The sequence below is a fragment of the Bos javanicus genome, chromosome 28, assembly GCF_032452875.1.
Source record: "Bos javanicus breed banteng chromosome 28, ARS-OSU_banteng_1.0, whole genome shotgun sequence".
In the NCBI taxonomy this organism is placed as follows: domain Eukaryota; kingdom Metazoa; phylum Chordata; class Mammalia; order Artiodactyla; family Bovidae; genus Bos; species Bos javanicus.
Window position 1 is genome coordinate 18,328,609 of NC_083895.1, and position 144,179 is coordinate 18,472,787.

The following is a 144,179-nucleotide window of genomic DNA, read 5'->3' on the forward strand; positions in this document are numbered from 1 at the left end:
AACGTGTTGTTTGTTCTCATCCCGTCTGGGCTGCAGCAGGAGCCCCAGTAAAGTCTTGCCTGGGGGAAAAAAAAAGGGACTTGATTGGGCACGTTGGTTGAGAAGCTTGCCTTCCTCTAAACACTGCCTTGGGTCCTTCTCCCAGCTGCAGAGCATCAACTCCTTCTTGGTCTTACTGCACTAAACTCTTTGGTGATGGGCCACAGCTCTTGGCACAGAAGAATTCATTTTCACCTCCTGCACCTTCAGATTGTCCAGAGTGGTCAACTCCGCTGTCCCTGGCATGATGGTGATGGTCCTGATGCTGAGGAGTTGCCTGCTGCTGCATTGCCCTCATCTCCCCTTCCACCTTAATTTTTGTGTATTAATTTTTGGCCAGACAGTAGAGGATAGACTACCTGCAACCTGCCAGTTCTTCATACATGGGGATTGAGATAGAGAGGGACTGATGGGAGCTCATCAGTTCTACATTCCTTCATCCAGCTCTTCTGTTTTCAGCCTTGCTCATAGTCAAGACTGTCTTTCTTACTCTGTCCCAGAGCCTCTCTCATTCTGTACTATATTTGCAGTGATTTGCACTGTATCTCCTTATGGTAGTTTCTGGACCATGGACTATTCTACTGTTTTATCCATCCTTATGCTTCTAGAGCTTTCCAGTTGCAGAAGTGTAAGGCATTGCCCTCTTCTCCCTTCTCTCTGTTCATATGGTTGTATTCCTTTGTACTGATAGACTCTTTCTGGGTAGGCTTTTGGGTGGAAAGGGAGGTGAATCTCTGATTGGCCATCTTATACCTGAAACTCTTCTGCTCCTTTTTTTTTTTTTTAACTATATCGTGTGTCATTTAATTGTTCATCTTCCCATTTAATGAAGCATACATTAATAGTTGATTTGAGAAGTAAATTTATCCAAATCTCTTAGGTTTATATTTAGGGATATTGGATGAGCAAAGGCATCATTCTTGGAGAGAGAAAAAAAGAAAACATTGTTTCTGTTGCCAAAGTCTCCTATGAGACCTTAGAAAATAATTTAAAAACCAAATAGGTGAAAGGTTTCACAGTGTATTTTATAACATTTTATTAGAATGATAAATGACTGTAGAATTAAAAGAACGAAGCTTTTTGGCAGACTATAGGACATTTGCCTAAGAATAAATTACTTTGCAGCTGTATTAACTCTCTTAATATGTTACTAGTTTTCACCTAGGACATGATGCCAAGCAGTTCCAAAAGTATGACTTATTAGCCACAGCTCATACCATTTTATCTTTTTTGTTTAATGAAATATGTCTCTCATCTCTATACCAAGAGGAATAAAACTTGATTGCTATATATTTAGTCCATTCTAGCTTATTTTTCTGATACTCTTAAAAAATCAACTCTATGCCATATGCTATGCACCAGAATGGCTGTAAATAATCATAAAATTAAATGCCAGAATTTACCACTACATGTGGTTTCTCATTAAGTTTTGATGTGGCTTCTTTAAACTGAAAATCGGTGAAGGGTTGATTTCTCGTCTTATCAAGCTGTTTTCTGAGCTTTCTCACTGGCCCACCTACCTGGATATATAATTAACTTCAACTCTCAAAGGCTTCTGGTAGACTTGGGCTGTATCTTTGGGAAAATAAGAAGTTATTCTCTGAAACACATATGTGCTGTAGGAACAGCAACTCCAAAGTATCTTCAGTGGCTGTTCCCTAATATGATGTTGACCATATGTTCTGGATACTCCCTAGCAATCCTGTGTCATGTATCCTGATTCAGGGCTTGGAAAATACAGCCAATACCATATGTAACCCTTACTAAGTAGGGAGAATAGATCAGACTGCTACTGCTAATGAGCTAAATGTCATTTTAGGATGAATCCCAAACTAACCCAGACTGTATCAGTTATTATTTTAGATCATGCCTTTAATTTTCCTTTTAAAATATTGTATTCTAGAAACTTAGAAAATTCCATATAGAGCAGACCATGGTCTTATGGTAACAAATCCATTTAGACGGGAGATTATATAGATTAAAATTAATGTGGATTAGACTATATCTATTTTTGGATCCATTGCTTTGATGATCTTCTTTCAATATTGTTGCATTCTGGAGAATTAGGGGTTTCTGTATAGAGAGGATGGTGGCCCTGTGTTCACAAATCCATTTAAAGATTATATGAATTAAAATTAAGCTTTTCTGTGTATATTTTGTTCTGCTATCATGGTAACAAGTGAAGATCTGTTCCACTGAATAGTGTGTTAATATTTCCACTTCCAAAGGATTTAGTTGCAATATGTTACTCATAAAAATAGGGATGGTCATTTCAAAGCAAGAATTTTTGAATCCCATTTGCTGTGCAGTGTACTATCCTGGGCATGAGCGTGCCCAGAAATAACTGTCTTGGCTTTTGCCCCAAGCAGATCAAATTCAAATGGTTTGAGAAGAGTGCAACTTTTGGTTAAGTGCTCGGAGTTAGACAGATGTGGGCTTGTCACTCCTTAGCTATGCGACTTGAGCAAGTTCAGTAACTTCCCTTGAGCCTCAGTTTTCTCATTAGTAAACTGGAGGAAATGACAAGTAAACTGCCTATCAGTTCAGTTCAGTTCAGTTCAGTCGCTCACTCGTGTCCAACTCTTTGCGACTCCATGAATTGCAGCACGCCAGGCCTCCCTGTCCATCACCAACTCCCGGAGTTCACTCAGACTCACATCCATCGAGTCAGTAATGCCATCCAGCCATCTCATCCTCTGTCATCCCCTTTTCCTCCTGCCCCCAATCCCTCCCAGCATCAGAGTCTTTTCCAATGAGTTAACTCTTCACATGAGGTGGCCAAAGTACTGGAGTTTCAGCTTTAGCATCATTCCTTCCAAAGAACACCCAGGGCTGATCTCCTTCAGAATGGACTGGTTGGATCTCCTTGCAGTCCAAGGGACTCTTAAGAGTCTTCTCCAACACCACAGTTCAAAAGCATTAATTCTTCGGTGCTCAGCCTTCTTCACAGTCCAGTTCTCACATCCATACATGACCACTGGAAAAACCATAGCCTTGACTAGACGGACCTTTGTTGGCAAAGTAAGGTCTCTGCTTTTCAATATGCTATCTAGGTTGGTCATAACGTTTCTTCCAAGGAGTAAGCGTCTTTTAATTTCATGGCTGCAATCACCATCTGCAGTGATTTTGGAGCCCCCCAAAATAAAGTCTGACATTGTTTCCACTGTTTCCCCATCTATTTGCCATGAAGTGATGGGACCAGATGCCATGATCTTCGTTTTCTGAATGTTGAGCTTATAGACAGTCGTATATAGGTTAAATGAAGTGATAGTAGTGAAGTGCTGGGCGCAGTCTCTGGCCCAGAGTAATTCAGCAAGTATTGGCCAAAGTAACCAGTATTGTCATAATAATGTAGTTCCTGTTAAAATTGATCAGTGATGTTTGTCAGCATCAGGCAGTGCTTCCATTCATCAAAAGGAATCAGTTGAGTTCAGTCACTCAGTTGTGTCCCCATGGACTACAGCATGCCAGGCCTTCCTGTCCATCACCAATTCCCAAAGTTTACTCAAACTTATGTCTATTGAGTCGGTGATGCCATCCAACCATCTCATTTTCTGTTGTCCCCTTCTCCTCTGGCCTTCAATCTTTCCCAGCATCAGCGTCTTTTCAGATGAGTCAGTTCTTCACATCAGGTGGCCAAAGTATTGGAGTTCCAGCTTCAGCATCAGTCCTTCCAATGAATATTCAGGACTGATTTCCTTTAGGATGGACTGGTTGGATCTCCTTGCAGTCCAAGGGACTCTCAAGATTCTTCTCCAACACCACAGTTCAGAAGCATAAATTCTTTGGTGCTCAGCTTTCTTTATAGTCCAACTCTCACACTCATACATGACTACTGGAAAAACCATAGCTTTGACTGTATGGACCTTTGTTGGCAAAGTAATGTCTCTGCTTTTTAATATTCTGTCTAGGTTGGACAGGACAGGGAGGCCTGGCGTGCTGCGATTCATGGGGTTGCAAAGAGTCGGACATGACTGAGCGACTGAACTGAACTGTCTAGGTTGGTCATAACTTTTCTTCCAAGGAGCAAGCGTCTTTTGATTTCATGGCTACAGTCACCATCTGCAGTGATTTTAGAGCCCTCCCACCCCCCACCAAACTGTTTCCACTGTTTCCCCATCTATTTGCCATGAAGTGATGCGACCAGATGTCATGATCTTCGTTTGATTGATCAGTGACATTTGTCAGCATCAGGCTATGCTTCCATTCAGCAGAAGGAATAGGATGTATTTGCCTTGGTTTTCTCAATATTATAGTAGGATGGGAATAGAGTTGAGGGCTGACAAGAAAAGCACAATATTGTGTATCTTTGCTCCCTAATGGTTGGCATCACTAATTCTTAAAAAAAAAAAGTTTACTTATTTGGCTGTGCTGGGTTTTAGTTGCAGCATGCAGGATCTTCAGTCTTCATTGCAGCATGCAAGGTCTTTAGTTGCAGTAAGTGGGATCTAGTTCTCTGACCAGGAATTGAACCTGGGCTCCCTGCTTTGGGAGCGTGGAATCTCGGCTACTGGGCTACCAGGGAAGTCCTGGCATCACTGATTTTTAGAAACTCTATTCCTAGGCATTTCTTTCAGTCCTATTCACCCCACACTGTGAAGCCCCTACTCTCTTTAATAGTCTTTGCAGATTCCTAGAATACAAATGAATTGCTCTGCTGGTCTTACCCCAGCACCAAACATTAATTCAGGGACCAGCGCCAAGAATAAGACAGAAGAACAGAAAAGAAAATTTTTTTTATTGGTTTTTAAATTTATCTATTTAAGGAGCTTTGCAGTGCTATACATTTTTATCACACTGAATGCATTGGCTTTATTGATACGCTAACTTAAATGAAGTAAGTACCCTACTGGAACATCTGGATTGCTTTGAGTGTGGACTGTCTAAGAACTATCACCACAGTGAACAATGAAGGACAGATCTACAGGAAGTGCCAGGTGGATTAAGGGATATCCAGTATTCCTTCAGAGAAGACGATGGCACCCCACTCCAGTACTCTTGCCTGGCAAATCCCATGGACAGAGGAGCCTGGTAGGCTGCAGTCCATGGGGTCACTCAGAGTGGGACACGACGGAGCGACTTCCCTTTCACTTTTCACTTTCATGCATTGGAGAAGGAAATGGCAACCCACTCCATTGTTTTTGCCTGGAGAATCCCAGGGACGGGGGAGCCTGGTGGGCTGCTGTCTATGGGGTCGCACAGAGTCGGACACAACTGAAGTGACTTAGCAGCAGTCTTCCTTAGAAACATTTTATTGCTTCATCAGCAGAATCTAAGACCCAGAGTGATCATCAGGAGAAAAGATGACTATGTACTCATTCTCTAGGTTTATTACTTCTGAGAGACTCATATGATCTTTGCTGGGGAAGACCTTATAGACTGTGCAGTCCAGTGTTTTTCAACATTTATGTGAAAAACTTTGGCAGCTTTTTGTTGATATGGTATCTTCCATAGGGCCCAAGTGTATGAGATAAAGAATAGCCGATCTGAGTGGCAGTGGCTGTGGACCCCAGGAGCCTGCCTGCTTGGTTTCCCACTTCTCCTGCTGCATTTGCTACCTTTGCTTTTACCACGTGTTTGTTTGGGATTCCCAGCTTCAGCAATACGTGAATTGTGAACTTCCAGATGTTCAAGCTGGTTTTAGAAAAGGCAGAGGAACCAGAGATCAAATTGCCAACATCCGCTGGATCATTGAAAAAGCAAGAGAGTTCCAGAAAAACATCTATTTCTTCTTTATTGACTATGCCAAAGCCTTTGACTGTGTGGATCACAATAAACTGTGGACAATTCCGAAAGAGATGGGAATACCAGACCACCTGACCTGCCTTTTGAGAAACCTATATACAGGTCAGGAAGCAACAGTTAGAACTGGACATGGAACAACAGACTGGTTCCAAATAGGAAAAGGAGTACATCAAGGCTGTATATTGTCACCCTGCTTATTTAGCTTTTATGCAGAGTACATCATGAGAGACGCTGGGCTGGAAGAAGCACAAGCTGGAATCAGGATTGCTGGGAGAAATATCAATAACCTCAGATATGCAGATGACACCACCCTTATGGCAGAAAGTGAAGAGGAACTGAAAAGCCTCTTGAAAGTGAAAGAGGAGAGTGAAAAAGTTGGCTTAAAGCTCAACATTCAGAAAACGAAGATCATGGCATCCGGTCCCATCACTTCATGGGAAATAGATGGGGAAGTGGAAACAGTGGCAGACTTTATTGTTTGGGTGTCCAAAATCACTGGAGATGGTGACTGCAGCCATGAAATTAAAAGACGCTTGCTACTTGGAAGGAAAGTTATGATCAACCTAGGTAGCATATTGAAAAGCAGAGGCATTACTTTGCCAACAAAGGTCCGTCTAGTCAAGGCTATGGTTTTTCCAGTGGTCATGTATGGATGTGAGAGTTGCACTGTGAAGAAAGCTGAGCACTGAAGAATTGATGCGTTTGAACTGTGGTGTTGGAGAAGACTCCAAGGAGACTGCAAGGAGATCCAACCAGTCTATCCTAAAAGAGATCAGTCCTAGGTGTTCATTGGAAGGACTGATGTTGAAGCTGAAATTCCAATACTTGGGCCACCTGATGCAAAGAGTTGACTCATTGGAACAGACCCTGATGCTGGGAAAGATTGAGGGCGGGAGGAGAAGGGGATGACAGAGGATGAGATAGCTGGATGGCATCACCGACTCGATGGACATGAAGTTGAGTAAACTCCGGGAGTTGGTGATGGACAGGGAGGCCTGGCGTGCTGCAATTCATGGGGTTGCAAAGAATTGGACACAACTGAGCAACTGAACTGAACTGAACTGAACTGAAGTTTTTAAGGACTTCCCTGGTAGTTCAGATGATAAAGGATCTGCCTGCAATGAAGGAGACCTGCATTCAATCCCTGGGTTGGGGACATCCCCTGGAGAAAGGGAATGGCTACCTGCTCCAGTATTCCTGCCTGGAGAACTCCATGGTCAGAGGAGCCTGGTGGGCTACAGCCCATGGGGTTGCAAAGAGTCAGACATGACTGAGCAACTGACACTACACTACACTAAGTTCTTAAACACCATAAACAATGATGAGCCCATCGAATCCCTTCTTTTTTAATCTATGAAGAAACTAAAAAAAATTGTACATTTATGGTCAAGCTATTAATGTCAGGATAGGTCACAGAACACAGATCTCCTAGCCTCCAAGCCATTATTCTTCCCTTACAGTCTATATCAATCCCATTCAGCTTTTGTCTTTTTCCTTTAAGTGTCTCAGTAGAGAGAAATCAGCTAAGCACAATCTCTCATAAAGGATGCTATTACTACTACTGCTGCTGCTTTTAGAAAACAGGAAAAGAAAAACAAATGCGTCAGTGACGGGAATGTTAATATGATCCGTATGCATAACTGGATCCTATGTGCTTTGCGCTGGGTCTTCTTTGCGCTGGGTCTTCACTGCAGTGCACAGGACTCTCTAGTTGCAGCAGGTGGGCTTTTCTCTCTAGTTGTGGCGCATGGACTCTAGAGTTTGCAAGCTCAGTAGCTGCAGCACCCTGGCTTCTCTCATTGCCCTGTGGCACGTGGAATCTTAATTTTCTGACCAGGGATCAAAGCCTTGTCCCCTGCATTGGAAGGTGATTCTTAACCACTGGACCACCAAGGAAGTCCCCATAAAAATACTTTAATAATTGATCAAATTCTGTTCGTGTTTGCTGCTACTGCTGCTGCTAAGTCGCTTCAGTCGTGTCCGACTCTGTGTGACCCCAGAGACGGCAGCCCACCAGGCTCCCCCGTCCCTGAGATTCTCCAGGCAAGAACACTGGAGTGGGTTGCCATTTCCTTCTCCAATGCATGAAAGTGAAGAGTGAAAGTGAAGTCGCTCAATCGTGTCCGACTCTTAGCGACCCCATGGACTGCAGCCCACCAGGCTCCTCCGTCCATGGGATTTTCCAGGCAAGAGTACTGGAGTGGGGTGCCATTGCCTTCTCCGTTTGTATTTGAGGAGATGCCAAATACATGTGTGTGTGTGTGTGTGTGTGTGTGTGTGTGTAGGAGAAACTTCTTAAGCTAATCAAAATGATTAGCTGCATATATTCTTTCAGTAGAACAGTGACATTGAATACCTTAGTATAAGGGGATAATTCTGTGATTTCGTCTCTGGAGTTGATAACATGGTCCCCAAAACAGGATGATAGAGGGAAAAATGAAACTATTTCTCTGGGTACTTATGCCTAGTATTACTGTTACCAAACACAAGTTCTTGTGCCCAAAGCACAGTGAGGCCAAACAAACCGAGTCATGAGAGTTTTAAGCAGAGAAATATTTATTGCAAGGCCACACAAGGAGATGATGGCTCAGGTCCCCCACACCCTGAACTCCTTGAAGGGCTTCAACAAAGCACTTTTAAAGGCCATTAACTCCAATACTTTGGCCACCTGATGCAAAGAACTGACTCATTTGAAAAGACCCTGACGCTGGGAAAGCTTGAGGGCAGGAGAAGGGGCTGACAGAGGATGAGATGGTTGGATGGCATCACCAACTCGATGGACATGAGTTTGGGTAAACTGTGGGAGTTGGTGATGGACAGGGAGGCCTGGCGTGATGCGATCCATGGGGTTGCAAAGAGTCCGACATGACTGAGCAACTGAACTGAACTGAAAAGCCAGGGAATGGGGGAGGAATGTGGTTAGTTGTTGCAAATTTGTTGGTGTCAGAATCCTTTGTTATTTGTACCTGTGCGCATAGGTCAGGTCATGATGTTCCTGTAAATCTCCAGTAAAACAAATGTTATTCTCTGTTCTGCAACTTTTTAATCTATGTATGAATAGTCTCTTAAAGGTCAGAGCCCTAAGAATGGGCTCTCACGTATATTTCAGGCCATAGGCAACATGCTTCTACCAAGGTGCAGAGCCAGCATGCCTAAGCACAGGCAACAGAATGCAAAGGTTACAGTAGAAGGAGCAGATCTAATATGGAGTCAGGTGTGTTCTTCCCTAGTACATTATAACTGAAGAAAGGAAAGAAGAAAGTGAATGCAATGTCTAACCTATGTTTTTGCTTCTAGGAGTATAAATTCGTGCCATTTATGGTGCCAGTTAAAAGATTTGGGTGACTAATGATACTTTTACACATGTTCATCAGTGTATTAATTTTCTATTGCTGAAGGCAATGGCACCCCACTCCAGTACTCTTGCCTGGAAAATCCCATGGATGGAGGAGCCTGGTAGGCTGCAGTCCATGGGGTCGCTAAGAGTCAGACACAACTGAGCGACTTCACTTTCACTTTTCACTCTCATGCATTGGAGAAGGAAATGGCAACCCACTCCAGTGTTCTTGCCTGGAGAATCCCAGGGATGGGGGAGCTTGGCGGGCTGCCATCTATGGGGTCGCACAGAGTCAGACACGACTGAAGTGACTTAGCAGCAGCAGCAGCAGCAGCATAGCAAATTACCAAAAATGCAGTGGCTTACAACAACGTGAATTTATCATCTCATGGTTTCCATGCCTTAGGAGTCTGTATACGAGATTTAGATGGGTCCTCTGTTTAGACCGAAATCAACGTGTTGGTTATGACGTGCAGTGTTCCTTGCAAGCTTTATTGTAAGAGTTATCTTGGTGCAGTTGTATGATTGAAGTGTCTGTTTTCTTGCTAGCGTTGGCTGGGGACAGCTCTCAGCCCTAGACTGGCTACCCTCCTCTCATAAAATGGCAATTTTCTTTCTTTTAGGCCAGCAGAAGAATGTCCCTCTGACATTCTTTGAAAAGATTTCCTGATTAGGACAGGCCCACCAGAATAATCACCCTTTTGCTTAGTTCAAAGTCAGTTGATTAGTTGCTTAGTCCTGGGTATAATATCCCATCATTTTCGCAGGTTTTGTCCTGCCCATATTTAAGGGGAAGAAAGGAGTTCTTCAGGGCTTGTACAACAGAGATCTGGAATCTTGGAGGCCAGCTTAGAACTCTGCCTATCACATCCAAACTTTCTAATTATTGCAGGGTAAATGAGCAGTAGGCAAAATTTTAAATTAAAGCACATTTGTCTTCAGCATTGTCTTTTTACCATTAGGAGGATCTTGTTAACCCAAAAGAATAAATTGCCAAAAGGATTTTTTTTTTTAAGTAAGGAAAGGTAGCTGTGAGGAAGGAGAAAGGAGAGGAAGGCCCCTTCTCAAAGAGTGAAAAACCTACTTAGAATATGAAGCTTATCCCTCAGCAGGTCTCTCAGAAACAGGCAACTCAGTACTTCAGCAGCAGCCAGTGTATTAGTATTGAAACTGTGTTCCTATTAATACTAGCTATAATTGTTACTATTAACATTTTTGAAAACAAACAGAAAGAAAATCCTTCAGAGTCAAGTTTCACACTTTAATTTATATCTATGAACACAATTCATATCTAATTGCCAACTGACAGAGATAAAACCTGAAAAACAATAACTTTATGACTAAACATTCTGTGTTAAAACAGGGCAGTATGTGTGGGCTTTTTTGGCAAGATTGAGTCATAAGTTAAAGAATAACTCGTTGTGTTAAAAGATAAACTGAGGCATATTAAAATTTTTGAGTTTTTAAAACAATATTATTTATGTATTTGGCTGCACCAGGCCTTAGTTGCAGCCTGTGGGAACTTCACTTGCAGCATGTGAACTCTTAGTTTAGGCATGGAGGATCTAGTTCCCCAACCAGGGATAGAACTTGGGACCCATGCATTGTGAGTGTGAAGTTTTAGCCACTGGACCACCAGGGAGATCCCTAAAAATGTCAAGTTTATTTGAGCAAAAAATAATTTGAATCAGGCAGCACTCAGTCTAGTAGATAGAAAGCAGCTCTGAGGAGCTGTGCAAGGGAGACTTTTATAGGAGAAAGGAGCAGGAACAAAGAATTCACACAAGGCAAAAGAAATGCTGGTTGATCAACACAAAATTACTTCCCTTTAGGTCATGGCAGGGGTCTGTTAGGCAGATTACTTAACTAACTAATGCTAATCAGTTGATTCCTGATTGACTGGTTAAAGATTCTGTTTGTGGGAGAGCTGAACTCTAATTAAGACTCAGTTTGGTGACATGGGCTTAGCATAAGTGACTCCATTTTGGGCTTGTGGTTTTGTTTTGTTTTTTAAATTAATTTATTTTAGTTGGAGAATAATTACTTTACAATATTTTGGTGGTTTTGGCCATGTATCGATATGAATCAGCCACAGGTGCACATGTGTCCCCCCATCTTGAACCCCCCTCTCACCTCCCTCTACACCCCATCCCTCTGGGTTGTCCCAGAGCACTGGCTTTGAGTGCCCTGCTTCATGCATTGAACTTGGACTGGTTATCGGTTTTACATATGGTAATATACATGTTTCAATGCTCTTCTCTCAAATCATCCCACCTTCGCCTTTTCCCACATAGTCCAAAAGTCTGTTCTTTACATCTGTGTCTCTTTTGCTGCATTGCTTATAGGGTAGTCACTACTGTCTTTCTAAATTCCGTATATACGTGTTAATATACTCTATTGGTGTTTCTCTTTCTGACTTACTGCATCCTGTATAATAGGCTCCAGTTTCATCTACCTCATTAGAACTGACTCAAATGTGTTCTTTTTTATAGGTGAGTGATATTTCACTGTGTGTATGAACCACAACTTCCTTATCCACTCATCTGCCAATGGACTTCTGGGTTGCTTCCATATCCTAGCTATTGTAAACCGTGCTGCAGTGAACACTGGGAGTACATGTGACTCTAAGTTCTGGTTTCCTCAGTGTGTATGCCCAGCAGTGGGATTGCTGGGTTGTATGGTAGTTCTAATTCCAGTTTTTTAAGGACTCTCCTCATTGTTCTCCATAGTGGCTACACCAGTTTGCATTCCCACCAACAGTGTAAGAGTTCTCCCTTTTCTCCACACCTTCTCCAGCATTTATTGTTTGTAGACCTTTTGATGGCAGCCATTCTTAGTGTGAAATGATTCCTCATTGTGGTTTTGATTTGCATTTCTCTAATAATGAGTGATGTTAAGCATCTCTTCATGTGTTTATTAACCATCTGTATGTCTTCTTTGGAGAAATGTCTGTTTAGTTCTTTGGCCTATTATTGATTGGGTTGATGGTTTTTCAGATATTGAGCTGCATGGGCTGCTTATATATTTTGGAGATTAATTCTTTGTCAGTTGTTTCATTTGCTATTATTTTCTCCCATTCTGAAAGCTGCCTTTTCACCTTGTTTATTGTTTCCTTCATTGTGCAAAAGCTTTTAGTTAGAACCCACTTGCTTATTTTTGTTTTTATTTCCATTACTCTGGGAGGTGGGTCATAGAGGATCTTGCTGTGATTTATGTCAGAGCAAGATCTGTTCTGTGTTCTGCCTATGCTTTCCTCAAGGAGTTTTATAGTTTCTGGTCTTACATTTAGATCTTTAATCCATTTTGAGTTTATTTTTGTGTATGGTGTTAGGAAGTGTTCATTTCATTCTTTTACAAGTGGTTGACCAGTTTTCCTAGCACCACTTGTTAAAGAGATGGTCTTTTTTCCACTGTATATTTTTGCCTCCTTTGTCAAAGATAAGGTATCCATAAGTGTGTGGATTTATCTCTGGGCTTTCTATTTTGTTCCATTGATCTATATTTCTGTCTTTGTGCCAGTACCATACTGTCTTCATGACTGTAGCTTTCTAGTATAGGCTGAAGTCAGGAGGTTGATTCTTCCAGTCCCATTCTTCTTTCTCAAGATGGCTTTGGCTATTGGAGGTTCTTTGTGTTTCCATACAAATTTGAAATTATTTGTTCTAGTTCTGTGAAAAATTGGTCGGTTGGTAGGGATTGCATTGAATCTATAGATTGCTTTGGTGGGTATACTCATTTCACTATATTGATTCTTCCGATCCATGAACATGGTATATTTCTCCATCTATTTGTGTCATCTTTGATTTCTTTCATCAGTGTTTTATAGTTTTCTATATATAGGCCTTTTGTTTCTTAGGTAAATTTATTCCTAAGTATTTTGTTCTTTTCATTGCAATGGTGAATGGGATTGTTACCTTAATTTCTCTTTCTGTTTTTTCATTGTTAGTGTATAGGAATACAAGGGATTTCTGTGTATTAACTTTATATCCTGTATTAACTTTTATCCTTTAATTTTCTAGTGGTATCTTTAGGGTTTTCTATGTAGAGGATCATGTCATATGCAAACAGTGAGAATTTTACTTCTTCTTTTCCAATCTTTTTCTTCTCTGATTGTTGTGGCTAGGACTTCCAAAACTATGTTGAATAGTAGTAATGAAAGTGTGCACCCTTGTCTTGTTCCTGAGTTTAGAGGAAATGCTTTCAATTTTTTGCCATTGAGGAAAATGTTTGCTGTGGGTTTGTTGTATATGGCTTTTATTATGTTGAAGTATGTTCCTTCTATGCCTGCTTTCTGGAGAGTTTTTCTCATAAATGGGTGTTGAATTTGTCAAAGGCTTTCTATGCATCTATTGAGATAATCATATGGTTTTCATCTTTCAATTTGTAAATATGGTGTACCACATTGATTGATTTGTGAATATTGAAGAATCCTTGCATCCCTGGAATAAAAGCCCACTTGGTCATGATATATGATCTTTTTAGCTGTTGGCTTCTCTTTACTAGATTTTTTTGTTGATTTTTGCATCTATGTTCATCAGTGATATTGGTCTGTAGTTTTCTTTTGTTTGTGGCATCTTTGTCTGGTTTTAGGATTCAGGTCATGGTGGCCTCATAGAATGAATTTGGGAGTTTATCTTCCCCTACAGTTTTCTGGAAGAGTTTGAGTGGCATAGATGTTAGCTCTTCTCTAAGTTTTTGGTAGAATTCACCTGTGAAGCCATCTGGCCGTGAGCTTTTGTTTTTTGGAAGATTTTCGATTATAGTTTCTATTTCTGTGCTTGTGATGTGTCTGTTAAGATTATCTATTTCTTTCTGGTTCAGTTTTAGAAGGTTATACTTTTCTAAGACTTTGTCCATTTCTTCCAAGTTGTCCATTTTATTGGCATATAATTGCTCGTAGTAGTCTCTTATAATCTTTTATATTTCTATGTTGTTGTGATTTCTCCATTTTCATTTCTAATTTTATTGATTTGACTCTCCTCTCTTTTTTTCTTAATGAGTCTGGCTAACGGTTTGTCTATTTTATTTATCTTCTCAAAGAACCAGCTTTTAGTTTTGTCTTTGCTATAGTCTCCTTCATTTCTTTTTCATTTATTTCTGCTCTGATTTTTATGATTTCTTTCCTTCTACTAACTTTGGGGTTCTTCTGTTCTTTTTCCAGTTGCTTCAGGTGTAAAGTTGGGTTGCTTATTTGATGTTTCTCTTGTTTCTTGAGGTAGGCTTATATTGCTATGAACCTCCCTCTTAGCACTGCTTTTATTGAATCCCATAGGTTTGGGGTTGTTGCGTTTTCATTTTCATTTGTTTCAATGAATATTTTGATATCCTTTTTGATTTCTTCTGTGATCTGTTGGTTTTTCAGAAGCGTATTGTTTAGCCGCCATATGTTTGTGATTTTTATAGTTTTTTTTTTTTTCCTGTAGTTGACATCTAATCTTAGTGTACTGTGATCAGAAAAGATGCTTAAAATGATTTCAATTTTTTTAAATTTACCAAGGCTAGATTTGTAGCCCAGGATGTGATCTATCTTGGAGAATGTTCCGTGTGCACTTGAGAAAAAGGTGAAATCCATTGTTTTTGGGTGAAATTCCCTGTGAATATCAGTTATGTCTAACTGGTCCATTGTATCATTTAAAGCTTGTGTTTCCTTCCTGATTTTCTGTTTGGTTGATCTATCCATAGGAGTGAGTGGGGTATTAAAGTCCCCCACTATTATTGTGTTACTGTTAATTTCCCCTTCCATACTTTTAGTATTTGCCTTACATATTGAGGTGCTCCTATGTTGGGTGCATATACATTTATAATTGTTATATCTTCTTTTTGGATTGATCCTTTCATCATTATATAGTATCCTTTTTGTCTCTTGTCTTTATTTCAAAGTCTATTTTATCTGATATGAGTATTGCTACTTCTGCTTTCTTTTGGTCTGCATGTGCATTAAATATCTTTTTCCAGCCCTTCACTTTCAGTCTGTGTCCCTAGGTTTGAGGTGGGTCTCTTGTAGACAGTATATATAGGGGTCTTGTTTTTGTATCCATTCAGCCAGTCTTTGTCTTTTGGTTGGCACATTTAACCCATTTGCATTTAAGGTAATTATTGATAAGTATGATCCTGTTTGCCATTTACTTTGTTGTTTTGGGTTCAAGTTTATAAACCTTTTCTGTGTTGTTTCCTGTCTAGAGAAGATCCTTTAGCATTTGTTGAAAGCTGATTTGGTGGTGCTGAATTCTCAGCTTTTGCTTATTTGTAAAGCTTTTGATTTCTTCTTTATATCTGAATGGGATACTTGCTGGGTGGAGTAATCTTGGTTGTAGGTTTTTCTCGTTCATCACTTTAAGTATGTCCTGCCTTTCTCTTCTGGCCTTAAGAGTTTCTATTGAAAAATCAGCTGTTATCCTTATGGGGATCTCCTTGTGTGTTATTTGTTGCTTTTCCCTTGCTGCTTTTAATATTTGTTCTTTGTGTTTAACTTTCGTTAGTTTGATTAATATGTGTCTTGGGGTATTTTGCCTTGGGTTTATCCTGTCTGGGACTCTGGTTTTCTTAAATTTGGGTGGCTATTTTCTTCTGCATTTTAGAGATGTTTTCAACTGTTATCTCCTCAAGTATTTTCTCATGCCTTTTCTTTTTGTCTTCTTCTTCTGGGACACCCATAATTTGAATATTGGGACATTTAGCATTGTCCCAGAGCTCTCTGAGGTTGTCCTCATTTCTTTTAATTCTTTTTCTTTCTCTGCTTCATTTATTTCCACTATTCTATCTTCCACCTCACTTATACTCTCTTCTGCCTCAGTTATTCTACTTTTGGTTCCCCCCAGAGTGTTTTTAATCTCAGTTTTTGCATTGTTGAGTATTGCTCGACTCTTCTTTATTTCTTCTAGGTCCTTGTTAAACATTTCTTTCATCTTCTCAGTCCTTGTCTCTAGTCTATTTATCTGTAGCTCCATTTTGTTTTCAAGATTTTGGATCATCTTTACTATCATTATTCTGAATTCTTTTTCAGGTAGACTCCTTATCTCCTCTTTTGTTTGGTTTGGTGGGTTTTTATCATGTGCCTTCACCTGCTGAATATTTATCTGCCTTTTCATTTTGTTTAGATTGCTGTGTTTGGGGTGCCCTTTCTGCAGGCTGGAAGGTTGTGATTCCTCTTAATTGTGGAGTCTGCTTCCTGTGGATGGCGTTAGACCAGTGGCTTGTCAAGGGTTCCTGGTTGGGGGAACTTGTATTTGTGCTCTGGGGGGTGGAGCTGGAGCTCTTCTCTCTGGAGTGCAGTACAGTGTCCAGTAGTGAGTTTTGGGGCATCTGTGGGTTTGGTATGGCTTTGGGCAGCCCATCTTTTAATGTTCAAGGTTGTGTTCCTATTTGCTGGAGAATTAACGTAGTGTGTCTTGCACTGGAACTTATTGGCTCTTGGGTAGAGCTTGTTTCAGTGTAGGTATAGGCTTCCCTGATAGCTCAGTTGGTAAAGAATCTGCCTGCAATGCAGGAGACCCCAGTTCAATTCCTGGGTCAGGAAGATCTGCTGGAGAAGGGACAGTCTACCCACTCCAGTATTCTTGGGCTTCCCTTGTGGCTCAGCTGGTAAAGAATCTGCCTTCAATGTGGGAGACCTGGGTTTAGTCCCTGGGTTGGGAAGATCCCCTGGAGAAGGGAAGGCTACCCACTCCAGTAGTCTGGCCTGGAGTGTCCCTTGGACTGTATAGTCTATGGGGTCACAAAGAGTTGGACATGAATGAGTGACTTTCACTTTCATGAAGACTTTTGGATGGGCTGTTGTCTATTAATGTTCCCTCAAGTCAGGAGTTCTCTGATGTTCTAAAGTTCTGGAGTTGAGCCTCCCTTCTCTGGGTTTTGGTCTTCTTCTTACAGTAGCCTCAAGACTTCTCCCTCTATACAACACAGAAGATAAAACCCCTAGGTTAATGGTGAAACAACTCTCCACAACCAGGAACACCCAGAGAGATTCACAGAGTTAAATAGAGAAGATAAGAGGGAGGAAGGAGATAGAGGTGACCCAGAGGAGTAAAGGGAGAGTCAAAAGGAGAGAGAGAGCAATCAATCCAGTAATCAAATCCCTCCTTTTGAAGAGATTGGGCTGCCTTTCTAGGTGCCTGGTGTCCTCCACCAGTGTTCAGAAATTGTTTTGTGGAAGTTTGTCACATTCAGATGTTTTTTTGATGAATTTGTGGGGGAGAAAGTGGTCTCCCCATCCGATTCTTCTGCCATCTTGGGACTCCACTTGTGGTCTTGTTTTTTAACAGTCATCAAAACAGCTTTGGCTTTCTCTCATTAAAAAACCCACAATTTCTGGCCATTTGGACTTTGATTTTATGAAGGATTACTTTCTACCCATTTCAAATTTCCCTTAGCATTTCAGGTGAATCCTTTATAAACTCTTTCAGCTTTTATTGTAAGTCAAAAATATCTGAATGGGACTCCTGGATCTGGCTCTCCTTCAATAGAAAACATTATTGAGTTTCAGTGAATTGGGCTTAAGCTTCATATCGGTTACAAATTCTGCAACTGTGTTTCTGGCTGTGGTTTCTGGTGGGAGTGCCAGCATTTGGTTGGGTTGTTGTCCAAAGGCTACTGGGTTTGAAGTTGCTGAAGCTGGTCTAGCATTTTGATGGTGTCCAGGCTTTGTACAGCAGGAATTTGATTCTACCCATAATTCTGCCATTTTTTTGGTGTGTGTCTCTCATCAAAGTACTCTCTGAGTACTTACTGCTTCTATTGGTAGTACAGCACATTGCTCGTCCCCCATTCTGGTACTTTCAGTGCCCAAAGCCTCTTAGATAGATGAAAAAATGGAATGCTTGATGTATAAATGAGAATTATGCCTCTCTGTTAATAACATTGCCCTTCCTCTACCTATTCTTTCTTCCTTTCTTCTCTCTCTCTCTTCCGTTTGGAAACAAGGACAAGAAATCTAGACAAAGAAAGAGAAGGAAAGGACTTATACATTATTAAGAATCCAGGGTAGGAGAAAGTCACAGATGAAATTTGTGGTCCCCAAGTCCCTAGACTTTTGCTGAGACAAAAATCAATGACAACAGCTTGCTGCAGCTTCCCAGAGGATCCAAAGGTCAGCTAACTCATTAGGGATTTAGATTTTTCTAAACAAGACTTTCTGGTCTGAGGTCCTTAGAGTCAAGGGGGTTATGACATCTTTCTGAAGATGTCTTTTCTCCCTCACTCCTTCCTTTCCTCCCTATTTCTCTTTCTTCCTCTCCCCCTTTTGTCCTTCTCTCTCTCTTTTTTTTTTTAAATTTTAATTTATTTTTAAACTTTACAATATTGTATTAGTTTTGCCAAATATCGAAATGAATCCGCCACAGGTATACCTGCGTTCCCCATCCTGAACCCTCCTCCCTCCTCCCTCCCCTACCCTCCCTCTGGGTCGTCCCAGTGCACCAGCCCCAAGCATCCAGTACCGTGCATCGAACCTGGACTGGCGACTCGTTTCATACATGATATTATACATGTTTCAATGCTATTCTCCCAAATCTCCCCACCCTCTCCCTCTCCCACAGAGTCCATAAGATTGATCTATACATCGGTGTCTCTTTTGCAGTCTCGTACACAGGGTTATTGTTACCATCTTTCTAAATTCCATATATATGCGTTAGTATACTGTATTGGTGTTTTTCTTTCTGGCTTACTTCACTCTGTATAATAGGTTCCAGTTTCATCCACCTCATTAGAACTGATTCAAATGTATTCTTTTTAATGGCTGAGTAATACTCCATTGTGTATATGTACCACAGCTTTCTTATCCATTCATCTGCTGATGGGCATCTAGGTTGTCTCCATGTCCTGGCTATTATAAACAGTGCTGCAATGAACATTGGGGTACACGTGTCTCTTTCCCTTCTGGTGTCCTTCTCTCTTTTATTCATGGCAAACACTTTATAATATGAAAATAACTTGGGTGATGAGTGATTCTGATGAGTGAGGAACCTCACTCATTCTTATAATAATCTGTGGTGGTGGTGGTTTAGTTGCTAAGTAGTCTCTGCTACTCCGTGAACTATAGCCCACCACCACCCCCCCCACCCCGGCCCAGGCTCCCCTGTCCATGAGATTTCCCAGGCAAGAATATTGGAGTAGGTTGCCATTTCCTTCTCCGGGGATCTTCCCAACCCAGGGATTGAACTCGGGTCTCCTGCATTGCAGGTGGATTCTTTACCACTGAGCCAGCTGGGAAGCCAATAATAATCTAGCCATACTCAATTGTTAATGATGCCCTGTGATTAACTCATTTCAGTGTGTTTTACATTGCTTTCCATAGACAAAATACCTGCTTCCATATGCGAACTATCTGGAATGAATTCGTTCTAACTGTACTGCTCTTGGTACCAGTGAACTAACTTTTAACAACACGCCCGGGATATTCAGCCAACAGTGAGCAGGGTGTTAGGCCACTCTGTCTTGAGAGTGACATATGTTTTCCAGTTTGTCTTGTGCCTTGGAAAAACAGTGAGGGCATTTTCTGCAGCTGCTCTTGTATATTAAATAATTCTACTTTCCTCTGCCCTTTGGTTAAAGTGGCCCCAGTTCAGAGGAAGTAGTATGAAAGGATTCTCACCATCGGCCAAGTGTGAATTTGAGAAAAAAGTACACAGTTCATCTCTCATTGGCATTTAAAAATTTACAGTCAATCACTGTAGCACTTATATCTTAAAAAGCTTTGCTACTAGAAAGATTATTTTTTTTTCTTCTAAAGTAGGCAAATTAGGCTCTTAAATAGAGACAGACCTTTTTTCTATCCCACTCGAAACCTTCTGAAGAGCTTCATGATGTCAATGGTGTTAGAAAATTTAACTGAGTTAAGTGCTTCATTTTAGAGTTAAGTTTTAAATTCCCATCAAAATATGTTTTTTACAGAGTTCATGTACTTGTTTCAGATCTGTGACATTAGCAGAGTCTCAGGATCAGAGCAGAGAATGGAGGAATCGATGAGGCCCTCATGACCAAGACAGCCTGTGTTTCTTTTAGTTGATTGTTTTTGTCTTAAAAAAAAAAAAAAAGAGTGGTTATTCCCCAAAGCATTGCTTTGTGCTGAAACACTGCTTTCAAGCTTAAAATTTCCCATTCTTGCTACTTTTAAAACACTATGGTTCATAGTAATACAGATCATTTATTTCAAATCATGTATACTTTCTGTTTCAAAGAACTTCTGGACTATAAGTCTGGATAGGAACTTAGACTAAGTGTAGAAATACACAATAAATGGTTAAATCTGGACATAGGTCAAGTCTCATAATCATATTCCAGAACTTTGGGTCAGGTGTCAGAATCATGTGACAGAACTATGGGCCTCTCCTCTCTCACAGCTGCCAGTCGCTCCAAGTCCTTCTATTCAAGAGGATAATCTCCTCAAACCACAGTGTTCTTCAGCCAAATGTGATGTCTTATTGCCAGATCTACCAAACAGTAATCCTGAAGCAAGAGAATTCTTTCTCTTAACTACAGCAGTCACTCTAAGCAAAAGCAGTGGAATAAGCACAGCTACCGCATACAAACCATTTTGTGCTTCTTTTGTGCATGAAAAAGATCTTTATGCTGTATAAAAAATTGCTCTTAAGAAAAAGATCTTTATGCTGTATAAAAAATTGCTCTTAATTTAGTGTCACTGTGACTTGTAGTTTTGGACAACACACCTCAGTTTAGGCTATCTGAATGGCATCTTTATAGCATAAACATTTATGCAACCTCCTAAAAGCCTGGCACCATAATGCATGCTTAATGAACAGTTCTTACTCCTGGGAACTCACATCTAGTAGGTGAGCAGCTGCACTTGCAGCTAGATATATTGTGATATTGTGAATGCTTTGTAAGAGAGATAGGTACAAATGATACAAACACTGAAGGAGGTGAATGAGTCAAGACTCGGTTCACATGCAAACAACAGAAAATTGAAGTTTATTTCTTTCTCATGTGAACAGTTTTTGAAGGCAGGCAGTCCAGGCTGTGTGGTGACTCAGATTCTTTCTACCTAGTTGTTCTGCCATCATTAACACTTGAGTTCCACTTTATGGCCTCAAGGCTGCTCAAACACCAGCCATCACAGCCATTCTAGCAAGTAGAGAAAGGGAAGGAAGAAAGAATGGTATGCATGTTCTTTACAGAGTAGACATAGCACAAAAGACTTCTGCCTGCTGCCTGTTCACTGAATTACAGTCACAGGATTTGCCACACCTAGCTGCAAGGGGAGGTTGATATAGTCCTTATTTTGGAAAGCCATGTGCCTGTAGAAAGAGAGGGTAGTGATTGGAGGAAAATGGGCATTTTCTACCCCAGTTGTTCATATGAGGCAGAGAGGATTTTATCTGGAAAGGAAAAGCAAATCTGGAAGTCTTCCTGGAAGAGGTAACACTGAAGTAAGGTTCTCCAAGGAAGAGTAGGAAGATTCAAATGCAGAATCAGTGTAAGTGTTGTATACGCAGAGGGAGCAGTGTAAGAGTTTGCTTTCAGGAAGCAGCTAGCCAGAGTAAGGAATGTAGGCAGTCATCATAGACCAGGACTGGCTTTTTTTCTGTTCAGTGCTGACTGGAGATCTAAAGGAAATACCACAGAGTGTTCTCAATATCTGAGCTACTGCATCTAATCACATGTGTCTAACTGCTAAAGATTGAATTAGCACATCATGCCCACGGAAGTGAAAAATAATTTAAAAATATATCTATTGAAATGATTGCCCATGTGCACTAAAAAGGATAATCACTTGTTAAATTAGGAAGGATGTTCAGAAAGTTGATTAAATCTGTATTCTGATGACCACATGTAACAAGTGTGAAATAATCATCTCTAAGACCGTTTACACACATGTTCATTTAAGGCATCATAAGAGGATAATGTCTTGCTTAAAACAAAGAATCAATTAGTCCTGAAACAGAGGAACAGACAACACAGGCTGGGCAGTAGAGCCTAGGAACAGTTACGCCACAGATACTTGGTGAGTGCTTGCCACATGCCAGGCATGCTTCTGAGCACCTGGCACATATTAACTGATTTAATCTTCACTTCAATGCTACTAGCTAGGTTTCTATTACTATGTCAATTTTTATAAACAACACACTGAAACTCAGGTTAAGTAACTTGCTCAAAGTCCCATAGCTAATATGCAGGGAAGCAGAGGCATAAACCCACCCAGCCTGGCTCCTTAACCACTCTGCTGCTGTTGCTGCTAAGTTGCTTTGGTCGTGTCCGACTCTGTGTGACCCCATAGATGGCAGCCCACCAGGCTCCCCATCCCTGGGATTCTCTAGGCAAGAATACTGGAGTGGGTTGCCATTTCCTTCTCCAATGCATGAAAGTGAAAAGTCAAAGTGAAGTTGCTCAGTTGTGTCCAACTCTTTGTGACCCCATGGACTGCAGCCTACCAGGCTCCTCCATCCATGGGATTTTCCAGGCAAGAGTACTGGAGTGGGGTGCCATTGCCTTCCCCATCAGGTAGTAAAAGGGAATGGGGTGTGGGATGGATCCCAGCTCTATGGCTAACTAGCAGTGAGACTCTTAGGAAAGTCATTTCATCCCTCTGTGTGTCAGTTCCTCACAGTTTCTATTGAAGGAGGAGTTGTATGTAAAAGACTGAGCCTGGTCCCTGGCACAAGGTACTTGCCCAGTAGTTATGAGCCGCCCTGGAGAGAGATCTTAGTTTCCTGCCCAGGAATTGAACCTGGGTAGCTTGGATGAAAATCAGGACTCCTAGCTGCCAGTTCACCAGATGCTGGAGGCTAGAAGCAAAGTTGCCCTGGTTCTTGCCACCGGCACTTCCCCTCCCTGTTTGAAAGCAAGAATGTTTCAGAGAGCCAAAAAAGTGTGAAATTAGGTACAAAGTTTATTATTAGAGACATAGCACAACATGTGGGAGAAAACACAGGGAAACAGTTTATTTAAGCCAGAAGCAAGGCAGAGCTACATACCTGTAGAGAAAAGTTGTGGGTGTCCTCTCTAATGAGGAGGAGTGCAGTCAAAAGGTGACTTCAATCATTTATTTAGGACAGTTCCAGGTCTTCATTCGCCTTTGGCCAATGATCTTATTTCTTTTCCCACATCTGACCTGATCTAGGACCCTCCCCTCCCCGTGTACACATCTTTTTGCTAAGATAGCGCCCAGGGAAGAAGCCTGTGGCTGTGTGTCCACACTTCTTATGGGGTGGGGCCCCTCCCTTTTTGAGCCCCTAGAAGTCTTCCTGATCATGTGTAGACAGGGACATTTTCCTGGACCTCAGCAGTGGTCCACTTATCTCTACTTTAGCAGAGCTCAGCTTCTGCCACTGGCTTTGTCCTTGGAGTGTCTGGGTGAGAACAAAGCTTCAGTTTTACTCCACTTGACATACACCAGTTGTCCAGCCCAGGGGTCCCTCTATCTCCTACCGCATTTAGAATGTTGAACAAGACTGAGTCATTCATTGTAAATAGTACCCCATCTTTGGTCCTGAACCATATGAAACAAAGTAGAGACTGAAAGCTATTTCTGACGAAGTATTAAATTCTCTTTCAAAAGACCCAAGTTTCTCCTCCTTCCACCCATTTACCCCAATCCCCTGAGGTTGGCCTGTCTGCTAGTTTTGAGTTTGAGCTGCTTTTTATAGCCATCTGCTACAGTGCTGTGTTACAACAAACAATATCCTCCTAAAAATGTTTACAAATGCTTCTTACATTAGTGCTGTGTATTTTTTCATTAAGCTGTGACATTGCCATTGAAAAATTATTTTAATCATTGCAAACTGAATTACACAAGGAGAAAGCAGAAAGAGATAGTACTTAAAAGGCTGAATGTACATTAATTGCTTCAGCTAATGAAAGAAACATGACTTAGCCAATGCACACAACATGAATCCTAAGATGCACGGACAATTGACTACGGTAATAAAACAAGTATTAGTGTGTTGCCTCTGAAATCCTCATTATGCTTCATGCAGCAAAACCCACTGTGTACCTGCTGTTCAGTGTGTATTTCCTCCTCTTGACACCAAGCTAATTATAGCACCGGGCCCAGGGTGAAAGCACATGACCTACGTTTCCACGGTTTGGGGACCTTCAAAAGCCCTGCAAAGTTATGTCTGATAACTCTTTTTCTTTCTTGCTTTTTTTTAAGCTGATGAAAGTAGGTATTGGTCAAAATGGTTTTGGAATATCCCAGTGTTCCATAGGCAATTTTAATTAAAATATGAATTATTTAAATACGCATACAGTTTATTTCACTTACATTGGAATCTTTATCTCCCTTGGCTTTATAAACTAGTAAATTATTTAGCTCAAGGATAATTTATGTCACACATTCAAGAGGCTGTCCATTGATTTTTTTCATGTGTCTTTTCATTTCATAAACCTTAAAGATGGTGATAAAGGCATGACATTTAAGAGATAGGAAGAGAAGTGAATGCCTTATTTTTACCATTCATCTAGATCACATTGATTGCAAAGAGGTTATTAATAGCTTATATACAGGCTGTATTAACCTACTACCTTCTATTCATAGGCCAAAAATATCACCTTATTAGAATCTGCAGTGAAATTTGATGCAACTTCAAGTGTCCTCGAAGCCCCACCCTTTTAAAAACTTGATGGCACCAGTAATACTTCAAGGGATATGTAATTATATGTAACAGTTGGCTTAACCCAAAGTCATTGTTTCTTTTCTGGTAGAAATAAAGCTGGAAAGCAAATTTTTCTTTTTTTGTATTTTAATCCTACATGCTGTCTTTTTGTTATTTTTTCAGTAAGACTTTGGTTATGGTCAAATGTATTTCCTTTGCATTTCCTCCCACATATATTATATAATTTGGCTTTGGCACTGATGAGCCTCACATTTTAGACAGGCACTGAGGCTTTCAGAGTTCTTTAAAGGTACTATTTGGAAGCTATCTTGGAGCCAAATCAGCAAAGGCCACACTTTAATAGGGAGAGTGTAAATTGAATAGAAGCTCCAGAATCTCAGCAAGTGTCAGTTTGAAGATTTTTATACTAGGGGAAATATGGAAAAGGGAGAAACGATGGGATGTGAATAATGAGAAATGGCTTCACTCTGCTTGATCTCTGATTCTAAAAGTTAATGCACGTTAAAATTGCTTGAAGAACCTTTTTATAAATTTGATATTCAGAAACTGTCCCCCAAAGATTCATTACAGTCCAGGTGGGTCTGTGTAGCTTATATGCACCCCAAGTGGGTGTACAGCAGATTATCTGAAGATAGCTATAGAAACTAGCAAGAGGTGTTGACTTCCAAAAATTAAGCCACTTATACTTCAGCTATTCAGTAAATATTTAATGAGTCCCTATACCTCACCTCGAATCTCAGCCCTCAAGGAACTTGGAGTGTGGTGAAGGAGATAGAAAGTAACGAATATAGTTGAACAAGAGAAGTTTGCTAGTGCTGTGCAGAATTGAATAAAACAGGAACTTCCCTGGTGATCAGTCAGTTGAGACTTCCAATGCAGGGGATACAGGTTTGATTCCTGGTCGGAGAACTAAGATCCCACTTGCTTCATGGTGTGGCCAAAATAATAAATGAAATAAAATAAAAACAGCACAAACCCCCAAACAAAACAAGCAAAAAAATCCTGTTATTCTCAAAAAGTAACTCCTGCAGTGTCGTGTGGTGTCTCATTAAAAGAGAGAAGACATTAAAAACAAAAACAACAACAACTCAATAAAGCACACTCTCATAGAGAAATCCTATAGGATTTCTCTATGAGGAAGTCATAAAACTCTATGATCTTTGATATCATTCTGTAGTGGGAAGAGAAGTTTTCATGGAAGATTTTAGGATTCAGGTGGGTCTTTAAAAAATGGATGCTACTGTTGTTCAGTAATGCACTGTGTCTGACTCTTTGTGACTCCATGGACTGCAGTAAGCCAGACTTCTCTGTCCTTCACCATCTCCTGGAGTTTGCCCAAGTTCATGTCCATTGCGTTGGTGATGCCATCCAGCCATCTCATCCTCTGAAGCCTTCTTCTTCTGCCCTCAATCTCTCCCAGCATCTAGGGACTTTTCCAATGAGTCAGCTGTTTACGTCATATGACCAAAGTACTGGAGTTTCAACTTCAGCGTCAGTCCTTCCAATGAGAATTCAGGGTTGATCTCCCTTGAGATTGACTGGTTTGAGCTCCTTGCTCAAGATACTCTTAGGAGTCTTCTCCAGCACCACAGTTCGAAAGTCCTTATAAAAGCACACACACACAAAAATGGATAGGTTTTTGTAAATTATTATTTTACTATACCTTTAAACTGAGCAAAGTTGCAAGAATAATAATAGAAATCACCTTATGCTTATCCAAGTCCACCAATATTTACATCTTGCCCCAGCTACTCTTGTTCTCTCTGTCCCTCTCTCTCACACACACACATGCACGCACTAATCGATTTTTTCTGAATGAATTGAAAGTAAGTTGGGTTTTGCCTATGTTCTCCTCTAAGAGTTTTATAGTTTCTGGTCTTATGTTTAGATCTTTAATCCATTTTGAGTTTATTTAGAAAGTGTTCCAGTTTCATTCTTTTACAAGTGGTTGACCAGTTTTCCCAGCACCACTTGTTAAAGAGGTTGTCTTTTCTCCATTGTATATTTTTGCCTCCTTTGTCAAAGATAAGATGTCCATAGATGCGTGGGTTTATCTCTGGGCTTTCTATTTTGTTCCACTGATCTATATTTCTGTCTTTCTGCCATACAACCCAGCAATCCCACTGCTGGGCATACACACAGAGGAAACTAGAATTGAAAGAGACACGTGTACCCCAATGTTCATCGCAGCACTGTTTATAATAGCCAGGACATGGAAGCAACCTAGATGTCCATCAGCAGATGAATGGATAAGAAAGCTATGGTACATATACACAATGGAGTATTACTCAGCCATTAAAAATAATACATTTGAATCAGTTCTAATGAGGTGGATGAAACTGGAGCCGATTATACAGAGTGAAGTAAGCCAGAAAGAAAAACACCAATACAGTATACTAACACATATATATGGAATTTAGAAAGATGGTAACAATAACCCTGTATGAGAGACAGCAAAAGAGACACACATGTATAGAACAGTCTTTTGGACTCTGTGGGAGAGGGGGGGGGTGTATGATTTGGGAGAATGGCATTGAAACATGTATAATATCATATAAGAAATGAATAGCCAGTCCAGGTTCGATGCAGGATACAGGATGCTTGGGGCTGGTGCACTGGGATGACCCAGAGGGATGGTATGGGAGGGAGGTGGGAGGGGGTTCAGGATTGGGAACACGTGTATACCCGTGGCGGATTCATGTTGATGTATGGCAAAACCAATACAATATTGTAAAGTAATTAGCCTCTAATTAAAATAAATAAATTAAAAAAAATTGTTTTAAAAGAAAGTAAGTTGGGGACATTTTGGTTCTTTACTCCTAAGCACCAGTGTATATTTCCCTTGAAAAAGGATGGGTTCTTACATAACCACAGTGAAATAATCAAACATCAAACTTATGTACTATTGATATATTGTGGTCATCTAATCGACAGTCTATAATCAGCTTCTGTGAGTTGTCTCAATCATTCTTCATATGTTATATTTTACTCCCAGTGCAGGATTGAGTCCTGATTTATACATTGCACTTAGGTGTCTCTGTAATTATCCTCTCATTTTAAACAGTTTTTTTTTTTAACTCTCTTCTTTGTTCTTGTTCCTGGCATTTTGAAGGGTACAAGCCATTTGTTTTGTGGAGTGCCCCTCAATTTGGATTTATCTATTGTTTTGTGACAATTGGGTTCAGGTTATACATTATTTTTGGCAAGACTGAAGTTAGGTGGTAGCCTCCTTAGTGCCTGTTAGGAGGAGACACAAGATGTAGATTTGTCTCCATGTTGGTGATTGTAGCATTGATAACATAATCTGGTATCCTCCAGACTTTGTCAGTGTAAAATTATGAATTTTCCCCTTTGTAATTAACAAGAATTTTGTGGGGAGGTACTGTGAGTCTGTGTGAATTTTGTCTTCCTTATTGAACTTTCATCGGATGGTTTGAGCATCCATGGATGATTTTCTCTTCCATGGCTGCAGTATTTATACTGCTGTATCTATATTACTGTAAGGGAGATCTTTTCTGGCTCCCCATCTGTATTTTCATTTAAATTTATACTTGTATGGGCTCATAGATTTAAATAAGCTATTATCCACTACTCTATTTTGATGCTTAAATTGTCCCTCATTTTACCTGTGGGAGTCCCTTCAAAATGGTTCCTGTGTCCTTTGGATAGTTTCTGTCATTTCTCTGAACTCTTAAACTTTTTGGAGTAGTACACCCCTCTGAGATTATTTTGTACTTTCTCAGCCACAGCCCTGGAATCTGCCTTTTATCCAAACAGCACTGGATCACCAAAGTCTGGGTATATTCTTTAATATGGGGGTGTTATTGTTTTTGATTCCTTTGGTGAACAGAAATCAGATATATTTTTTTCTCTTATTTGTCTCTCTGTATTTAAAAAACGCTGAGTTCATACTGATTGTGATGCATTCTAGTCTTTCTTGCCTCCATGTTTTTAACTCCAGTTTCCAACAGAGAGAAACCTAGCCTCATAATGAATGCATTTTTTTGAAGCCATAGAGAAATAAAGTTTTTTTTTTAATCTCAAAGAATCTGTGAGACATCCAGGTGGAGAAAGGTCTGGGTCTGAGTTATTTCTACCAAAGGAAAATTTGCCTTTAACTTACTGCAATTTATTGAGTGGTAGAAATGTTTAAATGGTAAAAGTTGCAGAATCTGCATGGGATTAGGGGTTTTATAGACATAGATACATCTCCTAATTTCTTCACAAAGAAACCAGCATCTCTGCCTTCATTGTTCAGTGTCAGGAGCTCCCTCTGTGTAAAATTCTTAAATTGATGTCAGTAACTCCTTGTCTTCAACATTGAAGTATTCAAGACCAATCTCTTGTTGAACTATTTGCAGTATCAGATTTCTGCATCAGAGAGTATGGACTTGGCAATGACTCCTATAAAACAAAACTTTCCTTAAAAGAACTCATTTCCAGTTATTTTTGATACTGAGTTTATCTCCCAGGTTAAATGGTTAACACATCTTCAAAACAGAATTGCTGAGGCTCTGTTCCAGAAACTTCTTTTTGTGTCCTGTCTCCTTTAGGAGTCTTCTTATTATCAGTTCAGTTGCTCAGTTGTGTCTGATACTTTGCTGTCCCACGGCCTGTAGCACACCAGGCTTCCCTGTCCATCACCAACTCCTAGAGCTTGCTCGGATTCATGTCCATCAAGTGGGTGATGCCATCCAACCATCTCATCCTCTATCGTTCTCTTCTCCCCCTGCCTTCAATCTCTCCCACATCAGAATCTTTTCCAATGAGTCAGCTCTTCGGATTGGGTGGGCAAAGTGTTGGAGCTTCATCTTCAACATCAGTCCTTCCAATGAATATTCAGGACTGATTTCCTTTAGGATTGACTGGTTGGATCTCCTTGCAGTCCAAGGGACTCTGAAGAATCTTCTCGAACACTGCAGTTCAAAAGCATCAATTCTTTAGCACTCAGATTTCTTTATGGTCCAACTCTCACATCTATACATGATTACTGGAAAAAAAGTCATATTTTTGACTAGAAGGACCTTTGTTGGCAAAGTAATGTGTCTGCTTTTTAATATGCTGTCTAGGTTAGTCTTAGCTTTTCTTCCAAGAAGCAAGTGTCTTTTAATTTCATGGTTGCAGTCACCATCTGCAATGATTTTGGAACCCAAGAAAATAAAGTCTGTCACTGTTTCCATTGTTTCCCCATCTATTTTCCATGAAGTCATGGGACTGGACATTTATAATGCTAGTCATTTTTGAGCAAGGTGGTGATGTGCTGTGCTGTGCTTAGTCACTCAGTCATGTCCAAGTCTTTGCGACCCTATGGACTGTAGCCCACCAGCTTCCTCTGTCCTTGAGGATTCTCCAGACAAGAATACTAGAGTGGGTTGCCATGCCCTCCTCCAGGGGATCTTCCCAACCCAGGGATCGAACCCAGGGATCGAACCCAGTTCTCCTGCATGGCAGGCAGATTCTTTACCCTCTGAGCCACCAGGGAAGCCCAGAAATACTGGAGTGGGTACCTTATCCCTTCTTCAGGGGATCTTCCTGACCCAGGAATTGAACCAGGGTCTCCTGCATTGCAAGTGGATTCTTTACCAGCTGAGCTACCAGGGAAGCCCAGATAGTGATGACAATGATGATTTTTTGTGATCTGTTGAAGATGACTCTGGAGTGGAAAACCAGATGCCAGGTATTGGATAACTGTGATTTATTTTTCAGCATGTGGTAAAAGCAAAGCCATTTCAGATCTTCATACTAAGCTGTGTGTGTTGTATGGCTGGGCTGGAGAGTGCATAAACTGTTTCCAAATGAGGCCAATGGCTATTTGTTTCATATGCCTGGAAGAAGAACACCAAGTCCTAGATGAACAGATTGCTCAGCCTAGGGACACGATAATGTGTCAAATGAAAAGAAAGTTGTCACTCTTTCAAGTGGATATTAATTGTATAGTACAATACAATGTTTTTACTGAAACTTTGGCCCAAAGATAATCCAGGTTGTTTCTTAGGGAATTCTAGAACTTAACCTGGTCACATGAAAGGCCTCACGAACTGAGTCTTGAGTCTCAAACATATGTCTGCAGTGAGGAAGTTAAATGTTCACTTCAGAACTAACCCTGTTTTGCCTTTTGACAGAAAGGGCAAGAGAGGTTGACACATGGCTGGTTCCAGAAACAAATACCTTGTCTATTCAGTGAAGCAACTTCCTGAGCTAATTTTTCCTTCAGACTGGAATTCGTTTTAGGGACTGGAGCCAGGCCAATCAGTGGGTGCAGGGTCACTACTTCATGTCCGCTGTTCCCCTCTCCTGCGATCTCACTCACTTGCTCCCCAAGGCCTGAACTCCATTAACAAAGGACCCCTTCTTTTGTTCCATAATGATTCTGTCATAAGCACTTAACGTGGTGTATGTCACAGAGTCCTTAACGCTTAGCAATAATGATGACTATTTTGCATTTATGAAGTCTTTTCACAAAACTGGACATTAAAAATGTCACATCATTTCCTTTAGATTTGGTTAACTATACCCTAAAGTCTCCTTCATGCTGTCTGGCAGAAAATCTGCTCTCAGTTATTATTAGACCACTCCCATCTCAGTTCTTAGGGCCTAACAGAGAAGAAACGAATTGTCTGAGCACTTCGGCTACTTGATGTTAAGGGCCTGTGGGCATCTCTTGATGTTAAGGGACTGTCCCCTGCTTGGGCTGGGGTCTCTGGAATGTGCCCTGAGGCCAAAGGTACAGCCTCTTGTGGTACAACTTAGCCCTTCTCCACTGAGCTCCTGCACCCGCTTGATTGCATGAGACATGAGTTCAGGCCCAGTTCCATGAGGGCCCCTCAGAATCTGCCTTGGACATGTTTGCAAAGTCTCTCTGCCTTCAGCCTGTGGTAGGGTAGCCAGATTTAGCCCAGACAAAAAGAAAACAAGTTATGCAGATAACTGTGAATTTCAGATATGCAATGCATAAATTTTTAATCTAAGTATATTCCCTGCAATGCTCAGGACACAATTACACTAAAAAACTGTTACTTATCTGCAATTTTTTAATTTAACCAAGCACCTGGCATTTTATCTTGCAAATCCACCCAGAAGAGTTCCTGCTTTTGAAAGACCCAAGAATAGGAAGTAGTGTGTAGTATTCAGTCTTTCAGTATAAATCTTCAGTGGGTAGAGAGAACAGTCTGGATAGATTCAGGTAGAGGGAGGGACTTTGCTGGTGGAAGAGGTTAAGACTTGGTCCTTCCAAGGCAGAGGGCACAGGTTCTCTCCCTGGTCAGGGAACTAACATCCCACATGGCACATGGTGTTGTCAAAAAATTAAAAAAAAAAAAAAAAAAGGTACAAGGAAAAACTAGGCATCAGATCAGATCAGATCAGTCGCTCAGTCGTGTTTGACTCTTTGCGACCCCATGAATCGCAGCACGCCAGGCCTCCCTGTCCATCACCAACTCCCGGAGTTCACTCAGACTCACGTCCATTGAGTCAGTGATGCCATCCAGCCATCTCATCCTCGGTCGTCCCCTTCTCCTCCTGCCCCCAATCCCTCCCAGCATCAGAGTCTTTTCCAATGAGTCAACTCTTCGCATGAGGTGGCCAAAGTACTGGAGTTTCAGCTTTAGCATCATTCCTTCCAAAGAAATCCCAGGGTTGATCTCCTTCAGAATGGACTGGTTGGATCTCCTTGCAGTCCAAGGGACTCTCAAGAGTCTTCTCCAACACCACAGTTCAAAAGCATCAATTCTTTGGTGCTCAGCCTTCTTCACAGTCCAACTCTCACATCCATACATGACCACAGGAAAAACCATAGCCTTGACTAGACGAACCTTTGTTGTCAAAGTAATGTCTCTGCTTTTCAATATGCTATCTAGGTTGGTCATAACTTTCCTTCCAAGGAGTAAGCGTCTTTTAATTTCATGGCTGCAGTCACCATCTGTAGTGATTTTGGAGCCCAGAAAAATAAAGTCTGCCACTGTTTCCACTGTTTCCACTGTTTCCACTGTTTCCCCATCTATTTCCCATGAAGTGATGGGACCGGATGCCATGACCTTCGTTTTCTGAATGTTGAGCTTTAAGCCAACTTTTTCACTCTTCTCTTTCACTTTCATCAAGAGGCTTCTTAGTTCCTCTTCACTTTCTGTCATAAGGGTAGTGTCATCTGCATATCTGAGGTTATTGATATTTCTCCCGGCAATCTTGATTCCAGCTTGTGTTTCTTCCAGTCCAGCATTTCTCATGATGTACTCTGCATAGAAGTTAAATAAACAGGGTGACAATATTCAGCCTTGACGTACTTCTTTTCCTATTTGGAACCAGTCTGTTGTTCCATGTCCAGTTCTAACTGTTGCTTCCTTACCTGCATACAAATTTCTCAAGAGGCAGGTCAGGTGGTCTGGTATTCCCATCTCTTTAAGAATTGTCCACAGTTTATTGTGATCCACACAGTCAAAGGCTTTGGCATAGTCAATAAAGCAGAAATAGATGTTTTTCTGGAACTCTCTTGCTTTTTCGATGATCCAGCGGATGTTGGCAATTTGATCTCTGGTTTCTCTGCCTTTTCTAAAACCAGCTTGAACATCAGAAAGTTCACGGTTCACATATTGCTGAAGCCTGGCTTGGAGAATTTTGAGCATTACTTTACTAGCGTGTGAGATGAGTGCAATTGTGCAGTAGTTTGAGCATTCTTTGGCATTGCCTTTCTTTGGGATTGGAATGAAAACTGATCTTTTCCAGTCCTGTGGCCACTGCTGAGTTTTCCAAATTTGCTGGCATATTGAGTGCAGCACTTTCACAGCATCATCTTTCAGGATTTGAAATAGCTCAACTGGAATTCCATCACCTCCACTAGCTTTGTTCGTAGTGATGCTTTCTAAGGCCCACTTGACTTTACATTCCAGGATGTCTGGTTCTAGGTCAGTGATCACACCATCGTGATTATCTGGGTCGTGAAGATCTTTTTTGTACAGTTCTTCTGTGTATTCTTGCCGTCCTTTCTTAATATCTTCTGCTTCTGTTAGGTCCATACCATTTCTGTCCTTTATTGAGCCCATCTTTGCATGAAATCTTCCCTTGGTATCTCTAATTTTCTTGATGAGATCTCTAGTCTTTCCCATTCTGTTGTTTTCCTCTGTTTCTTTGCATAGACTAACACAAAATAATACCTGTAAATCTGTTACTCTCATCATTAAGATTATCCTCCTCCTTATCAGCCATGGTGAATTGCTGCTGGAATCAGTCCACCTGGGGAAGGTAATGTTAATGGATCATTCCCTGAAACAGTTTAAATAAAGATGAAGCAGGAGAAAGTAGGGGACACTGGAAGGCTGCAAGCATATCAGGAAGTAACGGGAAGAAATGCAAAGAAGTCAGGGCCAGAAAGGCCACTCACCCTCAGAGCCTCACTGGTGGGCCTGATGTGGGCATTGTGGGTGGCGCTGTTCTAGTTGTGTCCCAGGGAGGCTCATGGTAAAACAATAGGAGGACCAGCAGGGTCATAAGCTGTGTTTGAAAAATTGTTATTAATGTATTCCTGGGAAAAGGGAAGCACAAATCTCATCTTGATAATCCCAGAAAAATACAACTTACGTTTTAGGAATCAATTGTTGCTGGTTTTGAATCATTCCAGTCAAGGGAAAGATTTAAAGTGACCTGTAGCAGTGAGGTCAGTTTGCTACAAAATCATCATAGGGAGAAACACACACACACACACTATACCACTGTACTTTATATATCTGTGTATATAAAGTGACATATTTAAAGCAAAATACAGTAAGTCCCCTATCTATGAGCCTTCAAGTTTCAAACTTTTGAAGATGTGAGCGTGCATTTCATCAGCATTAGGTGTGAGTGAAATTGCCGCTTGCCCTGTCTCCTATTGCTGTTCAGATCTACCATCGTCCCGTCTCCTCACCCTCCTCCAGTCAGTAACTCTTCTTGCTTGTCCACCTGTATGCCACCTGTTGTACTGTACTGTAAGGTTAAAATTGTTTTCTTTATTTTTTGTGTTTTTATGTATTATTTGTGTGAAAAGTATCATAAACAGTACTATTTAGCCCATTATGTTAGTTGGGTATCTACACTAACTTTGTTGGACTTAAGAACAAACTCTCAGAACAGAACTTGTTCCCATGTAGGATACTTACTGTATGTGTAGTACTGCCAATCAAAATGTACATTTTTGACACTTACCAAATATTTGTGGGCTTCCTTGGTGGCGCAGATGGTAAAGAATCTGCCTACAATGCAGGAGACCCAGGTTTGATCCCTGAGTTAGGAAGATCCTCTAGAGAAGGAAATGGCAACCCACTCCAGTATTCTTGCCTGAGAAATCTCAAGGACAGAGGAACCTGGAGGGCTATAGTCCATGTGGTTGCAAAAGATTCAGACACGACTTAGAGACTAAGCAAATAAAAATTAGATTCAGAGTTAAATTTCCATCCTCAGTCAACTCTGCCAGTTCAGTTCAGTCACTCAATCGTGTCCGATGTATCCCATGGACTGCAGGACGCCAGGCTTCCCTGTCCATCATGGCCTCCTGGAGCTTGCCCAAATTTATGTCCATCGAGTTGGTGATGCCATCCAGCCATCTCATCCTCTGTTGTCCCCTTCTCTTCCCGCCTTCAGTCTTTCCCAGCATCATGGTCTTTTCCAATGAGTCAGTTCTTCACATTAGGTGGCCAAAGTATTGGAGTTTCAGCTTCAGCATCAGTCCTTCCAATGAATATTCAGGACTGATTTCTTTAGCATTGACTGGTTTGATCTCTTTGCAGTCCAAGGGACTCTCAAGAGTCTTCTCCAACACCACAGTTCAAAAGCATCAATTCTTAAGTGCTCAGCTTTCTTTATAGTCCAACTCTCACATCCATACATGACTACTGGAAAAACCATGGCTTTGATTAGATGGACCTTTGTTGACAAAGTAATGTCTCTGCTTTTTAATATGCTACCTAGGTTTATCATAGCTTTTCTTCCAAGGAGTAAGCGTCATTTAATTTCATGGCTGCAATCACCATCTGCAGTGATTTTGGAGCCCCAAAATATAAAGTATAAACAGTATCTCACTGTTTCCACTGTTTCCCCATCTATTTGCCATGAACTGATGGGACCAGATGCCATGATCTTAGTTTTCTGAATGTTGAGCTTTAAGCCAATTTTTTCACTCTCCTCTTTCACTTTCAAGAGGCTCTTCAGTTCTTCTTTGCTTTCTGCCATAAGGGTGGTGTCATCTGCATATATGAGGTTATTGATATTTCTCCCAGCTATCTTGATTCCAGCTTGTGCTTCATCCAGCCCTGCATTTTGCATGATGTGCTCTACATATAAGTTCAATATGCAGGGTGACAATATACCACCTTGACATACTCCTTTCCTGATTCGGAACCAGTCTGTTGTTCCATGTCCAGTTCTAACTGTTGCTTCTTGACCTGAATACAGATTTCTCAGGAGGCAGGTCAGGAGGTCTGGTATTCCCATCTCTTTCAGAATTTTCCAGTTTGTTGTGATCCACACAGTCAAAGGCTTTGGCATAGTCAATAAAGCAGAAGTAGATGTTCTGCCAGGTAGCTGTTAAATGTGATATGATCTGAATAGAGAAGGAAGTGTTTTCTGTTTTTTGAGTTCTATAAGAATCTGGTCTGTGTGTGTGAGTTTGTGTGTGTACGGGTTTGTGATTCTTTTTCTTTACAGTTTGCAGTCATCCCACTCAGCTTGTGACTCTCAGATCTTTAGTTAGAGTAGTCTGGAGTTGATAAATACCATTCCATTGCTGGGTCATAGCCAGAACTGGTCAGTGAGTTTAAGATGTACCTTAAGAAACTGTTCACTGTTGAGGGTCCACTCAGTGCTAAGAAACTTCTTCACAGTCATCTGCTAGTTCAGAATTTTATCCATTTGACGAGTGAGGAATACAGTGAATTCACTTGCTCAGGGCCATGCTTGCCCTTTGTGACTAAGCTGGCATTCTCTTCCATAGTGCTGAACTTGAATGTCCGCCATCTTCCTATGGCTTGTGCTAATTCCTATGAGTGTTTAGGAACCTGGACTCTAGTGCCAGTCTGAGCTTGAATCTTGTTTCTGCTGCTTTCTTACTTACCTTGGGCAAATGACATAACCTCCGTGCTTCAGTTTCCTCATTCATGAAATGGAAATAATATAATTAAATTACTTAATAAGGTTTTTAAGAGGATGAAATCATACAGTATACATAAAGACTATAAAGTTCTTACCCCTTCCGCTGTAAGACCCTGATTGATGTTGGTCATTGTCGTTATTCTATACTTTGACAAGGGATTCAAGCCTCGGCTCTCTCATGGTGCATGGAGGTGCTAGTTATCACCAGTTTTTCCCCCTGGGGCTGGTTAGCTGATAATCAGCAGCAATAATTCCAAGCCTAGTTGATCTCTGGGTTCCAAATGGCCTGGGGTAGGAGTAGGGGGCAGGGTTCCTGGGATACGGCTACTCATCCAACTCATAGAGTCAGAATTTCTTCCAAATGTTTTCTAGGCTCCAGAGAACTGACAAGCCCATGTTTACTTCCCCAGATAATTCGAAAAAGCCTGTGAACCTGGTGATGCAGGGGATGGCTTTTCACCTCATCCAAAATCGTAGGTATATTTTCCTTCAGAGAAATATGACTTATTTGATTCTGGTGTCAAAACACACCTTCTCTGAATACCTTTCACCACGGTACCTGTGTAAGGGACTTTCCACCTTTGAATGAGGTCATAAAGCTGCAATTATTCTCCTTATGGAGTTGACTCTACCAGGCTCATTTGCAGAGTTACTCATCTGTGACTTGATCACTTAAATAACCCTTTGCCTAAAGATATCCCTTGCTGCAGCCATTTACCCCTAAGAACCATGTTCATATTATAGAGAAATACAAATACAAGCGTGTCTTACAGCAGCAGTGTGACAGAGCTGTCAGCTATAAATTATATGTGGTGTTGAATGGGGGAGAAGTCAACAACTCTATAGTCTATGAAAGAATTTCATCAGAAATACCAGACCCTCATAATTGGGAAGTCTCCTATGCTAGTTTTATTTTGCTCAGGAAGATTTTCAAAGCAAACAGTTTTCTGAATGCCTAAAAGTAATGCCTAGGTTTCTGTTTTCTTTTTCTGTATTTAAGCTAGGCATTTAAATACAATTCAAGCATTCCAGGGTGTTAACGGTGTTTACAAAGGAAACTGCCAGAGGCAAATTCAGGCAGTTTCTTAAATTAATAATGCTTTTGTTCACCATCCAATTTTTCCTTCAGTTCTGTTTGAGCCAGTGTGCCTCTTCTCCATTTATTCATCTGATAATAATGACAATTTCCATTTACACATGGCATTTCATCTGGAAGGCTTTCTCTTTCTCTCACACACGGCATCACTCTCTGCCGCCTTCTGCATGGCAACAGAAAACACGAACTGCATCACAGTCATTGGTCGGTGGGGAGAAAAGAAGCCTCAGAGTGAACACCGAAAGAAAACAAGGCTGAAAGAAAGGCAGGAGGAGCAGAAGGAAATTCAGTATATTGCCGTGTTTATTTAGAAGAGGGACCTGGCCCAGGGAACGGAGGATTCTTTCACTAACCACCCAGCACCTCTGTAGAAATAAGTAAGAGAGAGTAGAACAAGCAACTCGGAGCGAGACCGTTCCACATTTAAGTCTTTGACCTGTCACTTCCTCAGTTCAGTTCAGTTCAGTCGCTCAGTCGTGTCCGACTCTTTGCGACCCCATGAATCGCAGCACGCCAGGCCTCCCTCTCCATCACCAACTCCCGGAGTTCACCCAAACTCATGTCCATCGAGTTGGTGATGCCATCCAGCCATCTCATCCTCTGTCGTCCCCTTCTCCTCCTGCCCCCAATCCCTCCCAGCATCAGAGTCTTTTCCAATGAGTCAACTCTTCGCATGAGGTGGCCAAAGTACTGGAGTTTCAGCTTCAGCATCATTCCTTCCAAAGAAATCCCAGGGCTGATCTCCTTCAGAATGGACTGGGTGGATCTCCTTGCAGTCCAAGGGACTCTCAAGAGTCTTCTCCAACACCACAGTTCAAAAGCATCAATTCTTCGGCGCTCAGCCTTCTTCACAGTCCAGCTCTCACATCCATACGTGACCACTGGAAAAACCATAGCCTTGACTAGACGAACCTTTGTTGGCAAAGTAATGTCTCTGCTTTTCAATATCTAGGAGGTGTCTTTAGGCAAGTCCCACAAACTCTTTGATACTGGGTTTTTGAATCCATTAAAGGGGTGTAATAATTCTTATTTTCCAAGGTTGTATGTGTTGGATATATAGAAGTAAAGTATGTTATAAGAGTTTAATATATAGTATTCACTATTTCTTATTACTGCTAGTGTTGCTATAATGATCATTGTCAATACTACCTGTAATTGTGATAGGGACAGAGTAAAGGAACAAAGTAGGTGATTAAATAGTTAATCCCACTGCTGCTGCTGCTGCTAAGTCGCTTCAGTCCTGTCCGACTCTGTGCGACCCCAGAGACGGCAACCCACCAGGCTCCCCTGTCCCTGGGATTCTCCAGGCAAGAACACTGGAGTGGGTAGTTAATCCCACTAGGGGATTGTAAATTAAAAAAAAAAAAATGAGAGACCCCTGTAAATTAATGATCACTTAAGAAAACAGATTTGCTTTACCACAATACCAAGCAGGCTTGATTAGCAAAAAACCATGCAGCACAAGCATGAGACATGTCCCCAGATCATGAAACAATGGTGGCATGAGACCCACAGCCTGCCCGAGGCGCTCAGTAAGTTAATGATTCCTATGACATGTTCTCTGCACACATGAAAAACAATTTATGGAAAGGTGACATTTCAAAGTAAAGACCCTTATTGTAGTAAGACCTGAGATAATATTTCCATAGTGCCATGACAATCATGGCTTGACCATGTAGGGACAAGAAAACTCCTCGGCCCAACCTGAAGGAGGAGTGTGACATCTACTCAAGAATGAGAGGAAGGTAGTCTTTTCCTTCTCCTCACTTTTTCTTTGATTATAAAACTGTAACCCACTAAGTTCTCAGGGTGGCACCTCTTGCCTGCCTACTTGTAAGGCTCACAGGTGTCCTATTCTAATAAATTACTTCTTGTCTATCACTTTGCCTCTTGCTGAATTCTTTTCTGTGCTGAGACATAAAGGACTATGGTACTGAAGCTCTTTGGAGCCCCCCAAAATGCCACCAAACAGTTTCAGTTGCATCCATGGGCCCTGAGAACTTCCAAAGGGCTGCTCTCTGCCTGACCCCTGGCTGATCTTTAGTCATCCCTTGAAAACAGCCTTGAGGTTTATGCAAAAGCAGGAGTATTATCGCCCAGAGGCCTAAATTGTAATGCCTCTCAATGGACCCAGGAGGATAGCTGGTGTTCCCTCTGCATGGGCTCTAACTCAACTACTTGAGATAGTCAGCCTCACGTTTCAGTGTGCATAAAAGTGGTCTGGGGGATTTTTATAAAATGCAGATTGCATGAGCGCTGCCCTAGAATTTTCCATCCCGTAAGTTCACCAGCCCAGTATTTCGCATTTCTAAATGGTTTCCAGGTGGTGCTGATGCTGCTGGCCTGAGGACCACACTTTGAGAACCCCTGGAACATCGGGTAGCTAATGATCACTTGAAAGCCATCAGGAGCTTAATCTTCAGAGAATGTGTTGTATTTGGAGCCCAGACAGTTCAGATAGGCGGGGGGTTGGGGGGCCGGGTACCAAAGGTGAAGTCAGGGATGGGCTGAACACCTGCAGAAGGTGAAGACTGAAGGGGAGGGCAGGTGTCGAGACCCCAGGCCACTGGGCTCACAGTTGGGGCTGGGACTCCTTTGGTTTCCAGTTTCTCAGCTTCCTCCTCTTTCTCCTGACTTCTCTCTTTCACAACTCTAAGCCCTTCGGGTTTCCTTCTCTTTCCGTGGAGTCATCTCCCAGAGACAAAGAGATGCAGAGACAGAAAGAGTCACTCCAGTAGTGGAAACAACATCTATAATGGCCTGGAAGTTGGATCTGAGGAGCTAAAAGCAATCCAACTTGGCTAGAGCCTGGAAGGCCAAGGAGCTTCCAGCTTGGGAGAGTGCTGTGGCTCCCACAGCAGAAGTTGGGTCACAAATTGGCCTTGATCCTGAATGCTGTGGGAAGCTCCTGGAGGGTGTTATTCTGAGGAGTCACACTAGTGGATTTGTGACTTAAAAAGGCTCCCTCGGCCTACACTGCGAGAAACTGAAGGAGGAGCCTGAGCCTGGAGGTTGGGACCAGAGTTTGGCTGTTCTTGGTCCCAGGCATGAGGTGATAGGGGCTTGGATGAGGGAGGAGCATAAGGAAGGGAAAGACTCCTCGAGTCCATATTTAACTGTAATAAAGTTCTTGAACCATTTCTATCATTTAGTCTAATGGTTTCTTCTAGTGGCTCCCATACCTCAGTGTGTATCAGAATAACCTTGAGGGCTTATTAAAACACAGGTGGCTGTGTTCCAATAACAGAATTTCTGATTCACTGAGTAGGTGTGGGGGCTGAGAATTTCCATTTCTAACAAGCTCCCAAGGGATGTTGGTGCTGCTAGTCCTGGGACCAAACTTTGAGAACCACTGATTTATTTCTGCCTTTCTACACAGAGGACTGTAGCCGTGGGCCTTCTCAGCTTTGGGAATGGGTGCCCTGCTGTTTAAATAAAACGTTGAATCTATTCACTACGATTCTCCTCCTCAGGCTCTGGATCAGCTCATGAAACTCTCTCAGGGTCAACTAGTTTGTGTCTGTGGACCCTCAGCCTTGCCCTGACTTTTCCCAAGTCTGCTTCCTTTAAGAATTCTCCCTTGGCTTTTCCAGTGAGTGTCACCTATTTACCTCCAAGTGATTCTATTACTTGGTTAACTCTCTCGAGGTCACCTCCCTGAGTGTCTCAAAAAACTCAGCACAACTGTTGTGTTTTATTTATATAAAGATTCTGAATTCTTCTGCTCGACAATCATGGGTTAAACAAGGACAAATCAAAAAGCAGTTGTGAGTTAAAAAAATTGTTTCTTTATCCCTCTAGTAGTTCCTTTGTCCCCGAACTCTTTCCATGTTTCTTTAACTCTCACAGGATGGCCAACCTTTCTTGAGTTTAATTTTGGCATACCCCCTTCCCACCATGTGGGAACATATTAAACACGCTTTGATCAGTTGTGTCTGACTCTTTCTGACCCCATGGACTGTAGCCCGCCAGGCTTCTCTGTCCATGGAATTTTCCAGGCAAGAATAGTGGATTGGGTTGCCATTCCCTTTTCCAGGGGATCTGCCTGACCCAGGGATCAAACCCGGGTCTCCTGCACTGCAGGCAAATTCTTTACCGTTTGAGCCACCAGGGCAGCCCTAGAAAATAAAAGTCAACTGCAAGGTTGCCTTCCTGGTCTGTCATTAACAGGTTTTCCTTCCTTTGGAAGGATTAGCAGAGTATGCACCAGAGACTTTGTTTGTGTTTTCTTTGTCCCCTCCTTTTTTATTTCTTAGACCCAATCTTTTCGGTCTTGGTTTTTTGCAGCTTGGAATTTCTTGCCACAAAATTGGTGCAGTTACCACGTCTACTGCCATGAATACTTGCTTCCCATGCACCCTCCAGAGCTGGGAAGGCTGTCACAGTCCCTGTTACCTCCAGAGCTGGGAAGGCTGTTCACAGTCCCTGTTACCTTTACCCTGCTGTGTGATCCAGCAACTTGGCACCCAGGGAGTTTAGAACCTGAGAAGAGATTCCTCAAAGCACCCCTCAAGCATTGATTAGAAGGTGAAGGAGAGGGAAGACGAGAGAGCAGCAAAAGAAAATAAAATGTCAGTGCTCTTTGAGGCTGTGCTGAAGTCAAAGCTGGCTCTCCCAGCATCACTGAAGGGATGGGAGTCTTGAAGGATTCTAAAGAAGAGAGACCATTGAGCAGGAGATGCAGGGTAAGATGAGTTCAGAACTAAGCCTGAGAAAGCCTCATACCTCCCAGTATAATGCAGTCAAGTAGAAGCAAGGAGGTGAATGAGTGATCTTAAGGTGAAAATTTTATCAGGGAGCAGCCTGAGTGCAAGAGATATTCTAGTTTCAGGTATTACTCATTCAGCAATATATTGGTGTATTCCCTCAAGTGGACTTCATAAAACATATCACTTGAATCGGATTTTCCCATCAATTTCATTATTAAAATTATTTTACAAAATTGTTTTGTTTTATATATGTGTATATATATATATATATATATATATATATTATATGTTGTATTAGGGATAAGCTACCCACTCCAGTATTCCTGGGCTTCCCTGGTGGCTCAGACGGTAAAGAATCCACCTCCAATGCAAGAGACCTGGGTGCGATGCCTGAGTTGGAAAGATACCCTGGAGGAGGGCATGGCAATCCACTCCAGTATTCTCGCCTAGAGAATCCCCATGGACAGAGGAGCCTGGTGGGCTACAGCCCAATGGGTCACAAAGAGTCAGATGCAATTGAGCACGCATAGCACATATGATAATACTTAAATATATATTATACCATAGAAATATATTTATACCGTAACAGAAATATATAATAAATCTGTTATATAAGTTATTTGAATAAGTTATATGAATCATCCTCCTGAATGAAGTCAGAACTTTTGATGAGGGGTCTAGTTGATGACATATCCATGGCATGTTGGACATTTTAGAGAATTGAATGGGATTTTACTTTTCACATTTCTATTATTTTTGTTCCTATAATCTGATCCCTTAATGGGAAGTTTCAGTCTTCCCGTCTACATTTGACTGAGATAAGAAGTACTTAGAAGTATAAGTTCCCTCTTTCCATACTTACAGTGTTCAAATTTAATTTCCTAATATTTTGTCTAATTTGAGTTTAGATTTTTTTTTTTTATTAATTTAGATTTCACAGGTTTGAAACTTGTGAATTTTCAGAGTCACTTTAATTTATTAGTATTTTATTTTTTGGGTGCCCCATGCGTCTAGTGGGATCTTAGTTCTCCTTGAACAGGACTTGAATGTGGGCCACAGCAGTGGAAGTGGGAAGTGCAGAGTCCTAACCACTTAGGATTTCCCCTAGGGAATTTCCCTAGGCTCGCTGTAAGAAAATAAAATTCAATTTAAAAAATTCATCATGATAGGCTTATCATGTATGTCTACTCAAATAAAGTGACTTTAAGATCTTTAAAAACCCTGATTAAGAAAGAGTTAATTGCAGTTTAAGGCAATATCACTATAGTGTAGGCTGAATATTTGTAGCACTCATCAGGAATACTTTCTGTAAGGATCTGGCAGCCCTCATTGCTAGTCTAGCTCGGATTGCCTACATTATTTGAAAGTGATAAAAGCATATTTTTTTAAAGCATATTAAAGTAATTTTTTCCTACCATGAGTTTCTCCCAGTTCAGTCTGGCTTTTTCCCCTATTGTATCTGAGTTAAGGAGGCTTGACTGTATCACAAAATTCTGTAGTCCTGGTTGACGGTGTTACACTTCACCAATAGGTGGCACTGTCTAACGCATGATATGGTCAACAAACAAAATTCCCTTGTATGGATTTCTAGGTTCTGTAATGCTAATTAATTCCATACTTTATCAGCGTGGAAGGGTAGAAACTTTGAGCATTGTTTCCATTAAGCAAGGACTGCAGAGGGAAGTGGGGGCAGGGGAAGGAAGGGAACCGTGTGTGAACTTCTAGTGCTCTAGCTGTTTTAGAGAAAAGTCTGCAGAGCAACAGCTCATCAGCAGCATTCAAATTACCTGCACCAAACTTACGACATAAATACCTTTTTATGATTTATTGAGGCTAGCTTTAAAGTTAGCTAGGACATTCAAATAATAGTGAAGAGTCAATCTATCAAATTCTGTTCCACGTGATGACTAAATTTTAGGGGGCAGAAAGGTTTTTCTCCAGCTACGTGTAACTGAGGCAGGATACCCTAACCCAGGGTTTTCATCTTTGTCACATATCAGTGGTGAAGTGGACATGTGTTTTCAGAGGAATATAGGAGTTGGCCTTGAACACTTGAGGAAACAGGCAATCTTTAGGGATTGAAAAGAGAAGAAAATCGCTGTTGGTGCAGATTCTCTCCTTGAGGATTTGAAGGCCTTAGTAAAATTTCTTTTTGAGAATATAAGAGAAAAGATGCCTTTTTATAGTTGTAGTTTACCTCTTGGAAAGTTTATTTTTCTTTAGCTGTTTTTTTGGGGAAAAAAAAAGTTATTATAGAGGTTGGGAATGTACACGAAATTAGAGAAAATAATATAATAAATCTAAATATGCCTGTCACCCAGATTCAACTATAATTAACATATGGTTAGTTTTATTTCATTTATAATTTCTCTCCCAGGCCTTACTCCTACCAATTCAATTATTTTGAAGTAAGTGCTGGACACGATATCACTTTACTCCTAAATATTTCAATACATATCTCTAAGAGACAAAGACACTCTATTTTAAAACTTTTTACAGTCAAGAAAATATTTCTTTAATATCATCCAATATACTCTCAATATTCAGCTTTCTCTTATTTTCATAACATTTAAAAATTGGTTTATTTTAATCAGGATTCTGCATATTGCATTTGGTGTAGCAGTTTTCCCTCTCTTTCTCTCTTCTTTTAAAATGACACTTATTTGTTGTAGAAACTGGATCTTGTGTACGTAGAATATCCTACAGTCTGAGGTTTAGTGATTATATTGCAGTGGGAACATTTGACATTTTCATATATCCTCTGTGTATTTCCCGTAAATTGGAAGTTAAATCTAGATGATTGATCATGTCAAGTTCAATTTTTTGTCAAGAACATTTCGTAGGTTATGCTGTGTATTCAACATTATATCACATTAAAGACATATGACCCACTCTTCTCTCTTCACTGTGTTTTTTATTTTACCTTATTGTATTTTATTTATTTATTTTTGTTAATATTAAGACTGACCAATCTTGGTGACTGACCAATCCCTGGTGGCTCAGACAGTAAAGAATCTGCCTTCTATATGGGAGACCCAGGTTCAATTCCTGGGTTGGAAAGAACCCTTGGAGAAGGGAAAGGCAACCCACTCCAGTATTTTTGCCTGAAGAATCCCATGAACAGAGGAGCTTGGCCGGCTACAGTCCATAGAGGTGCAGAGTGTGACAGGACTGAGCAACTAACACTTTCACTTTCTTTCGGATATTGTAGCCTGATTCATGTATCATTCCCCACAGGGTTTTAACAATCTCTGATGGCCATTGGCTAGAACTGTTATTTCATTAGCTACAAAATATAGATATTCTACTCCAGTCATTTTTTTCTGTAATTACTGAGTGGAATTCTTCTGTAAAGAATCCTTCCTTGTCGATTATTTGATTACCCTGAAATATAGTTAATACAGGAGTGGCAGGATTAATGCTTGATTTTCCCCTCTTTATCAAATTTCAGAACTAAAGGTTGGTGTCCCTAACAACTTTCAAATAGGACCAGTCCGTTTTTGAAAAAAATATATCATTGTGACCTCATATATTAAAATATATATTTGATAAGTTTTAATATATTATAGTTACTATACTTTTTGTGCACAAAATATTTTGCATTTGGCCAGTGGGAGTCCCTTTAACTTGGCTCCTATTATCTTTTGGCATGACTCCAGTGAATGCAGACAGCTTCTTTACTTTCTGGCATGACAAAATATTCCAGGTTTATGTTGGAATTTACTGCACCAGATCTGGAATCAGCCATCTCTCCCAGGCTGTCAGGTTCTTTTTTGTGGAAATGGTATTTAGAAACCACAGTCTGGGCACTAGGGGTGCTTCTTGCCACTGAGTTGATTATTACTTCAAGACCTTTTGTGTGAGCAGAGCTAGGTAGTAATTTTTTAAAAAATAAAATAAATTACAAGTATATTAGATTTTTTATTCAGATATATGTCTGTAGATCTCATTGACCTGTATTTTCTTTAATCATGCTTCAGACTTCTATAAGATCCAACTCGGGGAAAATTGAGTGCCTGATATTTAGTTTGGATTTAGTGAAATATATTTATGTGATTTTTCAGTTACTTTTGTGTAGTTAAGTTATTGCTAGTCATCAGTGTATGAATTACTTCTGTGGTTCTTGGAAGCAGAAACATGTGGATACTGGAGTAAAAACTAGGTTTGCTGATCTCTGGAAAATTCTTCCAACCATGAGACATGTTTAATTGTGAGTGAAGAATTCAGTACTTATCAACACCTAGTCAAAATGTAAGTCATCTGCAGTCAGGATTAATATTTGATAATGCAGTGTATCCAAAATAAAAACTAGTTACATTTTAAAAATGTATTGTAATCATGAAAAATATAATTTATTAAAATTCCCATACATGTAGGGTGCAAACTTACAGCAGAGTTACAAACAATAAAAAGTTGCATATTTTATGCATCTTAGTTATCAATAATAACAATGTTTTGATTTGTCACTTTCAAAAAGATTAAATTATTTTTTTTATTCTCGCTACAGAAATTGATATTAGAAAGTTGTTCTTATATGAAGAGATGTTGAAAACATTACAGCCAAAACTGTAACAGAGGTAAATATTGCAAAGATACCTCAGGCAGTTAATTAATGAGAATGTAGTTATTTTTGGCTTCTATGATAGTTGATTATTTGTCAGCTGTTTAAAATATATTTGTTGTGATTTTTCTTTTTAATCTAAGCAAATATGTACTTCCACACCTAATTTTGTGTTAAATTTTTTATTTTTTTAAAGTGCATGCATGCTTAGTCACTCAGTAGTGTCTGATTCTTTGTGACCCCATGGATTGTAGCCTGTCAGATCACTTGGTCCATGGGGATACTTGCCTGGAGGCAAGAATACTGGAGTGGGTAGCCATTACCTTCTCCAGGGGATCTTCCTGACCCCAGGATCAAGCCCATGTCTCCTGCATTACAGGCAGTTTCTTGACCAACTGAGCCAGCCCCTCAGATTCTAGAAACCTCATACGCCTACAAAATCTGAAGTTACTGGATGCTGCTGAAGTTACTGGGTTATTTATTTAGCCCCTCCTAATTTTAGCCCTCTTCTGCCCATCTGTGCCCTGAGACCTCTACAGATTGCCTTGCCTGGGCTTACAGGATGTTTGGCTTTTGGATGTGTTTAATCAAAGAGATATGCCAGCTGGAATTCAAAGGAAAGAATAAAGTTGGGACTGCTGCTACTGCTAAGTTGCTTCAGTCGTGTCTGACTCTGTGTGACCCCATCCCTGGGATTCTCTAGGCAAGAACACTGGAGAGGGTTGCCATTTCCTTCTCCAATGCATAAAAGTGAAAAGTGAAAGGGAAGTCACTCAGTCGTGTCCGACTCTTTGCGACCCCATGGACTGCAGCCCACCAGGCTCCTCCACCCATGGGATTTTCCAGGCAAGAGTACTGGAGTGGGTGCCATTGCCTTCTCCAACTACAAAGCTACAGTAATCAAAACAGCATGGTAGCAGAACAAAACAGGTATATGGATCAATGGAACAGAACAGAGAGCCCAGAAACAAAATCCACACACCTACAGTCAGTCTTTAGCAAAGGAGGCAAGAACATGTAATGGAGAAAAGACAGTCTCTTGAGTGTTTGGAAAGCTGGACATTCACATGTAAATCAATGAAGTTAAGGACACATCCTCATACAAAAATACACTCAAAATGTAAGACATGACATCATAAAATTCCATGGACAAAACATTCTGTGACATAGCTTGTACCGTTCAGTCTCCCAAGGCAATAGAAATAAAAGCAAAAATAAACAAATGGGACCCAATCAAACCTATAAGCTTTTGTACTGCAAAGAAACCATCAATAAAACAAAAAGATAGCGTATGGACTGGGAGAAGATATCTGCGAATGACGTGACTGACAAGGGCTTAATTTCCAAAATATATTATACAAACAGGTCATACAACTCAATATCAAACAACCCAATCAAAAGATGGACAGAAGACCTAAATAGACATTTATCCAAAGAAGACGTACAAATGGCCAACAGGCATATGAAAAGATGCTGTAACAGTCATTCTTTTTGCTTCCTTCTGGTCCTATCTCTCACCATAGTTGTGGCTGTTGAGTGTGCTTCTATAAGGCATCAGGACCTGGTGGAAGTCCTGATGTGGTTTCTGCTCTTTTAAGACTACAGTAACACTATTTTCTCCCTTTCCCCTTTCAGGTCTCAGATGTAATGACATTCTCCCAGGTACCTCACCATTCTTATCAATTTCCTTCATTCTGTTTGAGACTTATAGTTCCCTTGTTCAGTTCTTTTGGCCAGACTTTTTTGCATGTGCCATTCATTTTTTGCTGGGAATGATAAAGGTATTGAGGTTAAGCCTGAGTAGAGAAGGCTGAGATGGGGAATTAGCCAAAGCTTATTGGCTCCAGTTGATGCACACAGTACCTTTGCCTGCAGTTCCCTTTACAACTGGAAGCTGTGCCACGTCTGGACGCAGTTTAGGACATGTGACTCTGGTGAGGCAGGAATCCCCTGTGCTTAGGCTTTAGGCTTCACTGGGATACCCCATACCTGCTCCTCTAAGGACCCTGGGTGTCAACATGGAGTAGCATATGAGTCTTTGATTTCCCAAGATATCAATATCTCTACCCAGTTTTAGAATCATTCCCCTTTTTGCTGCCTGTTGTTCGCATCTCTCCCCTCCTTTCTCCTCTATTACTTTTATCATGATGTCTGCAACTAGTTTAGGCATGCGTTCTATAAGGAGAGCTCATGGTTCCAAGTAATTTATGTTTTATATCTTGCAAAAACCCCCAAGGCAAAATGCGGAGAATTTAAATGCAATAGGTGAAAGGAAAATATAACTCCTTATCACCCAAATTCAAGTTATGTTTTTATGCCCCCAGACCATCCAGAATTGTTGTAGGGTGTTCAGTAGTGTGATACAAAGTATTTCCCAGAGTCTACATAGGGTGGATCTCGGCCTGCTTCTGTTCAAATCCACCTTCTTGTCTGTTTTTGCTCTGTTCTCTGTTACAAGAAACTGTTTCTCAGTCCTCTAGCATCTCTGTGGATTTGGCCAATGGGAAACACCCATATAAAGAAAATGTGAAGAAGGAGAGAAGCCACAATATGTCTCTTTTCCTCTCTGCTTTTGGTGGCATCTTGGCAGCATGTGTGCCTCTTTGGGTCTATATCCTGTTGAAAAACGCCTCTCTTCATGGTCCCAGTATGGTTTCATCTTATACCTAGTGACCACAGCTCTCTATCTGGGGGCATAGTCCCCTCCCTGGGTTCCCCCAACCGTAGGACAGCAGGGATTTCTTATTGTTGGCAATCTATGGAATACCTCAGCATCTCCTATTCAGCACCTTAGTTTTTTTTTAATCACCTGAATAATCAGTTCCCTAGGTTCAATTCTGTCTGTTTGAAATCCACAAATTGTTTCTGTTTTTAGACTAAATTTCAAATGACATATCCTGTTTCTGCTCAGTGGGAGAATTTGTTTTTCTTTTTTTGGCCAGAAATTGTTTGTATGTAAAAAAGAGTAATCCAATCTATCTAGTTGAGGTAAAGGAGATTTTTTGCAAATATACAGAACTAATGAAATTTGAGATTTGTTACAAGTACACAGAAAAAGATGCTTGTTTTACTGTCTGCTCTGAGCAAGCTTAACCCTCAGATGATAATGTGCACAAGCAGATTGAACTAAGCCACAGCTGACTATTTTACTATAACCTTAGGTCAACTTATACAAGGCTGCTGGAGAAAAATCTTGCCTCTTTCCAGTCTTAGGTTAGTTTCAAGCAGTGTCTGGGCAAGAGGGAAAAATGTAGTTCGGTAACTACCTGATTTGTTACACACTTAGACTGGACCAGAGACAGTGGAAGACATAACAATAGGTCAGTGGCACCCAGAAGATCCCCCATAATACAGACTTACGTTCACTCTCAAATTTCAACATCTTTTGTCTGCTGACTTAATTTTATTCTCTGGTGGCTCAGATGGTTATGAATCTGCCTGAAATGCAGGTGACCCAAGTTCAATTCATGGGTCAGGAAGATTCATGAGTCAGGAAGACCCACTCTAGTCTGGATAATTCCATGAATAGAGGGGCCTGGTGGGCTACGGTCCATGGGGTTGTGAAGAGTTGGACATGACTGAGTGACTAACACTTTTACTTTATTTTATTCTCTGTAGTTAACCCTTCCCATACTTCTTTTCAGGCCTTTCCTGTTTTATCTTCTTTTTACTTTATTTTCATGTTTTTTTTTTTTCTTTTTATAATATATTTGACATGGGGAAAGAACCCCGTGTCCAGGACAAAAAGAATGAGTAATGCACATACCCTCCAGTGCATTTGGTCAACCTCCAGCTGTAATTGTGAGGTCTCATTTCATTTCATATAACTTCGTTCAGTGTCCCCTTTATTAGTTTGACTGTTTCCATAAAGCGAAGAACTTGAAAATATTCCTCAATATCATGATTATATATATTTTATTTTTATCTGAACCTTCTTCATCTGACTATACTGCTTTCTCAGATTATGTTATAAGATGGGCAAAACTAGGGCATCCTAGGGAACCTCAGCAGTGGAAGTCTGTGGTTTTCAAGAGGTACCTGACCTCTTGAAATGTCTCAGCTCCCACCTGCCTCGGGTCCTGTTTCTTAATTTAGTAGATCTGATGGAGTCGCGGTATACAGACTGGTTTCACAGTTGTGAGAAAGGGGCTCTCTATTTGATTGCTGTCTCCTCATCTCTTAATTTACTAATATGCCTGGTTCATAAGGGATTTGATTGTGATCTTAGTATTTTACCTATTCCTTCCCCTCTAAGTTGTGGAGATTGACTTTTCCTCTCTATAAAAAGCAAAAATAAAGATACCGATGCCAGTCATTTCAACACTAGGAGTAATATTACTTTATTATTATTATTATTATTTATTTGGTTGCAGCAGGTCTAAGTTGCAGCATGTGGGATCTTTAGTTGTGGCAGAAAAACTCTTAGTTGTGACATGTGGGATCTAGTTCCCTGACCAGGGATTGAACCCAGGTGCCCTGCATTGTGACCCTGGAATCTTAACTATTGGACCACCAGGGAAATCCGTCAATAAGAGGGAATTACTACTTTTAATAAAAATGAGTGTTATTACAATACACTTCAGAAAATGTGGAATTTCAACTTGGTTAGCAGTCACAATCTTGCTGAGCACCCTTATTTTTCTTGGCCCTTCTGCACAGGTATTGTTGGTCTAGGTATATCCTCCAAGATGCTGCCAAGAAATGGACTCTAGAAGTGGTTGTCTGTAGTGGGGCTGATCTGTAGATTTAGAGTGCCTGAGCCCGTAATGACCACAGTTTGTTTGGATCTGTTTTGGAGTTCTGCAGAATTAGAAAGCCACTAATCAAAATTACCACTTTGGCTCCTTATTCATTGACCAGTCCATGCATGTTAAATAATTGCACAATCACTGAAGACCAAGAGCCTTGAGGCCTACTAATGACTGAACCATAGGTAGCAGGAAAGGTCTGGACATTTCTGCAGTTATTGAACTCTGATAGAGGTGACACATGGACCAGAGTCCCGGGTAATGAACAAGGATCTAGGGGAGGTACCCTCCATGATTTCAGCTTTTGCTGAGATGCTACCCTCATATGTCTTTAGACAGAATGTGAGGTCACTTTCCAGGTTCTAAAAGCCTAATAGGTATCAGGGCAAAATGACCAGGTAGACGTGCTAGGCTTAATATTTATAATGGTAACATCAAGCTTGTTCATGTGGCTAACAGTTTAATGGACTTTGGTGAGAGATTATGTGGTAATTAGGGAATGTATATATATGTTTGTATGATATGATTTTCTAAAAGGTATTTTTAAAGGCAGGAAGAATAGAAACGCTTTCTACATCAAGCTATACAGTGTTAAGGTGCCTTCCTCACCTATCACTCCCACCATCAATATTGGGGCTGGACTAGATGTGGCAGAATTTGGCCTGAAGATGAGGTATAGATCATTTTATATCAATCATAGAAGAACTGGATTGTGAGCCACAGGAATTTTATGTGTAGACATAAAGGGACAATTTCTAGATAATAAGATATCCCTTAAGCGTATTGCTGCAAAGTGTTTTGACTGAAAGAAAACCCCCCTTGAAAATCAACTGATCCGTTGTCCTTACTAAAAATCAGCAATTAAGAGCAGTTTTCAGACAGGACCTGAGAATTTTTTTTAGTGAGTAACCAGGAATGTAGCGTGTAAGAAAATGGAAATCTAAAGTCTTTGAGAATCTTCATGGAACATAGAAAAAGGAGTAAAGGATGAGAAAGCAAAAATCTGAATTGTGTCAAGCCAGAGATATTTCACTTATCACATGACCAAAGGTGTTCACCAGCTTCTTATCGAGCTGCACTTCAATATTCGTAACAGACACCAGATAACATAATATTGTTTGTGGTAGATAATGATGTGTACTTTTGCTTCTCCCTTTAACATTGTTTCCTTTGTGGGTTCAAATGTTTGTGATTTATTAATTTTACTGTCTTTATAAAATTCTGAGTTAAGAAACCCATCCAAGTGTTGTTGAAGAGAGAGCTCAGCACCAGGTGATCTTGTGAGATTTCAGAAAGAACTCTGATTTTCAGAGTGCTAAGACAAGATTGCATATTAAAAAACAGAGACATTACTTTGCCAACAAAGGTCCATCTAGTCAAGGATATGGGTTTTCCAGTAGTCATGTATGGATGTAAGAGTTGGACTGTGGAGAAAGCTGAGCACTGAAGAACTGATGCTTTTGAACTGTGGTGTTGGAGAAGACTCATGACAGTCCCTTGGACTGCAAGGAGATCCAACCAGTCCATTCTGAAGGAGATCAGCCCTGGGTGTTCTTTGGAAGGACTGATGCTAAGGCTGAAATTCCAGTACTTTGGCCACCTCATGTGAAGAGTTGACTCATTGGAAAAGACTGATGCTGGGAGGGATTGGGGGCAGGAGGAGAAGGGGACGACAGAGGATGAGATGGCTGGATGGCATCACCGACTTGATGAATGTGAGTTTGAGTGAACTCTGGGAGTTGGTGATGGACAGGGAGGCCTGGCGTGCTGCGATTCATGGGGTCGCAAAGAGTCGGACATGACTGAGCAACCGAACTGGACTGAACTGAAGACCAGATTGGGTGCACACCACAGAGAATGCTGCTGTACTGTGGCTGATTTCAGACTGGGTATTTCACAAGTCAGATATAGGAATCAAAGGAGAAACAAGTTTCCATTGGAACAAGTGGCTAGAAACAGCTGTAAATGATAGCCAAGGAGTCAATATTGGATGCTGTTTAGAGTTAAAGATGGTCACACATAAACTTATCTGTGTGTAGTAGCCCAAATAACCTAGCTCAACCAGTTAGTAACTTTGTGACCTTAGACTGAGAATTTATTCATTCTGTGACTCGGTTTCCCTGTTCTGTAAATGGGGTGGGTATAATAATTCTTCAGAGTTGGGAGGATTTGATGAGATAGTGTAAGGGAAACAATTGGCAAATGAGTTCAATAAATATTAATGTTGATAATAATCACATCCATAATCTCACTAAAATAAGGGCTGATATGAAATTAAAACTACAGTTTGAAAGCACGGCTTTTAGTCATGACTCTTAACAATTATTGGAGAAGGAAATGGCAACGCACTCCAGTATTATTGCCTGGAAAATCCCATGGACAGAGAGGACCCAGGAAGGCTACAGTCAATGGGGTCATAAAAGAGTTGGACATGACTTAGCAACTAAACAATCACTGACATTATACCCCAAGTAAGTCATAGAATTTTAGGGCTGGAATGTGGAAGTGATTTTGAGATTACCTTATTCAGTTCCCTCAATTTATGTGAAGTAATTGCGGCCAGAAAATTTTTGTTCAAGGCCACTCAGTTAGTGGATAGTAGCCTGAATTATAGTCTTTGGCCTCTCTTCAATAAACTTGGCCCTTTATTTCTCCATGTGAAGATCAAAGTATTGAATTATATTAATTTCACCCCACTTTCAATGAAAATATAGATTCTTTTTAAAACTTTAAAGCTTCAGTTTTAATTAGTTAATTTTATTAAAAATTTTTTTAATTTAATTTTTATTTTATATTAGAATATAGTTGATTTACAGTGTTTGTTATAGCTTTGGGAATACAGCAAAGTGATTCAGTTATACATATATATATATCTCCATTCTTTTTTAGATTCTTTTCCCATATAGGTTATTTCATAATATTGAGTAGAGTTCCTTGTGTTATTCACTAGATCCTTGTTGACTATCAATTATATATAGTAGTGTGTATATGTTCATTGAGATTAACATATTGGTTATTTTAAATTGTTAATATATTCAACAGATATTTATGTCTAAATCTGAACATATGCATATTCTGTAACAGAATTCCACTCGTAGGTACGTACCCTACAGAAATGTGTAAAGCAAAAGATGTTCATAAGAGCACTGTTTCCATTAGCCCCAAACTGGATCCTCCGTGAATGCCCATTGGCCACTGAAAGGGCAAATGAACTGGTACCTGCGTGCAGTGGCACATTGTACAGCGAGGAGGATGAGCGACCACAGCTACACAATAGTGATGCATCTCACCAGTGTCATGCTGAATGAAAAATCATACACAAAGCATTTCACATCGAAGCACTGGGCTGGAAGAAACACAAGCTGGAATCAAGATTGCCGGGAGAAATATCAATAACCTCAGATATGCAGATGACACCACCCTTATGGCAGAGAGGGAAGAAGAACTAAAGAGCCTCTTGATGAAAGTGAAAGAGGAGAGTGAAAAAGTTGGCTTAAAGCTCAACATTCAGAAAACAAAGATCATGGCATCTGGTCCATCACTTCATGGCAAATAGATGGGGAAACAGTGGAAACAGTGTCAGACTTTAATTTTTTGGGCTCCAAAATCACTGCAGATGGTGACTGCAGCCATGAAATTAAAAGACGCTTACTCCTTGGAAGGAGGATTATGACCAACCTAGATAGCATATTGAAAAGCAGAGACATTACTTTGCCAACAAAGGTCCATCTAGTCAAGGCTATGGTTTTTCCTGTGGTCATGTATGCATGTGAGAGTTGGACTGTGAAGAAAGCTGAGCACCAAAGAATTGATGCTTTTGAACTGTGGTGTTGGAGAAGACTCTTGAGAGTCCCTTGGACTGCAAGGAGATCCACCCAGTCCATTCTAAAGGAGATCAGTCCTGGGTGTTCTTTGGAAGGACTGATGCTGAAGCTGAAATTCCAGTACTTTGGCCACCTCATGCAAAGAGTTGACTCATTGGAAAAGACTCTGATGCTGGGAGGGATTGAGGGAAGGAGGAAAAGGGGACGACAGAGGATGAGCTGGCTGGATGGCATCACAGACTCGATGGACGTGAGTTTGAGTGAACTCCGGGAGTTGGTGATGGACAGGGAGGCCTGGCGTGCTGCGATTCATGGGGTCGCAAAGAGTCAGACACGACTGAGCAACTGAACTGAACTGAACTGAATTCCATTTATAAAAAAATCCCACCATAAGCAAAACTAGACTATGCTGTTGAAATGGGGATGGTGGTTACTCTTAGGATGGGTAGTAAAAAGTGAATTAAAGGGTTTCTGAGGTCCTGGTAAAGGTTTATTTCTTGCTCTGGGTTCTGCATAGATGTGCTCAGATTATGACAGTTTATAGTTTATACCTATGACACAGGTACTTCTCTGTATGTATGTCATACCTTAAGTGAAGTAAAGTGAAGTGAAGTCACTAAGTCGTGTCCAACTCTTCCGACTGCATGGACTGTAGCCCACCAGGCTCCTCAGTCCATTGGATTTTCCAGGCATGAATACTGGAGTGGGTTGCCATTGACAACACGTGACACTGAAAAAAACTTTTTTTTTTTTTTTTACTGTTTATCTTAGGTGTCATACCTTAGTAAAAGATGAACAGTAAAAAAAATTTTTTGAGTGTCACGTGTTGTCAGCTACTAATCCAGGAACTGGGGATAATATAATGAACATACCTGACAATAGTCCTGCCCTCGTGAAGGCTGTTTTTAGTGTGGAATGGAGGCGATGGATGAAGGCAGAGAAGGAAGGCTGATGTTATTATAGAACTGTAGCTGCTCAGTGATCACTGCATTAAGTGGCTCCTAGTAGCTGTCTTTGTTGTCTTCCAATTTCTGATAGACATCTTCTTTCATTCTGTCACTAAGTTCTTTTAAATATTATTACCTTTTAAAGTCTGTAATTCTTCTTTTCTTGGCTGTCTGCTGATTTCCAAGTGGTTTTAGATTCATTTTTCATCAGTACATTAATGGACATACGCCAGTTACCACAGAGTGTTCATTTCTGATAAAGGAATAAAAACACAGCAAGCTAGAAAAACTTGCTACGGCAGCCAGTAGTGTATGGGACCTATTACAGCCGTGTAAGTAACCTCAGCAGCAATCTGTTTACAAAGGAAAGACCATTTGCTTTCTAAGATCTATTGCCCATTTAGTGACCTCACTGACAGATGTAACATTATTCAATATTTTTGTCACATGTTTCCAAAGTTGTACTTTAATTGCCTTTCAGACAAAAAGAATGCTTTAATTATTATGCCTAATTGTGCAGAGAGAACAATTGCAAAAGCCGAGATATGCATTGATGTTCCAGTGTGCTTTTATGGAGTAAATGAAGTCCAAGAATCAAAAGAAAAATGCTGAGAAAACAGATGAGGAACTCTTTGGGAATGTGCAAAGGCTTTTATTGGGACCACATAGAAGGGCCCTAATAGAGGGAAAGAAAGATACTAATTAGAGGGGAGAATACAGTTATTTTTGTGTCAAAATGTCCCTGTGGACTGAGGGGCTGCAACTCTAGCTTGATTTTTTTTTTTTTTTAGTTGGAGTATAGTTGCTTCACAATGCTGTGTTAGTTTCTACTGTACAGCAAAGGGAATCAACTATATGTATTCATGCATCCCCTCTGTTTTTTTTTTTTTTTTATGGATTTCCTTCCCATTTAGGTCACCACAGAGCATTGAGTAGACTTTCCTGTGCTGTACAATAGGTTCTCATTAGTTGTCTATTTTATATGCAGTGGTGTGTATATATATATATATATATATATATGTATATATATACCAATAGCTTGAGTTTTTAATGAGGTTAATGGTATTACTTAATTTAAAGTTTTAGGAGTACAGTACTACATAGTAATGGTTCCTTTGGTGGGACTTATGGTGAACATGTTTTCAGCTGTTATCCCAGCCCCTTGTTTTCTGGTAGTTTCCCTGCCCTCATCTCAGTCTGTAGTGGGTGTGTTGTCCCTGTTAGCCATTTTTTTCCAGAGCGTGATTCTGTCCAGAGGTTACTTCCGATTAGAGGAAGGGAAGAGCTCCCATTTCAATTGGAACAACTTTCTTTCATTATGGTCACAGTTGGTTGATCAAGAGGTAAGCCACTTTTTCAAGTGTGGTGAATTCTTTCTCCAGGAATTTCAGGTTTGGTCTTAGAAAAATTGGTTCCTCTTTGGATGGTATGTACATGTGTTTGCTGCTGCATGCATGTGCTAAGTCGCTTCAGTCATGTCCAACTCTTTGCAACCCCATAGACTGTAGTCTGCCAGGCTCCTCTGTTCATGGGATTCTCCAGGCAAGGATCCTGGAATGGGTTGCCATGCCCTCCTCCAGAGGATCTTCCCAACCCAGGGATCGAACCCACATCTCTTACATCTCCTGCATTGGCAGGTGATTGCTGTTAGTAGTCATCTTTTTCTGTGATGGGCCTTTCTTCAAAAGGGAAATAAATAACGCAGATGCACAGTGGGAAGCAAAGTTGAGAGGTGAGTGTGCTTGCGGTCATTCTAGTCCCTGGGTCCTGTCCACTCATGGGGCCAAGGGGGCATTTCTGTTACTGGATTTCATGAGAATATTAATTACCTTGGAATGGCAGAGTGGGTTTTTGTACTTGCAAACAACAACCCTGCCTACTACAGTCTCCTTTCTTTTTTTTACAATGACCCTTTTCTGCAGACAATAGCCTGTGGGTTATTACTATACAATTCAGTAAGTCAACTCAACTCCCTTTCGGATTAAAATGAGTTTTAAATAAATAACTGATAAACAAAGGAATAAATGCCTGTTTTAGAAATCCTAAGAAGGGCTTCACTTTCATTTCACATTTGAAATTATATTTTACTAAATGATTAATTTTAGAAACCATTCCATTTTAAAGCTGAAAGGGATCTCTACTCTAGGTTTTTTTTTTTTTTTTTGGTTGGGAAAACTGGAGCCCAGGGAAGTCAGCAGAGCTACCTAGATCTTGTGGTTCATCAGTCATAATAGGACTTTTCTATTTGGAATAGTAAGCAGATTGTACATAGATCACTGAAGACTCTGAGCCTAAAGGTAGAGAGCTAAATTCCAGAGTGAATGGGAGCCTGGGACAGTGGGAGCGCTAGGAATAGTGCCTGGACAGGAGAGCTGTGAATTCGATGCTGGGTCCCTAAACACCAAACTTCATCCCATGCCCTCTTGTGGCCTGACCCATCATATTTCTGTGTTTTAGCAAAGACCTCAGAAATCTGCATTTTGCAGTTGCTATCTCCTTCTTTCTATCTTCGAAACTCAGAACTCTTACTTCACTCCAGTCTCCTTGGAGGAACCCATAGGTTAGGACCATATGGAAGACCATTTTGAGAAAGTATCTTTGTTACCAGCTGTCAGAGATCAGAGAAAGGCATAGTTTGTTGAGACTACAGACAGGACGTGGACCAGGATGCACTTTGGGAGAACATGTTCTTTTTCAAAAGAGAGATAAATCAAGGAACTCTGAGTGATGAACTCATCTAGTCAGAGGTGAAGGAGAACTAACTAGATATTTGTACATTTTCTGGGTGGCAGAGGACACCTGTCTGAATTTCAGTCCATTGCTTAGGTTGGCAAATAAGTTGTCCTCTCCATACCTCAATCAGTTCATCTTTTTGAAGGGGAAATTGGCTAATACACACAGTTGTATGGCTCAAATGAGAAACACACACACACAAAATTTAGCACAGGAAGTCCCCATTGTAAGTTAGTATTAAGACTGGGAAAGAATAATTTTTTAAAAGGTAAGATCATGAGTCTCACAGAGAAATGAAAAGAATGTGTGTTTAAGATTTTGTTCAACTCATTTTTAAATAAGAATAACTGTTTCAAAATGGAGAATCCATAGAACAGACTCATTGCTAGACCAGGAATATTGAAGTTAACTGCTCTAAACAGGGCAAACATAGTTTTCCACTGGAGGTGCCCAGTAATCTTCTTTGCTTATTCCAAATTTCCTGGCATTGCTGTAATTATTATTAATTCATCTTAGCTGAGCTCCCCCATTCATGCCCACTTATCAAGAATGACGCTACTCCTGACATATCATAAATCTCATGTGCCTCAAACCCACATTTACAGTGTAAATAGTCCTGCCCATTCCAGGTAGATTGTGCAATAGAGTTCCACTATTACAACCCCTATTATCAAGGCTTCAAGTCTTGGCCATAACTTCCCAGCTTGGCTTAAAGTCAAAGGATGAAAAATATGTCGAGGCTTAAATAAGAAATAAAAGCGGAAGTGGTCATGCTGGTAATTTACCCCTTTAGAAAATGTCTAGGGCTATGAAAACTAAATCCACTGTTGGCAGTGCACGCTCAAGCTAGAAAGTCTATTTAGTGTGGGAAATAGTACTCAACCTTTCATTTTCAGCAATTTAATCAAATCGCTCCTGCTCTCTCAAATATTTATTTAGCCTCCTATAATTTATGGTAACCATGGCACTTAGTATTACCCAGGTGTTAAATCTAATACAAAAAAGGTAAAAAGAATAGTAAAGAAGTATCAAGTGATGCCCAGGGGAACTTATTAAGTGTATTTCATTTAAATAATCCAATTCCACGAATTGAGGCAGAATTCTTAGAAAAAAGTACAACTTGAAAGAACTTGGTTTAAATTGGAGCAGGCATTTCACCTGCAAGCTGCTCAGATCATTAATTTTAATAATTTCTGTTGCATACTCCGTGAGTAGACTGCTTTATAGTTATTTCGGTGGTTGTTACCTACTGCTGTTCTGTGATATAATCAGATGAATATTAGGATCACTATTTGAAAGAGTCACAAAGGAGCCAGTGACTTGTGCAAGGCCATGGGCAAGACCAGAGACGCACTGTTTTAGTTTAGCTAATTCTTATCTCTTCTACAAAATCCTGAGGTTTCTTCTGCTGAGAAACAGATCATTCTGGAGGTGAGCAATGTCACCGGGAGATCCGCCACTCCTCCAGTCTCTCCTTCTCAGAAATCACTGAGTTTCATACCTTCTTCTCCAACAGCCCCCAATTCCATGTCTCTTCCTGGGCTCAGCTTGGGAATTTCTTGCATGGTTGCCATTTCATCATGCCTGCAAACCCATTTGGAAGAGGAGGATTCATCCAGAAGCACACCGGGTCTGCCTGGTGTGGACTCATGCTGCAGGCTACGCAAAGAAGTAGAAGGAGCCAGGAGACTGACTTTGTCTGACTTTGCCACTGTGTAATTGCATGCCTTTGGCTAATTTAAAAATTTTATCCTGAGCACTTTCGCACCATGTGAGCTAATTTAGTAGGAGAAAAATGACTGTAAGGAACTTTCTAATACTGATATGCTAACATTACAGTGCAGAGAGCATAAGCTTTGGTGGTTCAGAACTTGGCTGTGCCCTTTCAGTTCAGTTCAGTTCAGTTCAGTTGCTTAGTCGTGTCCGACTCTTTGCAACCCCATGAACCGCAGCACACCAGGCCTCCCTGTCCATCACCAACTCCCGGAGTTCACCCAGACTCACGTACATTGAATCAGTGATGCCATCCAGCCATCTCATCCTCTGTCGTGCCCTTCTCCTCCTGCCCCCGATCCCTCCCAGCATCAGAGTCTTTTCCAATGAGTCAACTCTTCGCATGAGGTGGCCAAAGTACTGGAGTTTCAGCTTTAGCATCATTCCTTCCAAAGAACTCCCAGGGCTGATCTCCTTCAGAATGGACTGGTTGGATCTCCTTGCAGTCCAAGGGACTCTCAAGAGTCTTCTCCAACACCACAGTTCAAAAGCATCAATTCTTTGGCACTCAGCCTTTTTCACAGTCCACCTCTCACATCCATACATGACCACAAGAAAAACCATAGCCTTGACTAGATGGACCTTTGTTGGCAAAGTAATGTCTCTGTTTTTGAATATGCTATCTAGGTTTGTCATAACTTTCCTTCCAAGGAGTAAGCGTTTTTTAATTTCATGGCTGCAGTCACCATGTGCAGTGATTTTGGAGCCCAGAAAAATAAAGTCTGACACTGTTTCCACTGTTTCCCCATCTATTTCCCATGAAGTGGTGGGACCGGATGCCATGATCTTCGTTTTCTGAATGTTGAGCTTTAAGCCAACTTTTTCACTCTCCTCTTTCACTTTCATCAAGAGGCTTCTTAGTTCCTCCTCACTTTCTGCCATAAGGGTGTTGTCATCTGCATATCTGAGGTTATTGATATTTCTCCCGGCAATCTTGATTCCAGCTTGTGTTTCTTCCAGTCCAGCGTTTCTCATGATGCACTCTGCATAGAAGTTAAATAAGCAGGGTGACAATATACAGCCTTGATGTACTCCTTTTCCTATTTGGAACCAGTCTGTTGTTCCATGTCCAGTTCTAATTGTTGCTTCCTGACCTGCATACAAATTTCTCAAGAGGCAGGTCAGGTGGTCTGGTATTCCCATCTCTTTAAGAATTGTCCACAGTTTATTGTGATCCACACAGTCAAAGGCTTTGGCATAGTCAATAAAGCAGAAATAGATGTATTTCTGGAACTCTCTTGCTTTTTCCATGATCCAGCAGTTGTTGGCAATTTGATCTCTGGTTCCTCTGCCTTTTCTCAATCCAGCTTGAACATCAGGAATTTCACGGTTCACATATTGCTGTGTCCTTTAGTAAGTACTGTTTCATGAATTTAAAGAATTACTTAATGTCTTGAACCTCAGTTTCTACACCTGTAAAATGGTGATACTACCTCATGGGGGTTGCTATAAGGATGTTGTTGTTGTTTAATTGCAAAGTCGTGTCTGACTCTTTTGCAACCCCATGGACTGTAGCCCACCAGGCTCCTTTGTCCATGGGATTTTCCAGGCAAGATTACTGGAATGGGTTTTTGTTTCCTTCTCTAAGGGATCTTCCTGACCTAAGGATTGAACCCATGTCTCCTGCATTGCAGGTGGATTCTTTACCACTGAGCCACCTGGAAAGCCTATAAAGATAGTCTGCAATATGTTTAATGTGTTGGAACCAAATATATGTGTACTAAATGATAACTATTATTTTTACATATTATATCAGGACAAAGCCCTCCCCAAATTAAGTGTTTTTATTTTTCCTTCTAATTTTACATCCAATATTGGAAAAAGGAGAATGGGAAAGTTCAGATATATTAAATGGCATGCTACTTTTCTTTTTTAAACCATATAAACTAGGTTATTTATTCATTCAGGTGACATTTATCCATATATTAGGTAAACATATATTGGTGACCCGTGGCACATGTTCTGTCTCAGGATAGGGTTTATAATGTATCTTCTGTGTAGGTGAAATTCCCTTTCTTGAGTGGTGATTGTTCAGAGAGTGTGAAATGATTTTGTTGGTATCTTCAGCAAAATCTGGACCATTCACTCAGATTCAATCGTGCAGAGAAATATTATTTTCAAGATAAATAAGAAGCAGCAGCTTACATTAGAAAGAAAGACGAGATGGTCTTTCTGCATTCACCTTCCACACTGATTGTGAGTGAGTCCCAGAATGGTCACTGAACTTGCTCGGGGCTCTGTTCTGCTTGTGCTGTGACTTGTCAAACCAGATAGATCCTGATGGTAGTTCCATAGAGGCATTGCTGAGTCTATGCTAATTAGAAATCAGTTACTAAAACTTGAGGAATTAAATGCCGATGATCTGTGGTTTGGATGCTACTGTTTCCCTTCATTAACACAGAAACCAAGAATATTGACAAATAGTACTGCTGACAACAGCACTGGTGTGTCTGTATTTTAAATCCATTGGTTCACTTAGACTCGAAGCGACACATGAGATAAGTGTTCCTATTCTCTGATGATCAAGGATTGTGTGTGTGTGTGTGTGTAAGGACAATATGGGTCTTGTTCCAGTGTGTTCATTCTCCTGCAACTTTGCTGTTCCAGCCATACTCCATCTGCTTCTATTTATCCCAAGTCTGTTAATGCCACAATAACATCAGGAGCTCTGCCTGGATGAAGCCTACAAATATGCCTCAGGATAATTCAAATAATTGATGCTTAATTAATAAGTCAAAGAATTACTGACTTTTAACACATAGAAATGGAAAGTCTTTCCACTGGTCCCAAAGATGACTTTTCCTGAACTGGCCGTAAAGAAGGTAATTATTTCCCCTAAGCTTTGGGATAATGTATGGAAAAATTGTCAAATCAATTTTTCCAATTAAAAATATTAAAATAGTTTCAATCTTATTACAAAAACAAAACATATTTACTATGGAAAATTAGAAAACAAGTCTAATTCTACCAACTTGATAAGGCCTTTGGTGATACTTAACACATACCAGGATGAATTCTGTTTGGCCACCTGAGATTGTGGCAGAATATTCATCTTTTAAGGCTTTTTCCCCCCTTAATCTGAATTTGGCCTCAGAAGCTTTCTCAACACAGTGCTTTGTGTGATGCATAATCCTTGATCAGAGTTGGTCAGTTGGTTGATACCTTTGTCCATCTCTTGTTCCTTTCCAAAGCCGTTGCTCTAGCCCAACTATTCATATATACATGTATTTTGATAAAAGTTAACTTATTTTATGAAGCTTCCATGATGGCTCAGACAGCAAAGTATCTATCTGCAATGCTGGGGACCTGGCTTCAGTCCTTGGATCAGGAATATCCCCTGGAGAAGGGAATGGCTACCCACTCCAGTACTCTTGCTTGGAGAATTCCATGGACAGAGGAGCCACAGCTACAGTCCACAGGGTTGCAAAGAGTCAGACACGACTGAGCAACTAACACTTACTGGCTTCAGAGCAATCAACTGCTTTATGAATGTGATACCATCCATCCTGTTTTCTGTAAAAGGTGCAACTCTTGCACACCAAGTCAAAGAATTTTCTCCACAGCTTCAGGGAACAGTGAGATAAGGCTAGGAAGTTACAAAGTCTTAAACAGACAATCACAGAAACCAGCTCTGCAAATGAGCTTTACTTTGAATAGTTTAAATGCAAAATTGTCAAAAGGAGACTATTGTGGTAAAAATACTTAATACCCAATATTTCGTGTTAGGCCTGTGTGCTTTCCAAATAAGGTGTCCCCTGTCTTTCTAAATTACCAAGTGTAAAAGCTGTAATGTTATATGTTCCCGAGGGGCAGAGAGTAATTCAGACATGAAGTAATTTTAATAGAAATCATTCCTCTTTTCTTGGCAAGAGAAGAATTTCAGTAGGAATTTTTCAAAATTACAAAATATCCTTCCCTGGGGGATTCATGCCGCCACTTAGCAGATTTCTCATTTCATTTAACACAAATATTTTGATCCTCAAGGGGAAGTCTGCTCAGTTACAGTTTCTGCATTACTGTCTCCCAAAGATAAACGAGGTGCTTTTCTCCAAAATGGACACAGGAGAGGTAAGGTGGGAGGAAAATGATAGAAATCCCAGGAAGAAATTTCTAACAAAACAAATCATTACCTTAAAAATGGAAACATCCTCCGATTCCTATGTCATTTTTTTCTCAGAATGTTTTCAAAAAGGAAAGATACTATTTTTCTTGAGAAAGCTAGCCTGAAGGAAAAAGAAATGAAGAGAATCGTGTGAAACAACTAAGAGTTTCTTCAGTCTTATCAGTTCAGGTGGATTGCAATGGTCTCCTGGGTGGGAAGATGGGTGGAGAAGGAATTTTGAAGCTTCCTCTGGATTTAACTAGAAAGAGCTCTCTGACTGAGTATCAGGGTCTGCTGGAGAGTTGTCAATGAGGGTGCTTTCTGTTTGGCCCCTGGGTGCATGATAACTCTAGAAGAGTCAGCCCCCCTGTGAGGAAGGTGTGACCTGTTCTTGGTGTCTCTTCCCAAATGTCTTCTGCCCTCAAAATCTTCTGAAACTTAGTACTTACACCTGCCCTTCCTAACCAACATGAATAATTCTAGTTTGTCCCTTGGATAATTCCACTGAGATTCTACTCTTTGCCAGATAAGAAGCAAAGGGATTTCTCAGATTGGATCATAAGTTGCATCATCAGTGGGTTTCACCATGTATGTCAGTCACCTCGTAGAAAAATTTGAGTTTGAATTCAGTGGTTATAATGTCAGGCAGCATGAGGTGGCTAGGAAAAATATTTGAAAGTGTGTAGCTGTTTCTGTCTTCATCCAAGTGGGCATCTTCCTATTCTCTTTCCCTACGTGATTGATGTTGCTCTTAAGATCAACTTAAGTATCACATTTTGGTGATGAAACCATTACTTTCTTCAAGGGTAAGTGGTTGTAAGGCTTTTAGTGAGTGTGTTAATCACTCAGTTGTGAACCCATGGACTGTTGCCCACCAGGCTCCTCTGGAGCTGGCAAAAATACTGGAGTGGGTTGCCATTGAAGAAGGCACTTAATAAGCTTTCAAGTAAACATAAATGTTTACAAATAAACTTAAGTTCACAGCGCCTCTGTGGTCCTTCAATACCAGGCTTGTGTCAGGACTCAGGAAGTTCATTTAGCTTACTTCAGTGAAGAACGTAAACCCTACAATCCTGAGAACATGGCCCATGTACATATTTTCATTATTTCACCCAGGATGATCACAGTGGTTTGATACACAGTTGGTGATCAATGAATGTTTTTGCTCCAGCAGTCTAAAAGGTTCGCAACACTAAGGGCAGCTGTTTAAATGATTTGTCAAAGCTCTGCTTCATGACAACGTGTTTATCATGGATTCATGCTTGTTACAAAAATTCAGGGTCAGGAATAGTTCTAAGATACAAGTGGTCAGATGTCACAGTGATCTTTATTTCCTAATAGAATATTAGAAGTTTCATTGCCTGAGAGATTGACATCAGTGTCCAGGGTAATTGCCAGATGTTTTGACATTAGGTTTCAAGCCCTTTTGGAGGAGAGGATAAGCAGCTCTCTAAAACCATAAGCTGATGTTAAAAAAATACAATTATTTTTTGAAATGGAGTTTTTATGACCACTTAAGCTCTAAGAATTGTTTAAAGCTATATAAAAAACACACCATAATATCACTATTTTAAATTAGCCTTCAAGTCAGCCTCTTTGTAAGGAAACAGTTTTTATTAGGCCAATAACCTTTCCCTTCTTCTTTATCTTTTGTTTTGACTATGTTAGGTCTAGCAGAAGTCACTCCAAAGTCAAGTACATCATTTGATCCCTATACTATTGAGACCAGAATGAGTGTTAAATTTCCTGGGGCCAATTTCAGGGTAACCAAGGGCTCACCTAACTGATTGTTCTTTGTAAATATGTTCCATGTGACGTGTGTCCTTGAGACATGGGCCATGATAATAGAGCTAGATTAGTATAAACCCATCTCAACTACTAAAGAACTAATATTTGCACTATTAGTTATTGATGTTTATACTAAGAGCTAGCATAATCTGAGTGCCTACTATGAGACAAACTGTGCTAAGCATTTATATATAATCCTCACAACAGTCTTGTAACATACGCAATTCCATTCTACAGAAGAAAAAATAGGCTCAGAGGTGTTAGGTGACTTCCCTAGGATCAGATTGTTATTAAATGAAAGGCAGAAGATTTGAAATCAGGTTTATCTAACTTCAAACCCACCCTCTTTCCTTTATGCCATGCTGCTTCCAATAATATCATTTGTACAGTAATTTGTAACTGATAAAAGACTTCTTCATTTAATTTTAGTCTCATTGAGTCTGAGGATTACTCATTAGGGATGTGATCTTTGTTACTGCCTAATGAAACAGGAAACTTGTTCAGGTTCATGCAACTGGGAAAGAGTAAGCTGGACATGGACCCCAGATGCTCTGACTTTTATCTTGTGCTATTACCGTAACATCAGAGATACCAAGGTTTCAGGGGCAGTGCATGTCTAGTGGCCACCGCTGACTTTTACTTGAAGGTACAGTTTGCCCTGAGAATCAGAAGACTTACCCCAACTTAGAAAGAGTTTATCAGAGGTGCTGCTTGAGGATTTTCTTCCACAATCCCTACCTTCCTAGAGTTTATAGAAATGCAACACCTAAGCATGTTTATAAAGCAATCTCATGGAAATGAGTAAGCAATTCATGTATGTGATCAGATCACATCAGTTGCTCAGTCGTGTTCGACTCTTTGCGACCCCATGAATCGCAGCACGCCAGGCCTCCCTGCCCATCACCAACTCCCGGAGTTCACTCAGACTCACGTCCATTGAGTCAGTGATGCCATCCAGCCATCTCATCCTCTGTCGTGCCCTTCTCCTCCTGCCCCCAGTCCCTCCCAGCATCAGTCTTTTCCAATGAGTCAACTCTTCGCATGAGGTGGCCAGAGTACTGGAGTTTCAGCTTTAGCATCATTCCTTCCAAAGAAATCCCAGGGCTGATCTCCTTCAGAATGGACTGATTGGATCTCCTTGCAGTCCAAGGGACTCTCAAGAGTCTTCTCCAACACCACAGTTCAAAAGCATCAATTCTTCTGCGCTCAGCCTTCTTCACAGTCCAACTCTCACATCCATACATGACCACAGGAAAAACCATAGCCTTGACTAGACGAACCTTTGTTGGCAAAGTAATGTCTCTGCTTTTGAATATGCTGTTTAGGTTGGTCATAACTTTCCTTCCAAGGAGTAAGCGTCTTTTAATTTCATGGCTGCAGTCACCATCTGTAGTGATTTTGGAGCCCAGAAAAATAAAGTCTGACACTGTTTCCACTGTTTCCCCATCTATTTCCCATGAAGTGGTGGGACCGGATGCCATGATCTTCGTTTTCTGAATGTTGAGCTTTAAGCCAACCTTTTCACTCTCGACTTTCACTTTCATCAAGAGGCTTTTGAGTTCCTCCTCACTTTCTGCCATAAGGGTGGTGTCATCTGCATATCTGAGGTTATTGATATTTCTCCTGGCAATCTTGATTCCAGCTTGTGTTTCTTCCAGTCCAGCGTTTCTCATGATGTACTCTGCGTATAAGTTAAATAAGCAGGGTGACAATATACAGCCTTGACAAACTCCTTTTCCTATTTGGAACCAGTCTATTGTTCCATGTCCAGTTCTAACTATTGCTTCCTGACCTGCATACAAATTTCTCAAGAGGCAGATCAGGTGGTCTGGTATTCCATCTCTTGAAGAATTTTCCACAGTTTACTGTGATCCACATAGTCAAAGGCTTTGGCATAGTCAGTAAAGCAGAAATAGATGTTTTTCTGGAACTCTCTTTTTCGATGATCCAGCGGATGTTGGCAATTTGATCTCTGGTTCCTCTGCCTTTTCTAAAACCAGCTTGAACATCAGGAAGTTCATGGTTCACATATTGCTGAAGCCTGGCTTGGAGAATTTTGAGCATTACTTTACTAGCATGTGAGATGAGTGCAATTGTGCAGTAGTTTAAGCATTCTTTGGCATTGCCTTTCTTTGGGATTGTAATGAAAACTGACCTTTTCCAGTCCCGTGGTCACTGCTGAGTTTTCCAAATTTGCTGGCATATTGAGTGCAGCACTTTCACAGCATCATCTTTCAGGATATGGAATAGCTCAACTGGAATTCCATCACCTCCACTAGCTTTGTTCATAGTGATGCTTTCTAAGGCCCACTTGACTTCACATTCCAGGATGTCTGGCTCTAGGTCAGTGATCACACCATCGTGATTATCTGGGTCATGAAGATCTTTTTTGTACAGTTCTTCTGTGTATTCTTGCCATCTCTTCTTAATATCTTCTGCTTCTGTTAGGTCTGAACCCAGTGATAAATAGATGAGTAAACATATACAGAGTTACAAAAATTATTAAGCATAAAAAGGACTAAATGATAATTTGTTCTCAATGCCTAAGCTGACAATTTGGATCCCCTCTAAACTATAGTCATTTCTAAGATAGATAAAACTGTTATTTATACTTGGCATGAGGGAAAGATCTGGAAGACTGTAGTATAATTAGAAGAAAGCTGGAAGATTTTGAGTGGGCCTAAGAAAAATGATTGGTTCTTTGATCAGTGACTTTTATTAAAGTGAGCTGTTCTAGGGCAGGGGACAGGTTTTGTGTTTAATGTCTCCTTACCACTCCAGCTCCATTGTCTGCCTAGCAGTTTATAAAAACAGAGTTCATAACCAAGCAGTCATGGATGAACTTGACATCATTTGTGTACTTCCTGATATTAAAAACAGAATAAAAGATATATATACATTTCTCCAGAGAGTCCCTAGATTTCACTAGATCCCTGGAATATATAACTCTGCAAAACATACTAGCCTATAATGACCCTTCATCCTGAAAGTGAAAGAAAGTGAAAGTTGCCCAGTCGTGTCCAACTCTTCGCAACTCCATGGACTAAAGCATGCCAGGCTTCCCTGTCCTTCACCATCTCTGGAGTTTGTTCAGACTCATGTCCATTGAGTTGATGATGCTATCTAACCACCTCGTCCCTTCTGCCTCTTGCCTTCAATCTTTCCCAGCATCAGGAAGAGAGAGGGTGATGCCAGTGAGGATGGCTGGTGTTCACATCAGCTTGGTGGGGTTCACATCACCCTGTGTGTCCACAGGAGTAGGTGGCTGAAGAGTGGACTTACCTGGGGACAGAGAGCCTAAGCTAAAGGGGGAAGCTGGGTTGTACCAGCATCTCCCATAAGCAGGGACCCTCAAGGGTCCTCTGAAGAAGTAACAATATACCCACAAGAAAGAGCCAGAATTTGGAAACTGGATGCATGGAGACACCTAAATGCTGCTCAGAGGAACAAGCAGCAGAAATAAGACAGAATTCCTTACCATGGACGTGTGGATGGTCCAGTTATATGAATAAGGGTTTATGGCCTCAACGGAACCAAATAAAGACTAACCAATGAAAAATAATGGGGCTCCTGTTATAAGGATCCTTAAATTCCCTCTAACTGGGAATTGTCAGGATTGGTCTCCCAAGTCTAGAATGAGGCTGTGTCCAAAGTGGATGGGGATGGTAGGGCTGCTGGGCAGCAGGGTGGACAGGTCCTTATGCCATCTGCAGATGTTCTGTGCTCGCATTGTGTGCTCGCTGGTCTTGCAAAGAAACCCTGGACAAGAAAAAAGGGTCTCACCTCACATTCTATCAATAGCACCAGAGGGAGCCTTCATTTCCAAAGGTAATTGCCACAAACGTGTTACACAGTATCATTCATTACTTGCTAGGACTGAGTGTTGAAAGTCCATTTCACAAGATAATGAAGTCGTTTCCCAGAACTAAAATAACCGGTTATCTGACTCTTAGGTTCATCCCACATTAGATGTATTACACACACAACTGTCAAAATAAATAACTTACTTGGGATGTGTCAGAGCTCACAACGAGCTGATGAGAAATGTGTAGGGTTGTGGAAAGCAAATCAGAGAAGCTGAGTGAGTGAGGAGAAAATAATGGTCCGTGTCAGCAAAGGGATGGCCCAGCGTGAGAGATGAAAGCCTGGTGAGATTTTAAACTGCCCACATGCCCATTCCTGCAGGTTTCTGTGAACAAATAGGGCCACATGTGGTCACACCAAAAATATCAGCATGAAATGAATTCCTGGCGGCACTGGTGTCTCATGAAGCTGGGTCTGTAATTTACAAAGGTGGAAGCCAAAGCTATAAAAATAAAATGGGAGTTTTCAATCAGGTAGCATGAGACAAGTTGGGGGAATCATGTACTTGCTGGCAAGATACATTTTTATCAGGCAACAGGTGTCATTAAAAAAAAAAAAAGAAGATTGGACAGCCAGTTCCAAACAGAAAAAGTTGCAAAGGATTTGAAGTCTTCCACATGGAATGGGAAATTAACTTTTAAGGAAGATTTAGGGAATATTCAGAGTAGCTTTCAAGTAGAAATGATGAGCCTAGGGAGGCATGGGAAAACCAGATGAGAATGATAGTGATGATAAAAGAAGAGGAAGAGGAGGAAAAAAGCAAATCTTACCCAGGCCAGCTAATTAAAAAGTGAAACATAACATATACACAGTATTCACATAAAAGTAAGCTCCATTAAGGAAGGTGCTAAGGATGGGGAAATGCACATGAGTAAATATTCGGGGTTTGGCCGTGTTCTTTCAGTGGCAGCAGTCATCTGTCTCCTGTGCCATCGTCGTTGGATAATATCGTGTAATGAAACGCCCTGAGTGGCACTAGTAGCTCGCAGCTGTCAATGGTGTGCATCAAAGAGCTCCAGTTTGATGGAGCATCATCCAAGCCAGTGGCCGTGTGGAGTGCCCCTGTTCTGTCCACCTTTGGGCTGACAGGATCTGAGAATTCATTGAGTGTAGGCAGTTGGTATAGACATTTGAGGCCCAGGTCCCCTTCCTGAATTCTGCCACTTTCCCTTCTCTCAGCTAGGCCAATCCCAGTCTTGGCAATTTTGTGATTCAGCTATCAGAATTTTCGCTTCATCAGAGAGAAGATAATTTCTGGAATAGAAAGCTAAAGGAGGGCTAATAAGTCCATGTTAGGGTTTGTTTTTCATCTTCAATAGTAGGGCTTTTATGAGCAGTGCTATTACACTGAGTAAATAGAATCGTAGGAGTGAAGAAAGTATCATGGGCTTTGTGAGCAGCGGGCTATGAAGTCCATTCCTGCCTACTTAGAGCAGATTGGTTAATCTTGCTAAGCCTGTGTCCTGTTGAGGACCACTTTGTGAAGATTAAATTAATGATCACCTTCACTGAGTATGCTTCCCAGATAGCTCAGTGGTTAAAGACCCCACCTGCCAGTGCAGGAGATGCAGGTTTGAGCCCTAGGTCAGGAGGATCCCCTGGAAAAGGAAATGGCAACCCATTCCAGTGTTCTTGCCTAGGAAATCCCATGGACAGAGGGGCATGGTGGGTTGTAGTCCATGGGATCACAAAGAGTTGGACATGATTGAGCAACTGAGCACACACAGATTACTGAATCCTTTCTAAATTAAAACGTGCCTTTATTGAGTACCTTCTACTTGTTAGACCTTGTGTTAAAGCATCTATAGTATCTCAATTAAACCTTTGTTGTTGCTTAGTTACTAAGTCGTGTCCAACTCTTTAGACTCCATGCTTTTAACATCCACATAAAATGCCCAGTTCACTTCTGAAAAATGGTGACTACTTAATAAATGGCACTTCTGTTATTATAGCTACCTTAAATCCATTCTGGGACAAAGAGGATGTAAATAAATGACTTTATTTATAGTCTATAAATAAATAGTGTCTACTATTGTTGTTTGCTCTCTCTTTGATCAAAGGAAGTGTCAAATGTCCTTCTAGCTCTCATAGACATTTTGCCAAGAGAATTGTGAAGACTTTGACTTTACAGGGAACAAAATCAAATGGTAAGAGTGATAGGGAAACTTCTCTTATCTAAAATAGCATAGAGAAATCTGTAACTCTGGCTGCTACTCAAACTTCAGGTTCCTCAAGGAGGCTGATATTTTCTGCTCTGATACTAGAACATGTGTAAGACCAGGCACTGTTGGAAAAATGAAGTGCTTGATTAGATTTGCCAAGGACTCTCTTTAACAAACTCAACAGTATTATGATAGTTCAAATAATATCACATTTGATCCCCAGTGAAAAGCTTCTGTTTGTTGGCAAAATTGAGACATACAAGATTTCAGAGAGAACATTGAGTTGCCTGCTGCACTCCAAGTTTTCTGGGACTCGATTTGCTTAGATATTTATTCCCTTCTGTAATTGTCCATTCTGGCATGAGAAATCAGAAACACATTTAAAGGAGACAATTTATCAGAGAAAGCTCCTATTAAAATTGTATGCTTAATTTGTTAATTAGGTGGGTAAGAACGAGGTCTGGCCAAAAAAGATTTTTTTTTTCTTCTTTTCAAAGAACAGTAGGAAAATAGGCCAGGTGATTAGCAATCTATTTTTAGGACTTGACAGGTCAGTTTTATTCCTAGGAAGAAAAAGGGCTTAATCTATTTGTAGAACTTGATCCTAGCCCAGAGCCATTTGTCACTGCAAGTTAAAAACCTCCGTGTTAACTTCCTGCTTTAAACAGCCTGGACTAATCCCTCTGGAAATCCAATCTTTCTACCTCATCACCAGATGGCACCAAACATCTTTGGGGGAGGGGAGAGAAGTGAATGGTAATGTTTGCTTTCTGGCGTTCCATCTAAAAAATAAATTCACTTAACATGCTAAATGCTGAGGGAATAAAATGTACAGAGGAATTGAATCAATTTCCATGTTAAGCAGTCCTGCTGCATTCCTTGTCCCGGCCCTAGATCAATTTCATAGTTTCTGGAAGATTGAATCTGATAATCCTAGGAAAAGAGTCTTTCTAGAGTCACTTTTTATTGTGGTAAAATGTACATCACATAAAACTGATTATTTTAACCATTTTCAGCATACAGTTTGATGGTGTGTGTGTTCCATTGTGGTGTTTACATCTGCGTGTTGTACAACCATGATCACTATTTCCAGGGCAATTTAATCATCTCAGACAAAAACTGTGTACCTATATAGAGTCATTACTAAGTGAAGTCAGGTTGAGAAAGACAAATACCACATGATATTATATACAGATGATATTAAATACCACATGCTTATATACAGAATGTAACAAAATTATACAAAGGAACTTATTTGCAAAACAGAAACAGACTCAGGCATAGAAAAGAAACTCATGGTTACCAAAGGGGAAAGGTGAAAGGGGAGGGATAAATTGGGAGTTTGAGATTGACATATACACACATTAGTATATTTCCAATAAGGGCCTACTGTATAGCACAGGGAACTCTGCTCAATATTCTGTAAATAACCTAAATGGGAAAAGAATTTGAAAAAGAATAGACATATATACATGTGTAATAGAATCACTTTGCTTGTAATCATTGGAGGAAACTGAGTTGAGGGTATGTGGGACCTCTCTGTATTATCTTTGTAAGTTTCTACAAGTTTTGTAAGTTTCAAGAATCCCTTGAAACAAATACAACATTTTAAATCAGCTATAGTCCAATATTAAATAAAAGTTTAAAAAAACTATAAAGGTAAAAAAACTCATTTTTAAAAAAAATAATAAACTTTTTCCAAGCCTCATTCTTATTTCCACTTATGGCCACACTGATGTTAACATTCTGTATCCAGCATGTACATTTTGAGAGAATTCTTAAATCTTTAAAGTTTGGTTATAAAGTAGCTGCTGGCCATCAAACTCAGCAAAACAAGAGTCTGTAATTTTCCTCCCTTCCCATGGCACATCCAATAAAATAATTGATCACGTGTTCCTGGTGGCTCAGACGGTAAAACGTCTGTCTTCAATGCAGGAGATCCGGGTTCGATCCTTGGGTTGCGAAGATCCCCTGGAGAAGGAAATGGCAGCCCACTCCAGTATTCTTGCCTGGAAAATCCCATGGGCAGAGGGGCCTGGTGGGCTACTGTCCATGGGGTTGCAAAGAGTCGGACACAACTGAGCGACTTCACTTCACTTCACTTCATTCAACAAACATTCCTGTGCTTCTTCTGTGTTGTGTACCATAACTACTGTCACTTTAGTGATAAACATGTGTAAGATAAGATTTTTACCCTCCAGCAGCTGACATGGTGGAAAAGACTTTTACCTGTTATTATTTTGAATATAATAGGAGGACAACACTGCGACTTATTAATTTACTGAATGCCAGTTAACTGTGCTTGATATTGCACAAAATATGTGACTTGAGTTCTCACAAGAATGACCAGGGAGATGTAGGAGATGGCACTTCATGTGGGCAATATTCAAGAGACAGAAACAGAGGTAATCTTTAGAAAGTTTGAAGACGGATGGATTGGAGTCGGGAGATCAGTTGGAAAGCAATGACCACAGTTCTTGCAAAAGATAATACAGAAACTTACAAAGATAATACAGAGAGGCCCCACACACCCTGACTCATTTTCCTCCCGTGATTGCAACTTACGTCACTATAGTGCAACAGCAAAAGAAGGAGCTCGAAGTTGATATTGGTACAGTGGGTGTGTGTAGTTCTTCCCCCCGCCCTCGGTTTAATTCAGAAATAATGGGCATATAACATTGTGTAAATTTCAGTTGTTCAAGGTTATGTTTTGATGTATGTATATGATGTGAATATGATACATATATATATGACATGAATATGATGTGAAATGATTATCACAATAAGGTTAATTAACACATCAGTCACCTCACTTAGTTACCTTGTGTTAGTGTGTTTGTGAGATGAGAACATTCACAATCTCCTCTTTTAGCAGCTTCCAAGTACAATATAGTATTGTTAACTAGAGCCACTGTGCATTAGATCTCCAGAACCTACTCACTTGTAACTGGACGTTTCCACCCTTTGACCAACATCTTCCCATTTCTCCCAGCCTCGATCCCTTGGCAACCACCAATACACTCTGTTTCAACAACGACTTCTGGATTCTACATGTGAGTGATATCACATGGCATTTGTCATTCTGTGACATATTTTGCTCAACATAGTGCCTTCAGGGTTCGTCCATGTTGCTACAGATGGTAGGATCTCCTTCTTTATTGTGACTGAGTAGTATTCCATATTTTTTGTGTGTGCATCTGAATGTGTACACTACCTTTTCTTCATTAATTCATTGACAAACTTCATTCATTCATTGACAGACTTTAGGTGTTTCTATATCATGGCTATTGTCAGTAATGCTGCCGTGTAGATACCTCTTTGAGACAGTGATTTCATTTCCAGAAGAGGGTTTACTGGATCTTATGGTATTTCTATTTTTATTCTATTTTTTATTTTTGAGGAATCTCTATATTGTTTTCCATAGTGGCTGTACCAATTTATTTTCCCACCAATGTACAAGTGTTTCCTTTTCTGCACATTCTTGCCAGCTCTTGTTATTTCTTGTGTTTTTGATATGTGCTACTGTGCTGTGCTCAGTCGCTCAGTTATGTCTGGCTCTTTGAGGCCCCATGGACTGTAACACTCCAGGCTCCTCTGTCCGTGGTGATTCTCCAGACAAGAATATTGGAATGAGTTGTCATGCCCTCCTTCCAGGGGTCTTTCCAACCGAGGGATTGAACCCAGATGTCCCACATTGCAGGCGAATTCTTTACTGTCTAAGCCACCAGGGAAGCCCAAGAATACTGCAGTGGGTAGTTTACCCCATCTCCAGGAGATCTTCCCAACCCAGGAATTGAACTGGGGTCTCCTGCATCACAGGTGGATTCCTTATCAGCTGAGCTCCCAGCAAAGCCCGTTTTTGATGTGTATCGTATCAAATAGTTCTGTGTCCTTTTATTATATGTATAAATTTGTGTAACTGCCACTGCTATAAAGATTCTGACCCATTTAAGTGAAGTGTACAAATCTTCTCTCAAAGTCCTTTACACTCCTCTGTTCATAATATAATTGATTACCTTACATATTTATAACATGTATGTAGATATGTTAAGAATCAAATCACACATGTTAAAATTTTGATTTCAACTGTTCAATATAATTTAAAAAACCCAAGAAGGGAAGAATGTATTGTATTTACTCATATTTATGTTCTTTCTTCCTTCCTGAAGTCCCAAAGTTCCTCTTCTAATCATTTCCCTTCTGTATCAAGACCTCCCTATATACAAAGTCTACCTGTGACAAATTCTCTTAGTTCTCCTCCATCTGAAAATGTCTTTGTGTGCATGCATGCTTAATCTTTCAGTCATGTCCAACTCTGCGCCCCCATGGGTTGTAGCCTGCCAGGATCCTCTGTCCATGGAATTCTCCAGGCAAGAATACTGGAGTGGGTTGGCATTCCCTTCTCCAGGGAATCTTCCTGACCCAGGGAGTGAACCCAGGTCTCCTGCTTTGCAGATAGATACTTTACTGCCTGAGCCACCAGGGAAGCCCTGAAAATGTCTTTATTTCCCCTTTATTCTGGAAAGGTAATTTTACTGAATATGGAATTTAAAGTTGACAGTTCTTTTCTTTCAGCACAGGGAAAATGTGTTGCTTACTTCTGGCCTCCATGGTTTCTGATGGGAAGTCCACAATATTTGAATTGTATTAATCTTATAGGTGAATTGTCTTTCCCCTGTTGCTGATGTCAATACTTTTTTCTTTGTTTTTCTGAGGTTGATTTTAATGCATCTTGGTATGGATTTCTTGGGGTTTATTCTGTTTGAGGATCACTGTGCTTCTTGGACCTATGTGTATATGTCTTTTGGCAAATTTGGGAATAATTTTATAGCTCTATCCTATTTCTCCTATCCTGGAATTCCAGTGACACAAATATTAGATCTTTGGTCATAGTTCCATGGGTCCTTCAGAACTGTTTATTCAGTCTGTGTTCTTTCTATTCACTATATTGGGTCATTTCTGTTGTTCTGTCTTCAAGGTCACTGGTTTTTGTCTTCTGTTTTCTCTATTCGACCATTGAGCTCATCCACTGAGTTTTCTATTTTGGCTTTTGTATAGTTCTAAAGTGTTCATTTGGTTCTTCAATATTTTCTTTATTTTGCTGAATCTATTTTTAAATTAGTTTTGAGTCTGACTGTAATTGTTTATAGATGATTACTTCAATATTCTTGTTGGATAAGCTTTCCAATTTTATATCGACACAATAATTGTGTTGGTGTTGGCATCTGTTGGTTATCTTTTCTTGTATAAGTTTAGCTTTTCCTGGTTCTTGGTATGTTGATTGAGTTTCAGTTGTACCCAGGACATCTTAAGTATTTTGATACGAATTCTGGATGTGGCTTAAATCTTCTAACAGGCCTCCTTTGACACCAGACCAGCAGGTGAAGTGTGGAGGGGTCTTGCATGTTAGTGCCAGGTAGAAGTGGACCTCTTGTTTTCCCACTGGGTCTCCAGTGACACCAGTATGTCATTCCTTGGGTCCCAAGGTTCCTGGCTGGTCCAGCTTCTCTCTCCACCTTTCAGTATTTAATTATGTTTACTTTCTATCTAATGTGTGCAATGTCTAGCTGACCCTATTGGGAGGAATAAGGAGAAGTGTATTATGCGATCTTGGAGTTGAACAGATAATGTTAGAGTCATTTTATCTCATTTGATTATATAGTTCATGGAGCACAAGGTCCAAGTACAAACAATAGCAATGATGATGTTTTTGGACAAAAATTTGGGGTGTTTGTAGACCTCACCAGTTTATTAATTTCTTTATGAATTGTACACTTTGAGAGAAAACCAGCACCCTTTCGTCAGTAACTTTTTCTATCATATCAAGTACTGTTAGGCTTTCTGTTTTTGTAAAAATAAAAAAAAAAGTATAAGAAAGGAATTTAATATTTTTTTCTTAAAAATATAAACTGGCTTCTTCTTAGAAAAATATTTAAGAGTCTCTTCAAATGCACCTGAAGACTTAGGAATTATGTCCTTATTCTAAGCTTTGTGTTCTTGACAAGGCAGAGTCATGCTCTAAAGGGACACACTGTCATTGAATTTTAAATAAAGGTGCCTTGGAATAGGATGGGAAGCATAGCCTTCAGTGCTTTTTAGTCTTCCTCTTGACTAGAATAAAACTGCTGAGTTACAGGCTTTAACTATCATGTCATAGGGAAAGCACTTAGGGTTTATTACACCTGCTAATTACAGACCAAGCTCAACAGGAAAATTTAACTGCTTCTAGAAAATTCAGAGAAACCACAGCTTTTACCTTAAGATGCAAATGTCGACTCTGTGGTCACAAAGTTAGCAAATAAATTGAAGAGCCTTTAGTTTTAAATTATGGCAATTCTAAAAAAAAAAATTACAGTAATTCTTAGCTTTAGTGTAGGAGTCAGCAAAGGTTTTCTGTAAAGGGGCCAGATAATAAGTATTTTAGTCTTTGTGGCAAGGCAGTCTGTTGTAACTACTCAATTCCTACATAGTAGCATGAGAGAAGCCTCAGACAATGCATTAACAATGTAAGTGTGGCTGTGTTCTGATAAAACTTTATTTACAAAGGCCAGACAGCAGGCCACATTATAGCCAGTGGACCATAGGTTGCTGACTTCTGATATATACACCATGTGGTAAGTACTTTACTGAAATATCAATTTGTATTTTTCTCCCTGTAGATTCTCTTTTCTTCATTACTCATGCATAGACAGAGTCTTTCATATTTCCTTGAGTTAGGGATTTTGAAGGAGCAGAAGTCAGAAGCAGCCTTAAATCAACTTTTCTTCCTACCTATATTGAAATCCAAGACAGACATGTAGAAGCCTGAATATGATCAGTAACATATTTTGCTTGGCCCAAATGTGTATTTGAAGGGATTTGAATAAGTAGTTAGCATTTAACAATCAGTACTTCCCAGATTGTGCAGTGGTAAAGCATTTGCCTGCCAATGCAGGAGATGCAAGAGATGTAGGTTCAATCCCTGGGTTGGAAAGATGCCACAGGAGAAGGTAATGGCAACCCACTCCAGTATTCTTGCCTGGAAAATCCCTGACAGAGGAGCCTGGTGTGCTACAGTCAGTGGAGTTGCAAAAGAGTCGGACACATACAGACACACACATTTAACGGTCAGGATGTTTCACATAAAATTTGAGATTTCTGACTTTTCTAGAAAAACTGGTGTCCTTCATGACAACAACTGGTTAAAGCAGAATGGCAACTAGCCCTTTTGGGACAGTTTTTTCCCAGTCCGTAGCACTCTCTGTGGTCTTCAGAAATGAAGTCCAATGTTAGTTGCCACTTTTTTTTTTTTAACTGTAAAGGGACATATTAATTTTACATATTAATATAAACAAGGAAACCCTTGAAGCATTATTTCTTTTTTAAAATATTAGTCAAGATTTATTAATGCCAGCAATGGTCTAAGCACTTTATGTGTTGGAAATATTAATGCCCCACCTGATGGAGCACTCCTGTTATTACCTATACCTCACAGATGAGAGACCTGGAGCAGAGGGCTTAAGTTACATGCCTCACAGCCTATAAGTGGTAGGAAGTGGAGCCATGGTTTATGCCTATGCTAATCTCAGAGTCAGCATCTTTAATCATTGACCACACTCAACGTGAATAGTGTAGGTGAAGCATTATTTCTTTATTCTGGTCTTTATACCGGTGTCTATACCTATAAATCTTTGGACTCCTTATTTATCTGCCATCCTTGGCCTGAAACCATTGTAGAAATGACGAGAGGTGTCCAGATGACAATGGCAGAAGAAAAGCACTTTAGAAGAAAAAGGAGGAAGGTGAGATTTCTCTAAACTGGAGTTGGTGTTGAGATGACAGTGGAACCTCAGAGAAATAGGGCCCACACTGTGTTCTCTGGGTCTGTTGGTTTTAAAGCAAATCCTTTTAAAAGTGTAAATCCTTTGACACTCTTCACTTTCACTCGAAACTGGGCTGACATTTGTGACTGCCTCAGGGAGTAGAATGTGATGGAGGTGAACCTGGGTGACTTCTAAGGCAAGAAACCAGGCCACCTCTGCTAGTTTGTCTTGGAGTGTCTCCTCTGGGAGCTTTCACAAACCGTGTATGAAGTCTGACTACTGTAAGGAGGGGAAAGATTGTATAGAGAGACCACAGTGAGAAGTAGAGATGCCTGAGAAACTTCAGCTGTTCTGGCTCCCAGTTTTTTGAACAGTCACAACCCAGATCCCAGTCACCATCTGATGCAACTTCATGAAAGACTCTAAGAACCATCTGGCTGAGCCCAGTTACTCTCTAGAGAAAGATAAGTGAGTGTCATTGCTTTAAGTCTCTCTTCTGGGGCAGTTTTAATGCAGTAACAGTAACCAGAACAGTGAAAATGCCAGAAAGGAGTGGAAAATCCATAGAGGGACAGCTCCATGATTTAAGGTGTCCTTCTTGCCTTGCCAGAGCATCCTGTAAATGGTAAGCGGGTGGCCTTCAAGAGGCTGCTGTGTGCTGCACTGGAGGACACAGATGGTGCCCAGTGAAGGCTGGGACAGAACACTCGTGGTTCCATTTTCCTGGCATGACACTGTAATGGGGCAACTTTTGGAAGCAGAGTCAGAAGGAAAAGGGGAAGAGGAGAGGCCTTTTTAAAATTTCTGTGTGTATTTATTTATTTGGCAGTGCCGGGTCTTGTTCGTGACATGTGGGATCTTTAGATGCGGCCTGCGAACTCTTGGTTGTGGCATGTGGGATCTACTTCCCTGACCTGGGATAGAACCCGGGCTCCCTGCATTGGGAGAGTCGGGTCTTTGCCACTGGACCATCAGGGCAGTACCAAGACTTTATCTTTTGAGCTTGAATTTCTTGCCAGTGCAGGAGATGGTATCTTGAAGTCAATATTTATTAAATTTGAAGATAATTTAAAAAGCAGTGTTTCTTAAATATTCTAATTTGAGGAGCGTGATTCATATTAGAATAAAAAAGGAAACCCTTGATATGCTGAGTATCTGAAACATCCCTTTTCTTCCCTCAGTCAGTTATAAGTTTGCAAGTTTGCACTGGATGCCTTTAGCCAAAAATATGAAATTGGTAAACACATGAGATCTATTAGCTCTAACAGCTACAGTGAAGAAAATGTAAGTGAATAAAAATCATTTTATAGGAAACGGTCTTGGAGAAAGAAGAGTTAAGATTGTGAAATAAATGATCCTTGATTCTGTCCTCCTTCCCTTCTGCTTATCTCTCTTAATGACATTTAACCTGAACTTGGATATGGGGCAAATACTTCAGTAAGCTACTTTACAGACAATGTTTGTTTCTTTTGCAAAACCAATTAGACAGTTTGTATACATTAATAACAAACTATCAGGAAGAGAAATGAAGAAAACAACCAGAAATGAAGAAAACAACCTTGTTTACAGTTGCCTCAAAAAGGATAAAATTCATAGGAATAAATTTAACTAAGCAGGTAAAAGACCTATACCTGAAAACTTTAAGACATCGATGAACGAAATTTCAGATGACACAGTTAAATGGCAAGTATACTATACTTTCCATTATATGTTATAATTATCAGTATAATTCTTCCATAGGTTGGAAAAATTAATATTGTTAAACTCTGCATACTACCTAAAGCAATCTATAGATTCAGTGCAATGCCTATCAAAATTCTCATGGCATTTTTTGTAGAAAGAGAACAAATAATCCTAAAATTTGTGTGGAACCACATAAGATCTTGAATAGTCAAAGTAATTTTGAGAAAGAAGAACATAGCTGGAAGAATCTCAAATTCCCGATTTTAAACTATACGATAAAGCTGCAGTAATCAAAACAGGTTGATACTGGCACAAAAATGGACAAACAGATCAGTGGAACAGAATACAGCCCAGAAATAAACCAATGAACTTATGATCACTTAATCTATATACAAAGGAGACAAGAACATACAATGGAGAAAAGACTCTTTTTTTTAATAAATGGTGTTGAGGAAAGTGCATAGCTATGGAAAAATAATTAGACAAACAATTTATTACACTATATACAAAAATAAACTCAAAATGGATTAAAGACTTAAATGGAAGGCCTAACACTGTAAAAGTCCTAGAAGAGAACATAGGCAGTAAACTCTTTTCATTAGTCTCAGCAATATTTATTTGGACCTATCTCCTCAGGCAAGAGCAAAAAATAAATAAATGGAACTAAATCAAACTAAAAAGCTTCTTCACAGTAAAGGACTACATCAGTAAAACTTTAAAAAGCAACCTATTGAATGGTAGAAGATATTTGCAAATGATATGTCCGATAAGGGCTTAATATCAAAAATATATAAAGAACTCATACAACTCAATATCCAAAAAGGAATCTGAAAAGTGGACAGAGGACTTGAATAGATATTTCTCTAAAGTAGTCAAATAGATAACCAACAGACACATGAAAATATGTAGGTGAGGATGTGAAGAATAGAACCCTTGTACACTGTTAGTGGGATGTAAATTGATGCAGCCGCTATAGAAAACTGTATGGGAGGCTTCTGTAAAAAATTAAAAATGCTGTAGAACTACCATACAATCTGGCAATTCTACTTCTGGTACTTCAGTTAAGTAGCTCAGTTGTGTCCGATTCTTTGTGACCCCATGGACTGCAGCATGCTGGGATTCCCAGTGCATTACCAACTCCCAGAGCTTGCTCAAACTCATGTCCATCGAGTTGGTAATGCCATCCAACTGTCTCATCCTCTGTTGTTCCCTTCTCCTCCTGCCTTCAATCTTTCTCAGCATCTGGGTACAGTTAGAACTGGACATGGAACAAATCAGGAAAGGAGTATGTCAAGGCTATATATTGTCACCCTGCTTATTTAACTTATATGCAGAATACATCATGAGAAATTCTGGACTGGATGAAGCACAAGCTGGAATCAAGATTGCTGGGAGAAATATCAATAACCTCAGATATGCAGATAACACCACCCTTATGGCAGAAAATGAAGAAGAACTAAAGAGTCTCTTGATGAAAGTGAAAGAGGAGAGTGAAAAAGTTGGCTTAAAATTCAACATTCAGAAAAGTAAGATCATGGCATCTGGTCCCATCACTTCATGAGAAATAGATGGGGAAACAGTGGAAACAGTGACAGACTATTTTTGGGGGGCTCCAAAATCACTGTAGATGGTGACTGCAGCCATGAAATTAAAAGACGCTTGCTCCTTGGAAGAAAAGTTATGACCAACCTAGACAGCATATTAAAAAGCAAAGATATTACTTCGCCGACAAAGGTTCACCTAGTCAAAGCTATGGTTTTTCCAGTAGTCATGTATGGATGTGAGAGTTGGACTATAAAGAAAGCTGAATACCGAAGAATTAATTCTTCTGAACTGTTGGAGAAGACTCTTGAGAGTCCCTTGGACAGCAAGGAGATCCAAGCAGTCCATCCTAAAGGAAATCAGTCTTAAATATTCATTGGAAGGACTGAGGCTGAAGCTGAAACTCCAGTACTTTGGCCACCTGATGTGAAGAGCCAACTCATTGGAAAAGACCCTGATGCTGGGAAAGATTGAAGGCGGGAGGAGAAGGGAACTACAAAGGATGAGATGGATGTATGGTATCACTGACTCAATGGACATGAGTTTGAGCAAGCTCTGGGAGTTGGTGATGGACAGAGAAACCTGGCATGCTGCAGTCCATGGGGTTGCAAAGAGTCGGACACAACTGAGTGAGTGAATGAACTGACCTAGGTACTTAGCTGAAGAAAATGAAAACTAATTTGAAAAGATATATGTGCAGGTCAGGAAGTAACTGTTAGAACTGGACATGGAACAACAGACTGGTTCCAAATAGGAAAAGGAGTACATCAAGGCTATATATTGTCACCCTGCTTATTTAACTTATATGCAGAGTACATCATGAGAAACGCTGGGCTGGAAGAAGCAGAAGCTGGAATCAAGATTGCCGGGAGAAATATCTATAACCTCAGATATGCAGATAACACCACCCTTATGGCAGAAAGTGAAGAGGAACTAAAAAGCCTCTTGATGAAAGTGAAAGAGGAGAGTGAAAAAGTTGGCTTAAAGCTCAACATTCAGAAAACGAAGATCATGGCATCTGGTCCCATCACTTCATGGGAAATAGATGAGGAAACAGTGGAAACAGTATCAGACTTTATTTTTTTGGGCTCCAAAATCACTGTAGATGGTGACTGCAGCCATGAAGTTAAAAGACGCTTGCTCCTTGGAAGGAAAGTTATGTCCAACCTAGATAGCATATTGAAAAGTGAAGTGAAAGTGAAAGTGAAGTCGTGTCCGACTCCTAGCGACCCCATGGACTGCAGCCCACCAGGCTCCTCCATCCATGGGATTTTCCAGGCAAGAGTATTGGAGTGGGGTGCCATTGCCTTCTCCTTATTGAAAACACCACAATTCAAAAGCATCAATTCTTTGGCACTCAGCTTTCTTCACAGTCCAACTCTCACATCCATACATGACCACTGAAAAAACCATAGCCTTGACTAGACGGACCTTTGTTGGCAAAGTAATGTCTCTATTGAAAAGCAGAGACATTACTTGTCAACAAAGGTCCGTCTAGTCAAGGCTATGGTTTTTCCAGTGGTCAGACAGTAAAAGACAAATGAGGTATGATCTCACTTATACATGGAATCTAAACACTGAAGCAGACTTACAATATAGAGAACATTTTGGTGGTTATTAGAGGGGACCGGAGTGGGAGGACAAGCAAAACAAGTGAAGGGGATCAGGAGGTACAAAGTTGCAGGTATAAAATAAATAAGTCGTGGGGATGCAATGCATAGCATAAGGAATATGACCAATCATGCTGTAGTTAACTTTGGGAACAGATAGTATTAATAAGAAGATTTATTATGGTTATCAATGTATAACACATATTGCACAGCAGAACCCAATAAAATATCACAAGTAAACTATGGTTCAGTTTTTTAAGAAGCCATTTTTCACTGATTTATGTTGTCTAGGTTTCATGAATAAGGTAGAAAAGCCAATCTCTCCCTACTCCCCACCACTCCCGGCTTTGTGTTACTGAAATTTCTTAAAAACGAGAAAAAGGAAAATATAGGTTGGTTGGCCAAGTCTAATATTTGTGAATATTTTCTTTAGTGGATGAATGGAAAAGTTAATTTGAAAATTAGCATCGGCTTTCTGGTGGGTGTTTCCAAGGATTTTTATTAGATACCAGACTTGTGTGTTTATGTACATGTGTTATGTACATGTGTCTATGTGAGTGTATTTGTTATTTGCATGTGTGTATGTATGTGTAAACACGTCACTGTTTGTTTTCCAGTCCAGTGCTTTGGATGAGGAGTTTGGACAGTTCTCAGCAAGTTCTCTGAACTTTTTTGTACTTTGTGAAGTTTCATTTTAAAGAAATGCATAAATACAACAAAGAATTATGTCTCTCAAGCTCCTTCAACTTGTTCAGGCTTCTAAATACAATTTCTTGAAATCACAACAATTTGGATATGGAAATGGGTTTGAGATTGTTTTAGGAAAGAAAGGTGGCAAGTTCAGAGCCTCTCTAAAAGCAAAGGATTTTTAAAAGCAATCAAGAAAGAAACCTGCAGGGAGACTTAAAGTAAGAGACGAGGGCTTTGATGAGGCCCCAGAAAGCTCTCCTGCAAATGAAGAACAGCTAAATGAGCCATTTATAAGCAAATAACAGGAGAACTGAAGAAAAATGAGGCAGGGACTGTTTTTCCATTCAGGCCAAGTAATATGGGTAGTACTAAGTTGGGCAGTAACAGAAATGAGCAAACAGTATGACTCTTAATTGCTATCTCTAAGCCTTCTGGTTGAGGAGAACAAGAGCAGGAGCCCAGGAGAATGCCTCCCCAAAATAAAATGTCTTGTGCCCCTCCTTGGCTCCATAATTTTTTTATAACTTAAAAAGCTTTTTATTTACTTGGCTACATCAGGTCTTAATTGTGGCACACGGGATCTTCAGTCTTTGTTGCAACATGCAGAATCTTTATTGCAACATGTGGGATCTAGCTCCCCGGCCGAGGATCAAACAAACCGGGGTCCCCTGCACTGGTAGTGCAGGGTTTTAACCACTAGACCACCAGGGAATTCCCTCTGTAATTACTATGATCTCAACTTTATCAGCTTTGGGGAAAAACCAAGGGTTGTAGGATTAGTTCAAAAGAAATCCCCCTCAAATCGATAACCTGTTACATGAAGCAGTCAAGTATGTGTCTCCAGAGTCTGCTCTATGCAAAAATGCAACCAAAGAGAAAAATGTGCAGCTGAAACTAAGACATACTCTTTTCTGTAGCAAATAGTACTTTGGGCAGAATTGGCCTTATAGCTTCACATATTAAGGTGATACAGTGGCTTAAGCAGAGAGAGACAAGTCTGGAAGGAGCAGAAAGAAAATTGGAAGCAGAATGCTTAGTTTCCTAAAAAGGCATCATCATTTCATCTGGTAATGAGACCTGGGACTGCCCACCCCTGAGTCACCCAAGACTCCTCTTGAACACTTCTAATTACAGGGGATGGCCAGAATTCTGTTTGAGGTCAGAAGAGAGATGAAGGCAGTCTGACTCCCTCACCTGCTTATGGCAGGAAAAGAGCACTCTGGGTTCTTGCAAGTTCATTCTTGTCATAGAATATAGAGAATATTGCCTTCAAATTGTGCCCTGGGCCTCCTAAGAGCCATAAATCCAAGACAGGAGATGATTCTGGAAGGCAGGGGATTCTTTCTCCATTAATTCGTATCTCATAAGACAGCCTACAATGAAGTGGTTGTTAGCAGCAAGAGCAATGGTTCCAGAAATTCACATGAATGGAAATCAAGGGTTTACTCTTTGGTTTAGGTCAACTGTAAGCAGGCAAAGTAGGAATTACCAGGAAAAAAAAAAGTGCAAATGGAACATCATACATACACATACACACACACATGGAAAAAGGAAAAGAAGAAAGAAATCTGAGGATTATATTAGACACGCAGGTTGAAAAATAATCTCAAAGGACCCATCAAACCTAACCAAGATAAAATCAGCAGTCTTAGTCATAGCCTTCAATTAAAATAGTAGCATTTCTAATTACCGTACAGTACTGTGACCCAGTTCTCACAAACAATCTGAGTGTAGCTTTTAAAGACAGTGGTGTCAGAAAGAAAACAAATTCTGCACAAATCAGTCAAGTTTCATCGCACCATTTCTATAGCAACTAGAAGCAAAAGAGTTACAAGGCTTGGTGACAGGAGAGTCTTACGTGGAAAAAAAAGAAAGCAAACACATTCAGGTTATTTATCAAGTTCAGTAAAATAAAAGCTGTTAATCTCATTGGACTTCCTAAATGAGACATTTTAAAGTCCTTCATGATTTTATCAACATCTAAGCAGTACGTTTCCAACCTGGCACCGTGGACATCTCAGAATGCTTGGAAGTAAAAATGGGACCCTCAAGTTATTTGCAGTATTTCAAAAAGCCTAATACAAACCGTACATTTATCTGTATAACCCTGAGTTCTGAACTCACATAATCTAATATTTGCACAGAACCACATTTTTAAAAAAAGTATAGTACTAAAGAGTAATTTTAAAACAGGAGGTTCATTTTTTTTTTTACCCAAGACACTTGACCAATATTACTTCATAATCCAAGCAACACTTACTGTATCTCTGTTTCTCTCCTTCCCAGGGTTTTTCTGCCCTTCACCATGCTAGAGACTCACTCATGAAAATCTCCTCGAGTTCTCTGACTACTGGTTGCTCTCTGGCATTTTTCTCCTTCACTCTCACTCTTCTCTGTCTTGTCCACTCCCCCACCCTCAGCTGTTTATTCCAGAGCTTTCTCTCACTTCTTTTGTGACTCTTCCCACGTCTTTCTGCTGCTCAGTTCTTGTCTTGTGTGGCTGTTTCTGCCTCCTCGAAACATAGGGAGATGCCTTCTCCACAGCCGTGGAAATGTGTGCGGATGAACATAGCAACAATTCCTTTTACTTATTGAGTAGAAATGTACACATTTATAATTTTGGCACTTATTGATTAATCTGCTAGAGTGAAAAACAGGAACTAATCACGTTCTTCAAAAGGGAGAAATAGATCATGAGCAAAAGGGTAGAAGCCTTGCTTGAATTCACATTAAAATTATGTCTACAGTGACTTTTGGAAGGGAAGAGGTAGAATGGACTGGAAAGAGGAAACACATAGATGTGAAATTTATCTGTAATATTTCAAATCTTTAGAGCTGCTGTATTTAAAATAAATAACCAACAAAGAAAAAATTCAAAAAAGCAAAATAAAAAATGCTTACAGACAAAAAAAAAAGGATAGTTTAAAATAAAGAAATAAGAAAAAAAATTGGCACATATTATTATCCTACAACAACAGAATTGTGTCTCCAAGTGGTTCTTATTTGCTGATTCATGGCTAGAGAACTTAACCCTTCCTGGTTGACTTTCTCCGTAACCATCCCTCCCTAAGCAGCGCCCTGTGGCATCTTTGGGGAATCTCTGTGACTCCTCCACACATAGTTTAAAAAACATTATGTAGCTGTCTTCTTTTGGCCACTGTTTGGCCCTGTACCACTGAATAGACTTTCAGGTGTGATCCTTTGGAGATGAGTGACCAAGGACTCAGGAGTCTTCCACATCCTGTTGTGTGATGCTAGGCAGTCAGAGGGTATTTTAGAAATACCATGTTATCAGTGATACCAAAGATCATGGCACCTAATTTTCCAGCAAATCTATGTTTCCTGAAGTGTATACCAAAGGTCAGTCATTCTATAAAATACTCTGTAATAAAAGTATTCTGTGTAGTTATGGGGAAAGGTTCGGTCTATACACAGCCCTTTAGATACTTATGATACTTGTTAGCCTGTTGTTTAACTTGTTTAACCCAACATATCTCAAGCTTACTTGGTGAAAAAAACACTCCATTACTCTTTCAAAACACTCTTCAACACCCCACAGTATAAATGTGCATCTTCCTTTGGGAAATTGGCCTAGGATCACATAATAAGCCAGAAGATGTCTCAAATAAAATCCTTTTCTTGTGGCTTTTCTATTTCCTATTCTATCATCTTTTCTTAACAAAAAATTAACTCTTTCATCAGGAATGAAGAGCAACAATGGAAGCATTAGGGATAAAAAAATTATTAGTTCAGAATTTTCCTTTCGTACCATCTGCAATGTGTTTAATGCTGGCAGCCTGTGTTTGGTCCATTTTTCACCGTGTGCAGGTCAGGCTTGATGTGATACATGCTTTTTGTTTTCTCTGGACACCAATCAGAGAGTTTCTTTCATTCAACATCTGGTACTGCTTAAAAGCTGGAAAAAAAAGAAATAAAAGAAAAAAGGAAAAAAATGCGGGCGGAGGCACTTCATGAAAAAGCTATTAGTAGGCAGGGAAATGAGGACTTGGTGTTCTCACAAAGGAAGGAACAGTTAAGGAAAACTGAAAAAAACAAACTAGAAATATGAATGTAGCTGATATTTGTTTTCATTAACAGTTTATTATCTGTTGTGTGTGTGTGTGTGTGTGTGTGTGTGTGTATATATAAAATGACCCGCAACAAAACACTGTGCTTTCCTCAAAAACTTTCAGACACATACCAGAAAAGGACAGCCCTGGGGGAAATATATGAATGCTGCATTGAATTATGTTAAATGGGTCATGGCCAGCCACTAGAAGGACATTTCCTAAGAAGGCAAATGATCACCCATTCAAGGGTAGTCCCAGAAAGTAGGGAGGATGGTAAGGAACAGACTTGCAGCCATGATCAGAGCCAAGCATCCTGCTCCAGGAAATGCTTCATTCCTGGAGAAAACTGTGGCTGAACATTCAAAGGAAGGCTGGCATTTCACTGAGACCACGAAAGTTTCAAAATCGAACAAACAAACAAAAAAACAACATGATATCATTCACTCATGCAGGAAACCTTTTTTAGCACTTATCGTACATCAAGGAACAAATACTAATAGAAACATTGAAAAAGGCATGGTCTCTACCCTCCAGGAGTTTAAATCCTAAGAACGAATAAAGACACATGCATGGATAACTCTGTACCAGGTAGGATGTGATTGAAGGCTGAAAGAGTTATAGGTCGCTCTGAAAGTTCAGAGGAGGAGCTTAAAAAAATTCTCTTACAATGTACTTTTTAGAATTTGTGTGCAAAGTACTGTTTGGGATGGAGGTAAGTAAAATGATCTGCACCTCTGCCCTGCCCGCACTGGCTCACCATTGTAATGAACTCTTTGGTACCCAGCTACTCATCTTTTAAGACAGACGTTAACAAACTACAGCCCTGGGGCATATCTGGCCCATTGCTGGTTTTTAAAAATGAAGTTTTATTGGAACATAGGGACTTCTGTAGTTGTTCATGGCCTTTTTGGCGCTGTACCAGCAGGGTTAAGTAGTTCTAATGCAGACAGGCAGACAGAATGACATGCATAACTTAAAATAGTTACCATCTGGCTCTCTACAGAGTTTACTAACCCCTGTACTACATGACCCAGAGATACTGGTTGTGTGATAAAGACTTTCTTCCCCCTACTGTTCACATGGTAAACAATCCCTGACATAGACTCGGCTGGTTGCTCTCATTCTATTAACATCATGTTGGGAAGTATACCCATATCTCTCCAGAGTCTTAGAGATTGGAACCTCCTTTTTTAAGTTATTTTTTTAAATTACAGTATAGTTGATATACAGTGTGTTAGTTTCCTGGTGTACAGTGAGGTTGATCAGTTATGCATTTACATATATCTACTCTTTTCTTAAATATTATTTTCTCATATAGGCCGTTAGAGAGCATTGAGTAGTGTTCCCTCTGTTATACAGTGGGTCCTTGTTTGTTATCTATTTGTATAGAGTAGTGTGTACATGTCAATCCCCATCTGCTAATGTATCCCTTTTCCCCAAGAAACTGTAAATTCATGTTTTACATATGTGACTCTATTTGTTTTGTAAATAAGTTCATGTGTAGCATTTTTTGTAGATTCTGCACATAAGCAATATCATATGAAATTTGTCTTTCTCTTACTTCAGTCAGTATGAAAATCTCTGGGTCCATTCATGTTGCTGCAAATGCCATTATTTTGTTCTTTTTAATGGCTGAATAGTATTCCATTGTCTATATGTACCACATCCTATTTTCTATCTGTACCATTGGACTTTCCAAGGTGGTGCTGTGGTTAAGAATCCACTTACCAATGCAGGAGATGCAAGAGACGTGTATTCAAACCCTGGGTTAGGAAGATCTCCTGGAGAAGAAAATGGCAACTACTCCAGTATTCCTGCTTGGAGAATCCCATAGACATAGGAGGCTGGCAGGCTACAGTCAGTGCAGTCACAAAAAGTCGTATACGACTTAGCAGCTGAGCATGCACACACCACATCCTCTTTATCCATTCCTCTGTTGATGGAAATTTAGGTTGCTCATGTCTTGGCTATTGTGAACAGTGCTGCAATGAACACTGGGGTGCATGTATCTTTGGGGTTATGGTTTTCACTAGTATATGCCCAGGAGTGGGATTGCTGGATCATGTGTATGTGTATGTTAGTCACTCAGTCGTATCCAACTCTTTGCGATCCCATGGGCTATAGCCTGCCAGGCTCCTCTGTCCATGGAAGTCTCCAGGCAAGAATGCTGGAGTGGGTTGCCATTCCCTTCTCCAGGGAATCTTCCCAACCCAGGGATCAAACCCCAGTCTCCTGTATTAAGGCTGATTCTTCACTGTCTGAGCCACCAGGAAAGCCCTTGCTGGATCATATGGTAGCTCTATCTTTAGATTTTAAGGCACCTGCATAGTGTTCTCCATAATGGATGTATCAATTTCTATTCCCACCAACAGTATAGGAGGGTTCCCTTTTCTCCACACCCTCTCCAGCATTCATTGTTTATAGACTTTTTATTGATGGCCATTCTGACTGGTGTGAGATAATACCTTGTTGTAGTTTTGACTTGCATTTCTCTAATAATTAACAATGTTGCACATCTTTTCATGTGCCTAGTGGCCATCTGTATGTCGTCTTTGGAGAAATTGGAATCCCCTTTTCTTGCTATCTCCTTATTATCCAGATAATCAGTATTCCAAAATCTAAGTTTCAGATCTGTTTTCCAGAGTTAGCTGTTTGCATCAGGTGACCAAAATACTGGAGCTTCAGCTTCAGCTTCTTCTTCAATACATGCCAGGTGTTAAAAAAGTATTTCTGGGATTAGGCCCAGAGATTTAGTCCTGAAGAAATGTTGCTGTAGAAATCAGAATTCAGGATCTCTCCTTTCTTTCTTCTTTTCTTTCTAGTAGTTTCTCTCCTGGGGTCTCTTCTCTGAGACTATACTTTTGCCTAAAAAATTCATCATTATCCCATTGCTAGAAAAATTTCTCTAGAGCTCTTCTAAAAATCTCAAGTAGTTTACCACTATGGGAATCTTACCTACATTGCAAGACTTAGTTCAACTCTTCTTCCTCTATGAAGACTGCTGAAATCTCTCACCCACCACGAGAATGAAATGTACCCTCCTGTGTGCCTTCCTAATGTCTATTTGTTGTAGGAAAAAATGTGTGTTACAGTAGAAATCTAAGCACTGTTTAGAGTGTCTTCTGCGTTCTCTGATTTTAGCCTTCCATTGCCTTTGAGATATTTTCTAGCTCAAAGCTGTAGATAACTAAGAGCAATGCAAAATAAATCTTGTCTATAAATATGCCAAAAAATCTGTCAAGTGAAGATTCACTTGAATTTCTTCTATGCTGTGTGAAAACTAGTTTTGTTTCAGTTGGCACATTAATTACCATACTCTAGATCTATAAGTGGATCCTATATATTTATTCTTTTACTTCTCCTTTGAATTGGTTTAACAACTGCCTGATTCTCTCATTAATAACATCTAAAAATCTTTCACAGCTTTCCTTTTATGTCATATGAGAATGATAATTTGACATTCTTTTTTTTGGTGGGGGGAGATTACCCTTTAACATGTTTCTTTAATGTTTATGGTAGAACTACTATATGCCAAGCATAGTGCTAGTAACTGGGTATATAATGATGACCAAAATAGTCATGGTCTCTGACTTCAAGGAGTTTATGTCTGGTAGGGAGATAGATTTTTTAATCATAGAAATAAATATGGTTATGAAGGGAAATTATAGTTTATCCTAAGATAAATTGGTTTGGAGTGGTGGTGGGCAGTGAGGAAGTTAAGAAAGTCCTCCCCAGACAGTAATGTCACAACTGAGACCAGACAAATAATTGGAATTAACTAGACAAAGCAAAGGAAGAGAAACAGTTCAGACAAGCGACGATGCAGAGGCAGAGGCCCCTGTAGAGAAGGGAAGGCAGAGTGGGGAGGATCGCAGTGACAGAGGGACAGAGTGACCAGTGGGTTTTCTAGGTACTAGACTAGGCAGAGCCTAGTAGTGGCTCAGAGTACGTAGTTGGGATTTTATTGTAAACTCAAGGAAGACAGTGAAAGGTTTTACAAAGATCTTTCTACTCCTCGATAGAGAACAGATTAGAATGCAGGTTGGAATGAAAGAAGTAACCTTTAAGAAGATGTTATAGCTTAACGTTTAAAAAAACATTTTAATGGAATATAGTTGCTTTACAGTGTTGGGTTATTATCTACTGTATAGCAAAGTGAATCAGTTATACATATACATATATTCCTTCCTTTTTGGATTGCCTTCCCATGTAGGTCACCACAGAGCATTGAGTTTCCTGCGCTATGCAGTAGGTTCTCATGGTTATCTATTTTAGAATTTGCCTTTTTAAACATTTTAAGTAAATATTCAAAAAATGTTATCACCACCTTTCGTAACCTAAGACAATTACAGTTTAAATAGAATTCTCAAGACTAGTACATTAATCAGAGAAAAAGTCATTTGAAACTCTTGTGGGAAAAAAAAAAAGATCCTGTAGTCATAGATGGCAAACATCTCAGTCTACCTTCTAAGATGGTGAGCACCAGGTTAACCCTGTTAAACTGAGGACTGGGATGATGTGTTAATTTTCTTTGCATCTATCTAGTTTCTTGTGTCCCTAGAAGTCCCTGAGTAAATGTTTGTTGAATTCACTACTCATCAGCTTTCAAATAATTGCCATAGGCTATGCATTAGCCAGGCTTCCCTGGTGGTTCGGTGGTTAAGAATCTGCCTGTCAATCCCCTGGAGAAGAACATGGCAATGCACTCGAATATTCTTGCCTGGGAAATCCCACAATCAGAGAATCCTGGTGGTCTACAGTCCCTGGGGTTGGGAAGAGTTGGACCCAACTTAGCAACTAAACACACACCCACACACACACATTCCTTATAATGAGGACTCTGTACCAAGAGCTTTGAATGGATTCTGTGATTTAAAACTCAGAACAATTCTATCAGGCAGGTTTGATCTTTATTTTCACAGCTAGATAACTGAGACCTGGAGGTATGAAACAATTGCCTAAGGAAATGTAGTCAGTAAGCAGGATACAGAGAGTTTTGCCTAAGAACCTGAACTCTTAATCAGAAACTAGATTCCTGCCCATTCAGATCTTTTATTTTGAAAACCACCAAACAGATGCTGGCTCATTGCACCCTTTTTAACCCTTCAAAAGATTCACAATTTGACGCATTTTTTTACCAGATTGTATTCAAGCTCTAAGTCAACACTGTGGAAATCACAGCCTCCTTCAAACACTGCCATTTTCACTTTCTCTTATCCCTTCAAAGAAGTTTGCTATTAGAATTCAGCACACAATCTGTCTTGGATTAGTGATTTACATCGTCTTCAAAATAATTTTACACCTAACAACATCACCTATATCGTTTGACAGCAGGAGTCAAGCCATGAGAAAAATAGACCCATTCACTGCAGCTCCAACTGAAACGTGGATAAAAGAATAAATATTTGCCCAATATAAAGAAGCCAAACTCAATAGGGAAAGGAACATTGTGTTCCAAATTCCATGGGGATCTCAAACAATGTAGGAAGGGAAGAAAAAATAAATTCTAATTGAGTATTTGACTTCATTACATTAATACATCTTCACTGTATTCATCTCATCAGACAATTACAAGTGACAAGATATAATAGTACCAAATTCCCTCCACATGAATAAAAAGCAATTTTGGATTATCTTGCTATATTGACTTCTCATCACAGTGCGTTCAGTTTCCTTCTCTTGCATGTTAGCCGGGGAAAGCTGTAATTGCTCTAACTGGTTTTGATTGACCAACTGTTTAAACAGGACTATAAATATAGCCATCAAGACAGCAAACACTAAATGTTTATTTCTGTGATTCTTCTCAAGATATTGACAATCTGACCTGTGAACCCGCCAGCAGGTAATCTCATAGATCATTTTCTCTACAGGAGATCCTTGTAGTTGGGCAGGTTTGTCAATATCCCTTGCAGAGGGTTTTGATCAAGGACTGCTTTGTAATTGTCTGGAAGATACATTAAACACCTCACTTTTCCCAGAGTTCTAAAGACAGAACAGTCACTTCAAGTGTAAATTGCTCGCACCAAGGTTTCTCTATCTGGTTATTTTAAAAAGCAGTTCAGATCCTTGCTACTTAGAAAATTTACAGTCGTATAAATATGACTTTCTCATACATTTCTCTGAAGCTATTCCCTTGCTCATCAGATCTTAGTGTTTAAAAAAATCCCTAGTTGACAAGGCTTCTTTTTAAATTTACAGAATACAACTGCTTGTCTATCTAGCCAGCTTATTCTTGCCTTAGAAATGTCTTTAGTAGTTCATTATGTTTCTTTTTTTACTGACACAACTGTACTTTAATTGATAGCTACTGAGCACGCACAACAGAAAATCGAATGGATAACTCACAGCCTTGACTCTCTTTTTTTTGAAAAATATTTAGCCAAGGGTGGTGAAATTTGGGGGGTAGGTGTGTGGAACCTGCACTGTTAGTATGAGACACTTGAAAGGGGAATGGAGCTAGGAAATGGAGGCAAAGACACAAAGGTAGGACATTGAGAGCGGATGAGAAGTGCGGGGGGTCAGTGGTATGGCATCCTCTCTTTTGACCACTGTATTTTCAATTCCTTCTCTTCTCAAAAATTCTTATCAGTATTCCTTTTTCATGTCAGTGATGCCCAGATCTCTTTCTATCAAGTGTGTAAGAAAATTAAGTGGAGAACATCTGTTCTGTTTCTCCCCGAGTGTGAATTAGCAGAAGGGGAGATGATTGGATACTTTTAAATTACCAAAGTTGTGAAGTTTCAAACACATCAGTAGACTCTATATTTGGGAGGTGGGGAGGACTGGGTATTGCAGCACGTATGTAAGAAAAAGTCTATATATTGTGTTATAGACAGAGATGCCAAGCAAGCTGGGCTAGGTTGTCACAGGTCATAAGTAGGAAACGAGCTTAGTGGATGATGAAGTAAGGATTGTGGAGGGGAAGATGAGATCACTTCTCACTTGAGCATAACCACCCAATTCATTGCATTGGGCGACCTAACTCTGCTACCCAAGAATAGATCTGTGAGTTAATTGCCCAGGTGACACCCGTTTTCTTTCTGAGAAGTGAAAGTGAAAAGAAGAGATCTGTGAATTGATTGCCCAGATGATAGCCGTTTCCTCTCTAGCTAAGTTATTTTGTTGAAAATCAGAAATTCACTGAGTCTTGCTATAAACAGTAAGCTCAGGGACAGTCAGGTTATAGTAACCTTAAAATAAGATCAGTTTTAGTATTTATTGGCCAAGAAAGTGATGATAGGTGACAAGGAGGAGCGTCTTTCTAACACAGCCTACTCTATACATAATTCAGTCAAAATAAGGATCCCGTTTAAGAAAAACTCAGAGTCTGCAGAACAAATGGACAGGAAGGAGCCGAAAGATTTGATGGGGAGGGAGATGGGAGAACTGCCGACCACTATTCTGAACTCACTCTCCTGACATTTAAAAATTGCAAATTAAAGAGAAAATGAGACAAAGTCAGTTCCTCTCTCTATTTTATCCTCTTGCTCTAGGAACTGATAAAACAGCTCTTCAACACACAGGTGGAAGTGTGAATCTGAGAGCTAATGAATACTGGAAATGTTCCCAAAAATTCACAGTTTGAGAACAAGTTGTCATGAATTAATTTTGTCTCGGCATCCTGCTCAAATAGATTATAAAATAGACTTAAAATTTCAAACTTCCCATAGGCATTCTTATCTGGTCTTTGGGGTCCACTCCAAAATGAGGGTCACAATATTTACTGTGGCAGGTGATACCTTCTACATTAAACTATCCAGACACTATCCCCCCTCAGCCCGCCTAGATGTGAATTGTGAAAAGAGCTGTGACTAAATCCATAGTCGGAACTGCACCATGAGCCGAACACCCCACATAGTCCCTCTTCTGGTCTTTCCACATCAGGGTAGGTCTACATCATGGTAAGAGCTTTGGTTTTTTGGAGAGATTTATCTGGGTTGGAGTCTAACTCTTCTGCTTAACAACTATGTGACCTTGGGCAAATTACCTCATATTGCTGAGTCTCAGTTTCCTCATCTGTAAAATGGGAATAGTAATACATGTACCTTGCAGACTTGTGAGGATAAAATGATATAATATAAAGGGATTTGCCCAGTCCCTGTACTCAGTAAAAAATGGCTGCCATCATTTATGCCATAGATTTGATTTGCAACTTGGTACACCTTGGCAATTCATTGCATTTCCTTTGCAACTAATTAACAGACCCAGATATCATTAAGTGTCTGGGCGGGTTGTCTCTCTAGTGGGCTAATAGAAGGAGAAGAACAATATTATATGCTTTCATTGTTGTTCAGTTGCTGAGTCACATCTGACTCTTTGCAACCCCCGCAGCACGCCAGGCTCCTCTGTTCTCTGCTATCTCCCAGAATTTGCTCAAATTCACATCCATTCAGTTGGTGACACTATCTAACCATTTCATCCTCTCTTGCCCGCTTCTTCTCCAGCCCTCAATCTGTCCCAGCATCAGGGTCTTCTCCAATGAGTTGGCTCTTTGCATTAGGTGCCAAAGTATTGGAGCTTCAGCTTCAGCATCAGTCCTTCCAATGAATATTCAGGGTTAACTTCCTTCACTATTGACTGGTTTGATCTCCTTGGAGTCCAAGGTATTATATACTTTGGTTTTGCAGATATCTTATACTTATCACCTGCTTTGATCCCTCCATCACTGTGAAGCAGTGTGCTTGTTCTTATACCCATTCTGCAGGTGAGTAGACTGTGGTTCAGAGGGGTGAAGGAACTTCATCTGTTATGTTGTCTGTGGTAGACCAGGTAGAGTTAGCAGCTATTTGTACTCTTGTGTGGAACAAACAAAAGAAATTTTATCTCTGTGCAGCCTTGTGATAGCCTTCTGCTTACAGATATCTTGATCAGATGCTCGTATTTCACTCAGATCTGTTTCAACCTTACCTGGACTCAGCTAACTTAAGAAGTGTCTGGGCCAATCCTTCTACATGCCAGAAATAAGCTCCATATTCTTCAGTGTAGTTGTTATCAAAAGGCTAACAGGGGAAACAATACTAATGGAAAACTAACTGAAGAATAATCTTCCACTCCTCTCTGGTCTAAATATTTTTGTGAGAACAAGTGAAATCATCAAAGAGAGAGATTCATAAAGACACATTTCTTGGCTGCTTGTGAATTTTTTTTTTTAAATGTCTCTCAGGCATTATTATCCTCAGTTTAATTGATTCATGTTATTTTCAAAAAATTTTTAATTATTTTGCTACACTGGGTCTTTGTTGTGACATGCAGGATTTTTAGTTGCAGATGGAAATTCTTAGTTGTGGGATGTTGTTCCCCCACCAGGGATCAAACCTGGGCCCACTGCGTTGGGAGTGTGGAGTCTTAGCCACTGGACCATGAGCGAAGCCGCTAATTCATGTTATAATAAAAGTAGTCCTAGGGAACAAGTGGGCAGTTCCTATATCAGTATGGGTACATTGTCCATTAAATTCATTCTACCAGTGTTTGAATGCCTACGTTTTCCCAGGAATTGGGTTCTAGAGATCTAACCGTGAATAAGGGAAGCCCCTATTCTCAGACAGATAAATAGGCAAACGCTAAATAGGATTTTACATGCACTACAGTAAACCAGAGTGCCTGAACAGGCCACTGGAAAGTTTGAGAATCCCTGAAACTACCCTGACTTCTAACACCAGTTGCAATATTGAAGTCCTCAAGCCTGTCTCAGTTCCAATAATTCACTAGAAAGGCTCACAGAACTCATTGAAAGTGGTTATACTTTTAATGATGGCTCATGGCAGCAAAGGATGCAGAAGAAAATCTGCCAAGGAAAATATAGATGAGGCAGAGCCCAGGGAGTTCCCAGGGTGAAGCTTCCAGTTGTCCTCTTCCGGTGGAGTTGTGGACACTGTGACCTTCTCACAGCAACGATGTGTCACAATACTTACAGCATATAGTCCTGAGAGTAGCCTTGGTGTGCAGTGTTTTTACTGGGGCTCAATTTCACAGATATGATTATCCACTTATGTGGCTACCTTCTTTTCCAGGCCACCTAGAAGTCAAACTGATACCCTGTGGCCCAAAACCTTTCACTGTAAATTGTACTGTTAGCATATACTCTTGAGTGTGGCCCAAGTCCTCCAAATAAACAAGAGTATGTTTGTTTGTTTTTTTTTTAATTTTATATTGGAGTATTTTTATTGGAATGTAGTTGATTTGCAATGTTGTATTAGTTTCAGGTATAAGCAAAGTGGTTCAGTTATATATATGTCTATGTGTCTTCTTTTTCAAATTCTTTTCTCATATGAGTTATCACAGAATATTGGATAGAGTTCTCTGTGCTATACAGTAGATCTTTGTATAAAATATGCAAGACCTACTGTATATTTTATATATGGTAGTGTGTGTATGCGGAGAAGGCAATGGCACCCCACTCCAGTACTCTTGCCTGGAAAATCCCATGGATGGAGGAGCCTGGTAGGCTGCAGTCCATGGGGTCGCAAAGAGTCGGACATGACTGAGCGACTTCCCTTTCACTTTTCACTTTCATGCATTGGAGAAGGAAATGGCAACCCACTCCAGTGTTCTTGCCTGGAGAATCCCAGGGACAGGGAAGCCTGGTGGGCTGCAGTCTATGGGGTCACAGAGTCGGACACGACTGAGGTGACTTAGCAGCAGCAGCAGCAGCAGTGTGTGTATGTTAATCCCAAACCCCTAATTTATTCTCCCACCATGTTTGCCTTTGATAACCATAGTTTGTTTTTAAAATCTGTGAATCTGTAAATAAGTTCATTTATATCATTTAAAAATTATATTCTACGTGAGTATTATCATATGATATTTGTCTTTCTCTGACTCTACTTTATATGATAATCTCTAGGTCCATCCATGTTCCTTGCTGCAAATGGCATAATTTTGTTCTTTTTTGTGCCTGATTAATATTCCATTGGCTATATGTACCATATCTTCTTTATCCATTCCTCTGTTGATGGACATTTAGGTTGCTTCCGTGTCTTGGATATTGTGAATAGTATTGCAGTGAACATTGGGGGTGGATGTATCTTTTAGAATTTTACTTTTCTCTGGATATATGTCCAAGAGTAGGCTAGCTGGATCATATGGTAGCTCTGTTTTCAGTTTTTCAAGGAATCTCCATGCTGTTCTCTATTGTGGCTGCACCAATTCACATTCCCACCAACAATGTAGGAGGGTTCTCTTTGCATCCTCTTCAGCATTTATTGTTAATAGACCTTTTGATGATGGCCATTCTGATGGGTGTGAGGTGATACTTCATTGTAGTTTTGATTTGCATTTCTCTGATAATTTGTGATGTTGAGCATCTTTTCATGTCCCTCTTGGCCATCTGTATGTCTTCTTTGGTGAAATGTCTGTTCTGCCCCTCTTCTTTTGGGTTTTATTGAAGTATTGTTGATTTACAAAGTTGTGTTAATTTCTTCTGTAGAGGAAAATTATCCCAGTTATATATATATACATATATATGTATATATATATTCTTTTTCATTATAGTTTGTAACAGGATATTGAATATAGTTCCCTGTGTTATACAGTAGAATCTTGTTGTCTACCCATCCTATGTATAGTAGTTTGTCTCTGCTGATTCCAGACTCCCATTTCTTCCTTCCCCTCCCCACTTCCTACTTGTTCTGCCCATTTTTTTAATTGGGCTTTTTTTTTTTTTTGACATAGATCTGCATGAGCTGTTTGTATATTTTGGAGATTCAGACAGGACATTCCAAGGCTTGGAGATTACTTCCAAGGAGTCAAGGAGAAAGGCCAGGTTCAGGCTAAATTCAGTCTGTACAGCACAGCTTCCATATCAGTTTACAATATCAGAGAAGACTTCTTAGAGGGGAAAATGTGTAAATGGAGATCCAGGACAAGTAAGGGTTAGCCAGGGTCTTCCAGTCAAAGGGAACAGCATAACAGGGGCTCCGAAACAAGAGAAAGCAGAGATTATTTCCAGTGCTTCAGGATGGGTCTGGAACAGAGAGTGTGAGAGAACAAGAGGCTAGGGAAGAGCCTGGAGGAAACATCTGGAGGGTGGATCTTAGGATGGCTCAGAAGCAGTGGTGTATTAGAACTAGCTTATGGGTTTGAGAGAGTCATCTGCTAAATACTCCAGAATCTTGCAAGCTATTCTTCAATGCAGTTATTAAAAATTCAATTATATAAACTTATGACTAAATAAGTGTGTTAGTTGCTCAGTCATGTCTGATTCTTTGTGACCCCATGGACTGTGGCCCACCAGGCTCCTCTGTCCATGGAATTCTCCAGGCAAGAATACTGCAGTGGGTAGCCACTCCCCTCTCCATAAATCATATTTTTAAAAGATGGTACTCAAGACTCATCACTGGTGAATTACTTTTCTTTCTTTTTTTTTTTTTTTTTGCTATATTAGTTTTTTTGAGGTATTTATATAGTAGAAATTCTATACAATAGTGTATTTGTGTAAGTCTCTTCCCAGTTTGCTTTCAGTGACAGCACTTTGGTGGCTTGAAATCAGTTGTGGTAGAAGTATATTTACACCACAATGATTACAACTCAGGGCCTTTGCTTCCTGCCAAGAGCTGATGGTTAAACATTTACCAACACAAGAAGAATCGTATTTCCCTGAGGACCAAAAGGCACTGAGAGATATATTAAGCTGGGAAATGATATAATAAACTGTTCATTGGGAAGATCAATTTGGTTTTTGCAAGCAGGAGAGATTTATAGGACAAGAATGGATTCAGGAAGGCTAATTGGAAGCTTTGACACTGTCCTCCTTCATGGGCAAAGTCTGTCTCCAGTTACAATACGAGGAACAACTACACTTCATCAGAATATCTGGCTTTTCATCTTATGCAGGCTATAAATCTCATAGCTGATAATTTTTCTTTCCCATTTGGAAGTAGGAAACCAAATTTTTGGTTCACCTCAAACAATTTTTGCTAAACCTTTTTTATGCCCTTCAATTTTTTTAAATTTTCCTACTTCTGCTTTTCTCTTTGATACAATGTTCTCATTTAAAAGCTTTCCTGAATGGAGTCTTCATATCCTAATACCAAATAGGCAATAACTAAATAAATAAAGATTTAAAAGGCAGCCTATGACCTTCAAGACTCACATTTATTTGAAACAAAAACTATCAAATACTCCCAACTTTTTGTTGTCATTGAATGTCTTAGCTTCAGCATGAGGTTTCTTCTTAAAACTAGGGAAAAGCCAAGATACTTGCCATCTCCCTTAAATCTGAAAGGGCTTCATTGATAAAAATGAACCACACAGAAGAGTCTCAGAGCAAGAGCAAGCTAGTGGTGCAGGTGACTGGTGTTCAGGACATTGACCTGACCTGGTTCCTGCTCTGTAGATGCTCACTCCACCCTGGGACAGGATGTGCAGTAGACACACCTGCTCATCTTTAGATATTAAATATCACTGTGCCCTGAGAGGAACTTGGCAAGCCTCAGGAGTCATGAAGGAGAGATTATTTTGAATTTGTGTCCTTAGGGGTCACCTTGGTTGGAAAGAAACACATTGTTTCCCTCCATAATAATATTTTATATTTGTTTTACATTTATTCTTTTATTCAATCTAATAATCACAACAACCCTATCATAGGTGGATATTTTTGTCCCTGCTTTAGTAAGGCTTTGGAGCTTTTAAAGAATTTGTTCAAGTGGAAGAGATAGGATTTGGGTTCACATCGCCTGCCTCCTGTCCAGCCTTGTTCCCGTCCTCAACAAATCCTATGCACAAAGTTCAGGTTCATTTTTGACCCACTCAGGAGAGGGAGGGATGACGGGGAGAGCCATGATTGCCTGTGAAGCTAAAAGGGCCGGACATTTCAAAGCAATACATGACAGACACTAACCAGTCTTGGGTAAAAGGACCCGTTGTACTAAATTGTGTCTTCAAGAAACATCAGTAACTTTTCCTCTATCTTCATTATTTTTTTCTTTCTGGCCAACAAAAATAGTTATGTTAATAATTAAGATCATAATAACAGCTAACATTTATTGAGTATTTTGTGTATGTCTGGCTGTGCCAAGGGCTTTACTTAAATTGTTAACTAAGATGGATCTGAGTGTTCAGATTCCTCACTTGGCTGTCTGGTGAATAAATCTCTTTGCTGCAAACCTCAGCATCTTGGTAGTTTGGCTCGCTGCACATTGGGCAAAACGAATCTGCTTTGTTGTTGGTGATGAGAATGATGATGAGGTCTATGGGGCCAGGAGATATGTGGGCAAGGTGACCAATGAAACTTTGTGCTGTGTTCCTCTTGTCATTCCCACGGACTGTGGAGATCAAGCCCTGAGCCTTTGGAGTGGGAGCACTGATTCAAAGACTCTAAACTACCAGAGAACTAACCCTATGGAGTATCGAATACTGAGAACTCACACAAAGGAAACCCCTTGAATACAAGACCCGGCACCACCCAACCACCAGTAGCACCCTGTGCAGGACGCCTCATCTAAACAACAAACAAAACAGAAATACAAACCCAATCATCAGCAGGCAGGAGTACCACCTCACTCAGCCTTGTCCATCAGAGAAAAAACAAACAAACACACAAAACTCAGCACAAATCTCACCCTATATGAAGCTCACACAAACCACTGGACAAACCTTAGGAGGGCAGAAACCAAAAGGAGGAAAGAATTCAATCTTCTTCAAGGAAAGAATTCAACTTTCCTTGAAGCCTGGGAAGAGGAGACCTGAAATACAATAAGTTAAAAAAAATAATGAAAAGGCAGAGAAATACTATACAAATGAAGGCACAAACTAGAAACACAGAAGTCCAAATAAATGAAGAGGAAATAGGCAAACTACCCAAAAAATAATTCAGAATAATGATAGTAAAGATGATCAAAAACCTTGAAAACAAAATGGAGGAAATGCAGGAATCAATTAACAAAGACCAAGAAGAGTTAAAGAATAAACATACAGAGACAAACAACACAATTACTTAAATTAAAAATACTCTATAAAGGAATCAATAGCAGAATATCTGAAGCAGAAGAACAAATCAGTGAGCTGAAAGAAAAAATGGTGGAAATAACTTCTGAAGAGAACAAAGTCAAAAGAATGAAAAGAACTGAGGATAGTCTCAGAGACCTCCAGGAAAATATCAAACACACCAACATTTGAATTAAAGGGGTCCCAGAAGAAGAAGAGAAAAAGAAAGGTTATGAGAAAATTTTTGAAGAGTTATAGTTGAAAATTTTCCCAACATGGAAAAGGAAATAGTCAATCAAGTCCAAGAGGCACAAAAAGACCCATACAGGATACACCCATGGAGAAACATGCTAAGACGCATACTAATCAAACTAACAAAGACTAAACACAAAGAAAGAATATTAAAAGCAGCAAGGGAGAATCAACAAGTAACATACAAGGGAAACCCCATATGCTTAACAGCTGATCTGTCAGCCGAAACTCTGCAGGCCAGAAGGGAATGGCAGGATATATTAAAAGTACTGGAAGGGAACAATCTACAACCAAGATTACCATACCCAGCAAGGATCTCATTCAAAATTGAAGGAGAAATAAAAAGCTTTTTAGACAAGCAAAAGTTAAGAGAATTCAGTACCACCAAACCAGCTTTACAACAAGTGTTAAAGGGACTTACATAATCGAGAAATACAAGTGAAGAAAAAAGATCTACAAAATCAAACCCAAACAATTAAGAAAATGGCAATAGAAACATATATATCAATAATTACTTTAAATGTAAATGGATTAAATGCTCCAAGCAAAAGACACAGACTTGCTGACTGGATATAAAAACAAGACCCATATATATGCTGTCTACAAGAAACCCAGTTCAGACCTAAAGACACGTATAGACTGAAAGTGAGAGGATGGAAAAATATATTCCATGCAAATGGGAAGCAAAGGAAAACTGGAGTAGCAATCCTTATATCAGACAAAATAGACCTTAAAGAAGATTACAAGAGATAAGCAAGGGCACTACATAATAATCAAGGGATCAATCCAAGAGGAAGTCATAACAGTTATAAATATCTGCACCCAACATAAGAGCACCTCAGTACGTAAGACAGACACTAACAGACATAAAAGGAGAAATTGACAGTAACACAATATTATTAGGAGACTTTAATACCCCACTCACACCAATGGACAAATTATCAAAACAGAAAATTAAGAAGGAAACACAAGTCTTAAATGATAGATTAGATGAGGTGGATCTCATTGATATCTTCAGGACATTCCATCCAAATGCAGAATATACCTTCTTGTCAAGTGCACATGGAACATTCTCCAGGATAGACCACATCTTGGGTCACAAATCAAACCTCGGTAAGTTTAAGAAAATTTAAATCAAATCAAGCATCTTTTCTGACCACAGTGCTATGGGACTAGATATCAATTATAGGAAACAAACTTGAAGAAACACAAACACATGGAGATTAAGCAACACGTTTCTAAATAACCAACAGGTTACTGAAGAAATCAAAAGGGAAATCAAAAATTTTCTAGAAACAAATGACAATGAAAACAAGACTACTCAAAATCTACGGGATGCAGCAAAAGCAGTTCTAAGAGAGATGTTTATAGCAATACAATCATACCTCAAGAAACAAGAAAAACAACAAATAGCCTATCTTTACACCTTCTTGCTATTCTTTGGAACTCTGCATTCAGATGCATATATTTTTCCTTTTCTCATTTGCTTTTCTCTTCTCTTCTCTTCAGAGCTATTTGTAAGGCCTCCTCAGACAGCCATTTTGCTTTTTTGCATTTCTTTTCCATGGGGATGGTCTTGATCCCTGTCTCCGGTACAATGTCACAAGCCTCTGTCCATAGTTCATCAAGCACTCTATCTATCAGATCTAGTCCCTTAAATCTATTTCTCACTTCCACTGTATAATCATAAAGTGAAAGTGAAGTCGCTCAGTCGTGTCCGACTCTTTGCAACCCCGTGGACTGTAGCCTACCGGGCTCCTCCGTCCATGGAATTTTCCCAGCAAAGCTACTGGAGTGGGTTGCCATTTCCTTCTCTAGAGGATCTTCCTGACACAGGGATCGAACCCAGGTCTACCTGCATTGCAGGCAGACGCTTTATCCTCTGAGCCACTAGGGAAGCTAGTATAATCATAAGGGATTTGATTTAGGTCATACCTGAATGGTCTAATGGTTTTCCCTACTTTCTTCAATTTAAGTCTGAATTTGCCAATAAGGAGTTCATGATCTGAGCCACAGTCAGCTCCTGGTCTTGTTTTTGTTGACTGTATAGAACTTCTCCATCTTTGGCTGCAAAGAATATGATCAATCTGATTTCGGTGTTGACCATCTGGTGATGTCCATGTGTAGAGTCTTCTCTTGTGTTGTTGGAAGAGGGTGTTTGTTATGACCAGTGCATTCTCCTGGCAAACTCTATTAGTCTTTGCCCTGCTTCGTTCCGTATTCCAAGGCCAAATTTGCCTGTTACTCCAGGTGTTTCTTGACTTCCTACTTTTGCATTCCAGTTCCCTATAATGAAAAGGACATCTTTTTTCGGTGTTAGTTCTAAAAGGTCTTGTAGAGATGGGAACCTGACCTGCCTCTTGAGAAACCTATATGCAGGTCAGGAAGCAACAGTTAGAACTGGACATGGAACAACAGACTGGTTCCAAATAGGAAAAGGAGTTCATCAAGGCTGTATATTGTCACCCTGCTTATTTAACTTCTGTGCAGAGTACATCAGGAGAAATGCTGGGCTGGAAGAAGCACAAGCTGGAATAAAGATTGCCAGGAGAAATATCAATAACCTCAGATATGCAGATAACACCACCCTTATGGCAGAAAGTGAAGAGCAACTAAAAAGCCTCTTGATGAAAGTGAAAGTGGAGAGTGAAAAAGTTGGCTTAAAGCTCAACATTCAGAAAACGAAGATCATGGCATCCGGTCCCATCACTTCATGGCAAATAGATGGGGAAACAGTGGAAACAGTGTCAGACTTTATTTTTGGGGGCTCTAAGATCACTGCAGATGATGACTGCAGCCATGAAATTAAAAGATGCTTACTCCTTGGAAGAAAAGTTATGACCAACCTAGATAGCACATTGAAAAGCAGAGACATTACTTTGCCAACAAAGATTCGTCTAGTCAAGGCTATGGTTTTTTCAGTGGTCATGTATGGATGTGAGAGTTGGACTGTGAAGAAGGCTGAGCACCGAAGAATTGATGCTTTTGAACTGTGGTGTTGGAGAAGACTCTTGAGAGTCCCTTGGACTGCAAGGACATCCAACCAGTCCATTCTGAAGGAGATCAGTCCTGGGATTTCTTTGGAAGGACTGATGCTAAAGCTGAAACTCCAGTACTTTGGCCACCTCATGTGAAGAGTTGACTCACTGGAAAAGACTCTGATGCTGGGAGGGATTGGGGGCAAGAGGAGAAGGGGACGACAGAGGATGAGATGGCTGGATGGCATCACTGACTCGATGGACGTGAGTCTGAGTGAACTCTGGGAGTTGGTGATGGACAGGGAGGCTTGGCGTGCTGTGATTCATGGGGTCGCAAAGAGTCTGACACAATTGAGTGACTGAATTGAACTGAACTTTACACCTAAAAAAACTGGAAAAAGAAGAACAAAAGACCCAAAATTAGTAGACAGAAAGAAATCATAAAGATCCGAGCAGAAATATATGAAAAAGAAACGAAAGAAACAATAGTAAAGATTAATAAAAGTAAAACTTGGTTCTTTGAGAAGATAAACCAAATTGACAAACCTTTAGCCAGACTTATCAAGAAATGGAGAAGAATCAAATCAACAAAATAAGAAATGAGAAAGGAGAGGTTACAGCAGACAATGCAGAAATACAAAGGATTATAAGAGACTATTATGAACAACTATATCCAATATAATGGATAACCTGGAAGAAATGGACAGATTCTTAGAAAAGTTTAATCTTCTGAGACTGAATCAGGAAGAAATAGATATTATGAACAACCCAGTTGCAAGCACTGAAATGGAAGCTGTGATCAAAAATCTCCCAAAAAACAAAATCCCAGGACCAGATGGCTTCACGGGAGAATTCTTTCAAAAATTTAGAGAAGAGCTAATGCCTATCCTTCTAAAACTCTTTGAAGGAAAACTTCCAAACTCATTCTCCGAGGCCACCATCACCCTAATACCAAAACCAGACACAGGTTTCTTTTTGAAAAAGAAGAAAACTATAGGCCAAAAAGAAAACTACAGGCCAATATCACTGGTGAATATAGATGCAAAAATCATCAACAAAAGTTTAGCAAACAGAATTCAGCAACACATCAAAAAGCTCATACACCATTATCAAGGAATAAAACCACCATATGACCCAGCAATCCCACTCCTAGGCATATACCCTGAGGAAACCAAAATGGAAGGAGACACATGTATCCCATTGTTCATTGCAGCACTATTTACAGTAGCTAGAACATGGAAGCAACCTGATCGTCCATCAACAGATGAATGGATAAAGAAGTTTTGGTACATATACACAATGGAATATTACTCAGCCATAAAAAAGAACACATATGAGTCAGTTCTAATGAGGTGGATGAACCTAGAGCCTATTATATGGAGTGAAGTAATTCAGAAAGAGAAAGGTAAATATTGTATTCTAACACATATACACAGAATCTAGAAAAATGGTATGAAGAATTTATTTACAGGGCAACAATATAGAAACAGACACAGTGAACAGACTTATGGATGTGGGGAGAGGGGAGGAAAGGGTGAGATATAGGAAAGAGTAGCATGGAAACTTACATTACCATGTGTAAAATAGACAGCCAACAGGAATATGCTGTATGGATCAGGAAACTCAAACAGGGGCTCTGTATCAACCTAGAGGGGTGTGATGAGGAGGGAGATGGGAGGGAGTTTCAAAAGGGAAGGGATATATGTATACCTATAGAATTAAAAAAAAAAAAAAACTAGCCCTCACTACAATCCTATGACAATGATGTAGATACTATTATTATCCCTGGTTTATGGTCGAAGAAACTGACACTCAAGAGAGAAAGTTATGGAAATTGTATAAGGTCACAGAGTTTATAAGTGCTGAAACCAGGAGATACTAAATCTCAGAGTTGTCCTGCAAATGCTATTATGTGTTAAGGCACTGGATGGGAATACAAGACCACCTTACCTATCTCCTGAGATATCTGTTTTCAAGTCAAGAAGCAAGTTAGAACTGGATGTGAAACGATGGACTGGTTCAAAATTGGGAAAGAAGTACATCAAGGCTGTATATTGTCACCCTGCTTATTTAACTTCTATGCAGAGTACATCATGAGAAACGAGAGGCTGGATGAATCCAAAACTGGAATCAAGATTGCCAGGAGAAATATCAACAACCTCAGATATGCAGATGACACCACCCTTATGGCAGAAAGTTAAGAGGAACTAAAAAGCCTCTTGATGAAGGTGAAAGAGAAGAGTGAAAAAGCTAGCTTGAAACTCAGCATTCAAAAAACTAAGATCATGGCATCTGGTCCCATCACTTCATGGCAAATAAAAGGGGGAAAGTGAAAGCAGCTGCAGATTTTACCTTCTTGGGCTCCCAAATGACTGCAGACAGTGACTACAGCCATGAAGTTAAAAGAGGCTTGCATCCCACTGCTGCCAGACCAGCGTTTGGACTTCCCTGGTGGTTTAGATGGTTATGAGTCCACCTGCAATGCAGGAGACCCAGGTTCAGTCCCTGGGTTGGGAAGATTCCCTGGAGGAGAAAATCACTACCCACTCCAGTATTCTTGCCTGGAGAATTCCCTGGACAGAGGAGCTTGGCAGGCTATTGACCATGGGGTTGTAAAGAGTTGAACATGACTGAATGACTTTCACTTCTTTTAGTTATGACAAACCTACAGAGTGTATTGAAAAGCAGAGACATCACTTTGTTGACAAAGATCTACATAGTCAAAGCTATGGTTTGTTCAGTAGTCATGTACAGATGTATGAGTTGGACCATGAAGAAGGCTGAGCGCCAAAGAATTGATGCTATGGAATTGCGGTGTTGGAGAAGACTCTTCAGAGGCCCTTGGAAATCAAACCAGTAAATCCTAACAGAGATTGATCCTTAATATTCATTGGAAGGACTGATGCTGAAGCTCCAGTACTTTGGCCATCTGATGCAAAGAGCTCTTTTCATTGGCAGGGACCCTGATCTTAGTTGTGGCATGTGGGATCTAGTTGCCTGACCAGGGATCAAACCAGGGCTGTCTACATTGAGAGCACAGAGTCTTACCACTGGACCACCAGGGAAGTCCTTTCAGCTCATCATTCTTAAGAAAATAATTCCTGCTGTTAGACTTGGCGGGTTTCAGAATGAAGCCAGAACCCCTTCTCTCTAGCCCCCAAAGATGAACTCAAATGTTAAATACAGTGTTGAAAATGATTTCTGTGTGTGTGTGTAGGCAGGGAGCAAGGGTGAGACGTGGGCTAAAGAAGGGGAGTAAAGGTTTGAGACAGTAGGACCCCCGATTAGACTGATGCATTTGGTTTGCAGCACAGGACTCATGGAACAGATAAGAGCTTTTATCTTAATTATAAGACTGTTGTACAGAGTTTTGCTTGCATCCTGTAAATCAGACATTTCTATGAACATGTGTACACACGTGGCGGATTCATGTTGATGTATGGCAAAACCAATACAATATTGTAAAGTAAAAAAAAAAAAAAGAAAGAAAAGAAAATTTCAATCTGTCCTCCACCTTCCAGCTATAATTAGAATAAGCACAGACAAAAATAGGTATGTGTAGTCACATGCTGGACATATATATTTATTGAGTTTCTAAACTAATTGTGGACAATCGAAACATTTCACTCTTCCTCTTGATCTTGTTTGGGCTGCACTGAAGTGAACTCAGAGTTCCTGATTTGCCAGATGCTCTCTCTGAGCTCACTGTTTGAATGTGATTTTTCCTAAACAGTGACCCTTAACATCATTAATCTCCTCGTTGGCACATTGATTTGGATACATCATACCTTCTTGGATAAAGGACAATTCACTTGGGTTCTGTACTATCATGGATAATGCAGGGTTTTGGGGTTTATCATGAATAAGGAGATTTTCCATTCTGGGCTATAGCTTGAGGATGAAAGGCAATAGTACTATTTTTAGAAACTCAAGCTTCCCTGATTTTATGATTTATTTCTTAAGGTCTTGAAGTACAGAACATTTTCCCCATTGTAGTATGCTTTGTGGACAAGTGATTTAAAAACAAACACAAAAAACACCTCTTTACAGACTTTATGCATTAGGAGGGCTCAGTTCATTCCATTCATAATGTAAATGTCTGTACTCTCAGGCCCAGGAGAATGCTGTCTCCCACTTTCTAAACCCAATGCTTTGTGGTTGTTTAGTCACTAAGTTGTGTTCCACTCTTTTGGGACCCTATGGACTGTAGCCCACCATACTCCTCTATCCATGGGATTTCCCAGGCCAGAATACTGAAATGGGTTGCTGTTTCCTTCTCCAGGGGATCTTCCTGATCCAGGGATCAAACTCATGTATCCTGCATTGACAAGTGGCTTCTTTACCACTGGGTCTTCAGGGAAACCCAAAACTCAACTCTACACAGGCCTCTATCATTAATCCCCTGTATTTGGGCCACAGCTTTTCCCGTACTCTGGGCCCCTTTTGTCTACTTCCTATCTCCTCTTCCATCTTCCTGCACAGTATTTTCTCTCTGTGATTTCTGTAAAATGCAGATTTGATCTTGTCTTTACCCTTGACAAAGCACTTTAATTGCTTGGTTGCCTGCAATGTAGCCTGACCTTCAGTTCAGTTCAGTTCAGTCTCTCAGTCTGACTCTTTGCGACCCCATGAACCACAGCATGCCAGGCCTCCCTGTCCATCACCAACTCCCAGAGTTCACTCAAACTCATGTCCATCGAGTCAGTGATGCCATCCAGCCATCTCATCCTCTGTCGTCCCCTTCTCCTCCTGCCCCCAATCCCTCCCAGCATCAGGGTCTTTTCCAATGAGTCAACTCTTCGCATGAGGTGGCCAAAGTACTGGAGTTTCAGCTTTAGCATCAGTCCTTCCAATGAATACCCGATCTCCTTTAGAATGGACTAGTTGGATCTCCTTGCAGTCCATGGACTCTCAAGAGTCTTCTCCAACACCACAATTCAAAAGCATCAATTCTTCGGCGCTCAGCTTTCTTCACAGTCCAACGCTCACATCCATATATGACAACTGGAAAAACCATAGCCTTGACTAGATGGACCTTTGTTGGCAAAGTAATGTCTCTGCTTTTGAATATGCTATCTAGGTTGGTCATAACTTTCCTTCCAAGGAGTAAGCGTCTTTTAATTTCATGGCTGCAGTCACCATCTGCAGTGATTTTGGAGCCAAAAAAATAAAGTCTGACACTGTTTCCACTGTTTCCCCATCTATTTCCCATGAAGTGAGCATGTAAGACCTTCCATGATACAATCTTTGCCCTTTCTGGAACTTCTTTCCAGCAGACCTTGTTCTATATTAGAGCTAGACTTGCTCACTATTTGTGTGTATGTTAATTTTCATGGCCGTCCTATAAGGTTTGGGTCATAATTCCCATCTCATAAATGGAAATAGTAGACATTAGAGGGAGTCCATTAATTGTCTTAATGAGGACACCGGGATTCAACACTTCCTGGCACTAACATTTTTAACAACTTTTTAATACTGCCTAATAGTTCTATATTTTGAAACTATATAACTTAACTAACAAACCCAGTATAAGAAAATTACCCCTTACTCTACCCTTCTACTGTTTGTTGGTTTATTCTTAAGCAAAAAGAGGAGCACTTCATGGAGCCCTGGAACCTGGACTTAGGAAGGGCCTGGAACCAGGAAAGGAGAAGCACAAGAACTCGGGGAGGACTCCATCTCAGCCTCTCCCATGGCTACCTAGGGGCCATCTTTATTAGTTACCTAAAAATTGCCCCTCAAAAGTTAAGCATTTAAACTTTCCTCTATAAGTCAGTAAAACGTAATTATTGAGTTTGGTTCAGCTTAAGAGTTCAAGTTGTTAGTGTAGTTCATTCCAGATTGTGCTGGGGCTGGGGGGGTTTGATGGTATCAAGGTTTTGTGGCTTGGATGGTAAAGAATCTGACTAAAGGGCAGGAGACCCGGGGTTCAATCCCTGGGTTGGAAAGATCCCCTGGAGAAGGGAATGACTATCCACTCCAGTATTCTTGCCTGGAGAATTCCATGGACAGAGGAGCCTGGTGGGCTACAGTCCATGGAATTGCAAAGAGCCAGTCATGAGTCAGTAACTAAGCACAGCACAGTAGCTTAGATTCAAGGCAGCATCGTTAAAGGTAAACATAGGAAATGACTCCTTCTCATGGTGCCTGGAACTGTCTCACTCATTGGAGGAGCAGCCTGGTTATGTTCCCTTCACATCCATTGTGGAATTCTGGGAGTCTGGGATGGCCCACTTGGACCTCTAAGAATTTGCATGTTGGAGTTTTAGTCCTTTTCCCTAGATATTCTCCTGAAAAGAATAGCTTTTCTAACTCCTTGCAGATATTTTACACTTCAATGCAAATGAGAGTAGAACCTTTTGGGAAAAAGCTTAAAGGAGACCAAATCTTGCATGATGCCGCTGGTACCTAAAGGGGCCGAGAGGGACATTTGACCAGAAGGTAGACTTGCACCTTCACACTTGTATCCAGTTACAGAACCATGCTGCGGACACATGCTCTGATCATGCTGAAGTGTAGTGTAGTTTTCAGGCCATGGCCAGGTTGTGAAGGCTGTCTTTTCTCCTTCTGGTCTTCTTGCAGGAACTCAGGAACCATGGAGGCAACAACCCCACCTGCTTGCAACAGCTCTGGTCTCCTGTGGGCAGGGGCAAGTTCTTACAACTCCCACCTGGGATCAGTGTGAAGGTCCAGTCCAGCATGAACGCAGAATCATGTATGATGCCAAGACTCAAACACATGTCAGTTATGTCTACCTCAAAGCAAGTGAGTTTATTGTTCCTGGGTCTTAGTTTCTTCATCTGTAACCTGGGGAGAATCATACTTTCCTTACCAGATTAAGTGAGAAAAAATATCATGTAGATTGCATTGCAATGCATACAGTAAACAGTAGAAATGCAGCTCTTTATTTGTTTTGGCTCCACTTTGCTTTATAAATATTAAAAAATAACAGTTTGTAAAGCCTCATAAAAACATGCTTATCAATGTTTCTGTGGTTGGTACCTTAGCTCTGAGTTTGTTAGGAGAATTGTCTGCTTCAGGAAGGAAACAGTCATTCTTCACTTGTTTCTGCTTATTTGTAAGCATGGTGTATTGCCTTCAGGAGGGTAGACTGGCAGATGGGGGACTGGGTTCCAGTTCTAGGTCTGTCATTAAATCCAGCAGCTGTGCATGGTGAAACTTCTCTTTGCCTGAGCTTCCTCATCAAACATCTGGCCTATATCACAGTGTTGTTACCACCAATAGAAATCATAGCTGGGAAAGTACTTTGAAAAAAAGTTTAAATCCTATGAAAATTTGTGTCTATAGCATTCCCAGCAGAAACCATGCTACTGAAGTACTCAGACTAAACCCGTTTAAATAGACACCACTCTGGGAGAAGTTCAGAAGGATAAGCACTGATTTATGCTAGAAACTAGCTGGCTTCTATGGGATAAATCTATACCTTTTGCCCTTATTGGAATTAATTCAGTTCTCCCTCTGATGAGTACAAACAATTTTGTAAGGATCCCTGGATGTAATTCTACAAACATAAATAGAGAGTGTCATTGCGTAGTTGATAGGGTTTGCACATTTGCAGAAATGAGTCCTCCCAGATCTAAATTGCATCCCCTGTTAATTAACCAGAAAGTCTCCCTTCATCACTCCTCAACTGGGAACATTTCCTCATGGGCAGTTATGACCACCACATTGGTGGTACCTCCAACAGAAGGCAGGGAGGGGACCACCATCCTCATTCTGCTGTGGTTCTTTTTTTAATCCTTCCTTAGAAGTCTGGAAGTTGGGCTGGGCTAATTTCTCTCTATGAGACACTCATCATTGTCACCATCATCATCCTGGTGAATAATGATGGTAATAATAAACAATAAGAATTACTCCCTAAAGTTAGGGTGAAATAGGGTCACATTTACTTTTCAACTAAATCCCACTTCAGTTCGGTCAGAATAGCATGAAATTTTTGCATGTCTTCCTTCAAAGTCTCCCATCTCTTGAGATTTCCAACAACCACAAATTAGATTGTAGGAACACAAAAGAATCTGAAGGTCATTCAGACTTCCGTACATAAGAGAGGGGACATTCTTATTTTTACTTATTGCTGCCACACAAGGTTGCTGTTGACAGCTGGTTCTAAATGTGCTGGAAGAACCAGATCTTGGTTCCTTTGAGAGAGTTGAAGGTAGTTTCTTGGTGTCTGATTTTTCAGTGTTTCTTGCTTAATTTAGGCTCCCATGGTCATTGTTCTTGGTTCTTTGCAATTTCATTCATCCTAAGTCTTCTTGAGAGTCCCTTGGACTGCAAGGAGATCCAACCAGTCCATTCTGAAGGAGATCAGTCCTGGGTGTTCATTGGAAGGACAGATGTTGAAGCTGAAACTCCAATACTTTGGCCACCTGATGTGAAGAGCTGACTCATTGGAAAAGACCCTGATGCTGGGAAAGATTGAGGGCAGGAGGAGAAGGGGACGACAGAGGATGAGATGGTTGGATGGCATCACCGACTCAAAGGACATGGGTTTGGGTGGACTCCAGGAGTTGGTGATGGACAGGGAGGCCTGGCGTGCTGCAGTTCATGGGGTTGCAAAGAGTCGGACATGACTGAGCAACTGAACTGAACTGAAGTTTTCTTCAGGTTTCCCCATGAAAACCCTCAAAATCATGATATCTGTTTGACTTTAACATCATCATTCCTCCCTTTTCTTCCCCCGTATCAGCTTCTTCCTGACATGTCAACTTGATAATGGTATTTTCTTAGTCACAGAGGTGAGGAACTTAATTTATATGGGGCTTATGTCCTTGCCCAATCAATGATCAGTTCTGCCAACTTTCCTCGAAAGTGTTCTTACTCCCCCTATCAAATCTAGATCCTCATCACCTCTCATCAGGACTCTCTTGAGGACCTTCAGCCTGTGGGATAATAATCTTAAAAGCAGAGCTTCAGTCATTTCTGGTGACTCTCGTTCATCAAAAACCTCTGAATCTCCTACACTTGAGACCATAACATGGTATTCATGTGCCCTCAATTCAATACACATGGTATTCACGTGCCTGGGCCCCAACCTCCCTGTTCATGGATGTATTCCTGACTTGCCCACACACATTCTGCATTCCAACCAAATTCAGTAATCTCGGATTCCCAAACATCCAGTGTTTATCACATGCATGAATAAATTAATAAATAAATGCATAATCCATGTCCTTCATTTGTTCCTGTCCCTGTTTCTATTTATTCCTTCAGTCAGCTATCTCCAGTTACTTCCAACTCTCAAAACTCTACAGATACTTCAAAACCCAGTGTAAAATATATCCCCCCCAAAGCTTTCCCTGATCACATCAACCAATAATCACTCTCCCTCTGAGATGAGAGAGTGCTTTGATAATCATGTGGTACTCATTATAATCCCTTGTATTCCTGTATGATTTTCCTTCCCCATTCTTAGACTTAAAATGTTCACTTAAAGGTGAAACCATGCTTTCTTCATCCTGTAATCCACAGTGCATAGCCTACTGCCTTAGTATGGATTTGAATTAGAATGAATGATATTGCTTGAAATAGTATCTCAATTTCAATTGATTAAAAATCAGTTGTTAAAACTATTGATTTACAAACATGTGAGCATAATTACCTCTTTCCTCAACTGCCTTCCTTGGGTCTATTTTATTTGTGTGTGTGTGTCAGTCACTCAGTCGTGTCTGGTTCTTTGCAACCCCGTGGACTAGAGCCAGCCAGGCTCCTCTTTCCATGGAATTCTCCAGGCAAGAATACTGAAGTTGGTTGCCATTCCATTCTCCAGGGGATCTTCCCAATCCAGGGACTGAACCCAGGTCTCCTGTGTTGCAGGCAGATTCTTTACCATCTGAGCTACACCAGGGACTTAATTTGACTTAATTGCATAAGTCATAGCAAGCGTTTATTAAGGATCACATATAATCCTCACAGAGACCTTTTACGGTAGGTATAATATTATCCTCACTTTACAGATGGAAACAAGCTTAGAGAGGTTAAGTAAAATGCAAAGATCATATAGCTAACAAATGACATAGTTGAAACTTGACCTATGAAGGATGTGGTCCTAGCCTTGGTTATGTGATTAATATTAAGGCCATAGATTTTACTTGGTACATCCTCCTCTTTCTCCCTAACTCATGTCAGCTTGTTTATCCCTGTTTCTTAATTTAGCATCTTGAAAATTAATTTCTATTTTTAACTTGTTTTACCACTTGTACACATGAGTTGAGTCTTGTCCTAATCTCCTTTGGCTTGGATGTAACACTTGGGAAAGTGCTGCTATATCTTAATGTTCTTAGCTGCTCACTAAAGGAGATAAAGCCATGGCTGCTTCCAGTGGCAGATGTCTGCAAACCCTGCCATATTTAAAAACAAACTTTGAAAACTAGGCTCCTGGGGCTAGAGTACCATGTGTAATTTATTTTAAGATGGAAAATCCTTTGGGAAGCCCAAGTAGGAGAAGAAATCCTTTAGCCTGCTAGAGCTCCAAATTTCTGGCTTTATATTTTTCCAGTTACAAAGGCAGATTTTTTTCCTATGAAACACACAAAAGAATTTGTGGTAACTATGAATTGATGCAGAATCACACTCAAATAATTTTCATGATCATAGTTCTTGCTTTCCATTAATTTAATGTGCAGTTACCCCTAGCAATGACATTGTTATTTCAAAATAAGTGATCAGATTGATCGAATAAACATTTATCGAGCTGCTACTTTTTGCCTATCTTGGATTATGGTTGGAGCACACTCTAGATTCCTTAGCATCAGAATATCAAAAGCATGGCAAGTTCTCAGTAAATATAGGTTAAGTTGAAATCAGTATGGTCTTAAAAATGAAGTGATTTATCTTAAATAGCCTTTATGTTTTTGCATGAAAAGGAGAATGGTAGAGTTGATAATCCTAAAGTCCCTTTCAATTAACAACACACACACACAAATACTTTCAAAATTTATTTTATACATTGGTGACCTAATCAAGTGGACCATATGGAATCCATAATCTATGAAATATATATGTTGCTGGATGATGAATGTGATTCCATGAAGGTGATTCCAGTGTGGTAAGTAGTGCCATATACAGGTTCTAGTAAAAAATACATACATTAAACAACCAGTGAGAATATGAGATGGTAAAAATATATCATTTAGTATGGTAAGAAAAGTATTATAATAAACTCAGGAATAAATTAAAATGAAGTGTGCAGAATCTATATTGAGAAAACTATAAAGTTTTACTGTGGAATATAAATAAAGTGACTAAGTAGAAAGATCCTTGGATAATAAATCTCAATTTAGTTAAATAATTCTTCATGTTGAACCTGAATGGACTCTTTTTGGTAATATGACTGAAGTTAAAGGTGACTTGTAAGAATGATATTTGAGACTATTTAGGTATTTTTGAAAAAATGAATAATGAAAATATATGTCACCCCAACAAACATCATACTGTTTTATAAAGTTATAAAAAAAATCTAAAGAGTTTAGTATTAGTATTAGAAAGGACTGCTACTGCTGCTAAGTCGCTTCAGTCGTGTCCGACCCTGTGTGACCCCATAGACGGAAGCCCACCAGGCTCCCCTGTCCCTGGGATTCTCCAGGCAAGAACACTGGAGTGGGTTGCCATTTCCTTCTCCAATGCATGAAAGCGAAAAGTGAAGTCGCTCAGTCGTGTCCGACTCCCAGCGATCCCACGGACTGCAGCCCACCAGGCTTCTCTGTCCATGGGATTCTCCAGGCAAGAGTACTGGAGTGGGGTGCCATTGCCTTCTCCGATTAGAAAGGACAGACATCACTAAAATGGAACAGGCGTCCTAAAACCCGAATATTATAGTAGTTTAGTATATAACTTCAAATCAGAAGGTGTATTAGGTTAGGCTAGAGACAGTAACAAATTATTCTCAAATCTCAATAGATTAATACAACAAAAATTTGTGTAATGCAGTCCAGTGCCAATCACAGGATGGGCAAAGGAAAAGACTTTGCTCCACAGAATCATTCATGAATCTATGCTGACAGAGTCTTCACTATCTTGTAGGTGAAATATTTAAATATATGGGCTCCATGGTCACAGAGGAAGAGAGCTAATGGATATGTCATTCAGTTCAGTTCAGTTGCTCAGTTGTGACCAACTATTTGTGACCCCATGGACTGCAGCACACTAGGCTTCCATCTCCATCACCAACCCCTGAAGCTTGCTCAAACTCATGTCCATTGAATGAGTGATGCCATCCAACCATCTCATCCTCTGTCATCTTCTTCTCCTCCCACCTTCAATCTTTCCCAGTGTCAGGATCTTTTCCAGTGAGTTAGTTCTTTGCATCAGGTGGCCAAAGTATTGGAGTTTCAGCTTCAACATCAGTCCTTCAATGAATACTCAGGACTGATTTCCTTTAGGACTGACTGGTTGGATCTCCTCACAGTCCAAGGGACTCACAAGAGTCTTCCAACACCACAGTTCAAAAGCATCAATTCTTCAGTGCTTAGCTTTCCTTATAGTCCAACTCTCACATCCATACATGACTACTAGAAAAACCATAGCTTTGACTAGTTGGACCTCTGTTGGCAAAGTAATGTCTCTGCTTTTTAATATGCTGTCTAGATTGGTCATAGCTTTTCTTCCAAGGAGCAAGCGTCTTTTAATTTCATGGCTTCAGTCACCATCTGCAGTGATTTCAGAGCCCCCGAAAATAAAGTCTCTCACTGTTTCAAATGTTTCCCTATCTATTTGCCAAGAAGTTATGGGACCAGATGCCGTGATCTTAATTTTCTGAATGTTGAGCTTTAAGCTGCTTTTTCACTCTCCTCTTTCACTTTCATCAAGAGGCTCTTTAGTTTTTCTTTGCTTTCTGCAATACGGGTCGTGTCATCAGCATATCTGGGGTTATTGATATTTCTCTCAGCAATCTTGATTCCAGCTTGTGCTTCATCCAACCTGGCATTTCACATGATGTATTCTCCATGTAAGTTAAATAAGCAGGGTGACAATATACAGCTTTGACATACTCCTTTCCTGATTTGGAACGAGTCTGTTGTTCCATGTACGGTTCTAACTGTTCCCTTGTGACCTGCATACAGATTTCTCAAGAGGCAGGTCTAGTGGTCTGGTATTCCCATCTCTTGAAGAATTTTCCAGTTTGTTGTGATCCACATAGTCAAAGGCTTTGGCATAGTCAATAAAGCAGAAGTAGATGTTTTTCTGAAACTTTCTTGCTTTTTCCATGATCCAGTGGATGTTGGCCATGTGATCTGTGGTTCCTCTGCCTTTTCTAAATCCAGCTTGAACATCAGGAAGTTCATGGTTCATGTACTGTTGAAGCCTGGCTTGGAGAATTTTGAGCATTACTTTGCTAGTGTGTGAGATGAGTGCAATTGTGTGGTAGTTTGAGCATTATTTGGCATTGCCTTTCTTTGGGATTGGAATGAAAACTGACCTTTTCCAGTCCTGTTGCCACTGCTGAGTTTTCCAAATTTGCTGGTATATGAAAATGATACATCATAGCTGCTCTTAAATGTTTTGTGTTGAATTTAGAGACCTTACTACCTGCCTAATTGAAAAGGGCTGAGAAATTGAGTAGGTTGTGGATATTTTGTGAGGAATAGATATTTCTGCTACAATGAAGAATATATGGATTATTTTTAATGGTATATGGGCAGATTGATTCCGTATTTTGATTGACATTTTCAGATAAACTAAAGCCAAGATATCATGTTGCTAGTAAAATGTATTATAAGAATGGCTAAAATAAGTTATACAGGTTAAAAGGACATGAGAGCAGATGAAACTTGAATCTGTAGGAAGGAATAAAAATATTAAAAAAAGGTAAATATGTTGGTAAAAGTACTTTTTTTCCCTTTCATTTCTTTGAAAGACAGTTGTTAGTTTAAAAATGTGAACATTGCATTGTGGGGTGTATAACACAAGTAAATGTAAAATATAGATAATAATAGGAAAAGGAAGAGGACTGAAAGGATTTATGCTGTTACAAGCTGCTTGTAGTTTATGTGAAACGACAGTGTTTAGTATAAGTAGACTGAGATAAATAAAGAAAGCATTTTGTAAACCTTGAGTAACCACCAAAAAATACATAGCTAAAAGATAGTAGAGAAATTTGAAAAGGATTAGTAAAATCAGTTCAATTAACCAATAAGAAAGCATAAAATTAATAACAAAGGAAGATCTGCAGCAAGACATATGACAAATAGAAAACATAGCAAAATCATAGGCTTATACCCAACTATGTTAATGATTATATTGAATGTAAGTGTTAAATAGAAACAAGAGATGATCAAACTGGGTAAAATATATAAGATCCAACTCTATGCTTATGATAAAATATGCATATTAAACAAAAAAATGCAGAGAGCTTGAACATAAAAAATGGAAAAAGATATACTATGCATAAGAAAGCTGGTTCAGTTCAGTTCAGTCACTCAGTCGTGTCCGATTCTTTGTGACCCCATGAATCACACCATACCAGGCCTCCCTGTCCATCACCAACTCCCAGAGTTAACTGAGACTCACGTCCATCGAGTCAGTGATGCCATCCAGCCATCTCATCCTCTGTTGTTCCCTTCTCCTCCTGCCCCCAATCCCTCCCAGCATCATGGGCTTTTCCAATGAGTCAACTCTTCGCATGAGGTGGCCAAAGTATTGGAGTTTCAACTTCAGAATCAGTCTTTCCAATGAACACCCAGGGCTGATCTCCTTCAGAATGGACGGGTTGGATCTCCTTGCAGTCCAAGGGACTCTCAAGAGTCTTCTCCAACACCACAGTTCAAAAGCATCAATTCTTCAGCACTCAGCTTTCTTCACAGTCCACCTCTCACATCCATACATGACCACTAGAAAAACCATAGCCTTGACTAACAGGCCATTGTTGGCAAAGTAATATCTCTGCTTTTGAATATGCTATCTAGGTTGGTCATAACTTTCCTTCCAAGGAGTAAGCATCTTTTAATTTTATGGCTGCAATCACCATCTGCAGTGATTTTGGAGCCCAAAAAACTAAAGTCTGACACTGTTTCCCCATCTATTTGCCATGAAATGATGGGACCAGATGCCATGATCTTAGTCTTCTGAATGCTGAGCTTTAAGCCAACTTTTTCACTCTCCACTTTCACTTTCATCAAGAGGCTTTTTAGTTCCTCTTCATAAGGAGAATTATGAAGAAACTAAACTATAAACTATAGTTTCTGCCATAAGGGTGGTGTCATCTGCATATCTGAGGTTACTGATATTTCTTCCGGCAATCTTGATTCCAGCTTGTGCTTCTTCCAGCCCAGTGTTTCTAATGATGTGGTCTGCATAGAAGTTAAATAAGCAGGGTGACAATATACAGCCTTGACGTACTCCTTTTCCTATTTGGAACCAGTCTGTTGTTCCATGTCCAATTCTAACTGTTGCTTCCTGACCTGCATATGGGTTTCTCAAGAGGCAGGTCAGGTGGTCTGGTATTCCCATCTCTTGAATAATTTTCCACAGTTTATTGTGATCCACACAGTCAAAGGCTTTGGCATAGTTAATAAAGCAGAAACAGATGTTTTTCTGGAACTCTCTTGCTTTTTCGATGATCCAGCAGATGTTGGCAATTTGATCTCTGGTTCCTCTGCCTTTGTGAAAACCAGCTTGAACATCTGGAAGTTCACAGTTCACATATTACTGAAGCCTGGCTTGGAGAATTTTGAGCATTACTTTACTAGTGTGTGATATGGGTGCAATTGTGCAGTACTTTGAGCATTCTTTGGTATTGCCTTTCTTTGGGATTGGAATGAAAACTGACCTTTTCCAGTCCTGTGGCCACTGCTGAGTTTTCCACATTTGCTGGCGTATTGAGTGCAGCACTTTCACAGCATCATCTTTCAGGATTTGAAATAGCTCAACTGGAATTCATCACCTCCACTAGCTTTGTTCATAATGATGCTTTCTAAGGCCCACTTGACTTCACATTCCAGGATGTATGAGTCTAGGTGAGTGATCACAGCATCGTGATTATCTTGGTCGTGAAGCTCCTTTTTGTACAGTTCTTCTGTGTATTCTTGCCACCTCTTCTTAATATCTTCTGATTCTGTTAGGTCCATACCATTTCCATAGTTCATCAGGCACTCTGTCTATCAGATCTAGTCCCATTAATCTAATTCTCACTTCCATTGTATAATCATGCTGCTGTTGCTGCTGCTAAATCGCTTCAGTCGTGTCTGACTCTGTGCGACCCCATAGACGGCAGCCCACCAGGCTCCCTCGTCCCTGGGATTCTCCAGGCAAGATTACTGGAGTGGGTTGCCATTTCCTTTTCCAAAGCATGAAAGTGAAAAGTAAAAGTGAAGTCGCTCAGTTGTGCCCGACTCTTAGCAACCCCATGGACTGCAGCCTACCAGGCTCCTCCTTCCATGGGATTTTCCAGGCAAGAGTACTGGAGTGGGTTGCCATTGCCTTCTCCATGTATAATCACAGGGATTTGATTTAGGTCATACCTGAATGGTGTAGTGGTTTTCCACATTTTCTTCAATTTAAGTCTGAATTTGCCAATAAGGAGTTCATGATCTGAGCCACAGTCAGCTCCCGGTCTTGTTTTTGCTGACTGTATAGAGCTTCTCCATTTTTGGCTGCAAAGAATATAATCAATCTGATTTCAGTGTTGACCATCAGGTGATGTCCATATGTAGAGTCTTCTCTTGTGTTGTTGGAAGAGAGTGTTTGTTATGACCAGTGCGTTTTCTTGGCAAAACTCTATTAGTCTTTGTCCTGCTTCATTCCGTATTCCAAGGCCAAATTTGCCTGTTACTCCAGGTGTGTCTTGACTTCCTACTTTTGCATTCCAGTTCCCTATAATGAAAAGGACATCTTTTTTGGGTGTTAGTTCTAAAAGGTCTTGTAGGTCTTCATAGAACAGTTCAACTTCAGCTTCTTCAGTGTTACTGGTTGGGGCATAGGCTTGGATTACCGTGATATTGAATGGTTTGCCTTGGAAACGAATGGAGATCATTCTGTCATTTTTGACATTGCATCCAAGTACTACAGTTTGGACTCTTTTGTTGACCATGATGGCTACTCCATTTCTTCTAAGGGATTCCTGCCCACAGTAGTAGATATAATGGTCATCTGAGTTAAATTCACCCATTCCAGTCCATTTTAGTTTGCTGATTCCTAGAATGTCGACATTCACTCTTGCCATCTCCTGTTTGACCACTTCCAATTTGCCTTGATTCATGGCCTTAACATTCCAGGTTCCTATGCAATATTGCACTTTACAGCATCGGGCCTTGCTTCTATCACCAGTCACACCCACAACTGGGTATTGTTTTTGCTTTGGCTCCATCCCTTCATTCTTTCTGGAGTTATTTCTCCATTGATCTCCTGTAGCATATTGGGCACCTACCAACCCGCAGAGTTCCCCATTCAGTAATCTACCATTTTGCCTTTTCATACTGTTCATGGGGTCTCAAGGCAAGAATACTGATGTGGTTTGCCATTCCCTTCTCCAGTGGACCACATTCTGTGAGACCTCTCCACCATGACCCGGCTGTCTTGGGTGGCCCCACATGGCATGGCTTAATTTCATTGAGTTAGACAAGGCTGTGGTCAACGTCATCAGATTGACTAGTTTTCTGTGATGGTTTCAGTGTGTCTGCCCTCTGATGCCCTCTCACAACACCTACTGTCTTACTTGGGTTTCTCTTACCTTGGACGTGGGGTATCTCTTCTCGGCTGCTCCTTACCTTGGACTAGGGGTATCTCTTTACGGCCACCCCTCCTGACCTTGAACGTGGATGTTATTATTGGACAAGGTAGTCTTGAGGATAAGGAATATTATTAGAAATAAAGAAGGATATTTTAAATTAATAAGCTATTCAACTTGTTAGGGATATTTAATGACCCTAACTGTGTGTGAATCTAATAATAAAAATTAAAAGCACATGAAATAGAGGCAATTATATAATAAAGGGTGAAAGGCAAGTACAGTTTATATATGGAGAATTTAAAATACCTCTCTTAGCAAGTTGTATAACAGGAAAAAATTAACAAACTGTTATTAACTTTAGATGAAATTTAAAATACCTTAAAATACAAAAATTACCAACATTTACACGGAAATAAATGGAAAATGTGAAGCTCTGTATCTTTTAAAAAAGATAAATCTAGCCTTGGTAAATTAAAAAAAGTTGAAATCATTTCCAGCATCTTTTCTGATCACAATGCAGTAAGATTAGATGTCAACTACAGGATAAAAACTATTAAAAACGCAAACATATGGAGGCTAAACAACACACTTCTGAATAAGCAACAAATTAAGAAGAAATAAAAAGAGAAATCAAAATATTCATAGAAACGAATGAAAATGAAAACACGACCATCCAAAACCCATGGGATTCATAGGTGCGAAGGGAAAGCTTCAGGGTAATACATGCTTACCTCAAGAAACAAGGAAAAGTCAAATAAATAACCTAACTTTACACCTAAAGCACCTAGAAAAAGAAGAAATGAAGAACCCCAGGGTTAGTAGGAGGAAAGAAACCATAAAAATTAGGGCAGAAATAAATGAAAGAGAAACAAAGGAGACTAGCGAAAATCAACAAAACTAAAAGCTTGTTCTTTGAGAAGATAAATAAAATAGACAAACCATTAGCCAGATTCATAAAGTAAAAAAGGATAAGAATCAAATCAATAGAATTAGAAATGAAAATGGAGAAATCACAACAGACAACACAGAAATACAAAGGATCATAAGAGGCTACTCTCAGCAACTATATGCCAATAAAATGGACAACTTGGAAGAAATGGACAAATTCTTAGAAAAGTGTAACCTTCCAAAACTGAACCAGGAAGAAATAGAAAATCTTAACAGACCCATCACAAGCACAGATATCAAAACTGTAATAAAAAATCTTCCAACAAACAAAAGCCCAGGACCAGATGGCTTCACAGCTGAATGCTACCACAAATTTAGGGAAGAGCTAACACATATCCTACTCAAACTCTTCCAGAAAATTGCAGAGGAAGGTAAACTGGCAAACTCATTCTATGAGGCCACCATCATCCTAATACCAAAACCAGACAAAGATGCCATGAAAAAAAGAAAACTACAGGCCAATATCACTGGTGAACATAGATGCAAAAATCATCAACAAAATTCTAGCAAACAGAATCCAGCAACATATTAAAAAGATCATACATCATGACCACGTGGGCTTTATCCCAGGGATGTAAGATTTTTTAATATCTGCAAATCAATCAATGTGATACACCACATTAACAAACTGAAAGATAAAAACCATATGATTATCTCAGTAGATGCATAGAAAGCCTTTGAGAAAATTTAGCATTCATTTATGATAAAAAAAAGAAAAACCTCCAGAAAGCAGGTATAGAAAGAATGTACCTCAACATAATAAAAGCCATATATGATAAACCCACAGCAAACATTATCCTCAATGATGGAAAATTGAAGGCATTTCCCCTCAAGTCAGGAACAAGACAAGGGTGCCCACTGTCACCACTACTATTAAACATAGTTTTGGAAGTTTTAGCCACAGCAGTCAGAGAAGAAAAAGGAATAAAAGGAATCTAGATTGGAAAAGAAGCAAAACTCTCCCTGTTTGCAGATGACATGATCCTGTACATAGAAAACTCTAAAGACACCACCAGAAAATTACTAGAGATAATCAATGAATATAGTAAAGTTGTAGGATATAAAATTAATACACAGAAATCCCTTGCACCCCTATACACTAACAATGAGAAAACAGAAAGAGAAGGAAAGAATTCCATTCACCATTGCAACGAAAAGAATAAAATACTTAGGAATAAATCTACCTAAAGAAACAAAAGACCTATATATAGAAAACTATAAAACACTGATGAAAGAAATCAAAGATGACACAAATAGATGGAGAAATGTACCATGTTCATGGATAAGAAGAATCAATATAATGAAAATGAGTATACTACTCAAATAATCTATAGATTCAATGCAATCCCTATCAAGCTACCAATGGTATTTTTCAGAGAACTAGAACAAATAATTTCACAATTTGTATGGAAATACAAAAAACCTTGAATAGCCAAAGCAGTCTTGAGAAAGAAGAATGAAACTGGAGGAATCAACCTGCCTGACTTCAGGCTATACTACAAAGCTACAATCATCAAGACAGTATTGTACTGGCATAAAGACAGAAATATAGATCAATGGAACAAAATAGAAAGCCCAGAGATAAATCCACTCACCTATGGACACCTTATCTTTGACAAAGGAGGCAAGAATATACAATGGAAGAAAGACAATCTCTTTAACAAGTGGTGCTGGGAAAACTGGTCAACCATATGTAAAAGAATGAAATGAACACTTTCTAACACCATATACAAAAATAAACTCAAAATGGATTAAAGATCTAAATGTAAGACCAGAAACTATAAAACTCCTAGAGGAACACATAGGCAAAACACTCTCTGACTTATAAATCACAGTGGGCTCTATGACCCACCTCCCAGAGTAATGGAAATAAAAGCAAAAACAAACAAATGGGACCTAATTAAACTTAAAAGCTTCTGCACAATGAACAAAACAATAAACAAAGTGAAAAGACAGCGTTCAGAATGGGAGAAAATAACAGCAAGCGAAGCAACTGACAAAGAATTAATCTGAAAAATATACAAGCAGCTCCTGCAGCTCAGCTCAGATCAGATCAGATCAGATCAGTCGCTCAGTCGTGTCCGACTCTTTGCGACCCCATGAATCCCAGCACGCCAGGCCTCCCTGTCCATCACCAACTCCCAGAGTTCACTCAGACTCACGTCCATCGAGTCAGTGATGCCATCCAGCCATCTCATCCTCTGTCGTCCCCTTCTCCTCCTGCCCCCAATCCCTCCCAGCATCAGAGTCTTTTCCAATGAGTCAACTCTTCGCATGAGGTGGCCAAAGTACTGGAGTTTCAGCTTCAGCATCATTCCTTCCAAAGAAATCCCAGGGCTGATCTCCTTCAGAATGGACTGGTTGGCTCTCCTTGCAGTCCAAGAGACTCTCAAGAGTCTTCTCCAACACCACAGTTCAAAAGCATCAGTTCTTTGGTGCTCAGCCTTCTTCACAGTCCAACTCTCACATCCATACATGACCACAGGAAAAACCATAGCCTTGACTAGACGAACCTTTGTTGTCAAAGTAATGTCTCTGCTTTTGAATATGCTATCTAGGTTGGTCATAACTTTCCTTCCAAGGAGTAAGCGTCTTTTAATTTCATGGCTGCAGTCACCATCTGCAGTGATTTTGGAGCCCAGAAAAATAAAGTCTGACACTGTTTCCACTGTTTCCTCATCTATTTCCCATGAAGTGATGGGAACGGATGCCATGATCTTCATTTTCTGAATGTTGAGCTTTAAGCCAACTTTTTCACTCTCCTCTTTCACTTTTATCTAGAGGCTTTTTAGTTCCTCTTCACTTTCTGCCGTAAGGGTGGTGTCATCTGCATATCTGAGGTTATTGATATTTCTCCCATAAATCTTGATTCCAGCTGGTGTTTCTTCCAGTCCAGCGTTTCTCATGATGTACTCTGCATAGAAGTTAAATAAGCAGGGTGACAATATACAGCCTTGACATACTCCTTTTCCTCTTTGGAACCAGTCTGTTGTTCCATGTCCAGTTCTAACTCTTGCTTCCTGACCTGCATACAGCCTTCTTAAGAGGCAGATCAGGTGGTCTGGTATTCCCATCTCTTTCAGAATTTTCCACAGTTTATTGTGACCACACAGTCAAAGGCTTTGGCATAGTCAATAAAGCAGAAATAGATGTTTTTCTGGAACTCTCTTGCTTTTTCCATGATGCAGCTCAATACCAGAAAAATAAATAACCCAATCAAAAAATGGGTCAAAGAACTAAAGAGACATTTCTCCAAAGAAGACATACAGATGGCTAACAAACGCATGAAAAGATGCTCAACATCACTCATTATTAGAGAAATGCAAATCAAAACCACAGTGAGGTACCATCTCACACCGGTCAGAAGGGCTGCTATCAAAAAGTCTACAAACAATAAATCCTGGAGAGGGTGCAGAGAAAAGGTAACCCTCTTACACTGTTGATGGGAATGTAAACTAGTACAGCACTATGGAGAACAGTGTGGAGATTCCTAAAAAACTGGAAATAGAACTGCCGTATGACCCAGCAATCCCACTGCTGGGCATACACACCGAGGAAACCAGAATTGAAAGAGACACATGTACCCCAATATTCATCACAGCACTGTTTACAGTAGCTAGTACATGGAAGTAATATAGATGTCCATCAACAGATGAATGGATAAGAAAACTGTGGTACATATATACAATGGAGTATTACTCAGCCATTACAAAGAATGCATTTGAATCAGTTCTAATGAGGTGTATGAAACTGGAGCCTACATTACAGAGTGAAGTAAGTCAGGAAGACAAACACCAATACAGTATACTAATGCATATATATGGAATTTAGAAAGATGGTAATGATGACCCTATATGTGAGGCAGCAGAAGGGACGCAGATGTAAACAACAGACTTTGGACTCTGTGGGAGAAGGCAAGGGTGGGATGATTTGAGAGAATAGCATTGAAACATGTATATTACCATATGTGAAATAGATCACCAGTCCAGGTTCGATGCATGAGACAGGGCACTCAGGTCCAGTGCACTGGGATGACCCTGAAGGATGGGATGGGGAGAAAGATAGGGGGTTCAGGATGGGGGACACCTGCACACCCATGGCTGATTCATGTGAATGTGTAGCAAAAACCACTACAATATTGTAAAGTAATTAGCCTCCAATTAAAATAAATAAATTACAAAAAATAAAGATAATTCATTTTAAAACTTGCCAAAAGAATATCTCAAGCTCACATGGTTTCAGTGTTAAGTTCTATCAAATATTTCAGGAAGTAAAGTATTATTCTTGTATAAACTCATTTAGAAAAAGCATAAAGAACAATTTCCTTTTGATTGTTAAGGCAGCATAACCCCAGTAATGAAACCTGACAAAGATAATATAAGGCATGGAATAATAGAATAATGTCTCATTAATATAGATGTGAAAATCCTTGATGAAATATTGGCAGTTGAATACAAAAATATATGAAAAGGATAATTTCCCATGACTAAGTGAGCTTTAGCCCATGAATGCACAACTGAGCTCCCACTTATGAATCTATCAATTTAATTTATAGCCTTAATAGAAAAATAGAGAAAACCATATGATGGTATTGGTAGATGCAAGAAGATCACTAGTCAAAGTTCAACATCTGTTTATGGAAAAAAAATTCTCAATATTGGAGTAAAAAGGAATTTTTCTCACTCTAATGAAGGGATCTATAACAAAACCAAATAAACAGCCATCATTATACTTTATGCTGAAAAATTGAATGTTTCTCCCTAAGATCAGGAACTAGACAGGATATCTGCTCTTATGATTTCTACTTAATTTGGCACTAGAGGTCCCAGCCAGTGCAACAAAGTAAGATAAAAAGTAAAACCATAAAGATTACAAAGGTTGAAGTATTTAGAGCTGTCTTTACTTCAAGGCAACAAGATTGTTTATGTAGGAATCTAAAAATAAAGAACTAATCAGATAATATAGTAAGTTTGTAGGACTCAAGAAAAATACATAAAAATCAAATGAATTTCTATATATTAGTAGCAAAATTAAAAGGTGAAATTAAGAAAGATCTATTTATAATAGCATCAAAACATAAGACATTTAGAAATAATTACAACAAACAAACATTAACTCTCTCTGTAGAGGACTACAAAATACTGCAGAGAAAAATAAAAGAAGACCTAAAGAAATAAATGTTTTGAATCAGGAGGCTACATACTTTTAAGAAGTCTGTTTTCTCTAGATTGATCCATAGAGTTTATAAAATCAAAATGAAAATCCCAACAGACTTTTTAGTAGAAGTTGACAAGTTGATTCAAAACTGTAGATAGAAATTCATAGGATATAGAATAGTTAGAGAAATCTTTAAATGAAAGAATATTTTGAAAAACTCACAGTACCTGATTTCAAGACTTAAATACAAAGAGTACTATAATCAAGATGGCATGGTATTGACATAAGAGAAAAATTAAACAAAAGAACATAACAGAGAATCAAGAAATAAACACAGAAATAAATGGTCTTGATTTTCAGCGAACGTACCAAGACAGATCAATGTAGAAAGGAAGAGCCTTTTAGTAAATGATGCCAGAATAACTGGGTAATCGTGCTGAAACAAAAATTAGCCTCAATCCCTACCTCACACCATACTTAAAAGTTAATTTGAGATGAATTACAGATGTAGTTCAAAAGCTATAATTCTGAAGTAAAGGAGAGGTGAGTGGTTTAGATACTGAAAGTAACCTAGAATCAATTGTTTCCACATTATAGATGAGAAAATTGACTCAGAGAGGTAACTGTTTGCCCAACAGCCCACGGACAGTGTGTCTCAATTCCACATTAGTATTCTCATTTCATTTCTTCTTACATTTTAGGATTTTTCCAGAAAGCTAAATAGTTATTAGGGTAACCTGACAACATCCCAAGTTCAGTTGTTACAGTTTATTGTCTGCATTCAAATCTAAGGCTATAACACACCAATCAAAATATAGAGTCAGACGTAAATTAAATTTTCTTGTCTGATATACAGAAAACAAGGGCTTCTTAGGAGGCACTAGAGATAAAGAACCAGCCTGCCAGTGCAGGAGACATAAGAAACTTGGGTTCTTGGGTTCGATCCTTGGGTCAGGAAGATCCCCTAGAGGAGAGCATGGCAACCCACTCTAGTATTCTTGCCTGGAGAATCCCATGGACAGAGCAGCCTGATGGGCTACTGTCCACAGGGTTGTAAAGAGTCAGACACAACTGAAGCAACTTAGTACACATTCAGAAAAAAGGGAGTTGAGTGATGATGCTTCATATCTGATCTATGAGACATCTGTCAGTTAAAGGACCATTCAGCAAACATACACTGAATATCCCCTTCATGTCAGGGAGTCACTGATATGAAACAAATGATAAAACTATTCAATTTAGAATCTGCAGCTGTATCTTTAAAAGTTATTAGCCGATGGCTTTATGAAAAACCATTGATGAACATGATTTAATTAGTCCATACAAAATTCTGATTGGCAGGGATTGTTTCCTCTATTTTATGGGAGAAAACTGATGCATAGAATGGTTACATGATTTTGTCTATGGCTATAAGAACAATAGCTAGTGTGGTCAGGATTTAAAATCAGGTTTGTTTCATTTCAGAACTCAAACTATTAATCTCTACGCTATTGCCTTATATTACTACTACTAGTGACTACTACTTACTGAATTTGACTTATGCCAGGCACATTAAACTGTCTTCTATATATTTTATATATATAAATATGTGTATGTATGTGTTTGTATATATATAATCATTTATGTGACATATAATCTAGCCATACACATATTTTAGCTTGCCCAACATCCCTGTTCCATGTAGAATAGGTTTACTATTCCTAAAGCAAAGATGAAACTGAGGTTCAAAGAGGTTACAAAGTTTTCCCATACTTAAATAGCTAATAAATTGCATACCTGGAATTTGAAACTGGGTATGTTTAGAAAGAAATTGACTGTCATTGCAGTGACAATTGTCTTCCCAGTATTTGAATCTAGCATCACTGGTGGTATTGAATATAGTGCTTGATGGAACCTGACCAACTGAAGAAAACCAGATCAAGGCACAATTTCCTGGATTTCAGAGAAATACTCTCTAATGCAGCCACCTGGCTTTTAAGATTCAGCTTTCTCAGGAGAACAAGCAAAATGTTCTCATCATCTGTACAATGCCAGACACAGAGGCGTAATAAGAAATATTCGTCTAATGTGATAACACATTTATGTGTATATGGTAGTCTAAGGAGTTAAGATTACCAAAAGGCTCACTCTATTTAGTTTTATCTAGCTATTTAGCAGACAAAAGTAAATGAGTGCAGCATGCCTAGGCTATCAAACCAATCTCTTCATTCCAAAGCACCCAAATGTGTGTTATTTTTCTTCTTTTCCTTTTCAATACAGGTCAGTGGCTCCAATAATGCTGCCTGATAAGGAATTCAGGTCTTTTTAAAATTAATGTTCACATGCCCTCAGAAATCCAGTTCTCATTTTAATTTAAAACAGAAGTTCCTTTCTGTCTCTCTCCCTCTTTTTTCTCTTTCAGGGCCTTTTCCTATTTGCAAGCAGTCAAGTGTGTGTTATCATTATACTGGCAGTTTCTGAATGATTTTTGGAAAAGATCAAAGTCTATTGTTAATTGCTAAGTGTAAGATGTTTAATCATTTTATTGTGATATATTGAATTAAAATAGAATATGACAGCCTCCTTCAAAATTCATATGATGGTAATAAGCAGATGAAATAACAAAACATAATAAGATTTCAAATGTTAAATCAACATAGATTGTGTAAGAGCTCCTTAATCTCAGTAACTTACTTGCCTTTTCATTCTTGAGATTGTGAAATTTGTTTAGTTGACCCTGAGAAGAGAATGTGCAAATACATACCTCTTTGTTGGATCAATTATGTTGCAATAGAAAGAGGATGTTATTTTGCTCTTCACAGAATCAAGAGCTATTTTGTTGAACAAACAAGAAGTTATTTCACTAGGAGTCCCTTCCCTCCTACTGTCAGCAGTCAGGAAACAGTTGGCTGGGAATGTTTTGCACATCCTCTGCTTTCTTGTATTTTTAGTTTTGATATTTGAATCTATGTAAGTGAAAACACACTCACCACCATATACTAAATCCCAAGGGGATTTCCATTTTTCTTCACCAGCAGCTATTTATGAAAGCTTGGATTTTCTTAAAAATGGATTTTGATCCACTTAGTTTTGTGGTTTAATGGGCCAATGGTTGTCAAATTATAACATCTATAGGAAATTATCTAGATGAAGTAGTGGCTCTTAGTATTATATTTCTCCCATTGGATTGATCTTGGAGCACTGAAGGGCTTCCCCAATGTCTCAGCGGGTAAAGAATCTGCCTGCAATATAGGAGACACAGGAGAGGCAGGTTCGATCCCTGGATGAGGATGTAAAGAAATAGATGTACAGTAATAAACTGACCATTCATTCCAATAGCCTTGTGTCCATGATTCAGAGACTCTCAAGTCTTTCATTTTAATCCCAGCATTCTTTATGGTGATACTAATAGTATTTATCTCAGAGGGTGGTTTTGAGGATTAAATAAGATATTGTATGTAAAACAGTTAGCTCGATACCTGGAACTTCTTAAATACCCAGTAATGGTTAAGTATTAGTTTTAATAATATTTTGAACAATACCTTTGTGGCTATACCATTATTATACTTTTCTAGGTATTTTCACATCTATTATTTCAGACACTTCAAGTTGAAGAAAAAATTTTGTTCTCTGCTGGAATTATTTAATTGGTTTAGACTAGAATGTAGAAAAATGAGTTAAACACTGTAAGGCATTAATTAATGGAAATGAAGAAAAAGCTAGTATTTCAATTTAACTGAAGTTCTCTGCTTTTAACTTGTAGGAGAAAAAAAATGAAATGCTCAGATGAAGTTACTTAAAAAATAGATTTTATAGAAATGCACTAAAGGCAAGATAGCCATTCAGTACTGCTCTATTTCATATCCTTATTTAAAACACTAGTCAGTGAAAATGATTGTTTACAATTAATGTTGGAAAATTAATCCACTTACTTTTTCATTCAACCACCACTCTTGAATGCTTGCTATGTGCCCAATGTCAGAAGGCCCTAAATGATCAAATATAACATATAATGATGTCCATTTCCCCCAATGATTAAGTTAGAAAGGTAGAATAATATATTTCTTCAAATGTTTCAATAGTAAAAGCTAATCCAAAAGTATTTTTAAGATAGCTGTATTTAATGAGAAATGAAATTAACAAGAACTTACCTCTAATCTTGAAAATTCTAAATGAGGTTTTGTTATAACTAGGGCATGGAATAGGGTTTCCATTAAGTGAATGTCATTTAGATTTCTTTTAGAACAATCTCATCTAAATTAAGAAGCAGTTTTTTAACACTGTAGAATCATTTGATGAGGCCATAGTACTTAAAATAACAGTAGCTCGAGCAATCAACAAACACTGAAGTAGAGAAACAGTGGTTTTTGTATATATTAAGCAGACAGATTTGTGTAAACTATTTTGTAATTAATTTTAAAAATGGCATTATTAATATTTATACATTTGAATAATTGCCTTCTCTTTCAAAGTAATCATCTTAAAACACATTGAGTCCCAGTGGTACATATATTATTCCAAATTGTATTTGAAAATCTTTCAAAGAATTGAGCATATTATATTTAAAAAAATTCTCATTGGTGGCAAGTTTTCAGTCTTTGAGCTCAAAGTAATCTGCAACTAACAGTTAAAAATAATATATAACAATAAATATGCTGTCATACTTGAGAAATTACTATACTGTAATGCCATAAATCTGCAACTAGCATTTTACAATAATATATAATTAATATATGTGTAATACTTGACAAATAATTAAAAGGCTTTAGAAATAGAGTAATATTACACATATTCATCTCTTTTTTGCTTTTATTTTAAAATTATTTACATTTAATCTTTAATGTCTCTGTGCTTTTTTGCACAGCAAGGCTTTATTATCTTCCTCCTAAATTGTTATTTCCACTCCCAGAGAGTTTATTTAGTTATCCTTTTCTTATTGGTTTAAAATACTATGTATTGTAGAGACTTTAGGAGGAAATTGTCCAGCTCATGATGGTCACGTTTCTTTGAAAATGGCTTCCCATGCCATAGAGATGATCTACTGTGTCCCTATGGCCCATGTCAATCCTATTTCTTCTGAAAATTTGTTATTAGGACTGGGAGTTAGGTGATTGATTCCTTTGTATACGTGGAACTGAGAACCTCTAAATGAGACCTGAGGGCACTTGAGTGTGTGGAGAAGGAGATATGTAGAAAGGAAGAAAGAGTAGAGATATGCACAGTGAAACAGTGGCCAGAAGCCATGTGGGAATTAGAGGAGTGAGATAAAGTCAGACAAAGACAAATGTCATATGATATCACTAATAAGTGGAATCTGGGGGGATAAAAGGTAAAAATGAACTTATTAACAAAACAGAAATAGGGTCTCAGATGTAGAAAACAAACTTATGGTTGAGTGCATGCTAAGTCGCTTCAGTCATGTCCGATTATTTGCAACCCTGCAGACGGTAGCCCACTAGGCTCCTCTGTCCAAGGGATTCTCCAGGCAAGAATACTGGAGTGGGTTGCCATGCCCTCCTCCAGGGGATCTTCCCAACCCAGGGATGAAGCCCACATTTCTTATGTCTCCTGCATTGGCAGGTGGGTTCTTTACCACTAGCGCCACCTGGGAAGCCAGGGGGTAGAAAAGGAGGAGGTCAGGTTTGACATTTACACCTTATCATATGTAAAATAGACAACTAATAAGGACCTGTTCTAAGACTTAAGGACCCTGTATAGCACAGGGCACTCAGTGCTCTGTAATGACATATATGGGAAAAGAACCTAAAAAAGAGTGGATACATGTGTGTGTGTGTATATATCAGATCAGATCAGATCAGTCGCTCAGTCGTGTCCGACTCTTTGCGACCCCATGAATCCCAGCACGCCAGGCCTCCCTGTCCATCACCAACTCCTGGAGTTCACTCAGACTCACGTCCATCGAGTCAGTGATGCCATCCAGCCATCTCATCCTCTGTCGTCCCCTTCTCCTCCTGCCCCCAATCCCTCCCAGCATCAGAGTCTTTTCCAATGAGTCAACTCTTCGCATGAGGTGGCCAAAGTACTGGAGTTTCAGCTTCAGCATCATTCCTTCCAAAGAAATCCCAGGGCTGATCTCCTTCAGAATGGACTGGTTGGATCTCCTTGCAGTCCAAGGGACTCTCAAGAGTCTTCTCCAACACCACAGTTCAAAAGCATCAATTCTTCGGCGCTCAGCCTTCTTCACAGTCCAACTCTCGCATCCATACATGACCACAGGAAAAACCATAGCCTTGACTGGACTAACCTTTGTTGGCAAAGTAATGTCTCTGCTTTGCAATATGCTATCTAGGTTTGTCATAACTTTCCTTCCAAGGAGTAAGCGTCTTTTAATTTCATGTGTGCAATAACTATCTGCAGTGATTTTGGAGCCCCAAAAAATAAAGTCTGACACTGTTTCCACTGTTTCCCCATCTATTTCCCATGAAGTGGTGGGACTGGATGCCATGATCTTCGTTTTCTGAATGTTGAGCTTTAAGCCAACTTTTTCACTCTCCACTTTCACTTTCATCAAGAGGCTTTTTAGTTCCTCTTCACTTTCTGCCGTAAGGGTGGTGTCATCTGCATATCTGAGGTTATTGATATTTCTCCCGACAATCTTGATTCCAGCTTGTGTTTCTTCCAGTCCAGCATTTCTCATGATGTACTCTGCATATAAGTTAAATAAGCAGGGTGACAATATACAGCCTTGACGAACTCCTTTTCCTATTTGGAACCAGTCTGTTGTTCCATAACTAATTCACTTCGTGTACAACGGAAATGAACACAACATTGTAAATCAACAATACTCCAACAAAAATTTTTTAAAAACAATCACTCAGTTTTGATCACTGTGAAGTCTTTGCCTTTGCATGTCAGAAGAGTTGGCTAATGGTAAAATGTCTCTTGCTTACTCAAGTTAACTAGAGTTAAGTTTTCTTTATCTGTATTCAACAAGTGTATTGTAATGTACAAGTGTAAGTGTAGTGGTTGAATTATATTGCCTCATAAATTTCCTGCCCATCTGAAACTTGTGCACATGACCACTTTTGGAAATAGGGTGCTGAGTAGATGTCATCAAGTCAAGAAGAGGTTGTACTGGATGGATTAGGGTGGGCCCTAATCCCGTGTCTAGTGTCGTTAAAAGAGGAGGGAAAGTTCGACACAGACACACAGGGAGAATGCCATGTGACTTTGGGGGCAGAGATTAGAGTGATGCGTTTACATGCCAGTGAACACCAAGGATTGCCAAAACTCACCAGAAGCTAGGAAGAGGTGAGGAAGTCTCCTTTCCTACAGCTTTTAGAAATACAATGGAGAAGGAAATGGCAACCCACTCCAGTGTTCTTGCCTGGAGAATCCCAGGGACGGGGGAGCCTGGTGGGCTGTCGTCTATGGGGTCGCACAGAGTCGGACACGACTGAAGCGTTTATTTTAGAAACAAACAGAAAATTTCATATATCTGTTCTCCAGAGCAATGAGAGAGTCGGTTTCTGTTGTTTTATCCACTCAGTTGACAACAATTTGTTACATAAGCCCTGGGAAACTAATAAACTAATAAAATACCTTTAGCACACACTAAAGTCTTGTTAGTTCTGTTTAATTGGTATGTCTGCTTCTTCCTATGAGAACATCACATTGCTTTGTTTTTACATCTTAATATTTTATTACATGGTTGGGTAATTTTCTCTCAGTATTCTTCAATATTTTCTTGACTATTATCACTAGCTTATTATTTTACAATGTTAGACTCACTTTGACAATATCCAGGGGGCTTTTAAAAAACTTTAAGTGGTTTGATGAGTTTTTCTTAACTTCTTACTGTTAATTTTGAAGATTATTTCAGTATTATCTGAAAGAATGACACCTACAATTCCTACATTAGGGAATTTGTTAAGCTTTCCTTATGGCCTGGTGTTTGACAGTTTGGGCTTATGTTTTTCTATTTGAAAAGAGGATATATCTTCCCTTGAAGGACACAAAGCAGACTCAGTACTGGTAAGCATATGTTTTATTCAAATCCTACTTTGTATCTTTATTTCTTATTTCTCCAGTCTAAAAGAAACAATGAAGTGGGTACATATCTCACAGTATGACTGTGATTTTTGCCAAATATTCAAGTTTTGATTTATGTATTTAGATGTTTTTTATTTAGTGCATAATATTTATGGCATTTATTTTGGATTTTGCTTTTTAATGACTAGGAGACATTTGTCTTTGCTTAATGGAAAGCTCCTTGGCTTGAATTTTACTTTGATTTCTATTAATATCATCAGCATCCTTTTTTTGGTTAACATTTCTTTACCTTTCTCCATTCTTTTATACAGACTTTCCATTTTACATTGTTTTAATTGCTAAAGAAATGTAACCTTATTTTGAAAATTCAAACAATGTGGGCATATGTAGAAAAAATCTGAAAATTCCCAATTCATCAACCATCTACTGCATCCTCCAATGCAATGCTAATTGCATTAAGTAATATTACTGATTTGATGCATATTTTTTCAGATAATTTCCTATTTATTTACTATTATATGTCACTTTTTCTAGGCAATTATAAAATAAAATCAATAAAGTATTATATATAAACAATAAATTTACAAGTTTATGTTATAAATAATAAACACACAGATATGAGTTTTTACATGACTAAGTCATTCTGCTCCGACTTCCACGTGGTATGAAGGAGGTAGAGGCAGACCAGTTCTCACCAGAAACAACCCTGACAGCTGCCTAAAATACAGAAATTATTTTTTAGAAACCAGAGGAGAGTAGTTTAGACAGTGTGAACTGCAGAGCCCGTTTCTTCAGAGAAGAGGGAACCTCTAGGAAATGAGCAAACCTCTATAACTTTTACTCTTTGGACATTTGCTAATTTAAGATATAAACAACAAGCTGAGAATGTGGACTTCTCACCTACAAAGAACCACTTCTGGGAAGTGAAGTTTTTATATAGACTTGGTGGGGTCTTAAGCATGTTATCAGTTGAGGGGTGTAGACTTGTGATTGGGGCTTCCCTGGTGGCCCAGATGGTAAAGCGTCTACCTGCAAATGCAGGAGACCCAGGTTCAATTCCTGGGTTGGGAAGATCCCCTGGAGAAGGAAATGGCAACCCACTTCAGTACTCTTGCTTGGAAAATTCCATTGCCAGAGGAGCTGCAAAGAGTCAGACACAACTGAGCAACTTCACTTTTCAAATGCATGGGTAATTTTAATGTTTTTCAATTCTTTAGAATATATTTACCAAAGAATGGGATTGATGGACCATATGATAAATTCTATTTTAATTTTTTTGTCACCCTGCTTATTTAACTTATATGCAGAGAATATCATGTGAAATGCTGGGCTGGATGAAGCACAAGCTGGAATCAAAATTCTGGGAAGAATATCAATAACCTCAGATATGCAGATGACATCACCCTTATAGCAGAAGGCAAAGAAGAACTAAAGAGCCTCTTGAAGAAACTGAAAGAGGAGAATGAAAAACGTTGGGTTAAAACTCAACATTCAGAAAACTAAGATCATGACATCTGGTCGCATCACTTCATGGCAAATAGATGGGGAAACAATGGAAACAGTGAGAGGCTTTTTTTTGGGCTCCCAAATCACTGTAGATGGTGATGGCAACCATGAAATTAAAAGAGGCTTGCTCCTTGGAAGAAAAGCTATGACCAACCTAGAAAGCATATTAAAAGGCAGAGACATGATTTTGCCGACCAAGGTCTGTCTAGTCAAAGCTATGGTTTCTCTAGTAGTCATGTATGGATGTGAGAGTTGGACTATAAAGAAAGCTGAGTGCTGAAGAACTGATGCTTCTGAACTGTGGTGTTGGAGAAGACCCTTGAGAGTCCCTTGGACTGCAAGGAGATCCAACCAGACCATCCTAAAGGAAATCAGTCCTGAATATTCATTGGAAGGATTGATGGTGAAGCTGAAACTCCAATACTCTGGCCATGTGATGCGAAGAGCTGATTCATTGGAAAAGGCCCTGATGCTGGGAAAGATTGAAGGTGGGAGGAGAAGGGGATGACAGAGGATGAGATTGTTGGATGGCATCACCGACTTGATGGGCTTGAGTCTGAGCAACCTCCAGGAGTTGGTGATGGACAGGGAAGCCTGGCGTGCTGCAGTACACAGGGTCACAAATAGTTGGACATGACTGAGCGACTGAATTGAACTGAACTGATACTCATTTCCATAGTGGCTGCGCCATTTTACATTACCATCAACAATCATAAGTGTTCCAATTTATCCACATCTTGCCAGCATTGTTATTTTCTGTTTTCTTGAGATTTGTCATCCTGATTGTGTATGAGTGATATATCATTGTGGTTTTGATATGCCTTTCTCTCATGATTAGTGGTATTGAACATCTTTCATTTTTGTATCTTATTTGGAGAAATGCCTATGGAAATATTTTGCTCATTTTTAAATTGGGTTATTTGTTTGTTTTTGTCATTCAGTTCAGTTGTTCAGTAGCTCAGTTGTGTCCGACTCTTTGCAACCCCATGAATGTCAGCATGCCAGGCATCCCTATCCATCACCATCTCCTGGAGTTTACCCAAATTCATATCCATTGAATTGGTGATGCCATCCAACCATCTAATCCTCTGTCGTCCCTTTCTCCTCCTGCCCTCAATCTTTCCCAGCATCAGGGTCTTTTCCAATAAGTCAGCTCTTCGCATCAGGTGGCCAAAGTATTGGAGTTTCAGCTTCAATATCTGTCCTTCCAATGAACACCCACGACTGATCTCCTTTAGGATGGGCTGGTTGGATCTCCTTGCAGTCCAAGGGACTCTCAAGAGTCTTCTCCAACACCACAGTTCAAAAGCATCAATTCTTTGGTGCTCAGCTTTCTTTATAGTCCAACTCTCACATCCATACATGACTACTGGAAAAACCATAGCCTTGACTACATGAACCTTTGTTGACAAAATTATGTCTCTGCTTTTTAATATTATGTCTAGGTTGGTCATAACTTTCCTTCCAAGGAGTAAGCGTCTTTTAATTTCATGACTGCAGCCACCATCTGCAGTGATTTTGGAGCCCCCCAAAATAAAGTTAGACACTATTTCCACTGTTTCCCCATCTATTTGCCATGAAGTGATGGGACCAGATGCCATGATCTTAGTTTTCTGAATGTTGAGCTTTAAGCCAACTTTTTCACTCTCCTCTCTCACTTTTATCAAGAGGCTCTTTAGTTCTTCTTCACTTTCTGCCATAAGGTGATGTCATCTACATATCTGAAGTATTGATATTTTTCTTGGCAATCTTGATTACAGCTTGTGCTTCCTCCAGCCCAGTGTTTCTCATGATGTACTCTGCATATAAGTTAAATAAGCAGGGTGACAATATACAGCCTTGCCTCCTTTTCCTATTTGGAACCAGTCTGTTGTTCCATGTCCAGTTCCTACTGTTGCTTCCTGACCTGCATATAGGTTTCTCAAGAGCCAGGTCAGGTGGTCTGGTATTTCCATCTCTTTCAGAATTTTCCACAGTTTATTGTGATCCACACAGTCAAAGGCTTTGGCATAGTCAATAAAGCAGAAATAGATGTTTTTCTGGAACTCTCTTGCTTTTTAAATGATCCATAGGATGTTGGCAATTTGATCTCTGGTTCCTCTGCCTTTTCTAAAACCAGCTTGAACATCTGGAAATTCACGGTTCACCTATTGCTGAAGCCTGGCTTGGAGAATTTTGAGCATTACTTTACTAGCATGTGAGATGAGTGCAATTGTACAGTAGTTTGTGT